Source organism: Ricinus communis, chromosome 7, assembly GCF_019578655.1.
Source record: "Ricinus communis isolate WT05 ecotype wild-type chromosome 7, ASM1957865v1, whole genome shotgun sequence".
Classification (NCBI taxonomy): domain Eukaryota; kingdom Viridiplantae; phylum Streptophyta; class Magnoliopsida; order Malpighiales; family Euphorbiaceae; genus Ricinus; species Ricinus communis.
The window spans coordinates 7,763,396-7,907,574 of NC_063262.1; the positions used below are offsets into that span (position 1 = coordinate 7,763,396).

A 144,179-nucleotide genomic window follows, 5' to 3' on the forward strand; every position below is an offset into this window, starting at 1 on the left:
TTGAAATACTCCACGTAGACGTCACATTAAGATTCACACTTTTGCTTAATTTCGAGCAAAATCATGAACCTTGTTTCTTTTTTTCAATTTTGTCACAATTTTCTAATTTTGAGAAATTGGTACACAAGTATTTAATCCAATTAAAATTAGTAAATAAAAAATTTAATTACAATAAGAATATAATAAATAATAAATAAAAAGGATAAAATGGTAATAAATATTTTTTACTTTTTAAATTACTAAAATTGTTTAAGAAACCATAAACGTGATTTTAGTATCAATTTTAATTAAATATTAAATTATAAAGCATAAGTAGGTTCTAAAATATTTATAGTTTATGATCTATAATTTTATAATTAATTAATATTTAAATGAAAATTTTGCATTGCTAATACTTAATTGTTTAACATAATCTAAAATGTTTATCTCAATTTGTCAAAATTAAAAAAATTATAATAAAGTTGTAAAAAAAAAAATCAAAGTCCGTGACTTTATTTGCAAGAATTTATAAAGTATATGCTGAAATTGTCAAAATTAAAAAAATTATAATAAAATTGTAAAAAATATCAAAGTCTGTGACTTTATTTGCAAGAATTTATAAAATTCATGCTTAAATTGTCAAAATTTAAAAATTATGTTAAATTCATAAAAAATGCTAGAGATCTTGATTTTCTTTTACAATTAGCCCATAATAATATTAATACATATTAATTATAATAATATTTAAATAATTTATAATCCTACCTAATAAACTAAATTAATCCATGTGAATATTTGTTGTAAGATTGCAACAAATATATCATATTAAACACGAGAGCAGAGAAAAAATCATACAAGAAAATGTATAAACCATAGGCTTTGATTAGATAGTTGTTGTAACCACTCCCGTAAGTGTACAGTTATCACAAAAGCAATATAAAAATGAATTTGATTATTGTTCCACATGAATTTATTGTACTTAACACTAAAATATATTATAACTTTATAATAACTATATTAAAATAATTGAATTGGGTTTGAGAATAATTAAAATTAAAATTAAATAATAGTAATAAGAAACTCAAATGAATTAAAACCTGGAATTAAGAATTCATTGTATTAACCCTTCTATAATTTGATTAATTATTCTTTGAATTTAGCTCAACTATAATCTTGAAGATAATTTACTCAATTTTAAAAAATATATTTTTTCAAGTCATACCCATCATATTCAGCTTAATTCATTGCCTACTGTTATGGTCAATTCTACTAATCCGAATTTTTTAAATTCTAAGCTAAATTGAAATCAATCTCAAGAACCTAAATTTTATAGTAGTCCTTACTTAATATTTTTTAAATTAATATTAAATTTCAACTTTCGTTATTTCTCTTAATACCTAGATATATTGCAAATATTGGATCATAACATTCATAATATCAAACATTGAAATAATAAGTCAAAATAATTAAACCAACAATAAAAAAAAATATCATTGAATCAAATCGTAAATAGAGTTAATGAGTTTCCATCCAATTTTGAAAAATAAACTTAGCTACTCATAATGTAATTGAAAATATAAAAAATAAATGAATTTATTAAATCTAAAAATAAAGAGATAAAACAGTTTGGGAAAAAGAAGATTGAATCTTGCCTCTAGCCACTTCTCTAAACTCTAGAACTCTTTTTAGTAAAACTTCTCTCCTTTTATGTCTCTTCAAACCCTAATCCTCCTAGACCTGTGTTGACAATCAATAGGGTTAAAACACCGCTTTAATGAGTCTATCCGATGTCGAATCGGTGGTTCTAACTGGTCACTTTTTCTTTTGTGCTAATGGCCAGTTAGGCTCCGCCATCTTGACCTCTTTCACACTATTAGCCATTGAACCGGTCATACCTCTTAATTCCTCACGGCTGGTTATACTATTGGTTAGGGCTTGGAATTAAGTTTTTAAATGTGGCTTTTGAGCTTTTTAAGTGTTTATTCCTCCATCTTAATGCTCCATTGCTTCCTTCACCTAAAATATAAAATTACAAATAAAAATTAATAAAACTACATAAATAATAATAAATCACCCTCAAAATTTCTACTAAAATAAACACATGTCAAACAAAAAATTAATGTATTAAAAATTTTTATATGTTAAAATTTAATATATACTAGCTTGTGTACTTAATTAGAAGGATAGCCAAACCATCAAATTTAGAAATTACATAATCTACATGTAGCTAGGCAATTTTATGAAAGTCATTTCATATTATTGCAGTCTAGATATATTCAACTAATTTGCATGAAAAAATTTAACACCCTCTGAACGTGTGAAGAAAACTTTCAATAATTTAAATTTGTATATTTGATTACTTTTAAATCCTTTGATGTTGACGTGGAGCCGTATCCTATTCTCGTGCGTTGCCTGTGTCAACAAAATTGACGCCAGATATTATTTTTGATCCTTATAATTTTTATAAAATATTCTTTTGACTACTCCAAATTGTTTTTGTATTTTATAAAATATCTTCTTAACGCTTTAACAAAAATTTAATATAATATTTGTTTGAAGCCTCTAAAATCCTATTTTTGGATTTATAATAAAGATGAATAATGTGTTTTGATAATTATATTGAAATTACAACTGATCTACAAATGGTTCAATAATCTCAAAATTATTTTTCAAGCTTTTGATGAAGATAACAATGAAAAGAAAGCCAATACACACCTAAGAGCATACAAATGAAATCATAAAAATCTCTTTTTAACTTAACTAACGTTTCAAATTTAAATTTTGGATATACAACTTCGTTAAAATTTTTAAAGTATTAATTTATTACCCATAAAAATTTATGCCTGACACGCTCTAAATACTAAATAAAAAACGAACACACAGCTGCTTGCGTAAGTGCTTAAAAAAGGATTGTTGTATTTTATCATCAATATTTTGATATAAATGATATGCCCCTTTTAGGGTTTCTTCGAGGTACTTTTAGAATAGGATTTCTTTTTCTCTTCATCTCTTTGGCCTTTATTAATATCTTCACATTATTATTATGTTATCTTGTAAATGTAAATCAATTTTATATGTGCATGAGGAAGCTTCCACTTGCTTAGAAGGAATATTAGCACGAAAAGTTGTGAGATCATAATACATGAATTAATCATATTTAATCATGTAATTACATCTTTTCCTCATGACTCTTGAATGATGCAAAAGTCATAATATATACATATTTAAGTGAATATATTTATGTGTATAAGTTATGACTTTTGCTTCATTCAACAGTCATGATATATATATATATATATATATATATGAAGAATTAAAAATCATACATCAAGAATGGGTTTATGGACTTAAATGTTTATTTTTTTTTTTTTAAAAGAAAGAAATAAGAGTTAAAATAATGGAGAACCATGGTGAGTATAAGGGGTAAAGTTTCATTAATACGAAGTGGTTGTGAGAAAGACAATGGAAATTATAGTATTTGTAATCAAAGTTAGATATGTATAGGACAAGATGAGGGATAAACTCAGTTGATTCTGTTTCTTAGGGGATTTAAATACACTGCATATTAGTACAAAATTTGTTGGCGAAAAGAGAAAAGTCAGCAGCAGCTCTTACATTTATTTAGATTAGTTCTGGTTATTTTTTAATTTTTATTTTTGGACCGGTTACAAACAAATTCATCGAGAAATTTTTATTATTAATATCATTTTTCGTTTGATTGAGTCATATTATGAGTTAGAAATCGATAATAAAATATTTATCATTTCTTTTTAAATAAAACTAAGATATTAATTCAAATTAAAGATAATTTTGTTATTTTAAATTTTAAGTTATTTTAGTTATTCGCTAGAAGTCAAGTAAGTTATGATTACAAATATGAGATAAGCTATGACTACATAATATGAGATAGTTTCATCTTAAAATTGATAATTTTTTATAAACAATAGTAGATAATGGATAAAGGACTTGAATTTGAGGCTTTACAAACTAATTTGATTATTTTGTAATTTATTTTTAAAATAACATGCTTAGTAATTTCACCTGTAATATTATTAATAGGTCTTTTTCACACATGTAATATTTATTAATGAAAATTATAGTAAATTACAATAATGCATAAAATAGGAAAGACAAGGAAGATATGTAGAAAGAACACTTTGACCTAAAATACACAATAAAAAGAAAAAGAACAAGTTGCATGAATGGTGGAGAAGAAATTAGTTAGACTTGAATGAAACTTGTGTGGCTTTCGCTTCGTGATGACATCAATTCCGGTTTGCAAATGGTTGTGTTTTTATATGTTATATATTCAACATTAATTTAATTAAAAAATTTATATTTTTAATAATAATTATAATAATAATAATAATAATAATGTCAGTCTGATTGAGATTGACTTATCAATGTTGGAAGTGTTCAAATCTGACCTAGAAAAAGAAGTAATTTATATAATGAATGATAGACACAGTATGTAAATATAATGGAACATTAAAAAATAAGATTGGTGTGTTCTGCATCAATTTACACTTCTTTTTTTAAGTTATAGATAAGGAAAGTAGGATATGAACTTAAAACCTTGTTAGATTTAACTTAAGTTTAGGAATATGGTTGCCATTAATCTATATAAAACTAGACAAAAAAGAAGCAAAAAGAAAAGGGTGCATGTGTCTTCAATAAAGGCATATGCGCTTAGGGGTGTAATCAAACCGAGCCAAGCCGAATATCAATAAGTTTGAGCTCAATTTGTTTAATTTTAACAGAGACTCGAGCTCGGCTCGAGTTTGATTGGAGCTTTTATAATAGAATTCCAGTTCAATTTGTTTGAAAATAATTAAGCTTATGAATAGTTCGAGCTCGGCTCGATGAGTAGCTCAAGTTTGGTTCTATTTTGATTTATTAAATGGCTACATAATAAGAAAAGCTCGAGTTCGAGCCCGTTAAGTCTATATTGAAAACAAGCTCGTTAAGCACAATTCAAGCTCGAGCTTAATAAGCACAATTCGAGCTCGAGCTCATTAAATACAATTCGAGTTCGAACTTGTTAAGTATTTTCTAATAATTAAATTAATTAAAAACAACATTTAAAAATATAACAAGAAATGATGTAAGTATTAAATATAACAAAATAAAATAAAATAAAATAAATTTAAGTTTATAGTAAAAATAATCAATATCAACGTCTAAAAATATAATAAGCAAAAAAAAAGTACTAAAACAACATAATGATTAAAAAAACCAACAATATACAATAAATTACAAAAAGACCATGCTAAAGAGGTCACAAATCTGTATTAACTTAAAACCAGCATATAAATCAATCCCACAATCCATTTTAAATTTTAAATTTAAACAATTATCAATTTGTCATTGCTTAAAAGCCTAAACGTTTCACAACACATCAATATCATTTGCACAACGTCCTATCCATAATCTCTTAAAATAGCAATTGCCCTACAAAACTTACACAACATTCCAATTGAAAAATATCAATCAATATTTAATATTGAAAACCATATTAGATATATAAATATACTCCCTTTATATATTAATAAAGCTTTTAAGTTCATAAAAATTCTTGAATATTTAGTTTGACCTTTTAAATATATATAAAAAAATAAAAAGAGATAGTAATTAATAAAATATAATTATATAAAAATTATATATTTGGCTCTAAATATTTAAAATATTAATATACTCACTTTTACTTTCCTCATGGTCCATTAAAAGCACACGAAGCTAATCTTTCACACAAAGTAATAATTGAATGTATTTATTTATTATTTATTATTTTATATTATAATTCTTACTAATTGTAATAACTACATTTAAATATTATAGTTATATTAATAATAATAATAATAATAATATTATTATTATTATTATTATTATTATTATTATTATTATTATTATTAAGATAAATTTGATCTCGAGCCTAACAAACTTGCTTACGAATCTGCTTGTCGAGCTTATAAACAAGCATGTTTATAAACTTTATAATGAGCTAGATTGCGAGACTGTTCGTGACCTTTATGAACAAACCAAGCTCAAGCTCGAGCTCACAAGCCTATTCGCGAGCCACTAAGCAAGTATGTTCGCAGGCTAACGAACTAAATTTTATTAAGTTCAAGCTCGGCTTGATAAAATTATTGGATCTAAAATTGAGCTCGAGTTCAACTCGTTTAAGTTGACGAACAACCTCGAATGAGCTTTTTATCGATCCGAGTTTCTAATAGCTCGCAAGACATTTTATAACCCTATTTGTGTTAGGCAGAAAAATTATTATTATGCTCTGAATTTTTCTATTTTATTTTATTAAGGTCTGAAATTTTAATTTAATTTATTTTTATTTTTATTAAAGACTATTTATATATATTTTATGAAATTTTTATTTATTTTATTAAATTTTTGTATTTTTATGTTTGTTTTGATTAAGGACCATTAAATACTACTTAATAGTAAAAATATAGATACAAATACTCAATTAAATAAAAGAAAATTAAAAAGCTCAATAGAATAAAACTAAAAAATTCAAGGGTTAAAAGAAATAAATATAGATATGTGCATGCTGGTGCATTCATGGCTCTGATATGTGATGACTGTATTGATATCTATCTATAAATATACAAACGGTTCCACCATTGTAATTTTTGTTTTAGAACAACCAAAATTAGAATACTTACACATAAACTATAAAATTACACAAACTTAAATATTATATATTAAGATAAAATTTCTTTGAGTCAAAATATAGTACTGACGTGTCAAATTTTTTTATATCCGAACATATATAGATTATGAATAATCTTTTCAGTTTAAGGAATTAAAGGGAAAAAAATTAAAAAGAAAGGAAAATTAAGAGGTTGTTGCTGGCTGGTAACCCTCTTTACTGAAAGAAAAAGGCCATTGTATAAATTGATGCATCACATTCAAAACAATGAAATTGTCTAAAGTAAAACAAAGAATATATTCAGCCAATGGAAAAAAGAAACAAGAAGAATCTAAAAATTTTTGACTTTTTTTCTTTAGAAAAATTTAACCAATTTTTTTTAATTATTGATTCTACCCTAATTTCAACTTTTTATTGCACTTGTATTCAATTTCCTGAAATTAATATTGTTGAAGACATGAGTCTGGAAAATAAATAATCAGACCAGAGGGTAAAGACTACTGGTCAAAGTCTCAGATCAGTACAGCTAAAAGCTGTATTGACTGCTTATCACAGACCTAGATTCAGGCCAAGGAACCTTTCTTCCCTAAGGAAGAAAGGTCACTTCTACCTCACCTAAATCAAGAAAAGAACGTTGGGCATCAGATCAAGTGATCGTTATCTTTCTCATGTATATATTAGTAACAAAGTGTATCAATAATCTCAAAATACATAAACTGTAATCTTCATCACAGATTAATAAACATAAATTCAATCTTTTTCACATAGTATCAGAGCAGGATTGATCCTGTTATCACCTACCCAACAAATCAGAAATTTCTTCTTCATCATGTCATATAGTGATCTCACCAAACTTACAAACATTGTGTTAAAGGGAAATCAGAACTATTTCAAATGGTCAAGAGCTGTTTACATTGGCTTAAGTGGCAGAAAGAAGTTAGGGTTCATCACAGGAACCCTAACCAAGCTAACAGTAAAAAACCCTAACCAACCAACAAAAGAGGAAATCGAAACCATCAAAGAATGGCAGACAAATGACCATTTGGTCATGTCCCTCATTACCAATACGATGGAGCCTCAGATTGCCAAATTATGCATGCTTCTGGCATCATCACAGGTTTTGTGGGAGAAGATGAAAAACCTGTACGGACAAGAGCACAACTTCGCACACATTTTCAATTTGAAACAAGAGTTAACACACATCAAGCAAGGGACCAGGTCTAGCGCGAGTTACGCGACTGAAGTGCTAACCCGGTGGGAGGAACTCCAAAGTTACCTCCCACCCACAGTAGATCCAGATCAAGCAAGAAAGCGACAGGAACAAGATTTAGTCTATACCTACCTCGGCGGACTCGATGCGAGCTACGAAGCTCTTCGGTCCCAAATTTTCCTTTTTAGCAGCTTACCTCGGCTCGATGCTGTCATAGCTCTTATTCAGCAAGAAGAGACTCGACGCATCAAGCAATCACGAAAATGAAGGCAGAGCCTTTACCACACTCTCGGGAGAGCCCGGCGTGACGCCAATGTCGGCGATGTCACACCGCGGTCACACCTCAAACGTTCGGCATCGCACCCAAACCTCCAGGGAGAGCGGCAGAGGAAGAAAGAAGGGGAGAAAATAGAGTGGGCGGTGTCGGGATGAGTGTGTCTAACCTTAAAGGTTATGACATACTCGTCGGTCCGGATTCCTAATTCGGCCCATTGGGTGACTGATCCAATGACCGGATCCAACGAAAATTCTTAAATCTCGCACATAATTTCTCAGCTTCAATCTATGTTACAGTCTCAGCCATCCTGTGGGTCAGGTTTAGTATTCACAATTACACAGATTTTTTACCTGCGTGTTCTGATTGAATTATTGATTCTAGTGCAACTGACCACATGACTTGGGACTCAACAAAGTTGCATAATTTTACTCCTGTCAATTCCTAACATGTGATTATTGCCAATGGGGATCGAGCCGAAATTTCTAGTTTTGGCTCCTCCAACTTGTTTAATCACACCATACCAATATCCTATTCTTACCTAATTTTAAATCGCATTTATTATCTGTTGGTAAAATAACTCAGACTTTAAATTGCAATGTTATTTTCTCACCATTTGTAGTGATTTTTCAGGATCGACTCACCGGGAAGACGATTGGTGAAGGATACCTCAAAAATGGCCTATATTACCTCACCCCCACTAGTCAGTGTCTCACCACCACTAGCACTTTTCACCAAGGCCTGTTGATGCATAGCTGGTTTGGGCATCCGTTTGACAAAGTCTTAAATCAGCTTTTTTGTCTCAACATAAATTCAGGCTGTTATGATATTTGCAAGTTTTCAAAACATAAGGTTACCCTTTCCTTTATCTTCTACTAAATCTGAATCAATGTTTGACTTAATCCACTCTGATGTTTGGGAACCTGCCCCCGTCACCTCATATAGTCACTTCCGATATTTTGTAACTTTTATCGACGATTATTCTCGTCTTACCTGGGTTTATTTACTCAAGGGCAAAAATGATGTTTTCACATGTTTCCGCAACTTTTTTAACTTTGTCTGAAATCAGTATAATGCCAAAATTAAAACCTTTCGTTCCGATAATGGTACTGAATATGTCAATAAACATTTTTCTGAATTCTTTTCACAAGAAGGCATTTTACATCAAACTACTTGCATTTATACCCCTGAACAAAATGGAGTCTCCGAAAGAAAAAATAGACATCTTCTAGAAGTCACTCGTACTCTCCTTTTACAAAACAATGTTCCCCATATTTTTTGGTGGATGCCCTCCTCACTGCAGCCTATCTCATCAACCAACTCTCCAGTTCCATCCTTAATAATTTAAGCCCTCTGTAAACTCTCAAATAAAGAAAAATCAAACTGGGCCACATTAGAGTCATTGGTTGCACAGCCTTTATCCATGTCCGTAGACTTCATAAACTTGACCCGAGTTTTGTCAAAACCATATTTCTAGGGTACTCCTCTAAAAAAAAGAGGTACACATGTTATGACTCTACCACTTATAAAACCTATATTTCTCGGGATGTCACATTTGCTGAATCTACTCCCTACTTTCCTGGTGATCCCACTCTTCCCAAGACGCCATCTGCCGAATTATTCCCTTCTAATTCTCTCTTTTTTGACAGCCTTTTTCCGGATAGCCATTCTGACAGGGAGTCAGGTTCCGTGACAGTTTCTTCACCTTCATTTTCAGGGGGAGAATCTTTCCCTCTTGTGGCAACTTCTTTAAGGGGACATGAGTCACAACCAGAAGCAATTCCAGAAGAAATTGCCCTACGGAGATCATCTAGATCAACCAGACCTCCTGCTAAGCTAAAGGACTATGTGTCCCACTCGGTATCGTATCCCATCCATCATTTTATTGATTATAATATTGTGTCAAAATCATACAAGGCATATCTAGACACTCTCACTTCTCACATCGAGCCCACTTCTTTCTATGACTCTAACACCGACCCTAATTGGTGTAAGGCTATGAAAGAAGAGCTCTAGGCACTGGAAAAAAATGAAACTTGGGATCTCATCACCCTGCCACCAAGTAAAAAATCAGTTGGCTGTAAGTGGATATATAAAATTAAAGGGTAGTAGCAAAAGGTTTCACCCAGACCTATGGTGTAGACTACTAGGAAACCTTTGCTCCGGTAGCTAAAATGAGCACGGTTCGTATTTTACTGTCTGTTGGTACTAACTCAAAATGGAGCTTGTTTCAGATGGATATTAAGAATGTCTTTCTTCAGAGATCTCTGGCAGAAGAGGTGTATATGATTCTCCCCCCAAGTCACAAATCAGCCTCCGATCCTTCCCTAGTATGTAAGTTAAAAAAGGCAATCTATGGGCTTAAACAGTCACCCAGAGCATGGTATGCCAAGCTAAGCCATTTTCTCTTAAATATTAAATTCAGCAAGTGTACTTCTGATTCCTCTATGTTCGTTAAACACACCCCTACATGCACGATCATTATCCTAGTATATGTGGATGATATTATTATAACAGGCGTAATAATGAAGAAATTAAAAAAGTAAAACAAAGACTAAAAGAGGAATTTGACATTAAGGATCTTGGTCAATTAACTTACTTCCTTGGAATAAAAATAGCCAAATCTCATAAAGGGTTATTTCTATCTCAAAGAAAGTACATTCTTGACCTTCTAAAGGAAACAGGAAAAATAGGGGCCAAGCCCATAGATACCCCAATGGAGAATAAAATTCGGCTTAACCTAGAGGACGGCGATCCCTTAGATAACATAGGACACTATCAGCGTCTAGTAGGAAAATTAATCTACTTAACCGTCACTAGACATGATATTAGCTACGCTGTGAGCATGATTAGCCAATTTATGCATGCTCCTCGTACCTCTCACTTAGATGTTATTGATAGGATCTTAAGATATCTCAAGGGTACCCCAAGCCAAGGCATTTGGATGAAAAACATTAATAATGCTAACATTGTTACTAGCTTTCTGATACAGATTGGGCAGGCAGTTGTGACAGAAAGTCTACTTCAGGGTTCTGCACCTTTGTAGGAGGAAACCTAGTTACTTTGAAAAGTAAAAAATAGTCTGTAACTGCAAGATCCAGTACCGAAGCTGAGTACCGAGCCATGGCATCAACAGCTAGCGAGCTCATTTGGATTAAGCAAGTGCTCACTGACATGGGAATAAAATGCAGAGGTCCGATGGAAATGTACTGCGATAACCAAGCAGCCAGACACATCGCCTCGAATCCCGTCTTCCACGAAAGGACAAAACATATCGAGGTTGACTGTCACTTCATAAGAGAAAAGGTCCAATCAGGAGAGATAGCAACTCCATTTGTCAGAAGCCACGATCAACTAGCAGATATATTTACAAAAGCTCTGGATAGAGCAAGTCACCAAAGGCTCCTTAGCAAGATGGGTTCCACTAATTTATTCGAACCCACCTTGAAAGGGAGTGTTGAAGACATGAGTCTGGAAAACAAATCATCAGACCAGAGGGTAAAGACCACTGGTTAAGGTCTCAGATCAGTACAGCTAAAAGCTGTACTGACTGCTCATCACACACCTTGAAAGGGAGTGTTGAAGACATGAGTCTGGAAAATAAATCATCAGACTAGAGGGTAAAGACCACTGGTTAAGGTCTCAGATTAGTACAGCTAAAAGCTGTACTGACTGCTCATCACAGACCTAAATTCAGGCCAAGGGAGCAACCTTAAGGAAGAAAGGTCACTTCTACCTCACCTAAATCAAGAAAAGAACGTTGGGCATCAGATCAAGTGACCGTTATCTTTCTCATGTATATATTAGCAATAAAGTGTATTAATAATCTCATAATACATAAACTGTAATCTTCATTACAGATTAATAAACATAAATTCAATCTTTTTCATAAATATGATTGCTTGTATCTCATTTGACGTGGCAGCCATGTAAGGTTAAATTGTTTGAACATTACTTGATTAAGCAAAGCAGTCTTTTTAATTTCTTTTTCTTTTTCTCTTTTTATAGAGTAAATATAGGTCATGAGTTACTAGAAAAAATCAATACAAAAACATTATGAGAAAATAAAGATAGATTCTTAAAGTATATGAAAAAAATAATATAAAAGAAAAAACATATTGGTAAATATGTTTGTGCGTTCATTTCCATTTTTCCCTTATTTGATTATTTTAATGTTGAAGACTAGAAATAAATTTGAGGAAATTAAATGAATTACATAAAAATTTAAAAATATTTAAAATTAAATTTGATTTTTTTTATTCATTTGAACATAAGTAATTAATTTGAAATCCACATTTAGTTCCAAAAAGAAATCCACAATATAAAAAATTCAAAGCCAAAGGACAAGTTTATATGATGCTATTTCTTCTATGGTTGTCATGAAATTAGCTTTAAAATTTTAGTTAATCTTTATCCATTCATTTAAATAAAACATTCATGCCTCCAAATTTAATTAGAACGTACCAAAACACACAAAAAGCAAATGAGAACCTACTTTAAACAAGGGAAGCAACACAATAACAATAGTGCTTCACATAAAATAAAATTAAATAAAAGTGAGAAAATACTAATATTTTTGAAAAAAAAAAGAAGAAAACTCTTGCAAGTGAGTTGCATTTACATTAGTATTTTTAATCATGGTTAATAAATAATAGTTATATATGGATCAAGATTATTATGTTAATTAATAAATAATAACATACATCATATAATATCATTAAATAATTTATATATAGTCCTACTTAGTAAATATTTGTTGTAATATTAGAATAAATATATCGTATTAAACACGAGAGAGGAGAAAGAAAACATATGAACCATATAGAAGTGAAAGAGGGTATTTTTGCTCAGCGTGTCCTTTATATGGAAACCAGAGGCCGAGGGTCCATTCCTTTGACTCGTACTGATAAGAATTTGACTCCACGAGAGATTGAGCAAAAGGTAGCGGAATTGGCCTATTTTTTGCGTGTACCAATTGAAGTATTTTAAAATGAGTTGAAGAATGAACATTTTTTTAACAGGAACGAAAAAATCCAAGAGTCTTCGTTTTTTTATAGTTATAGCTTTGATTAGATAGCCAGAAATCCATTGGTAGAAACATTAGCTAACATTAATTGAAGAATTTCAATTATTACTTTAAGAACTGTTAGTGTTATACAGAGTAAAGAATAAGAAAGACGAACAATTTATAAGTCGTAAATATTCAATCAACTGAGTTGCTAGTTGTAGTCATTTTAGTATTGATTGAACTTAAAGTTCTATTTTTTCATTCATTTAACTCCTATCTTAACCAAATCAATTCAATTTTCAATATAATATCATGTTCATTCATTTTTTTGATAAATTTAGTTAGAAGGAGTATTTCTATTTCAAATGACAGTTGGGCATCAAAGGTAAACTCCAATTGCACTTAAGGAAGAGTGTTAGAGATCACATATCACTAAAGAATAAGAAAGCCAAATAATTTATAAATATCTATTTTGATATGAGTTGAACTCAAGTCCAAATTTATTAGTTGAACTCTACACTTCTCATTCACTTAACTCATATTTTAATCAAATCAATTCAAAATATTTAGTTGGCAGTAGTAAGGAGAACAAGTGAGGCAATTATGTTGGTACCAGGTGAAGTAGTTGTTGTTCGCTCACTCACAAACAAACAATATAGAAGAAATTTCACCATTAGTTTTGTTTAAAAAAAATTATTTTTATGGTCAAAAATACATTTTTTTTATGCTCTTTCTCAAACAATTTTATCTGTATAATATTTTTTTCAAAATTTCATCGGGAAGAAAATACCGACAATATATCTAAAAGATATCGAGAAAAAATTGTTTTAATTTGTATTATTGTGAAGTCAGTTTTTATTTTATATCTTTTTTATTTTTTTTAAAATTTGTCAGACAAAAAAATACTAAAATATATCCAAAAGATACCCAAAGTTTATATTTTAACTTGTATTATCATGAATTTTCTTTTCAGAATTTCGTCTAAAAATAGGTATTAAAAGTATATCTATAAAATACTAAAAATACATTATTTTAATTTATATTACTGTAAAATCAACCAAATGAGGTTGATTTATCGTTTTTGTTTTATATCTTTATATTTAGTATTTGTGGACTTAGTAATTTTACATATTTTTTTATAGCTACTAGTGTATTTTGATGACATGATGATGTGTATTTTAAAAAATATACCATAATATACTAAAAATATATCAAATACATTTTAAATACATGGAGATATAATTAAAATAAAACTAAAAAAGTCATATAACGGTAATAAAAATATAATAAAAGGATACTAATAAAATATTAAAAGAATACTATAGTGCAGTTCAAAAAAAAACCATATAAATTAAATTTTTTTAAACAATAGATTGTGAAAAAGTTTCGACAAGAAAAATCATAAAGAAAAAATCTGACCGTAAATAAAAATCTGACCGCTTCCATATTTATGTAAAAATTTTAACAATTTATAAGCATAAATGTCCAATCAACTAAATCATTAATTCTAATCAATTTAGTATTAAATATCCAAACCCGAATCTATTAGTTGGACTATAGCTTCTCATTCAGTTAACTCCCCCCTAAATCAAATCAATTCAAAATATTTAGATGGCAGCAGTTAGGAGAACAGATAAGGGTAAGGGAAATTGTCTTGGTATCGGGTAAAGTAGTTGTTGTTTGCTCACTCACTTGATATAGTTGTACAAAAGTTGGTGCAAATCTTGTGTATTTGGTAAACTTGAAAACAATATTAAAAGATTTAATTGTAAAATAAATATTGTATTTTGTATTTAATTTCAAATTTATTTCTGTAACTCTTTTTACTTTAATTTTAAATTTTTTAATAATATATTCTAATTTTAATTTTAATTTTAATCTCTATCAATATTATTAGTTAAAATTTACTAGCGTGATTATAATTTCACTGATAAGACAACTGTGAAATTATCTCCAAGACACTTTAAAAAAAAAATATATTATGTCATTTCTATTCTTAGAAATTGATTGAAAGGCTTTTACTGTTGCAGCGAATAAAAAAAAAAATAGAAAAGAGCTAAAAATGGGTAAGATGCTAAATTATTAGGTTTTCTTCTAAACCTTAATAAAATAAAGATGAATAAGATGTTTTGTTAAACCATCTATTTATTTTAAATGATGTTGTTTTTGTTAATAACTTTAATGCTGATTCAATTTTTTTTTTGTTATTATCAAATTATTATGATATCCGTAAAATTTGACGGATAATTTTATAAAAATTAAAATTGAAATAAATATTAAAATAGTTGCCAAAATTGAAAAAAAAAAAAAGAAAGTGTTTAATATGAAAACAAATACAAAATAAATAACTTATTTTGCAACTGAGCCTTCATTAAATAGACTTTCTAATCATCAGTGACATTTGAATTCAGACACCCACCTAATTACTACTATTTAATATTTTCCTACAATTTATAAAGTGTATAATGCCTGGATTTATAGTTATATTTTATGATAAACAGCCTAATAAGTGGTTGAGTGTATTTTATGTTACAAAATGCTAACAATTCAAACCTAATAGAATGAAAAAGAAATGATGGGTAGGTTCTCTCCAATTAAATTGATCATTTAAGCATGGCTTTTCACTCATAAAAATGGAACACAAATGGGAACTAGACATGCATACTGCAGAATATTGCTGAAGCAAACAATTTGTTACTAACTCATGAAAAATCAAAAGGAGATGTCAGAAATATTTGTCAAATTTTGTTCAAGAGTAGTGATGATAGCTTGGATAAGTTATTTTCTTGTCTGTGACTCAAAAGTTTTGGCACTTAAATCCAAACATTAATGCTCTAATCTTATCTCATTATATTTAATGCCATCATAGAAATGGAAGTAAATTTATGCCTTTTAAAACATTAAGCAAAACCTAGACAGTATAGATGCATGTGAGTTTTATAGAAAGAAGTTAGAACATATATTAGGTAAAAGACCTTTCTTAAAGATTACCTTTTCCAATTTTTCTTGGCAATTTAACAGGTGCCCTAAGCATCTTAACATATCCCATCAATAACTTTTTCTTACTATTCCGGATACAGGGTTTCTGAAGATGGAATGAGTATAAACTAGTTATAAAATTTAAAATATATATTATTTTTTCGTTGTCTAAATGTAAAGCACTCAAAATATGTGTCGTCTATATACACAGTTTTAAAATTTTTAATTGTCTCCTACAATTGTGATATAACTAAGAATTGGAAAGCTTATAATTGAGAGGAAAAGAGATGCAATTACAAAAATGAGAGATCCATCTTTTGATTATCACAACACAATGCATTATTTCTCACCTACCTATAAAGTTGTTAGAAGCTAAAGAATCAATTACAGAACACATGCCAATTTACAACAGAATTCTTAATCTCCACCGTCCAACTCAGCAATCCGAACACTCATATCTAGAATAGCAGTATCATCAACAAACTCCCAATTAAGTAGCATCCTCCTCAATGATTTCTTCCTTGTATCTTAGATTGCAACAGGAATAGGGCCTATACAAGGAGGAGGCAGAAAGAGGATTCATAGATCTATTACAAGGTAAGGTAGGTACCCTTTTCTTCGATTCAGAGACACGAAAAGTAGCACGAATCCAACTTATGAGCAACTTGGCCAATTCTATCCAAAATCTCGATCAAAGGGTGCCATAAAACTTGGCTGAAGGCCTGTGATTAGAACATTGTTGCAAAGAATGTAATGTTGTCTATAAGGCTGCAGTTAAACTAGGGAATGATAGTTTCGGTGCTTTTGAACTCGAGTAAGCCTAATATTGTAAAGCTTTCCTTTTATATAGGTTACTTAGAGAGAAGAATTCAAGGGAAAAAAAAAAAGAAGAAGCTTAATTCCAGAAAAGATAATTCAAACCATCTTTTCTTATATTTCATTGAATTCAATATGATCAATTTCAGTTCAGTTATTATTCAGGAATGAATTCAAACCATCTGTGGCTTGTTTTCTTAGTTCTAAGAAATGGGTGAACATCCATGAACTTTTTCATGGTTGTGATTTACAATTGAGTTTTATTATTTAATAAATAAGTCCGATTTAGCAGTTTGAGTTCTTAATTATCTTGTGAGTATTAGAGCCTACTATTTGTATGTTTAACATATTAAGTGAATGATTTTTTAATATTTTTTATGACCATGAAAGCAGATTTGAAATTAGTAAAAGTATACCTGATATAACTTGAAAAAGCATATTAGATATAAAATAGTAATTAATTTTCAAGTTCAAAATAATTACAGCAATCATAGGAAGTTAATGAGGTTAATTCCTATCGCTAGAGTTGTCTTCAATCCAACTTTTACAATCTTAGTTTTAGATTTTTAAGTTCATTACTTATAAAGTGTATATCCGTCTGTTATTAGTGTCTAGTTCATTAATTTTTATTAATGAACTTGTACTTAACATATATTTATTTTTTTATTTAATATATGAATTTTTAAACTATAATTTATGAACATCAAATATACATATGATGAACCTATAATTTATAACATATGAACCTACAAGTTATTTTATAAATTTAAATAATAATATTAATATTTAGACTAAAATTAAGAGAGAACGAAAAAAATAAATATAAAATTATTTATATTTTTTTAGAAATATAAAATTATTTTTCTCTATGTTTATTTTTAATTATATTGATTAAAAAATCTCTTTGATTTTAATATATAGTATTTTCTTCATAAACATATTAGCACATTATTAAAAATAAATTTATGTAAAATGAAATATAAAATACACTAAAATATAAAAATTGAAATAAGAAATATAATAATAAAATTAATAATAATGATTTAATACAAAATGAAGAATTAAAACATAGTAAAAAATTTGTTTTACAGTATAATAATTTATATGCTATGCAATGAATTTAAATTTGTAGTTTTAATTTATTTTACCTTTTTAATTAATTAGACATTTAATAGTATAAGCTGTCAATTAACATTAGATCCTACAAGCCAAACTTTATGATTTATAAAACGTGCGCTTAACTTCATAATCTACAAACACTCATATATTTTAATCCTGGATATATATGATGCATTATGGACTCAGATCCACACTATAACAATCCTTATCAATCCAACTTTATTACTTTTCTAGATTATAATTGCTATTAGTATATTTTGATACTATATATATATATATATTGTGCTAACCGTATTCTAAATTCTCTTGTTGCATGCATTGTTATGCCATTTGGAGATGATACTAGAGAAGATGGAAGGCAGCTTCTCTCTCAGCTAGTGATTTGTCAAAAGTAGTAGCAACATAGGATAGGACTCCTTATTGAAATTAAGGAACATGAGTGGAAGAGGATAGCTATAAAGAATCTCAATTCAAAAAAGAAAAAAGGGGTGTATGTTGAGTTAATGAAAATTAGTATTATACAAAAATTCAGCTGAGGATAAGAACTTGCACCTGAGATATGTTTCCAGACATCTCTTGACCACCTAAGTTTGTCCATCTGTCTGACGATGGTTTGCTATTGAATGAACTAAATGATGCCTTGTAACCTGAATAATCCTGCTAGAAGATAATCAAAAAAATGCCATCCCTATCACTAAAGCTTGAAACCACTGTCTAGAAAAACATTGAGCCACTAATTCAGCAGTGCAAGGATGAGTTAAATACTTGCTCAATCTGTCCGCTACAACAGATATAGCCTCTTTCCCATAAGACTTAGGAAGCCCTTTTATAAAATCCATATATCCTAAGGCAATGGCTGAAGCAGTCTAAGTATGGCCACCCAATTGCTCCACCACCACTAATATCTGGCAGCTGGATGCATTCTTTGCAAGTTCATCAACATTGCTTTAAAATCTGCCAAGGATCCATCAATCCTTTTAAAATTTTCTGACACTAGGGTTTTCAGGAACTGCTATGACCATTCTTCCATTTTCTTGATTTCTTATGTTCTAGTATTCTCAGACATTTTTTATCAAGGCTTCTCCACAGCTGCGAGGATATAAGTGATATGTAATTAGAAGAATGAGAGATCAGTCTTGATTATCACAAACACTTGTTACAATCTGTTTCTCAGTTACCTATAATTAAGTTGACACAAGCTAACAATCAATTACAAAAGAGGCCATTACATTACTTTACAGCCATTATTTAACGAAAATTCACCCTCCCGTTACTAAAGGGATATAATACCTTTATATTGACAATGGCTATATTTTAATCTTAACAAAAAAGTTAAATTAAATTTTAGTAATTTAAAAAGAAAAGTTAATATCTTTATTTTATGTATTTATGTAATTAGATAGTTGTGTTGCTTTATCTTAATGAATAAGCCCATTTCCATGGTGATTGCAGTTTTTACCGTCATTTATATTTATATAGTGATTAGAAATTCATAAAGATATCTGGAAGGTTAGTCATTTTTAAATTACAAAACAGTACATCTCCAATTTGACTAGGGTTCTGAATAGCAGGTTACTAATCTCTACTCGATCCACAACTACTAAAAGTATCATGCAGTCTTTCAAATTTATAGGACAATTCTTTTTCTTTTCTTTTCTTCTTTTTTTTTTTTTCCATTTCTGCCATTTTCTTAACAACAGGTTAACTAGAGGTGTAGTTGGACTGGTTAATCAAACCATGAGGATATGTTTTTAGACTCCAAAAACTTCAAATATTTATAATTGTTAAAAAAATTACTTAAATGATCAACTAGTTTTACTAGTTTGGATGATCCATTTCTCAAAATTTCTTTTGTTGATAATTCTTTTTCCAAAGCATAACTTTTAAGGTCTAAAATTCAGTTTGAAATTAGTTAGCATAACTAGTTCCACATTTCCTAACTCTAAGAAGTGCTTAATTTCAGGGCAAATCCCAAATCAGGTGGTTTGAGGTTTGTTAAAAGCATTATTTCTGCCACTAAACTATACCAGCTGAACAGAAAGTAGCCTAAAAAATGGCAGATCTTATATACTTAAAAATAAAAGATAAAACGAATAGCAGAGGGTAAGCATCCCTAACTTATGATAACTGCATACTGAACTGAGCAAATTATGGTCACACAGAGAGTACAGGGAAAATAGTGTTTACCTCTTATGACATGCTTCGATGGTTCTTCCTGAAATGTTACGCCACAATCACATGTGCGACGAGTATAACAGCAATCATCTAGGATTGGGATGGACTGCCACTGACGCCTACAAAATACATGTTGCTATTTGGGAGAATTGCAAATATTATCAAACAACCTTGGTCAGATGGAGCGACAGTTGGCACGGTTAGATTGCTCTCAATTTCAATGGAGGTCTTTGATCAATTCATTAGAAGTATCCACTCCATCTTTTATTAATACAGTACGTTCCTCATAAATAAGATTGGATTTTCCTTCCAGTATTAATCTTTATATTTACTTGCATGCATATGTCACTGTAGTATGTAATATCCTTCACATATTAAGGTTAATACTTGCCTCTAATTCACATCCCGGAGAAACAGCTGGATGAGGTAAAAACTCTTCTTCCTTTGATTGCAACACCAGACCATCCAAAACAGCATATACAACCTCCATATCCAAATGACCTCTGTCTTCGACAGTAAAAGCATGAGCTTTCCCGTTCACTTCAACAAGGCTTTGTCCTGGAGACTTCAGCACCCTTTTACTTTTCATAATTGTTCTTATCCTTGCAACTCCATCCCAGATTCCTGCCGATGCATATATGTTAGCCATCTCTACATATGGAAAGGACACAAGTGGCTCCATTTCAAAAAGGTGACGAGCCGCATGTTCACCCATCTCCACATTGCAGTGTATCCTACAAGCAGTAAGCAATGCACTCCATATGGCAGCATCTGGTTTGACAGGCATACCTTTAATAAACTCCAATGCCTCTTTTAATTTTCCTTTACGTCCAAGAAGATCCGCCATGCAGGAATAATGATCTAATCCTGGGTTTAGTTTATAAATTTTGGTCATCATATTGAAGCACTCCCATCCTTTGTCAAGAAAACCACCATGAGTGCAAGCTTGAAGTATGGAAAGGAAAGTAACATGATTTGGCTTCAATCCAAAATCTATCATCTGATAGAAAAGGTCTAAGGATTCTTTAAATAATCCATTCAAAGCACAACCTGCAATCATGGTTGTCCAAGTGACAACAGTTCTATCAGGCATAGTGTTGAAGAGATCCCATGCATCATCTATACTTCCGCATTTTGCATACATGTCGATTAATGCATTACAAACTACAACATTATGTTTCAAGCAGTTAGAATCAGCATAAACATGAATCCATTTTCCGACTTCAAGAATACCAGTTTGGCCACAACCTGAAATCACTGAAAGTACAGTAACCAAATCAGGCTTCTCACCAGCAGCTTCCATAGCATTAAATAGTTTCAATGCCTCATCCATATTCCCTTTCTCAGCATAACCACTTATCATTGAAGTCCATGTAACACAGCTTCTGTTACACATGCTGTCAAATAAACATCTAGCAGAGTAAACATCTCCAAATTTGGAATACATAGATATAAGAGTATTAGCCACATGAATCTCTGAATCACAACCAAATCTAATTCCATGAGAATGAACCTGCATACCTTGACGCACAGCTTCTGGCTGTAAACACGAAGAAAGCAGGGTAACAATGGTACTAATATCAGGCATAAAACCATCGTGCAGCATCCGTTTATAAGAATTCAAAGCATCAATACGTTTCTCAAGATATGCATACCCTGCAATCATAGAATTCCAGGAGACTACACTCCTTAGACCCACTTCAATTCCATTAAAAACTGACTCAGCCATTGCCAAATCATAACATTTAGCATATAAAGATATCCAAGTATTAGCAACAGAAACATCATTATGTATCCCAATACGAATTCCAAATGAGTGAACACTCTTGGCCAACTCCAAATCCTTCATACACGATATCGCTCCACTCACTCCCATAAGCGTAACTGAATCAGGAAAAACCCCTGCAAACCTCATCTCCCGGAACATACAGAACACTCTCTCCGAAAACCCCAGTTGAGCAAAACCCAAAAGCATCGCATTCCACGAAGTAACATCTCTCTTGGGCATTTTCACAAACACGTTGTACGCTATATCTAATTGATGACATTTCACATACATATCAAGTAATGCTGTTTGTACAAAGACATTGGAGTAAAATGGGGACTTTATGACATGGGTATGGATGACCTGAGAGTAGTGCAGATTGGAGAGCTTAGCACAGGCTTTTGATATGAAAGGAAAAGTAAAGTTGTTGGGTTCTATGCCTTTCTGTTTCAATTGGCGGAAGAGGGAAATGGCTTTGTGGGCACAGTTTTGATTTACAGCTTCGCGAATTTGAGAGTTAAATAGATTAATGGTCATTGAAAGAAAGATTTAGAAAATGGTTTTAGGCGGCCATGTGCATTTTATTACAGATTTACAATGTCTGAATCCATAGATAGTAGTTGAATTAGAGGCTGTTGTACCTGCAGTGCAGCACAGCACAAGAAGCGGGAACCAAATTTAAGTTCCATTTACACGTAATCGAACTAAGAATTTCTTCGAAAGAATCAACAAATGAAGTTGCGAACTCTAAATGCTATCCCTTAACTGAAATTTTTTTTTATTAGTTAACGGTTATTTTATCTATTTAATAAAATAAATTGTTATCTTGTTTTTAATGAGTTATTATATTTAGTATTAAAATAATTTTTACTCTTTCTAAATTATTATAAGTTATTTTTATTTATATATGTTTTAATTTTCTTTCAGAAATCATGTACTACAATTTTATAAAATTTGTGTATCTATCAATATGCTAAAGTAAATAAGTATAACTAATATAATATATTTAATAACACATCCGAAAAAAAACGATTGCTGAGGATTGCATCTTACTGTGATTTTTTATAAAATTTAGTTAATAATTAATTAATTAATTTTAAAAAATAAAATATATTTTTTTGAGTGGTTTGATCGTATGACATTTTTTATTATTTTATTTTCTTAAATAAGTTTAAAATAAAATTATTAATATATTTTATTACAATAATAAATCCTTATGCATTGATAATCTTTATTACTCACTTCTATTATCATTTTTTTTTTTCTTTACACTATAGATTTAGACATTGCTTTCTTTATTTTATTGGATCTATAAGCTTGAACTGTAATTTTTTTCATTGAAAAATTAATTGTATAGCTACATGAAATATTATCGAGTGAGGTGCATGGAATAAATAGCCTACTATATATACAAATATCTCTCTCCATGTGTTTTTAAAAGAATTATTTTTCTAATTTCAACTTATTTCTTTATTTTACTAATTTTATTGTGCTTCAATTTTTCTATTTTTTTCTTGTTATTTAAACATTTTTATCTCATTTTCTATGTCCTAAATATATTTAGGTAATTTTCTCTATCCCAATACCCTAATTTAAATGTTGGACGTCCAAATAATATAGCGCTAAAATAAAGTCCAAAAAGTATAAATATAGAGTTTTCATTATCTAAATGAGATCTTTTTGGTATTTTTATACAGTATTTTTCTAATTTGAATAATTGATCAAGATATATTTTTATTTCTTAATAAATAAAAAGTTGATAAATATTTATTGAAATAATAATAATAATTATAACAATATTGATCTACAAAAGATGTAAATTTTTTAAAGAAAAATATAAAGAAAAACTTGCTAAGAGTTTTACATGTATTGTGTTTACTGAAATTCATAAAATTTAAGAAATTCATTTGTAAATCTAAAATTTATTTATTTTGAATAAAATGAGATTTAATTTAGAACATTATATAATCAAATTTTATGTAAAATTATTTATAACTAAATTAAATTTAACAAAATATATAAAATTTTTAAATGAATTTCATATTAGTAAATTAATATAATTTATAATATAAAATATATTTTTTAATTTTATTATTTTTATTTTACTTTTTTTTCATATTTCTTTTCCAAATGAAATAAATTTTTTAATAAATTTCAACCAAGCATAACATTAGTATATCTCAATATTGAAGACTTCTTTTGATTTTCAAAATCCTCCTTATGGGCGGTAGTTTCGGGCGCACATCCAAGTGTATTTAGCGACTATGACACTATAAGGCTTTTCATTCTAATTAAGAATATGCTAACTAGTCACTGAGACTAGCTCGGAGATGGGAGTCGTCACCCGAGTAATCACTAGGACATTTTTACTAATGAATGGTGTTTTTCAGATTCCATAAAAAAGCTTATGCCACAAAATTCAGAAATGGATCCAGAACCCAACTTCCTTATTTATGTATATTAGTTATTAATTTTATTGTTTAACAATTCATTCTCTATAAATACAACAATTTATATACAAGCATACCATATAGCACATAAATTCCTCTTAAGCCTAGCCCGTTTTTATTAAACTCAGCCCACGCTTAAGTTATTAATCTAGCTTACTAATCAATTATATACAAAACTCATTTAGTCTAGCCAATTACCAATTATGTTCTTGAATTTCAACCTTTAAAGTCTATTGGACTACATTTTATAATAAGGCTCAATTTAGTGATTCTAAACCTAAGTAAGCATGACAAAGATCTACTAAGTCTATATTGATTTTAAAGCACAATTATGATTAATTAGCCTAATAAACTACAGTTTTTATACTATGTTCAATTTTACGCCTATTGTCTATATGTCCAATTTTAATTAGGCAATCAGCTTCCATCCAAAACAAGACAAAAAATAAAATGCAGAAAATAAATCTAGTTATTACAACCCGCCTACAACTATAAAAAAAAATTAGAAAGAAAACTCTTAAAATTAAGTTACAGTACATAAAATTGCCAAAAATATATATTCATAAATTAGCCTGACATCATGCATAGCCGATCAGCTCAAGGTGTAGAGCCGATCGGCTCAACGCAAAGCCGAAGCAACTCTGTATTGAGTCAATTAGCTCTAGGGTACTTCAGATGGCTTTCCTGCAGTTTATCTCATTTTCTCATGCCTAGAGCCAATTTTCATATGCACATAAGGTAAAAATTCAATTAGAACGCGTAAAATTAATATGAAAAATGAAATTCAACTAGAAAACCTAAAAATAATGCAAACCCTAAAAAATTATAACGGATAGTAGGCAAATATAATGTTTTAAGACAGATTCTAAATTTCAATTATATAATCTTAAAATCTAATTCAATTGCATAGAAATACAAATTAATTATGTTTACCTACTCATTAACTGTCAGATTCAAAACCCTATAAAATCATATTATCATATTCAAAAACCCTACATATTCATATTATCATATTCAAAATCCAAGAACATAAAAGTTATCCGTTTCAAAATTCAGGAAATATGCATATCATAAAAATATGTAAATCATGCAAGAAATCTAATTCTATCACATACAACATTTAAAAAAAATAACAATCATAGAAAGAAATCATGAAACCCTAACATGTTTCTAACAAAGAAAATAGGAAAAAAAATAAAAAAAAATTAGAAGAGATGGGAAAAATGATGATGTGGATGTTGTGAAACTCTCAGGTTGTCACCATATTATACAGATCCTCGAGTCTCAGGAGTAGGAGAGGAAGTTGATCCAAATGGGATAGGAATCTAGAGTGTTTAATGGGTTTTGTATTTACTTTTGGAAATCATAATACATATGCCAAAATCCTATCAATCGTTCTATACTCAGTTGCCAACCACCTAAGCCTATGATTTTCTTTTCTATTTATAGGGAAAGGTTAGGAAAATCCTAGAAAGTTAGATATACTTTTCATTTAATTATTAATAATTCCAAGAATTAAAGATAAAAATAGCTTTATTAAAATCTTTTCTTAATCGATAAATACTAGTTTTTTTAATAACTTGGAATAATACTAATAAATATCCATTTAATTATAAGAATAATAAAGAATTAGATAATTATTGATAAAATCTCTTTTAGAAAGTCGATTTTGATGGTTGTGAGTGTTTAGAATTGGAAATACATAAAAAACGATGACAAAAAGACAAGTTTTGAGCCAACTGGTACTGCGAAGAGCCGATTTAGCTTTGTGCACAGTCGATCAGCTGTATGCAGAGCCGATTGGCTCTAAATGACAGACTCAGAAAATTTCCAATTTAACCCTCGAATTTGGCCAGTTTACTGATTTTGACCCTAAATTTTAATTTTTTGATCAATCTAACCTAATTTGATTTTCAAACACAGTATTTAGTTCAATTAATTATAACTCTAATCGGAATTTTGACATTCTCCAATTCCGTAAGACTCGGAAAAATTAACAAGTTTCATCATCAAATTTTCTATAATTTTTTCGATATCAAAATTCAGAAAATGAGTGCTGACACTCCTCTTTCACAATTGTGCATCAAAACCCACACTTTTGGTTGCCCTCTTGCTTTCTGGAAATAAGACCAACTGGTAGAGATAGAGGACCAGCTACTAGAGGAGCAAATGGTAGAAAGACAAGTAAAGGGTGAGATAAAGGTAGAAATTCAAGCAACTCAAGCACTATAAAACCAAGTCAAGCATGTATTTTTGTAAATCCAGCAAGTTAAAAGGCACAAACCTATGAAAGTTTAGTGTTAATTGATTGTATGATATCTTTTTCCTAATTGGTTAATTTTGAAATTGATACTCTTTTTGGGCACCTTTTGGTGGATTAAATCAATTGGCAGCAACATTCGTCCTTAAAGTTATTAATTCACTTTATTCAATTTTTTAACCTTATAATTTATTATCTATTTAATAAATTAAATTAATATTTTATTAGTTTTTAATAAATAAAAGTAAAATAAAATTATTTACTAACGATTAATTTCTTAAAAAGTTTACATAAATAACAATATTTTTCATTTTAACAAATTTTAGATAAATTTTATTTTTATAAAATTAATTTTAAAAATATAAAATTTTATTATTCATGTAATTAAATATTTTTAAATATAAAAATAAAAATAGTAAATTTTAAATTATAATATGAAAGAGATTTATCTTTTCATTAGTAAATAAATTTTATTTATTAAAAAGGAATATAAAATTAATTTAATTTATTAAATAGATAATTGATTGAAAAAATTGGACAAAGTAAATCAATAAAAATAATTGTCTAAAAAAATATTCAAGAGAAAAATATTGGTAGCATTCTTATATATTACTAAGATAAAAATACTTTTTTTTTTTTTTTTTTGTTAAATGCACTATGGATATAGTGTTCAGTGCACTTAAAGGCTAAAATTTCTGTGAAGCCAGATAGCATTGCTTTACTGATCAGTGTGCTTATACATTGTTATGAACTGGATCTTTCTATGATTCTGAAATACATTTGATTACTATAATAACATAACACATGTTTAGATATCTGAATTCTGATTATTTAGTTATATTAATATTTTAACTTTTAATTTAATTTAATAAATTATTTTTATAATTTTTTAAATACTTTTAATTTTTATTTTAATAAACATATATTTTAACTCCATCTAGTGATAACATTAAAACACGTGGATATAAAATAATTATATATCAACAAATATTTAAATATCATAAAAATACAAATTGAGATGTAAATCAAATTAAATTAAAAATTAAAATATTAAAATTACCAAATAATTAAAATTCAGATATATAAATATACATTTGGCTTAATATTTATACAAGTGAAGCTTTTGCAGTTGTGTATGCATATCATATTTTCACTATTCCATTTAATTTTATCTATCTCCTATTACCTTAATGCCTCCATCCAAAGAGGGTATAATAATTTTGTTTATATAAAAGAAATCCTAAGAGGTAAACAGTAATATATTTATTGTAGTATAATAATCATAAATATGAAGGATAAACAATATAGGATTAAAAAGTAATAGGAGATAGATAGCATATTAGGCAGACTAGTCTCAATAATAAAATATTATATTCATAGTTAGTCTGATTACATAGAAAATCAATACATATTACATTAAATTTTTCTACCAATTCTCCACCATTAAATACAGCAATCAATCTAAATTTTTCTTCTTACAATCACTTCTAGTGATATAGATGTAAAGAAACTAAAAAAAGAAAGAACAAAATGAGTAAAGCGTTCATGTAAACCAAAGCAAACTCAATGCTCCTTTTGTTTTTTGAAAAATCATGTTTCTTCTCCTCTTTCAAGAAATCAATTTTATGTTTGATCCCACCCCCACTTCCAGTCCCCCTTCCCCACCTACCCACTTATGCTACTCCTTTTCTTCAACCTTAACTCAAAATTGACACTAGTATTAAGCCTAATGATATTAAAAATTTAAACATTTGTCTCATTTTATAAATTTGGTCCATCTTTTAACTAATTGATTGCTATTATAATTAAATTAAAATCTCGGTCAAAGTTGAATACTACTCTCTTAATTCTAGTTACTGACTTTTTTTTTTTACTTTACCAATTTCTTTTACCTTTTGAGAAAAATGCATAAAATCACGATAAAAATGAGGAAAAAAATGACTTCACCATTTATTCTTCTTCTTGATTCATGAATTTCAGTTGTCATTCACTTTCTTATTCATCTATAATTTGATTTTGGTAACCATGTGTCATATGTAAATATATATGACAATGACGTGTAACTTGTTGATAGTATTTAATGACATATTATTTTTCACGTTACTCTATTTTAACCGATATTTTAATTTGGCTATAATTGTAGTCAATTAAACAAATCATACTATTTAAATAAAAATTAAAAGGACGAATCAAATTTATAATTAGACATAAATATTTGAATTTTTAGTGTCATTAGATGCTAGTATTATTATTTGTATCAGTCAGTGGGTTTCCTGTAAGACATGTTCCACGCACTCCTTCCTTGCTTCTTCTTTTTTGTGTCAGTTTCAACAATTTTAATTCCAACTCATTTCTCACTTGTAGAGGATTTGTTCAGAGATCTTTCGTCCCATACGCTGCTCTTTTCATCACTTACACAATTAATAATAAGAATACAACAATTAATAAATAAAATAATATATCATCATATAATTAATTTAATCTATGGATAACATGATAAACTGAATCTATCTGAAAATTTATCGACCTAATCATCTGCTACAAATCGGTAGTAAAGTTACATAATTAAAATAAAAGGGTGAATCCTTAATTAGAGAACAAAGAGAATTGATAAGTGAGAGCTACATATATAAATAGTTAAAGGGTATCTAAGACTTCTTCTACCGGTGTTTGACCCTATTCAAAATATTTGATATGGAAATGCAAAAAGCTTAACAGAATGATCTATTAGTGTAATGGAAACAAAAATAAAAGAAGTGAAAAATATAATATTAAAATTTGAGATAATTATATATTTTGGTGTCTAACCTTGTCAAAAAATGATAATCGAGTGGTTGAATTTTTAATAGTAACAATTAAGTGTGGCAATATGAAAAAAATAATAGTAAAATAGTATTTTTAGCGGGTTACATATTATAAATACCAATGTAGATTTTTTTACATTAAACGAGATAAAAAATAAGCGACATGTGATAAAATGTATCGTAGAAACAATAAAAAGATAAATTTGTCCATTATTTACAATTGTATTTTTACCAAAATTGTTAGAATTTTATATCACAATAAATATTAGAATTTATGAATTGAAAATTAAGGATTATGATTCTTAAATTGAAGATTAATAGAGATTAGAGAAAGGGAGTTATATAAGATAAAATTTATCCTAAAGTTATATATCACTAATCAATCTACTTTAATTTTTGACACGTTCAATATCTTTAAGAATTTAAGAAAAATCCGAAAGTCACCAACTAAAACCACAACTTTATTATTTTTTTATAAGTTGTCACACTCAATTGTTAGTTTTAAAAATTCAATTAATGGATTGTAATTTCTTGACAAGTTCAAACACAAAATATAATTATTTTTTAAATTTTCAAGAAAGAAAATAATACAATACGATAAATAATAAGAGAAAAAAGTAAATATTCAAGACCAGAGTTAAGTCCTTCATTCATTATAGAGATTTAGAAAAATGAAAAAGAAACCAAAAAAAGAACAGGACAAACAAGTTTAAGGATACTGGTTGACTTATTTCTTGACAATTTGATGCTTTACAAATCCTTGCATTTTCCATTATCAGCATTCTAATTATTGATCATGATTTACTGAATAGCAGTATATGAGAACACAATTAATGATAAACCTACATTCTCTTCTTGTATGCGCTATAGTTAGCTAACTTTTCAACCATAAATATAAGAGCAGAAGAAATAGCATTAAGTATAAACATACGATATTCTGGTTTGCTAATTGTGCGTAGTAGAAAACAAGTGAAGAAACATGAGTAGGCTGAATGTGGCCTTGTTCATCATATTGGCTATTATGGCTATGAACAGCCCTTGTGTTAATGCAAGACCAAAAACTTACGTGCACATTATTAATGGCTTGGTTGCCAAGTACGTCTTGAACATCCACTGCTACTCCAGAGATGACGATTTAGGGCATCATACACTTCCAGTCTCAGGCCATTTGGACTGGAGTTTTGGAACAAGCATATTCGGGAATACAGTGTTCAAGTGTGACATGAACTGGGCAGGTGGCCATGGTGTCTTCAAAGTCTTTTGGGAGGATGAACAGCTTCAACGTAAATGCCATTTCAACAATTGTATTTGGCTGGCTGCGATTGATGGTTTATACGTAAAGGATCTTCGCATAAACAGATTTGTATTTATGTATCCATGGCAGAAGTATTTAATTAAGCTACCAAAGTAAAGCTTAATTACCAAATGGTTTTAGCCCAAAACATATCTTATTTTAATAAAGTTCTCTATAATCCATCCTACACTAAGAGAGTTGCGAAATCTTGTTGTGTCTACGTCTTATCCAACGCTGAACCCAGAGTTTTCTTCTACTGTGCGTTTAGGTTTATTAGATGAGTCAGCATTTGTTGCTGACTTGTTTTTTTTTTTTTAAATAAAAAAAATACAAAGTCGGTAAAAACTGTCATTTCTGGTGGTCGGATAGTAGTTTAAAAAAGAAAATAAAAAAATAATACTTTCTATAATAAAGTTGATGATACTAATTAAAATTGTTAAAAAGTATAAAATTCGGTGATTTTTAAGTAATTAGGTCTTATATTTTAGAAAAAACTTCATTAGACTACTTTGTAGTTTGATATATTTTCATTTTAGGATTCATGGTCTGCTTTTTTCTATTTTAGCATATTGTGAATTTGACTGTTAAAAAATAATGGTCAAATTGCACAATACTATTACGAGATTCTGATATGCCACAGAATAATTATTGTTTTTCCAACTGCCACATCAGTACTTGCTAATGGTATATTATGCAATTTAGCTATTATTTGCTAACAATAATATTCACAACGTACTAAACTGGAAAAAAAAAAAACCGCAGATCCTAAAATGAAAATACGTTAAATCACATTATAGTTTATTGAAATTTTTCTTATTTTTTATTATTCAATCCTTCTAAAAATCTATTTACTGAGTAATAAAAAAATTATAATAAAAAAAAAATTATTTCTGAATATATCAAGCCGACGTCAGATAAAAATATTTTAAGAAAACACAATAGAGTTCCTTACTAGTAATAAAAAGAAAATTATAATATAGAACTAGAAAGATAGGGTAGAGCTAGGACAATTATTGTATGAGGTCTACCCAATGCTAGATACAGAGGCGGATAATAGATCGATATGAATATCATGAGCTGTCTGTAATAAAATTTGTTGTTGCTGATACTTTCTTCTCAATTTTTTCTTCTCCTTTTTCTATAACCCGAGCTCAAAGAAAGAAAAGATAAGAGGGCCCTATGAAGAATGTGGTCAGAAATTCATAATAGAGTCTGACCACAACGACCAAATTGATTATTTTCATGCATAAGAATACTAGATTATCTAGTATAAAAGATTTAAAAATCATCACAAACCTCCCTTTCCTTTTCTATTGCAATTTCTGGATTATTATCTGATAATTTTTAAACTTCCCATATATAAATAAAAGCATATTTTTTTAATTTACTTTAGAAAATAATAATTTTCTATGCCCCTTGATTGGAAAGTTGGAAACTACGTGCCACTTTAATGTGTAAAAAATTTCCTAACCCGAATTGCCAGGTCGATTGAGTCAAAGATTTAAGCTTGGATTGATTGTAAAGTAGTAGTAATAGTGTAAATCAAAAGAATATGGTGATATGATTAATGATCCAAGTTGGGCAAAGAGAAAAGCCTACTCAAGCAAGAAAAATATACAACTACAAAAGTTAAAAAGTGATGCACAGATTAAATGTTCATATGACGCCCTGCAATGAACCATAAAGTTCTCATTGCTGATAACATAAAAGAATTTGCAATCTTTTCCATTTGAACATCAAACTGAAAACACTGTCAAATAATCGATTGATTGGTTGTTCCTTTACAAGAAAATTTCCCACAAAAAAGAATGTGATAATTAGCCCATAAAATCAGAAGGCTAGAAACCAATTAATATAGAAAAAAAATGGGGGAAAAAATTAACAATTGGGTCGAGGAATGAAACAAAAAAATAATTCCAAGACACATGTACAAAATTTCAAACAGATATAGAACAGAGATCCTCCAAGACTTGTCTGATGTTAGGTCTCTCATTTACAGGGAGAATACACCTGAGAGATAAAGCAAGCAAATCATCCATAGCTTGTATGGGTTCTTCCCCACCTGCAATATCTCTGTCAATACAGTCCATTCGTCTTCCTTCTTGATCACACAACCGAACCCAATCCGGAAGATCAACTGCCCCTGATTGACCTGATATGATATCACCAGCACTTCTTCTGGTTAATAATTCCATCAAGATCACTCCAAATGCGTACACATCAGCCTTAAATGAGGGTGCTGGTTTAGATGCATTAGCAAGTTCTGGAGCACAGTATCCAAGTGCTCCTAGATTTAATATCTGTTCTGCTATGCCAGAAGGTGTCATCAGGCGGTGAAGACCATAATCGGTAAGACGAACATTATATTCAGGACCTTCAAGAAGTATATTTGTTGGCTTTAGATTTCCATGCAGCATGCCTCTATCATGAATGTACAACAGACAACGAGCAACATCAATCGCAACTTTTAGTCTTTGGCTGAATGATAACAGGGAGTATCTCCGAGGTGTAGATTCTGCATTACATATATTGATCAGATACTAAAATAATTACGAAAAGAAAAATCAATGAAACTGAGAGGTGCTCCTGCACATAATTTATAAGCACGAGTATGTGCAAACAAGACCATGGCTCCTGTATCAAGACTTTAAGCCAAATTTTCTAACAAGGACAATTCAAACACCATAGTACTAATATCATTTCATACGTCCATTGACAAAAGAAATACTCCCAGAAAAGGTATAGACAAAATTGAGGATTTTTGTAATACTCCAAGTCTGCTGTCAGAAAGAGAATATCTAAATTATCTGTATATAATACTCTTCTGTCAACTATCAGTAATAATCAAGGATTGACTTCTGGGCCACGTATGCCAAGCCAACTCCACCATAGCTGTTAGGTTAGGCCAATATTAGTCCACATATCCCAGGTTGTCATTATTATATCCTAAAACTGAAGCTTATAACTATCAATTAAGGACCAGCAATTCTCACATGTTAGCATCTGCATCAGTATAATCTTCAGCCCTGTTTCCATAATTGCCAGCCTCCCAAGGAATGTCATCGAAGCTAAAAGCAGAAACACATGACACCCTTTTATTGATCCCTACAGATTGGATCAAAAACAATTCTTGAATGAGGTACTCAACTCCAAGGATGAATCGAAAAAGAAATCTTTATTGGTTCTACATCCTTTTTTTATGAAGAGAATAAATCTTTTTATTGAAGGATTAGAAAAAAATGGGTCCGGAGGATCGAGAAAGAAAAATAAGAGGATCGAACCATTTCTTCTGACTCTGTTTCAAATTCGATAAATGTTGGTTGATCGTTTATTTCATGATAGTTCTATGATTCAGAGTATCATTCCCTATTGGATCCCTTTGAATTCTGTATTCAAAGTTGCAACCGAATCTATTCATGTATATGTGAGAAAACACACAGCAGGCACCGGTGAGAGCTCAGAACCAACCCAAGCATTAGCCGCTGCCGCTTGCACGATTTATGGAACTTCCCCCTCCCAGGGATTTTGCCGAGGGGCTTCTACGTCAAATGTGCCCTAATCTTAGCGCTTCCTTAGGAATACAAATAGCCAGCACCTACCTTCGAATTGATTCCCACCTCAGTCACCATTAAGTTTCTGAATAGCAATAACCAGATTTCACCACCACAAGGAAATTTTTGACTGTCGAAACCAAAATGGAAGAAATTCAATAGCCAAGTTAGACATGTAAACCATCATCTAGTGCACATTCTCCAAGCCAATATCCTTGAAATCTAGCAATATGGAAACACCATATATGTTTTCATTGACTACTACCTATGCATAAGCTAATTTGTATGTAACTAGGCCTAAGGCAGATCTACTTTTGACAGAATACAAGAAGCAGGTAGCTCCCTTATGGTATAGAAATTTTGTTGTCAGCACTCCTAAACCAACTAATACCTTAAATAATAAAAGCTTAATTTTCATTTAAACTTACTCAAACCTCTTCACACAACATGGAAGTTAGTCTTTGTTCCCCTCAAACAATGTTAGTCTTTGTTCCCCCTCAAACAATTCTTTTTGAGAACATTAAGTCTTTCTGACGAAATCAGTCTTTGGCCAACATTATCATTTGTACTTAAAGATTGTCAATTGTCTGTTCTTTTCTCCTGAAGCGAAAATAGTTTAAAAGTGTCATAAAGAAAATCCAAAAGAGATAAACTACAGACTTAAAACCTGCAGGAAAAAAATCAACCTAGAGCCAACAAGAATCAAAACTGCACAGTATATACTTCTTATACCCCGTTTGAAGTTTGAAGTGCTAATTACTAATGTTTTTCCAGAGGCAAAACAATTTAACACCAGAACTTTTATTCTCATTTCAGTATCTGCATATTTGTATTCATCTCTTTATGCATAATGATCCATTTACTAATCATAAACCCAATAATTCCAATATCATTATCCAATAAGCCACCTATGGATATGGTCACAAATGAAGCTGCAGAAGATCTATGAACAATCTGACACGTCATACACAAATCCACTCTAGGTATTAGGCAATTTGGATCATTAAACTTTTATTAGTGCAAAAGATTACCAATGTATCACAAATATCTCAGAGATGGAGAAACAACACAAAGACCCTTTAGTTTTCAAATAGCCACCTAATTCTCCATTAAGCTAATTACCCGCTTGATAAATCAAATACACTAGACAGTTCCTAAAAGTTCTGATAATTTATTAGATTACAATCAACTTTCACTCATATGAAAACTGGGCTAATTTAAAATAATCAGTTTGCTCGTACTGCTTAGGGCCTACTGTTCACAAGAAAGCACAGCATGAGCTGCAAGGTTCTCAAGAATTGCCAGACCACGAGACATCCATGATAATGTCAGAAACGTGTTGTACCAGCCAATAATATACTCCTGCTAAAACTTTAGTCTACTATGACAGTTGTCCATGGGACTACAACTATCCTTTTCTGCATAAATCTCCTACCCAAAACTCCCAACCTTTTGAAAGCTTCCAAGCAATTCACAACCTTCCATTTCGCCCTCTCACACTAATCCATAACCGAGTAACAGGCAGTACAAACATTCTATATTTCTATTTAATTGTAGCACCATTTAACTGAAGATGGTAAAAACACAATGTAATAAATTCTCATGTCATAGTTAGTTGGGTTCACCTAATGTCCCCACAACAGCTCTTAGCATTCCACAAATATAAATTATCATAATAGAGAAAATGGCATATAATTTCAAAATTTAAGAGACTTCAAGACCCAAAAAAAAGAAAGACTTTTTACGAAGGTTAGCAAGAAAATATGCTTACCATACAGATGTAAGGCTAAGCTGTCCCCATGGATATAGTCTGCTAGAAGAAGCCTCTCTTGCTCTCTTGGGCCCCAATAATATGCTCGCAATGGAACGATATTTGGATGTCTTACAGAGCCTATTCTCTTAACTTCCTTAGCAAATTCCTTTTTATGTTTAACCAATCCCACCCGCAACCACTTCACAGTTAACATATGTCCACCATCAAGAGTAGCTTTGTACAGAGTTCCATGGCTGCTTCTGCCGAGAACTTCTGCTGGAGCTCGTGATAACTCCTCTGCAGTAAATGCTAGTGATGCATCAAGGAAGAATAGTTCTCCAGCTAACCGATCTGGTGAATAGACATCCAACTTAACACATTGTTCACGTGGCTCAATAAAACGAGGTGAGGAAGTTAATGGAGAACCTGGGGAGGACTTCCTTCCAGATGTAGTGGGACAATTCTCTATCACATTGAGATTTGGAGGTGCAGAACCCACTGCCACACCCCCAGGTAAATCATGCTCGACAATTTCATTTCCAAATTCTGTCTGCCCAGATAATGACCTTGAATTCGTCGTAAGCAAGTGATCATTTGAAAAACTCAATGAAGTTGGCGGACGGTGAACATTTGATTGAAATTTGAAAAGGGAAGATCGTGCAGATGGTTCAACCTTACCATGTTCCCTTGTAGTTTGGCCACTAAAATCACTTCTTCCATGAAAATCCTTTTGCTGTGCCCGATGATAGGCCAGAAAAACCAAAATCGCTATAGTTACAACTGCACCGATGATAATTCCTATAGTTACACGATGCTTTGGGCCGTGATGTCTGCCTTGAACAGGAAGCTCATCTGGAACAGAATTTGTTGATGACCCTCCATTCAGAAAGATAAGTAACGAATTTCCAGGCTGAAATGAAGAAATGCCAAACTTTCTCAAGTTTTTTGGAACCACACCACTTAGATCATTATAAGACACATTGAACCCAATTAAGCTAGATGGAAGCTGATCAGGTATTTTACCCTTGAATTTGTTGCCAGATAAATCAAGGTACTGCAAGTAGGTAAGCTTGCTCAGTTCAATAGGCAGCTCTCCTGACAGGTCATTGTTTGAGAGATTAAGCAATTTGAGACTTGCCATATTACCTATATCTGAAACTAAACCACCACTTAAGGAATTGTGGGAAAGATCAAGAGAATCTATCTTTGGATAAGAAGGTAAAACTAATAATTCACCGACATGTGAACCTTGCAGGGGAATCGGCCCTGTAAACTGATTTCTTGAAAGATTCAGGTTTGTCAAAGCCATTGAAGTAAAGAAGCCACTTGGAATAGTTCCACTAAGTTGATTTAAACTAAGATCAATTGCAGACAATCCGGAACTGGCGCCCCATTGAGGAGGCAAATTACCTTCAAGGGAGTTATTCCTAAGAGAAAGCTTGCTTAACCTAGGAAACTGAGAAGCTAAGTTTGGCAAACTTCCTGACAACATGTTTGAACTCAAATCAAGAATCTCTATACTAGCTTCCCAATTCTGCATAACAGACAAATCACTGGAGATCATATTTCTACTCAGATCTATAACTGTACATCTCTTAAGAAAAGCTGGCAAAGAGCCTGATATTCCATTTGAGGAGAGAATCAAAGTATTTAGAGTTGTAGAGTTAATTCCATGAATAGAACCTGCAGACACATCAATGCCAAATATCAGATAGATACCATACAGCATCAGGAAGAATTAATTCCTTGATAGAACTTGTGCAACTAAAGATTTTGAGTATTGGCAACTGAAGATATAGCACTAAAAGTCATAATGGAAGAAGAGAATCATGAAATCTGTAGCCATTTTCTTGATAATATCAGACACCAAAATTTAAAAAATCTTTACTCTCCACTTATGTTATTATTTTAAATTCCTGTTGGCTCTATCCTATCCTCAAACCTTTTCATTTGAATTTCTCTTTATGTTTTTATTTACCATAGAGGTCTAAGTAATTAGAATCCGTAGATGAGTAAACAATACACATGCACCGGTTCCAGCTCATTTTCATATATGCAAGAAATCTTCACCAGGCTAAAACACAGACCCTTAAGGTCTGCCCTGTCTTTGAGGAAAAAAATAAAAAGAAGTGATTAAGCCTACCCAGAAATAGACTAATCAGTTAATCGCAGCACAAAAAGTCATTTTCAAAGAGAAAGTAACCAAAAAGAGCAGGAAGGAAGAGTCAAAATCAAATTTTGAGCACCAATAATACGACCAACTGTAAATACTAAATATTACATGTAAATAAAGATTTGTCGCAAATTAGTTTAAAAGTTCATCATAATTATTACCTCCGTTGACTTAAATACTCCAATCAAATACTAACAAAAAATAGACAAAAAATCAAAAACCCAATAATTGCAAAGATAAAAGATTTAACTACCTGTAAACCCATTGCCACTGAGATCCAGTTCTTCAATTGGCATCGACCCGTTCAACAATTCTTCCGGTATACCACCAAACAATTCATTGTTCTTCAATCTCAAGACCCTTAAACTCAGTAAAGACCCAAGCGAAGGTAACTCCCCATTAATCCCATTATCACTTAAATCCAAAACTTCCAAATTCCTGAATAACCCAATCACCTCTTCTTTCAAAAATCCACCATTCAATTTATTTCCACTGAAGTTGACAAACCGCACCGTATTAGCCAACCCAGAAACATTCTCTGCACTAAGACCATCAAGCTGACCATAGAACACATTATCACTCAAATCCAAATGCTCCAAATTAATCAATTCACTTAAAACCTCACCAACATTACCTCCAAACTTATTAGAACGCAAATCCAAAACCTTTAGTTGTTGCAAATTCCTAAATGGTACTGGTAATCCAACTGGAAACCCGCCTTCAAAACCATTTCTTGATAAATTTACATACTTCAAATTCCATAACTCCGCGATCCGACCCGGGATCGGCCCAGAAAAATTATTGTCAGACAGATCCAAGTACTGAAGTGAGCTCACGGATCCTAATGCGGGTACAATCCGACCTGTGAAACGGTTACCTGAAAGAGATAGATTTTGAAGGGATTTTAGGTTGAGTAATGTTGAAAACTTTAGGTCGCCGGAGAGACTCAGGCGGTCTAGAGAAATGGCGGTGATTAAATCGGTAGTCGGGTCGCAGGCGATACCTGGCCACGCAGCGGGGCAGGTGTTTAAGTCGGGCAGAGAAGAGAAGTTCCATGTTGAGAGGATTTTGTTAAGTGGGTCGGAGCTTATGCCTTTCTTAAATTCGAGTAAAGATCGGAGCTCCGATTGAGAAGCAGAAGTAGAAGGAGAAAAAGTGAAAAACAAGAGTGAAGTGTAAAGAAAAAGAAAGAAACGGAAACAACAAGTGAAACTCATTTAGAAGAAGCAAATTCAAGAAAACTATTCTGCTCTCTAATGAAACATTTCAAGAAAAAACAGGAAACCCTAGAAAATATGAAATCAGGGGATTATTAGGGTTTGTGGAGAGACAAGAAGAGAAGGAGAAAAGAGAAAAGTCTGTTAAAAATGGCGGTTTAAGGGTCAGGTGGAGAGTGTTGGTTGGTAGGAGTGAGTAACTACAGACTGTAAAGGAAAGGACATAACATACAAAACCCCTTCTCTCTCTTCTTCTTCTTCTTCTCTATTTTCTTTTCCTTTCCTTCCTCTTCTTCCCTGTGTTATTTAGGATGACATCCCTCAAGTTTACCTCAGTACATCTTTCTTTTTTCTCTTTTTAAAAATTATTACCATAATTAACAGTTATTTAAAAAGATTTAATTATATGTATTATGAGTATTTGCTATACTCCATATCAAAATTATTTAATTTGGATAAAATTTAATATATTCGAACTATATTTTGACTAAAATATTTGTTTTTAACATAAGTTATTACTATAATTAAAAAATATACTTTTTATACATTTAGTGGCCATGATTAGATTTTATTTAAAGAATACTGCGACAGAGGTATCAGAACGCCTATTAAAACAAATATCAAGGATCTAATTATAATTAACCATTATTTCTTTCTATCTTTGTTTTGTGGTACTTTTGAGGGACCCGCCCACGTGCCTTTTCTGTTTTAACGGCGTTAAGTGGACGTGTGTTTTTTGTTTCTATTTTTGGAACTCTTATTATTGATCTGTAAATGCAATTACAGGAGAGATTTTCGGCTGATCTAATCCAACTCATCTTCTGCTGTATTTTTGGACAGTAATTTATACTCCAACTTTTTGGCCCAAAAAACAAAAATTATACTCCAATATAATTATTTTTAAAATTATTATTGACTATTAACATTATTTTTAGCTTTGAGAAATTAAAATTACATCTATTTATTTGAAAGAATCATTTAATTAATAATGAATTCAATAATATATAATGAAAATTAAACATTACATAATATGATAAATAAATTCTTAAAACTATTTTCTAATTGCCAATATTACAGTATTTTTCTTCTAATATTTTAGTTAATCATAATTATAATAAAACTGTTTTTTAAAATTACAATTATTATTGATTAAGAATAATCTATTAGTAAATATATTAATTATATTTGGACAGTATAACAAACATAAATATTATATATTATTATGTTGAAATTATACTTACATTTCAAGATAGTGACACATATTAAAAGATATTTAAAAAAATTTGTATAAATTTATCTATCAACATATTGCATAAGATATTATTGATAATTTAATTATAGATAATCTAGAATTTTGAATTATACTTCTTTAGTTAGAAATTTAATATTATATAACTAATGAGATAGTATATACATATAATAAAAATTTAATAAATATCATAAATTTCCAATATTAAGAATGAATCTAATATTCTAGAATTTTCATCTAATAGAATTTATAATTTTTCATAATACTTTTGTTTAGTTTTTCAATATTATTAGTAAATATAATAATTATATTCTTAGATTAATAATAACAAACTATTTTTATTAGAAATAATATTATTTCTCAATTAGGAAATTTTTTACGTTATGTGTTAATTATATATAATTAAGGTTAACATATAATATATATATATATATATATTATTTTGTACACAAATGAAACCTACTTTTAAATTACTTCATTAAAATTGCCATGTATTAGGCACCTATCAAGATTTTGGTAAAATATATTAATATCATCAAAAATTCATTAAGACTCGATGTTATGTGTATTTATTATTTACTCATACTTCCTATTAACTATTGATATTATTTTAATTTTAAATACTTTTTTCAATTCTAAAAATTAGGATTATACATTTTATTTTAAAATTATTATATATAATATCTATTTAAGAAAATTTAATAACATAATTTTATGATACATCTAATATTTAAGATTATTTATATATTTTAGGATTGTTTTTCTACTTTTTTTAATATTTTTAGTTGATAAATTACCGTTTAATTAAAAAAATAACTCATCAGTTGACATACTAATTGTATTTATAAAATAATAATTAAATTGTAGTTAAAATTTATAAGATTAGATTAATTATTTAATAAGAAATAACTTATTAATTAATTATATTTATATACATTCTTCATATTTGATTATTATATTTTACATTCATGAATTAAATTATTAAAATTTGATAATTTAAAATATAAATATAATAAATTAATTATAGTCAAAAATTAACTAGAAATCGAGCACTGATTTAGCATTCAACTAGTTCAATGTAAATATTATAACCTTTGTAATAAAATATATGTTTATGTTTGAATATGTAAAAGTAAAAAAATGATAAAATAGTAAATGAATAATGAAAATAATTAAAGAATTGGTAACATGTTAGAAAAACTTATTGCTTCAATAGAATAAATAAATAAATAGATTTTAATCTATATATATGTGATATAAAAAATAAAAGAATAAATATAAAAATCCTAACAATCTGATTTATTAAAAATAATTATTATATGAACATATAAAAATTTATTAGTATAATAAAATAAATAGAAACATTAAAATCGACAAATATATTTATCATGTTTATTTACTTTAGTATATATAATAAATACATAAATTTTACAATAATGTATTATATAATTTTTATGAAAGACTAATATAAATATAAATAAAAATATCATGAAATAAAATAAAACTTAATTTTCATACTAATATAAATTTAAGTTAAGTTATATATGATATATAAAATAAAATATTTAGATTCTAAATAAATAAAATAGCCACATAATAGTATGAGAAAATTACTCGTATATTAATAATAAATTGTTAACACAATATCATTTTATAAGAATCATAATAATAGTCTAATAAGATGATTTTAAGTACATTTTCTTATCCTATTTCATTTATCTATATTTTTATATATAAATAATTTATATGTAAATATTGATTGGTAAAAGTATTCTAAGTTAATTTTGTATTGCTTGTTTAATAATATTTTATTATTTTAATTAGTTTCTATATCTTAATAGAATAATATGTTAATGTAAATCAAAATAAGTAGACTAAATTAATATTTATATCAAAAGAAATATATATAAATTAATTCTTAAAAGCGCTAATAAATAAAATAATTTATATTCAAATTGAATATAAATTAAATTTTTAAAAATGCTAATAAGTAATATAATTTATCTTGTTATTGAACAAAACCTAGATTAGGTATTATAACTAGAAAAAAAAAACAGTTACATAAATAATTAAAGATATTTCATTAACTTGTTAAAGAAAAATTAGCTAATAAAACATATTTATATAGGCATACATTAGAAATAAAAAATATTAAATCAGCTTTTCTGGAAAATGGACTATTCATACTATTAAATAATAATATCTTGCATTCCTTTTTTAAGTTGGAGGCTGCTAAAGATCGAGCAGTCCGAATTCAGAACATCAAAATGAATGTTGTTGAGGTGTATAGGGCTTAAATATATTTTTAAAAGGCATTTTCCATGGCTTTGATTTATCATTTGAATGACATTAGATTATATATTATTGTCCTTTATTAATTATTTCTTAAGGTGATCACCTTAAACTTTATTATATCTTCCATTTTGATAATTAAGATGATTCTTTTGAGGTCTCTAACGTTATTTTTACAACGTGATAGTCTACTTGCAAGGGTTCCCCTATGTACTGGATTTTCCATAAATTGAATGCTTATATGTACGAGTTTATTTATTAAAATAGAACATTATAGAAATTATAGTAAGAAAACTGAATATTTGAAAGAAATTACTCAACATGCCAAGCTTATCTCAAGGGGCTTCGAATTTCATACCATCTGATTTAAACATAACTTAGTTTATATAAATACCTTAGGAAGAAAACTAATTGACTCAAATGTTAGGTAACACTAGTTACAATTTGGGGATCAAAATATTGATTATTTCTATACTGAGAATAAACATCGCTGTTAATGAAATTTGACTTGAGGATTTAAAAATGTTAATGATACTTGACAGTAGTCTTTTCAAAGAATTGCTTTGTTTACAATCATTTATTTTCATAATCTTTTCATAACTACTGATCCTACAAAGTTGAATTCATCACTTCTGATATGCAACCCAAAGTTGATGTAGAGATTAATGCTATTCTTACACAAGTTACTAGAAATAAAATCGTGAGGCAGTCTTTTCTATTGATCATGACAAGGCTTAGATTGTGATAGATTTACAAGGCAATTTTTTCAACAACATAAGTCGATCATCGAATATGATATATGTCATTTTATGTAAAGGTTTTTCGTTGGTGGCTTTATTTTATGTAGCTTCAATTATATTTTTATTTCTCTTATATCAAAAAGAATCCTATGATTATTAGTCTTTTTACTGTTTATTACAAGGATATTTCCAAAATTCTTATCAGGCGGCTTTAAAACTTTATGCCTCACCTTATTGATCCAACTCAAATTATATTTTACTAAAGGCAAATCAATCTAGACAATATTCTCATTAGTCATGAAGTATGCATTTTCTTAAAAAGAAGAAATTAAAGAGATATGGGGTTTAACTTTTTAAGGTTAATATGCCAAAGACTTATCATAAATTAGAATGATGTTACATTCAATATACTCTCTATGTTTTGGGCTTTTTAATATTTGAATCAATTGGATTATAAAATGTATTTCTTTTATATCTTATTCTATCAATATTTATAGCTATTTGTTTGGCTATTTTCGTATATGTCAAAGACCACATCAGAGAAACATGTTACTTTTTCCTTCTTTTCTTGCTTTCTATAGAAGGCCTAACAACTCTTTATCTTCACGCTCAAGTATTTGGCATTATCTATAGGATTTGTACAGCTCGTCAAGGTTGTTATGTTAATCATCTATTATTTATGGGTGATTCTCTATCTTTTGCAATGCTTCAGTTTTAGAGGTCGTGTGCCTTCAACAAATATTGCGTACTTATGCTTAGAGAATTGAATAGGAAATTAACCTTGTAAAACCAACATTTCTTAAGTCCAAAAAGCATACCTTTTGAAGTATTATCTCTAAAATAAATAGGAAAGTATAAGGATCGCAGAAACATCTTTTTTTTTTCTCTGATGGATAAAGAAGTACTCGCTAAAGTAATGGCTTATGTAATTCATATTTTTTCTATAAGTTGTTTTTTTTTTTTTGTATTGCCAATGAGCATTTGTCAAGAAATAAAATGCTCGCTTGCAAACTTTCAGTGCTCAAATGAAAAGAAAATGCGTTGGTCGTCTTAGTTCTCTTTGTGTTGTAGTAAATCCTTAGAGGGTAGGGTCCAAAAGTTTACATGACATTCATCTTCCTCTCATTGCTAAACAAATGTGGCATATAGATAACAGTTGATGTACATCTATTCGAGGAAAGATTATAGTTAGAGAAACAACTTCATTCAAGCATACATATAACAGTTGATCATCTCTAGATATCTCTTTAAACAGCAAACGATTCTTATTAAAGTGCCATGGTCCATTGTTCAATATAATCCAAACATCAACCCTAGAACAAAAATTGAAAATAAAGAAGCCATCATCTATTTTCTAAACTGGAAATTCACGAAAAAGACGTCATGCCCTAAGTGAAGAATTTTTCATGGCAAGTATGTAGAAAAGACTGGAGATAAAACTTTTACACCTATATAATAACTTGACTCATGTTGAATGTTCCCCCGCCCTAGATCTACATCATCTTTCTTCCCTTCATTCAACTTAATTGCCCCATAATTCCTCTAATTCCTTAACCATATTGACTCAAATAGCATGACTCGAGTAAGTTACAAAGAAAGAAAAACAAATAAAAAAAAATAAAAAATAAAAACTACATAAGAGAACAAAAGCCTCAAAACTAAAAGGACATATAGATGGAAAAGAAAAGGAAAAAAAAAAAAGCTTCACATAAAAGAAACTTGGAAGAACTAGGAATGCCTAATATTTGAAGGACCCTAGTTGCGAGTACTAGTTCAAATTTAGAATTAAGAAGAAATTAAGAAAGAATAAAAGATGTAAAGTTTTATTTTATAAATAATAATAATTAGAGGTTTGTTTTAGCGTGTAGCATATCCGCATTCATATTGAAATATATGGATAACTCTTTTTTTTTTAAATAAAAGAATTATAAAAAAGATTATAAATTAAAGTGATTGAATTTGTCTGATTCTTAAAATATTTAAACCTTAAAATTTTAGTTTTGATTTGATAAGCTATCTATATTTAATTTTTTTCTCCATTAAGTCCTGGAAAATTAAATTATTAAAATATTTAAAAATAAAAATAAAAGAAATTTGTAAATAGCCTCCATAGTCACTGCAATATTGTAAAATTGGGCAGAACAAATAAATTAAAGGATAATTTATATTTTTTATATTATACTAGTTACTCTTTTAATATTTTAATTTTTTCATCTTTTATTATATAATTTTATACTACAAGATACTTTCGTCAAAATTTATATTCGATAATTGTTAATTTAATTTAATTTTATATTATTTATCTCTTAATATTTGGTATAATTCATGAATTGTCTCTTATAGTTTATTTTTTACAGTAAAAACTTTTTATCCTTTAATAAAACTAACTATTATTTCTTTTATTCAAAGTCAAGACAGTTAAAAGACTAAATTGAACTTAATCATTAAATTTTTTACTTGCTTTAATTTTTAGCATAATTTAATCTTAGTAAAACTTAAACAATTTAAAAGTACTTATATGTAGTAAAATAATCAAAATTTAAATAACTTAATTTTAAATTATTAAAATAAAATTAAATAATATTCTTGTTATACATTTTGTTACATTCCAATTATATTTTTTATACAAAAATTTAAGGATCAAATTATATTTTTCACCAATCCGTTTTTTTAATTGTATTGATTTTTAAAATGTAAAAAATTTCAATATAATAAACAAAATCAAGACACAAATAGTATAAAATTAAATCTAGTTAATATTTATTTAATATAAATTTTGATAATAAATCTTTTTAATATAAAATTATAAAATAGAAAGATAAAAGATTATAATATATAAATATCAAATTATAACTATTACAATATTGTAAAGTCCAGAGGCAATATGGTAATTAGACCATAAATTAATTTATTCAATTTTATTATGATCGAACGGTCAAACATAAAAGTTGAAGTCAAAATTAGTGGGTGTCCACGAACTGTCCTTTTGTATTAATTGTCTTTCCTCACTGAATAGTAACCGAAGCCCTTTCAAAAATCTTGTGTTTCTTGCAACTGATTTTCTTAAAAGAAAAAAACAAAAAAGGAAAAAGAATTATCACTTTTTACGGGACAAGAATAATATTTTTTCTCTTTTTATCCTGTCATTTTCAGCATTCTCACCATTAAGTTAAAATATATATTTATTATTAAATTAGTTTATGGAGTCTAATTTTGATTTCACTTATTCAATGAGAGAATAGGAAAAAAAAATTAAATTTGATGTTACCATATGGAAATGAAAATTGGCTCTATATTAATTTCAAATCATGTTAATAGAGATATGTACATTTATAGTTAAATTAATTCTGTAGGGGCAGTTTCGATCTCACTAATTCAATGTTCTAAATATTTTCAAGAAAAATAAATTTAATTTACTATATGAAAATGTAATGTGTCTAATTTAGTATTCGAAATTGAATGATAGTACGACAAGTTCATCACGAGGTCAATCTCACAAAGAATTGTAGAACAAATATTATAAAAACCAACTATCACACAAAATACTAAAAATAAATCTAAACACTCTAAGCTAGTGTTTTAAGAATAATCTTAATATTATAAAAGAAATTAAATAATTAGAAAATAAATATGCAACTAGAATGAGTAGTGTAAACTATATGATAAAATAGCATTTAGTCTAGCTTATACTTAGTAATCGTCTTATTTTCTTTAAGTCCGGATCTAATAAATAAGATGGTGATGTGTCTTTTCCCTAAGTCACTCAAGCTAATGATGCAGCCTATATTTCTTATACCAATATAAATTAAAGTAAAGATGATATTTCTAATACGTTTAACCTAAAAATTTTCACAACAAATATTACTACTAAATTGATATGATGGTCAACCAATAATAATAGATGAAATTAATATATGTATAAAAGTAAAGAAATCATTCATTAAACTCATAATATATAAGGTTCATATATAAATAAAAAATTAAACTAAACACTTATAAAACTCAATCTGACATACCTAATCTAATGGTCATTGTAATTAAATAGAAAGACATAAGATACAAAGAATTAAAACTCTCTCAAATTTCAAAGGCCCTTCAAGGAATGAAGAAAATTGATCCCCACTCTCCACGTCTTTAAAAAGCTTCTCTAATTTTTGAAAGAATAATAAAACAAGATTAACTAGATGTAAAAGATGATGAACTGTAGGAATTCCTACAAGGAGAATAGTAGATGCCTCTTCTTGCAGAGAGGATAGTAGTAAAAATCTACTTTTGCTTAATTAATCTCTACTTCTTATAGAGATTTCATTTTTAGAGTCATTTTCTCGACACATAATTACTATAGTTATTTCTTCCTGTATTTAATAAAATAAATAACTTAAAAAATAATTATCCATTAATTACATCATAACTAATTAATTCATCTTTTCTGAACCTTGATAAATTCGGCTAGGTCCGCGTGACTTATTTCTAAACTTTTTACAGCCGCAGTCCATTTAAAGCTCATTTATGTATTTTTGGCTCAAATTTTTCTCTTTGGCTATTATTTTCTGAATTAAGATAAGAAAGCTAAAATGAAGTAAAACCATATATTTTCCACCATATTATATATAGAAATATATCATTAACATTCTAAAATACCATTAAATATCTATATGTAATTTGGACTTAGTTAAAAATTGGTTGCATGTCAATATCAAAATTAAATCTAAGCACTTATTATAAAAGTCTTCATCTATCTCTAAAAAACAAAATTGGGAAGAGTGTGAATTTACATTGAATATTAACATTTCATGCCAATTTTGGAGATGATCTTAGAAATATCTAAAATCGAATCTTGATGTCTTTAAGAGATGTAAGCAAATTTGAACGAGAAGGACAAGGCTTTTCCTATCATATTCATATTCATGAGACTCATTGATAAAAAGAAAAAGAAAAAAAAGATCCACTACTTTCTTTTCAATTTAAAAGTATTTATTTTTGAAAGTAAAAAAAAAAAAGATAGATTCAAGAACTCTTAAAAAAAAATGGGGAGAAGATTTTAAGTCATCTTTTCATTAGTTGTCGCTTTTTTACTATAAATAATTGTTATTTTTATAATAAATATAAAAAAATAACTATTTTTATTATATAATTTACAGTCAACTATATATATATATATATATGTTACTTTCATATTAATTATGATGTATATATCATATTCAAATAATATAATCAGAATTTCATACAATATAACTAATATAACCAGAATTTCATCTATAAGGCTTGCAGGTTAATGAGAGAAAAAAAAAAACAAAAGCCTATGGAAGGAGGATTAGGATTCTCACTAATGATAGCAAAGTTATAAAATATAAATGAGAATGCAAAAAAATTCCAATAATTAAGATAAAGAAAAATCTTAAATGATTAGAAAAGAAAATAACACTTAAAGATAAAAAACTTGAGATTAAAAATAAGAAGTTGGCATCCACAAACTTATTCCGATGATTTATGCATATTTTAGTATGAATGAAATTTTAAATTCAAGTTTTTCTCTCATCATTTAAAAATTGAAGTAAATTAATAATAGAAGGTTTTAATTTTATTTTTTTTAATTAGAAAGACCCAATAGATGATCTCATATTATAACAGGAGTATATCATTTTTATGGTGATATTGGATAACTAGTTGAGGATTCTTTTATAAACACCAATAATAAGTTATTTAGAAGGGGTTTACTGGAAAGATGGGGAAAAAAAAAAGAAAAGAAAAAGAAAAGAGAAAGTTATTATTGAAGGAGAAAGGAGAAAGAGGAAAAAAGAGAGCTACCAACTTTAGTCTTGGCCATGTTAGGGTTTAGATAAGAAGATTTGAAAGACTATCTTAGCAAAAAGAGCACCAACTTTTGAACATTTAGCACTTGGCTACTTGTAAAGGTGCTTTAACAATTGGATAAAAGCTTGACTTGGAAGGCTTGAAACTTGAAAATTGAAAAGTAAATTGTTTTATAATTAATTCTATGTGTAGCTAGCAATGCAAGCAAAGCAACACTTTTCAAAATGCCTTATTATATACCTTCCAGCTAGAAAAGAAAAGAAAAGGAAAAAAGAAAAAGAGAAGAAAAGCTTCTGCTAGTTGCTAGGATTCAATGGAAATGGAAGACCAAGTTCACACAGCACTTATCAGCACAAGCAGATTCAGTGTATGTTGGAAAATGTTATCCAAAAGCAATATTCAAGCACAAAAGTTCCCAATTTTTAAAGTAAAATATAGTTCATTATTTTTGTTTCACTCTAAAAGGCAAGCTTAACTCCTTGTGTGGAAAAATAAAAAGTGGAAGGAAAATAAAGAGGGAAAAAGAACAAAGGAAAGAAAAGAAAATAGAATTTTCGTCTCATCTTTGTTTGGAAAGAAATAAAAAACAGAAAGGAAAGAAAATACAGGAGATAAAATAATTGATGGGCTCAGAAAATAACTTACTCTTTAAAATAAAATAAAAACAAAAAGGAAAATGCTTTAAATTGCCTCTTTACATCTGTAGTAATTTCTTAATCATGAAAAAATATGAAGAATTAAAGTATAACCTCAAATTTAAAAAAGAATTAATCTTTTTATTTTCCCTCTATTTCTTCTTCTTACTCTTTTTTCCTCCCTTTTTAAATATTAAAATTATGAATTTTTCTACTCCAGGAAAATGGTTAAATGAACCCTTTATATATATATATATATATATATATACAGAACACCCTGTTAACAATAAAACTTGCAAGAAACTTCTTTTATTTATTTATTTATTTTTTCCTGCAATAAGAAACTGTCATCACATGATTGATGTTAACATATCATCTTAATTAGTCAAGCATTAAAAAGGACCTTTAATCTTATAATTCTGTTTGTATTCTGTCCATTAAATAGACTAATGTTATGTTGACTGAATAAAGATTGATATACAATAATTTTATATTTTGACAATGCATTACTCAAAAGGAATAACTTCAACTTTTATAATACTATATACATTTATTCTTTATTTTATTATGAATTAATTAGAAAAAACACTCACAGAGTAATTGGTTAAAAAGGGCCAAGTATTCAGTCAAATTATTTGCAAATTCTGGTTAATGGTCTAATATTTTGGCAAAAAGAAGTTCAAATAAAAAGATATATAAATATATGATCACCTTGATTCCTAGTATAAACATTCATAGGAGTTGTCTTCAGTTTCTTTTGATTAAATTTCATCTTAACTGAGATTCCCTTTTAGTTTGTTTAAGCATGTCTAGAACATATCTTACAAGCTTTTATTTGTTGCAGCAACTCCCTCTTCATCCTAATAACACCCAACTATTTTCATTTCCTTAAAGAAAGACTCTTTGAGTTTTTGCAGGAATTTTGCTTGTGAAACTAATGCTCATTAATTTGTTGAGTAAATTGCACCTGTGATCATTAAACCTTTTTTTTTTTTACCTCAAATTGAAGTCATTGAATTTAAATTTAAATTTATCCTAATAAAGTTATTATAACTAATATGAAAAAGGATAAAATTTTAAGAATTACTACCCGGGTTGACAGTTTTACATTTGAGGAGCACAAATATTCTTTTATCAAATGAATATTACATGTTTTATTTTCTTAGTATTTTTTAGACATATTTTTATTTTTATTTTCTTATATAATTTTATAAATATTTTACTTGAATTACACTAAATTATGATTTTGTAAGTAAAATTACATCTAATAATATATAATAGAATTCATAAATATATTAAAATTTTATTTAATTTTGATTAAAATTAAAAAAAATATTTTAATAATTTATTATGATCATAAAATATATAATTTAATGCTAAATTATTTAAAAATAGTTATTTTATCAAAAATTTATGTTCGTGTTGATATTTACAATCTAACTAATAAGAAAAACATGATACATATTTAAAAATTATAAAAAAATAAAATATGTTATTTATATGATATAAAAAATTACACATATTCCTTAAGTGTAAAAATATGATAATTTTTTAAAACTTTATCTAATAAAGAGATATGCAAATATTGGCTTTCCTTTTTTCTTTTTTCTTTTCAAAAAAAAAATATTTTCCCTTATATATTAAATTGATAAATAATTGATATATATTTATTAGTTTTAAATGATGAATATGTGTCAATCAACTTCTAGTAATTGTAGTGTATCACTTCTAAAATCCATTAGTACAGGTCAGGTGTTAGCCTTACCAAAACCCAACTCAGCTAAGCTTAACATAAGGACGATGGCCAAGGCCATAGCACAAAGAACCTTCCAAGCAAAACAATTTTTGTCCATATTACCATTTCACTCCATTTTTTGCAGAGAGCTGCTTGCTTATATCTCTTTCTCGCTCCATCTTTCCAAGAAAATCCATTAATTGGACGGTGCTAGTACATATATATATATATATATATAAACCAAAGTAAAACAAAAACAGTGAGGAACCTTGGAAACCAAACAGAAAATTCTAACAACCCTCCTTTCCTCTCTGTGCTGCATGTATCCTAAAATATTTAAGTGAAAAAAAATGGACCGAAAGAACCAACCAATGCTCTTGAACGTCGAGCTTCCTGTTTAGGTATCAGGAGACAGGTCAAAAGGGGCCATGAATTACTCTCTTCCCCTCAATATATAATTAAAATGATATCTTTATTTTCTTTTTCTCTCTTCCTTTCTTTATATATGATTTATCCATTCTTAGCTGCTACAGCAAGTTTTTAGCAGCTCATACAATGAGATTTTTTTCGATTCTATCTGTCATCTCTTTGCTTTTCTTCTTGTGTTTGGTGTTTAGTATTCAAGGGATGGCTGGTACTACTGACTTAGTGGTGGCCATTGGAAAGTCTGTCAGTAAGGTACACACTCCTTTTCTTTCTGCTTTCATGCAGTTTCTACATTAAATTCATGTTTTGTGAATTATAAAATGATATTTAATTAGGATTATGGTATAGCCCGGAGTAATTTATATTTAAATATTGAATGATTTATACAGTATTCAATACTAATAAATATATATATTACTCATCTATTTAAATATGTTAGTTTTTTTTTGTTTATTGTTAGTTTTTTTTGTTTATTCAATATTCTGCTGTACGAATAAAGATGATATTAATAAATGGGTGGCTTCTTAATTTGCTATCTGAAGTCGTGTGTGTGTGTATATATATATATATATATATATGTATGTATGCAGGGAAGAGGTGAGTGCGAGAAGGAGAGATCAGCAGAATTCATAAAAGGAAATAATGACATTGGATCAGAAGATAATCTCTATGAGAGTGAAGATTACATTTATACACAAGCTCCCACCCCTAATTAGCTATATTATTTGTCACTAAATCTACTTAAATAATCATGTATTGTAATGAGAAATTGTTACTTTAATGCAAAATGGAGGGTTTTTTTTCTTCTTTCTTTTTACCATTTGCTTCTTTAGAATCTACGCTGTTGCTGTTGTTTAGAGATGTGGTGTGCTTTTGAAATATTGCATGAACAGGACCTAACTAGTCAAGCTCTTTCTGCTTAGAAATATACTTACCAAACTTCAAGAATTAGATTAAAATTTTAATTCTAATACTAAGTAATATATTTTTGGGCTTTTAGGTAGGCAAATCAGCCCAAGTTTGCAAAGCAAGATGAGGAAAAGCTAAACCCATAGTATCCTGCTATATATATGGGTTAACTTTCTTTTATTAACAATAGGTCTAATTACTGATTAAATTTTTAATATTATATTTTTTTTAATAATTTCATTTAATTTAAAATTTTAAAATAAATATTTATATTTTTTATTTATTTTTAAAAATATTTTTTGACAATAATTTTTAAAATTTTATAATAAAAAAAAATAGCGTGGCAAGTCAATTATGTTTACTAAAAAAAGAATAAACGAGTGAGTAAAAAATTTGTTACGTTTAAATATAAGATATATAAAAAAATGCACATGTACAAAACTTGTAATGGCTATATTGTTAAGTTTAGGATAAATTATTTTTTCTGATTCACAATTATTATTCTTTTAGTAAGTACAATCGATTTATGATGTTTTTCTTACCGTGAAATTTTAAAAATTAGCATCGAAAAGTATTTAAAAAATAATTGAAAACATGAGTATTTGTTTTAAAATTTTGAAGCAATTAAATAAAATTATTAAAAAGTGTAAAATTCAGAATTTAATTAATGATTAAACCTTAATAATATACACATAGATTATGATCCATTCAGACTTGTTAATGTTGTTGGGTACCTGCTTGGCTTGTCGAAGCTCCAAAATTTTTCGAATTTAGACACGTAATTTTTATTTTAAACTTATTTGAATCTAAATTTAAAAAAGATTATTATTTTTTAAATAGATTTAAAAATATTATTTTATTAAAACCCATGTAATAAATTTGACTAATCTTACAAATAAAAATTTATATATTTTTAAAAGCATATTGAATTTAATTAAAATTTAAATCTATATAGGGTGGCCGAGTCTGATTCGATCTCAAATTAAAAAATTCAAACGATCAAGCCCCGCCTAACCTAGATTTTATATAGATTTAGATAAATTTCTTTATGAAATGATGACAATTTTGTAAGGGCTGCTATTCTGTATAACTCATACACGGCCGATGTGTGATCCTAATTCTCAAAAGACCAATGTAATCCTTTATTTTTGTGAATAGAAACAGTTGAGCACACCTCATATATAAAGGAAATAGAACATAATCTTTACTCTCAATGTATTTTATGAAGGCTATGATACTTATTATTGAATTCAAAAGATTACCGTGGCTTTTATAGAGCCTTAAAAATCTATGTAACCAAAAGAGAGAAAAATAAGGAAAACAAATCCTAACAAACTTGAATAAATCAACTCCTATTAACTAGCTTATTTGGACCTATTCTTTAGCTTCAACTAAATACCCAACAAATTCCTCCCCTTAAACTGACATATGCTAAACCAGCATCAGTTTACTCCTCAGGACGTTGAACACCAAGCAAACCTCTAAGCTTCATAAACTGATCCAACTTAATAGGTTTAGTCATTATATCTGCCACTTGATCATTAGTTCCACAAAATGCTAACTTCACAGCTCCTACACTTGATAAATTGCGTAGATAATGATATCTAACATCAATGTGTTTTGTCATTCAATGCATAACTGGATTCCTGGATAGCTTAATTGATGAACTGTTATCACACATTATATCAATACAATTGTAGTCTTTAACGCCTAACTCTTTCAAAATTTCTTTTAACCAGACGCAATGACACGCACAGGCAGTGGCAGCTACATATTCAGCCTCTGTAGATGAGAGAGTAACAATCCCTTGCTTTCTTGAACTCCAACAAATTGCTGCTCCATTTCAAAAAAGACGTAGCCCGAAGTACTTTTGCTATCGTCCACATCTCGCGCATAGTCATTGTCTGTGTATCCCAGCAGATTCACATTCGTGCTTCTCTTATAAAAAACTCCCAATTCCAGTGTTCCTTTCAAGTACCTCAGTACCCTTTTAGCAATCATCATGTGTTCTTCTTTAGGTTCAGCCATATAACGAGAGATTAAACATACAACAAACATCAAGTGAGGATGAGTTACCGTAAGATACATTAAACACCCTATTAGCTGTTTGTACAGCGTTGCGTCAACACCTTTACTACCTTTCTTTGACAGAACCGTACCAAGAACTATTGGATTCTTGACAGCATTGCAACTCCACATATTGAACCTTTCCAAGACTTCCTTAGCATACTTCTTTTAGCATAAATGAATTCCATCTCTACTCTTATGGACTTCAACTCTAAGAAAAAATTTCATTTTGCCCAAGTCTGTCATCTCGAACTCTTTTTGCATTGAGAATTTGAACTCTATGCACATATGCTCATCATTCTTGTATATATTAAATCATCAACGTAAAGACTTACCACCAATAGTTTGTCTCCATCTTTCTTCAAGAATAAGGTGTGATCATAGTTGCTTTTCTGAAACTCTTCCCTCTTAAAGTGACCCTCAATTCTACTAAACCAGACTCTTGGGGCTTGTTTTAAGCCGTAGAGAGCCTTTTTCAACCGATATACCTTATCTTCCTCTCCTCTTTTGATAAACCCTTCCGGTTGATCGATGTATACCTCCTCTTTCAATTAGCCGTACAAAAAGGTACTTTTAACATCAAGTTGGTAGACACACCAACCACACTGAGGTGCTACTGCTAATAGAATTCTGATGGTATCCCAATGAGCCACAGGCGCATACACTTCATTGTAGTCTACTCCCGCTGTTTGCGAATACCCTTTGGCGACGAGTCTAGCTTTGCATTTATCAACCTTGCCTTCTTCATTCAATTTTATTTTATATACCCATTTAACACTAATCTTCTTTGCTTGATTTGGCAGTGACACAAGCTCCCAAGTCCGGTTTCTTTCTATAGCTTGAATTTCAAGCTTCATGGCCTCCTGCCACTTTTCTTCATTTACAGCTTCATCAAAGCTTACTGGATCATAATGGGAGATATACAAGGCTAAATTTTATTATGGTACCTCTTCTTTAGACAACCCTTTACTGCTTTCATAATCACGGATCCAATCAGGCTCCCTTCTCTCCCTTCTTGTTCGTTCTTCAGGTGCTGACTCCCCAGTTTCTAGAAATACCTCTGGACTGCCATATTCAACTTCTTCAATATCTCCATCAGTCTCTTCTACTTCAGATTCTTCTGTAACAGCTTCATCATCTCCCTAAGTAAGAACATTTTGCTTCAGCTCTGCTGCGCTAAACTTCCAATCCCATTTACCACCTTCTTCAAATATGACATCCCTACTTATGATTATTTTTTTTTGTTACCGGATCATACAACCTATAAGCTTTGGATTCATCACTAACTCCAAGCAAGATGCATTTGCGACTTCGATCGTCGAGCTTAACTCCATCATGTTCAGGGATGTGTACATGTGCAATGGAGCCGAATACTATGAAGTAGTCAACCTTAAGTTTTATTCCTGTCCACCTTTCTTCAGGTACCATGTCTTTTAATGCCTTTGTAAAACTTCGATTCAAGACGTGAGCCGTCCATCTTATTGCATCTGGCCATAGTGATCTCGACATCTCATTCTCAGACAGCAGACAACGCACCATGCTCATGATGGTCCGGTTCCTTCTTTCTGCCACTCCGTTTTGCTGTGGAGTGTATGCCGCTGTCAACTATCGTCTTATGCCATGATCCTTGCAGAACTGGTTGAATTTATCTGATGTAAATTCTCCTCCCCTATCAGTTCTTAATCCGTATATGGCTGTTTTCGCTTCCTTTTCAACAAAACTTTTGAAGGTTTTGAACATCTCAAAGGATTCTAATTTATCTGTAAGAAAATATATCCAAGTTTTTCAAGAGAAATTGTCTACGAATACCAACAAATACCTCTTACCACTGTGAGAGGTTGGAATGATTGGTCCATAAGATCTCCATGAATTAACTCTGATTTCTCTGATGCCCTCCAATCACTTTTTCTGGAAATTTTCCTGTTGTTGTTTTCCCACGTTGCATACTTTGCAAACCTTGGCTGCTTCTTTCAGATTTGGTAACCCTTTTACCATTTGTCTTTGCTGCATAATTTGGATGGACTTGTTATTTAAATGTCCATATCTCATGTGCCAGAGATTCTTCAAGTCTTCTTCTTCCATTTTCAAGCAACTACCAGGCAGTGGCTTCGTCTTTGCATAGACCAGGAACATGCGATTTATAGTCATTGGAGTGTCTACTATCAAACCTCTTTAATGATGATAGATTCTACAAGTACCCTCTTTATTTAAAATCACCAAACGTTTCTCCTGCAGTTGTCCTATGCTCAATAAATTATTGGTGAGATTTGGGACATAGTAGGCGTCAGACACCGTTTGTATGATTCCTTCTACTTCAAACCGGACAGAGTGCTTGAAGCTTTCGTCGAGCTCAACAGACCAAGTTTTGTCTCCTGTCATATGGTTTGAACATCCAAAGTCGAGAAACCAAATACCTTTTCCTTCAACTTTACTGACTTCTGTGTGTGCCATTAGAAGGAATTCTTCTTCTTCGTCGAACTCAGCATAGTTGATTCCTTTTTCTGGACTTGAACATTCAAATTGATAATGTCCTTGTTTTCCACATCTAAAGCAATTGATGGCTGATCTGTTGACGAAAGATCTACCTTTTCCTCGTCCTCTAAAGTTGCTACCTCTAAAGTTTCAGCCTCTAAAGTTGCTTCCTCCTCTCTGAGATGTGCCTCTACCTCTTCCTTGTACATTCTTTTGCTCGTTCTCCACCTGTAGAACTTGCTTTTCACTCCACTTCTCAATCACCTTTTGTTCATGTATAAGCAAGGATGCTTGCAATTCATCTACTGTGAGATGGTTAATGTCCTTGGACTCTTCGATGGAGCATACCACAAAGTTGAAGTTGTCTGTGAGACTTTGAAGTATTTTTTCAAAAACTTTGACATCGTTCATGTTTTCTCCACAATTTCTCATGTCATTGGCAGTAGACATGACTCTTGCAAAGTACTCAGACACACCTTCTCCCAGTTTCATTTTTAGAGTTTCGAATGTTCTGCGGAGCCGCTGCAGCTGTTCGCGCTTCACTCTAGCACTTCCCTGATACTTGACTTTCATTGAATCCTTCAATTGTTTGGCTGTCTCCTTCTGGGTGATGGTTTTCAAGATGCTCTTATCTATAGATTGAAATAGATAGTTCTTTGCTTTGAGATCTTTGAGTTTTGCTTCGTCGAGTGCCTTCATCTCTGTCGTGCTTGTGGTTTCAGTCCCCTTCAACTCTTCAAGACCAGGTTCAATGACACTCCAGTACTCCTTGGAGCGGAGAAAATTTTCCATAATTAAGCTCCGGTGATCGTAGTCTCCATCGAACTTCGGAATGCAAGGTGTTGTGAAACTTTCTGCTGCCATTTTCTTTCTTCTGTGTTTTTCCTCTCAAACACTATTGCAAACTTTTCTCACTTCCTCTCAATTTTTTCCTCTCAAACACTCAATCTGTATGTCATTCTTATCAGGCCCTTTCGAGCTTTGATACTAAATAAAGGAAATAGAACATAATCTTTACTCTTAATGTATTTTATGAAGGCTAAGATACTTATTATTGAATTCAAAAGATTACCGTGGCTTTTATAGAGCCTTATAAATCTATGTAACCAAAAGAGAGAAAAATAAGAAAAATAAATCTTAACAAATTTGAATAAATTAACTCCTATAAACTAGCTTATTTGGACCTATTCTTTAGCTTCAACTAAATACCCAACAATATATGCTCTCATATTTTATTTATTAATAATACATGGGTTAAAAAGTAAGACACTTTTTTACAAAATCATGATAATTTTATAAAGGCGTGCTAGCATATATTAATTCACACACTTTTCAAATCTGAGTTGAGAGCTTGAAGGACCATATTAGTGAAAATTTAAGTGTTAAAATATTTTGTATTATTGAAATTTTAAGAACTAAAGTGTAATTAAACTTTAAAAATAAATTGATTAAATTGAATTAATTAGAATATTAAATAAATTGAATTAATTGAAATCTTAACTATCAAAAAAATAACTGCATTAAATATCAAAGGAGTGAATTTTTATGCTATATATCTTTTGTTTTTCTTTTATGTTTGTGTGAAATAAAATTTGAACCAGTTACAGTTATTGCCACTACTGTCAATTATTAACTAGCTTTTAGTTGAGGGTAAAAAATAATGTGACATGTATTATTCATTCTTAAGATCCGAATATTTCAACAATAAGAAATTTAATATATATTGTTTTTTTTATATAATATTTTTTATTTTAATTCGGAATCACTGGACTCGGATAAAATATTATAGAAAGCGAAGAGTACAATGGATGCATATCCAAGATAACTATATGGAAAATATTTATCGCTCCTCAGTAAGGGTTGTAAATGAACCAAATGTTTCGTAAGTTACTTAAGTGCAGCTCAGTAAGAAATTCGTTTGAGATTCTTCGTTACGTTAATTGAACCAAATTTAAATTCAGTTTCGAATTCAATAACTATATTGAGTCAAACTCGAGCTTGACAGAATTTGGTTTATTAACTCGCCAGTCTTATAGGAGCTCGGACTCAAACTCGAGTCGTTTAAAAAGCTCACAAATAAGCTTGCAATCTGGCTCATGAGCAGACTCGTTTATAAGTTCGTCTATAAACTCATTTAATAACTCAAGCTCAAAGTCAAATTATTTTTATATTTAAATTTAAAGTTTTGTATAATAATTTAATATTAATATATATTATATATAATAATAATAATAATAATAATAATAATAATAATAATTACAATATTTTTTTATACTAATACTAATAGTAATTAATATTAAAAAATGTATTAAAAGCTTGAGTTTTCTTTCATTATATAATTATCTAATGAGTCAAACACGAACTTAGTTCATTTAGCATAAAAAACGAGCTATTTATAAACTGAGCTCGAATTACATGCGAGCTCATTATTATTAAAACAAGCTTGAGCTCGAGTTTGAATATAAAAGCTCAAATCGAGTTTGAATTTTTGCCAGATTAAATCAAGCTGAGCTCGAGCTCTTACTTATCAAAATTCGATTCAGCTCGGTTCATTTACAATTCTATTTATTTGTTCTTCACATCAAGTGGAATTCTTGAGTGACAAGAAAAAAAAACTACTCTTAATTAATTAAAGTAGAAATTGAAAATTAATTTGTGGAATTTAGATCTCTCTTAGAGCTCACTTATATTCAATGATGGAATCAAGAATCAAGTCAGTATAGTCATAAATAAAAACTATTATCTGATAAAAATAAAATATACGTATAATTATAACAATTATGATTGTGATACTAATATAGTAGTACTATATAAACATATAAATATAAATTTATTATTTTAATTTTAATTTTTTTATAAACTATTTCCGACGAATTTTACATTCTTAAAAAGTAAAAATAAGTTCAGTGTTCAACTGTAAAAGAATGAAAAATAGGCGAATGAAAAGTTTTAAGATTTTATTTCCTTTCTCAATGTTTAGAGAAAAAAAGTACTCTTTCTTCTTATTTATAAGCATAGGCAACGAGATTCTTTTCGATTATTTGTGTTTTTAACAATATAATTGATTAAATATAACTTTAGTGTTTTTAATTATTGAATTTGAAGTCAGCAATTGTAATTAATTATAAAAATTATTATATAATATATATGAGAAGACATTTATATATTTCATAATCCATATCAGGATAGTTACTTTATTTTGTAAACACTAAATTTAGATCGGAATTTAATAGGGGAAATTGTTAAAAGCCAATCTCTAGTATGTCGCAATTCTTATTTTCATTGGAAGCACTAATTAAAATATCTTAAAAATTATTTAATAATTTCTCAAAGTTGGGTGGACTGCCTATACATGGCTGCCACTAATGCCATTTCTCTACTGTTAATGTTAGTAATAATATATAAAAGATAAATAGATTCTGAAATTAAATTTAATAATAAATAGATTAATTATTGAAGTTAATAGAACAGTAATATGAAATTATGAGGATAACATACGAATAAAACATGATATTAATATAAAAAAGACAGGATGTCAGTAATTAATTTTCTTTTTGAATTTAATAAGATATTAAAGTATAAAATTCTAGAATATGAAGACATTAGTGAAAAGGAATTAGAACGTACATGATCGGAAATTCCAAACTTGTATATCACATAATTTCTTTAAAATATATTCGCCTCTTACGATGTTTGAGAATAATATAACGTCTGCTTTTGATAATATAATGGCTCAATATAGTTGATGAATACTGCAACAACTGTAACAATAAATTTGAAATATGTTTTAGCTTTGTCAAACTTGGAAGCAAAGAAGAGAAAAGAGAAATATGATTTATAGAAATTGACTAATGTAGGAAATGACGTTTGATTTATCATATGATTAATCCATCACTAATTCATGACTTCTAACATATTATATAACTCTTGATATTTTATATTATTTTTCTACGTCAACACATTGGATATCAATTTTCATTCGCTCGTAATTCATTTTGAATGAACTATTTTTAAAATGAGGATTGCTAATTTACCAACATATAGCACTGGGCAATAGACCTTCTTCTTCAATTTTTTAATATTTTTTTTTCTGTTTTATTTTTAAAAATCTTTTCAAGTAGTTCTTTTTTTTTTTTGGTACTAGATTTGAAAATAGTTTCTTCTCATCCTTTGGTCCGCTTCAAAATCTTAATAATGAGTCTTAAAATTTAAGAATTTTTGGATGGCGCAAAATTATAGTTTGAATTTATAAAAGAGAAGGATTCCTGTAACATTACAAGAGTAAAATACTTCTAAGATCTCTCTCTGGTTAAGTCTAGATTTAAGAGTTTCTGTAACTTTTGAAGTTCTTAGTTAAACCTGCAAAGAACAAAAGATCCTTAAATAATATGACCATAAAAAGACAAATCTAAAGTGGTTTTCTAACTTGCAAATTATAATTTCTAAATTCACCGATTATTTAAGTCTGACTAGTTTCTTAGTTGAAGAACAACCTGTTATAATAGGAAAACCTTATATCTCAAAATTAATTCATCAAGTTGATGATAAAAGACATGGACCTTCCGGCGGACATTATGCACTTGTTACCCAACAACCCCTTAGAGGAATGGCCAAGCAAGAGGGACAATGAGTCAGAGAAACTGAGATGCTTCAGGTATTATATTACTAAAAATGGAATGGGAATAGGAAGTTTGTCCTTCCTCTGCTTTATCTGCTGTTGGGAATTTCGGTATAACAAATAACAATAAGTAAGGAACTCTTGCAAGAGGTGGGCTTTCTAGAATCAGGTGGGATAGAAGTTTGGGAGGAAAAGAGAAAGCGAAAGAGAGACGGAGATGAAGAAGACCCAAGGCTGATCCGTTTTGTGATGCGATCTCTAGCTTGCTGTGACGATAGACCTTCTTTTGGTCTCATCCCCCCTCTCTTTTGAAGGACAATGAACTTGCTTCTTGTCCTCTTGCTTTGTCATTTTTTGAGGCTTAAAAAATAATAAAACAAAAAGAACTGAGTTATATTACCAAATTATAAGTTAGGCGACTGTAACTTAAGAAGAGGTGAGTTAGACGTTTCAATGATTTTTTACAAAATTTTTAGTCATAATTTTCAGGATTAAAAGTTCTTTAACCTATAGCAACCCAAATCTATCTAACAATGAAGGCATCCTTATTTAAAAATTATGCCTTTTATTTTTTGTCTTATGATATTCCAATTTTTTAAATTTACTCAAATTTTCTAAAAATATTTTCTTTGACATCTTCAAATACACAAAACAAATTAGAGAAAAAGTACACAAATCTACACATATTCATCATAAAAATCCAGAAAACTACTCAACTAACACAAATTATTTTACAATGCATCATTAGTTAAAACTTATCTTTTAATAACGCTCCCAAGTCCCAACATATACTTGTCGGACACTATGCATTAGTGATTTTCCAATGGAACATTGTCAAGCACTAGGACTCGACTGAAATTAAATGTTAATGGTCATGGAAGATTTATATACAAGAGACAGAAACATAAGAGAGAGAGAGAGATTGTAATTTCAAAAGACAAGTAGATGGGAACGTGGAAGAGAACAGAAAATCATGGAATATTTTACAAACTGTACCTTAGCATCCTGAATATTGTTATCCTTTTTATATTATTAGGAGTAAGTTCTTAATAGTAAATTCTAATTCAAGTTTATAGAATGTTGATAGTGGCACATGGATGATGCCTCTTAGCAGTTCAACATGCGCTATCGACATGCCTGTCAAAGAAGATTTTTTATCTTTACACAAAATGATATAATAAGCATTGGATATTTCGTCCTTTCTTCAGGCGTCTCATTGACCCTCTGCCATCAATTATTTCAGTATTTTCTTATAAGCTGTGATTAGAAGGAAATGAATTGCTAACTGTTATCTATTTATTATAGGAAATTATACTGATGATATACACGAATCTCTTTATTCTTATAAAGGCTAAAAGTTTCTCATATAAAAGTAAAAAATCTATTTTAATAAAGAAATTGAAGCAAATGATCCAATCAAAACACTAAACTAGTAAAAAATTAAATAAATAAAATTTTCATTAATTCTGAATAAAAAGAAAAAAAAAGACCAGAAAAAATTGTAAATTAAAGATAGATAAAGAAATTTTTATAGACCACTTCTTCCTTTTGGTTCTATTTTGAATAATAAATTTTAGAAAAATTCTTATTTAAACTGAATATATACACCTCAACAAATAGGTCGTGATTTACATTTTGATATGGTGCATACATCTCAACTAGAAAAAGTTTTGAACCTGATTACGGTTCTAGACACAAGTTTGAAATGTAAAAAATGGATAAAACAGTAAATCAAGACTCACATTTTCCAATTTTTGCAACATATGAATGGTATGTCTCACAGATTTCATTGACAGCATTATCATGTTACATAATGTTTCAGTGTTATACAGAGTTTATGGACATTGCCTTCCATGGAATCATGCTACAGACTATACATACCAATATTGATCACAGAATCGTTGCACAAATTAACCCCTCCTTGCTTAAGAGTTGTTAATCACCAAACAGCCAGACAAAAACCTCAAGATGCCTTGAGAAGAGCACAAAAAATGTAAGAGAAACTGGCCTCTGAGATGTACCTTGGTAGTTCTGAACTGACAAACAAGTTCTTGCCAAGCTTTTTCGAAAAAATTATAGCCAACCACTCAGCTTTAAGATGTCTTCATCACATATTTATATGCTGATATTGGACCAACAATAAACTAAATATTTTCACCAAGGTCCATCTTTAATAGGCCGAAGCTTGCAATAGTAAGCCTTGCATAAGCTGAATCTCTACAGTAAAAGGATCTGCAATTATCTCAGAGAAAAGAACAGCACTAAGGTTCTGATTATTGAATGTACAAACAATACATCACAAGGCAAAGGTTCTGGCTATTGAATGTACAAACAATACAAACAACATTAAGTGTAAACATCTGAGGCACACACCCTTAAAAGGTAAGATTAGATATGATGACAAGCCACAAAAGATAAGCATGTTTTCAGAGGAGTGAGAACACATAATAAGCAAATTTAAAATGTGTCATCCATGATGCACTCACAAAGAATTTACTCACTTCAGCATTTTACATCAGTTCCATGTTTTATTATGCTAAGCTTTAGCTGCTTTTTAAGTATCAAGATTATCAAATGAGATGAAAATATCTGCAGTCCTGTGAGCATTCATGGAATCTGAGGAAAAGATTTATTATAATGAAAAAAGGGCTCCTGGTCACAGTTATTTCTAATCTGAAGCGCAGTGGGGGTAGTTATGGTTTTCTAGCTGCTGAAAGAGAATATCACTGATAAGGTATCAAGCTAATAGAAAGCATCCTGCTGCTTGATTAACCGCTTTTAAGGATTCCGCTTATTTTGCAAAAACATTTCAAAGTAGACATTTTTCTGAGTTTCCAATGTTTGATGGCCTCAAGAAAACTGGCCAAAGATTTCTTTTTCCCCCTCAAATTGAAAATTAACCATTTTAAAATAAAATGAATTTTTTGTTTTAAAAAGGACAATATTTTATGGGCTTTACAAACTGATGAAAAGGAAATCTACCTTGAAAAGAACAACACAGGTATTTCTATTAAAATACTCATCAATGATCTCCAATGGTGACTGGCAGCACTTTGATAGCTTATCCATTGCAAAAAAAAAAAAAAAGATATATATTTTCCAATATATTCCAAACACCAAAAAGCAATTTCAAGCAACTTTTAGCATTGTCACTAAAAAACGAAAATGGAATCATCAGGAAGATTTTATTCCACAAAAATTAGTTTCCGCAAAACAAACAGAACCTGAAGTTAAGTAGGGGATGTTGTAGAAGTTTATGATACAAGAATTTAAAATCTTAGAAGCCAGTAGTTGCCATCGGGCAAAGAGCCCTATTATTGCACAAGGTCAACTGGTCAAGCATCTAAGATGCAGGAAAATGAAACTAAGCATGATTTTCCTCTTAAACTCCAACATGTATTAATGATTTCATTTAGTATCTAGTCTTTTACATAAGTGAAGATAAATGGTAAAACTAAACGCTAACGACCATATAAAGTCTGCATAATATATCTCCCCTTCAGAGGCCAAAGACAAACAAGAAATTATATTAAGCTCAGGATATGGACCTCATCCATCTTAACGGTCCAAATTTTAACTGCTTTGCCCATATCCCCAAGTAATTACTTTTCTAGCAGTAATAGGAATTGTACTCTTAACATTCTACTGCCTACTCAGGATTGGAGAATCTTTCATTTGACAATTTGTAGCAGTAGTATTACATTCTGACACTCTGCCAACTAGGCAAAGATGACATCAGATTTCCCAGACTGCAAAGAAACTGAGACAAGTCAAGCTTTGAAATGTTCAGACTAGGCTCAGCTCTTTCTTCATTTGGTTCAAGCTTGAAGTGACCTTTCTAAGCTCAACTAAGATTTGACATAAAAGCTATCAGCTTGAACCTCAGACTGTTCCCTATAGGCATAGGGAGAAGATGGAGGGATAGTGGCACAAGTTCAATCTCTGCGACTTAAAGCAGAGTTTGAATAACAAACATTTCTTAACTACTGAATTTACTAAAGGCGCAGGCAATGACCAAACAGAAGTTGCATAAAACAACACACTTACCAGTTTGTTAAGCAGTTCCTGTTATCAACCTTTCTTGCTGATCTAATTTTTTGACCTTTACAATGCCAAAGAGAACTTGGAAGCTGAAGAATGCACAAACTGCATATGCTACAATGGCTGGTACCTGAGAAAGAAGAAAACCATTTTATTAAATGATCATGTGAAAACCAGGAGTATAAATAAAAAAACTGTGCGCAAAATTACAAATGATAGTGAATAGCTTACTCGAATGGAATTGAGGTACAAAATTGTTGCAAGGTTTATAAGACTTCCAGCAGCTACTGCCTGTTGATTGGTCAAGAGGTGGACATGAGAGAGCAAGGAAACATGCCCATCAACACATACTAAAACTTTTTCTTTAAAAATATGAAATATTAACAAAATAAATCACAATTTAGGAGCCAGAGCAAATCGCCTATGTTTAACTCTATATGAGGCAAGAAAACCAACTCCCAAAAATCTAGATGTGTGAACACAAGTATCTGCCAGCTAATCTAGAGCTTCCAGTATCTGCACGTACAAACACAACCATACAGGAATCTAATAACCAGTTTAGTTGTCATGTTTAAGTACTAATTGAGCAATTTCTTGCATCAAAAGCAACATAAGTAGTCAAACAGGCTAGATTAATAATTCTCGTGAGTTTGACAGAAGGTTATAACAGCCAAGGTAAATGAAGGTGAATTCTCTTATTACTATACAAGTTTTAGACACAAGTGGAAGCAAGTATCATGTTATCAAGAGTTGAAGATGCAATTAACTGGTTAAATGTACAGTTCAAACCATACAAAGAGAAAAGGCTTTGCATTGAGATTCAGAAATATAGTATCATTAACTACAAACATCATTCAAACCCCTCCTCTTCCCTTCAACCCACCAATCCTCCAGTTGCAAGCATCTTTCCATACATTTCAAACAGGAAATGACCCAATCAGAAACAAAGAGTTCGACATAATTTGGACTCCTAGAACAGTAAGACTTAGATTAATCAACAAGGGGATAAAACACTTAACACAGCGATAAGAGGATTTGGATGTTTGATTGTTAAATTCTAGGTAGTTATTTCATATCTTAACCAAGCTAACACCATTTTCCACCTAAAAGCTATATCTATGCACTGACTAGTCTACATACAATCTCAGAGAAAAATGAACATATGTTTAATCAGCGAAACTACGACGGGCTAGTAAGCAAGATGCACTTAGACTCCCTACTCTCTTATGAACAGCAGCAACATGCTGAAATGTCCTTCGAGACAGTTCTAACTTGCAGTTTTTTTATAACTAAATACTAGCTAGTTGTTTAATATCTTCTAATCCAAGCCAATTTACACCATTTCCCCCTAAAAGCTATACCAATTTAGTGAATAGTCTAGTCAATGCAATCTCAAAGCCAGATGAACATAAATTTAATCTGCAAAGCTACCATTGGTTTGTAAGTGAGATATGTCAATGGAAAGCCATAAATGGGGTCAACAACTAAATTACTTCTGTAATGAAGCCATTAATTTAGGCTCTAAATATTCTTATAAATAGGGGAGGAGATTTAGCTTACCATACATAGCTTCCTAGGATCACTCATATTCTTATAAATGGGGGAGGAGATTTAGCTTACCATACATAGCTTCCTAATATCACTCTATGTAATTAACATGTACAGCTCTAGTTTCCTTGTATAGATGGCAGTCTTGCATATATAATGAAAGATCTTAAGAAGAGAGGATAATTCGATCCATTTTGTTATGGTACCAGAGCCTACACCTAAGAAATCTTAGCTTTCTCAATCATAGCCTTAGTGATTATGGAGAAATTAGATCATATCTGTGTGAAGTTCCCAGGGAAAAATTATGCTACGTGGAAGTTTCAATTGGAGACATTTCTCAAAGGTAAGGAATTATGGGGCCATATAGATGGCAGCACCAAAGAAGGATCTATTACAGCAGACACAGCAACTTGCGCTGAGAAAGCTAATCAAATAATGACCTGGATTCTTGTTTCTATGGAGCCACATCTGATTCTTTCTTTACGTCCGCATAGGTCTGCAAAGGCCATGTGGGATTATCTCAAGCAAGTCTACAACCAAGATAATAATGCTAGACGTTTCCAGCTTGAATTAGCCATTGCTAACTATTCTCAAGGGGATCTATCAATTCAAGAATACTTCTCTAATTTTTTGACTTTGTGGAATGATCATTCAGAACTTGTTACAGCCAAAGTCCCTGCAGAAGGATTGGTGGCAGTACAAGTACACAAAACCAGTCAAAGAGATCAATTTCTAATGAAGTTGCGGCCTGATTTTGAATCTGTTCGTGCCTCTCTAGTGAATAGAGATCCTATTCCATCTTTGGAGATTTGTTTTGGAGAACTCGTGTGAGGAACAACGTATCAATACTCAGAATAGTATGGAGCAAGCTCCTGTAGCTTCTAATACTATCTCAGTTGCCTATGCTGCCGATGGTAAGGGAAAGGGTCGCAACATGAGTACCACCCAATACTATAGCTGTAAAAAAAAAGGCCATATTGCTCCTAACTGTACTGAGAAGTTTTATAACTACTGCAAGTGGTCAAGGCACATCATTAAAGAGTGTCTACTCATTCTCCACGCTCCAACAAGGCTTATCATGTTGTCGTTACTTCTGGTGCTTTGCAGCCTGCTGTTTCTTCTGCTGCTACAACAATTCTTGCCATTGCTTTACAACCTTCAGCACCTTTAACTCATGAGACAATATAAGATATTATTGTGCATGCATTTTCAGTTCTTGGACTTCAAGGTACTGGTTCTTTATTTTCTTCTTGGATCGTAGACTCAGGTGCCTCTAATCATATGATTAATTCTTCGCATGGGTTAAGTAATATCAGAAAATATTGTGGCTCCTCACATATTCAAATAGCTAATGGTAGTAATCTACCCGTTGTGGCAGTTGGTGATGTATCTCCTTCCTTTAAAGATGTTTTTGTACCACCTAATCTCTTTACAAATTTAGTATCTGTTGGTCAACTTATGGACCAAAATTATGATGTCCATTTTACTCATGATGGTTGCGTTGTGCAGGATCAGATGTCAGAGCAGTTGATAGCGAAGGGCCTAAGCATGGACGTCTATTTTCTTTGAAACTACCTATTTCGCACAACTTATCTTCTTCCCTAGTATTAGCTTTACTTAGTAATAGCTCTAAAGTGTCAAATGAAGTAATGGCATAAGCGTCTTGGTCATCCTAACTCTAGGATTCTATCTTATTTGTTGAAATCTGGTCTGTTTAATAATCAAGTGCATTCTTCTCCCAATATGTTTCTTGATTATGCAACTTGTAAACTTAGCAAAAGTAAGATTTTACCCTTTCCATCTGAAGGTAGTAGAGCAACATAAGCTTTGAGATAATTCATGGTGATGTTTGGGGTATTAGTCCTACCATCTCTCATGTCCAATACAAATATATTGTGACCTTTATCGATGACTACAACAGATATACATGGGTTTATTTCCTGCGTCATAAATTAGAAGTATATTCCATGTTCAAACTATTTTTAGCTCTAGTACAAAATCAATTTTCAACTACTATAAAAATTCTTCAGTCCGACTCAGGTGGGGAATATATGTCTCATGAATTCCAATCTTTTCTGCAAACTAAAGGGATTATTTCTCAACATTCTTGTTCTCCGCAACAAAACGGAGTAGTTGAATGAAAGAGTCGTCATCTTTTAGATGTTGTTAGAACTTTGCTAATTGAGTCACCTTTTCCTTCTAAGTTTTGGGTAGAAGCACTCACCACAACAACCTTTCTTTTAAATAGACTCCCTTCCCAAGTTTGGGATTTTGAGTCCCCAAATTTCAGACTTCATCATCACCATCCTACTTATACAAATCTTTACACTTTTGGGTGTGTTTGTTTTATGCATCTTGTTCAATCTTCCTCCATCGGACAAAAATAAATTATCTGCCCAATCTGTCTGTTGTGCCTTCTTAGGGTATAGTGTCACACAAAAAGGTTATCTATGCCATGATCCAAACTCCTATCGTGTTCATGTCTCGAGAAATGTGTTATTTTTTTGAAAATCAATGGTTTTTTCCTATGTCTCAATCACCAAAGCCTTTTTTTGAATTACTGCTTTCTTTTGATGACCCTTCTAGTGCTCCTAGTACTCAAGTTGAAAGGTTCAAGCCAAGTACAGTATATCAGCACAGACCTCTAGTGCTGCCCCCTTCCGCACCTGTCGTGCCATCTGCTCCCTTATATCGCTCATCTAGAGTTATTGATCCACCTGATCGATATGGATTCCCATCATCTAAGATAGGCACCTCTACTTCTGTCCTCTCTGCCACTATATCTTCTATTACTATTCCTACTAGTTACTCAAAGGCAATCAAAGAGAAATGCTGGCAGCAGGCCATGCAGGAAGAAATATGTACTCTTGAAGCTAATGAGATTTGGGAAGTGGTTGATTGTCCTGCTGGTGTGACTCCACTTGGATGTAAATGGATATATTCGATTAAGGTCAAATCTGATGGGAGTTTGGATAGGTATAAGGCCCGATTAGTAGCTCTTGGCAATAATTAAGAATATGGAGTTAATTACGATGAGACTTTTGCTCCGGTAGCAAAAATGACTACTATTCGCATAATTTTAGCTATTGTTGCTTCACAAACTTGGAGTTTGCACCAAATGGATGTGAAATACGCCTTTCTTCACGGCGATCTCAAGGAAGAAGTTTATATGCATCCTCTGGCTGGTTTAATTTCTAACTCTACTTCTGCAGTGTGCAAATTGAGACGCTCCTTATATGGTCTATGGCAGGCCCCTCGTGCATGGTACGAGAAATTTAACTCACCTTACTCAAGTTTGATTTTTTCAAAAGCAAGTATCATGCATCTTTGTTTCTTCGCCGAACTGAGCTTGGCATTGTCATTCTCTTAGTTTATGTCGATAACATAATCATCACAGGTATTGATTCAATTCTAATATCTCAACTAAAGCAACATTTACAAGACTTATTTTTCATGAAGGACCTGGGTTCTCTCATATACTTTCTTGGTATAGAAATTACTACGGGTTTGCATGGTATCTTTTTGTCTCAGCATAAGTATGCTTAGGACTTGGTGATGGCTGCTAGTCTCCAAGACTCTACTCCTCTTGCTACTCTTATGGAACTTAATCTCAAGCTGCGCAAAGATGAAGGTAACTTATTATCAGACCCTGCAGCCTATCGTACTCTAGTTGGCTGCCTGGTCTATCTTACCATCACTAGACCTGATATCTCTTATGCGGTTTAACAGGTTAGTCAGTTCATAGCTTCTCCTAGGCACCTACATATGGCTGCAGTTCGAAGAATAATTCGCTATGTTAATGGCATAAATTTCCAAGGCCTTTTCTATCTGGCTGCTACCTCACTTGATCTTATGGCATATAGCAATGCTGATTATGCCCGGTGTAGTGACACTAGGTGTTCTACTACGGGATGGTGTATGTTTCTTGGTCCAGCCCTTATTTCCTAGAAAAGCAAGAAACAAGATCGTGTTTCTAACTCTTCTACTGAGTCCAAATATAGAGCTATGTCCCAAACTTGTGCTGAGATACAGTGGCTTCGCAGTCTATTGGCTGAGCTTGGTTTTGCTCAGCACAGTCCTACTCCTCTTCATGCAGATAATACTAGTGCGATTCACATTTCTGCCAATCCCATCTTCCATGAGCACCCTAAACATATCGAGGTTGATTGCCACTTCATCAGTGAGGCCTTTGAGGCTCAGACTATTTCTCTTCCCCATGTGTCAAGCAATCTTCAAGTCGCAGATATTTTCACTAAGGCTCTCACACAGCATAGACATAATTTTCTTGCCAACAAATTGATGCTTGTAGATAACCCGCATCAATTTGAGGGGGGATGTCTATAGAAAGCCAAAAATGGGGTCAACAATTAAATTGTTTCTGTAATTAAGCCATTAATTTAGGCTGTAATACTCTTATAAATAGGAAACGAGATTTAGCTTACCATACATAGCTTCCTAGGATCACTCATATTCTTATAAATAGGAGAGGAGACTTAGCTTACCATATATAGCTTCCTAGGATTACTCTATGTCATTAACATGTACAGCTCTAGTTTCCTTGTATAGATGGCAGTCTTGCCTATATAATGAAAGATCTTCTCAAGAAGAGAGGACAATTCGGTCCATTTTGTTAAGATACACTTACACTCCCTACTGTTTTCTGAACAGCAGCAACACGCTGAAACGCCCTTTCAGACTCCAGTGTTCTAACCCGAAGCTTCAGATCACCTTGTTCCTGTAAAAGTGTTAAACACTAATTAATAAAAAAACCTGGAAGCAACATGGTACTGATGACAGCAGAACAACCTACGCCTCTCAATTTAAAGTACATGAAGGATTTCATAATCCTACCAGTCGTTGGATAGTTTCAGCAAGCCTCTCAACTCTATCAGCCTGTCTAAATAAGTTGTAGAATGCACGAGACTGCCTGTCCCATCTCTTTCTTATGTCCTGGAGTATTATAAATTAACATGAAAATGAGACTGGTATCATGCCTAATGCAAAGGCCCAGGTTTATATCCAGATTCCTGCTAGTAATAAACAAAGAAAGAACTTCACCTTCACAAGAACTTCAACCCCAGCTTCCCGAAACCTTAGCAACTCAAGTGCATAACTACATAGGTCAAGCATGCAGAAAAAGTGAGATACATAAAAAAATATAGGCAACCAACATTCAGAAAGTTCAAAGGCAAATTGTTTTGAGAGAAAATCAGCAGCTAGATGTTGCTCACGGTTTGGAAATCTCTGTAATATCAAACCGTGGGTCAAGACCCTTCCCAATGCCATCCAATACTGCAGAAGAAAATAAATAATAGTCTGAGGTTAGTGTTGGGCGTCATATCACAAAAATGAATCCGACAAATTCATAACAGCACCTGAAAATGCTCTAACAACAAATGTGAATGTGGCAGGAAATCTGAAAGGTTGATCTGCTGCAATGGCTAATAAGTCCTCCCCTGTTAAGAAATCAAACAGATATGAGGCTTATTTAAATGTCCTCAGAATCAGGTGAAAAAAGGTCAGACAGCTACATCGTCTTTTCCATAATTGATTACTCTGATTCCATGAATTTAGTCAACAAGCATAAACCTTACCGATTGCAGCCAGGCGTTGCTTCTTTTTCTCTATCTTTTCCTCCTTAGTCAATGGCTTTTTAAATCCAAGTTCTGCTGTTGCCATTTCTCTCTCTTTTCTTTGAGCAGCAAGACGCTCCTCAAAACTGCCAAAATTTTGACACCAAACTTCATGGTTGCAATCGTGTGTGAACAAAAAGCAACTCTTAAATATAGTCCTGATTTATGTCTATAGCTTGTGCATGGTTTTAATGTTCCTACTATGTGTCATACAACAACGAAAAGAAAAAAAAAATTACTAGGGGAAATGAAAAAAAAAAAAAAAAGAGAAAAAGTTAAGAATCAGGCATTTCTACATCATACCAAGTATACAAGTCAAGCCGGATAATAATACTATCATTTGGATGAAATATGATACTGTAGCAACTATGAGCAGACTATCTTCCTATCTAGCTTAACTTCAGAAACTACTAGGAGTGCTCTCCATGGAACTTGAAAGTAAGACTATAATTGAGCAACTGCAATTCCCTTATCCTTTGTTTAGTATTCCATTCTGAACCTAAAAACACTGTTACCATCTAGTGACAGTAGCCTAGAATCAGCATTTTTCAAGATTGCTTTAATAGCTACCAAAAACGGCACTCAAGACATTCATCAAATTTGCCTAAGTTCTTATCCTTGATTAAAAAAAGAAAAAGCGAGGGTGATAATAGAAGGCCAAATAATTGTGGTTCACTAGAAGCACCTATTAAGGAAGAATTGTGCAGTTCGTCTGACAGCTGTCATGTCTCCAGTAGGCACAAGGACACCCATTTGGATCATTGCTTGAAGGACCTACAATACGGATGTTCTTTTATTGTTAAGAAAACAGATTCACATCTAACCAAGTGAACCACAATACAGTTCACATTATTATTGTAATGGTGACAATCAGTAAACTTAACCTGACTGCAGGCAATATACTCACCTTATCAGGATCCTTCTCATAAATTCCATAAAATGCATCCAGCAACCCTTCTCTAATGTTTGGACTGATACTGCAACATGCCAAGACAAAGGATATTAATACAGAAAACTTTGCAAAGACTTGGTTGGATACTTATTGTTGAACCTATGAAGGACCAAACAATACCTTCCCATCATTCCAAAATCATAAAAGATCAACCTTCCACCATTGACATCATCAACAGCAATATTTCCTGGATGCTGAATATAAAAAAGAAAATGCTGTTTATTACATGTACATGAAGAAGTATCAAAAACATTAAGTGATCTTGGTATAATAATTCCACATTTTCCATATCTCCTATGTGATCATCAAAGGGTTCAGGGAAAGATGTGAAGAGGCCCTAATAATAATCCCTTTGTCAAAGCTGTTAAGAATGGAGTAAATTATATGGTCCACATAGAAAAAGAAAATGAAAAGACAATATTAACCGGATGTCGACATTTGCAGATTTAATATGGTTTTTCTCTGCAAACTCTCTTTAGGTCCTTTTGGAATGATAAAAAGGAAACCTATCCTTCCGCAATTAATGCGCTGGCTTGCATTGACAATTAACACAACCATATAAGGGTAATGCTATTTAACCAACACTTTTGTACATAAGTAATGCACCTTAAATATTTCAGAGATGTCACATTAAACTCAATGACTACATAGACAACTGGTCCTAAAATAGTAATGCCTCCTCATTTCACACTTCAGCATAAGTTTGATGATGATTCAAATACTGAGCCTTAAATTTTAAAGCTGCTCCATTAAATAAAGTGATTATTTCGGGGTAAAATTAATGATGCATCTTCAGCAGTTCAGGGATGTTTCCTTTCTACTCATTTTTTGACTGCAGTATACAATTTTAATGCCTTTTCAATTGTCAATATCAAAACATTGGTCATCCTATTGGAAGCACTGACAAAAAATCATACAGGTTGAGACAACTATGGTAGTTTCTGTAATCATTCTCTAAATTCATATATAGAGTATTTGATGTAAAAGAAAAACAGATGCAAAGTAGTCCAAGGATCACCATCATAAGCAAGGAAGTGAACTCCATGAGTTTCGAGTAAAAAAACCCATAGCCCAGTCAAGTTGGAAAATTAAAAGGGAAAACAAACAATTATTTTTTCCGTAGAAACTAAATTGCCTGCTACAACTAAGAAACAAAAATAAAAAATCTTCAATTTGCTCAAGCGAAATGCAGCCAGAGCATGTGCTATATCCTGGGAAAAACCATGCCACATCCAAGATGGAACACGAATATTTCAAGCTGCCTTCAAAAGTGTTTCACCCACAATCTTCATGAAAATTTTCAAGACTTGTATTTTCCTATTTTTTCCCCAGTGAGGTAAGCCTTCCAACAAAGGAATTGCATGCCTTTCAAAACCAACTACTATAAAATGTGCATATACAGGTCAAAATATATTCCTTCTGCTTTCACCAATTCTTTTGAACATAAATCTACTTTCACTTTGTCACAAAACTGTCACATGCCGAATATCAAATAGGAAAAAAAATGTTGAGTAAGTTTGGAAAGGTGAAGATTTGGAGTTAGAAGTGGAATTTGATTTTGATATGTTTTGGTGTTTCCCACCTAGCTTGAGACTAGGGCTTCATTGAGTTGGGTACCAGTTTTGGTGTTTATGTCATACTAATTTTCTTCAGTTAGGTAGATTCATTGCATGAAGATTAGGTTCATGACTGTAAATGGAGATTTGTTATTGAAACTGATATATACAGCGTAAATGTGAAACTCATACGCACTCTAGAATCTAGTAAGGAGGTTTTCTAGTTTCTTTCGTTCCACAAGTTTAAACCCTTAATTAAAAAAATGCAAACTAAAGAGTCAAATATACATCCTAGGAATTGCAACTTTGTTATCTAAATACAACCTTAAGAAGAAATTTAGCACCAGAAACCAGAAGAGGCAGTCAAAACTTACAGGATCAGCATGGAAAAATCCATGAGATAGAATTTGTTCCAAGTAAGATTCAACAGCATACCGGCCCAACCTGCAGCATGTGGTAGAACAGTACACAGTTACAAGTAATAATAAAATAAAAACTTTTTTTGAAGAATATAAACCATTGAAAGCATATGTGTTGAAGATTGCAGGTTACCTTTTACGATCAACACCTAATTGATCTAAAGCTTGTATTTTGTTAATTTTGATCCCTGGGACATACTCCATTGTCAAAATCTACATGACAGGAAATTAATGATAAAATATTATAAAGATAACCTTAAAAGTATTTAGTTGAGAAAATTAGCATTCACATGTTGAAGCTCATAATTACTAATAGGAACCTGTGGTGTTGTGAACTCCCAGTAAATTGTCGGGACTTTGACATATTCCAGATCTTTGAAATTACTTGCAAATAGTTCTGCATTTGCAGCTTCCTTGGTGTAATCAATCTCCTGAAATTGTGAACTGCCATTAGCTACCAATGTCATAAATTGCAATTTGAGAAATGCAAGAAAATAAGAAACTATTAGTAACATATTCTAATGATCCTTAAGCCTTAAATGTGCAAATTTAAAAATATCCATAATAATGTTAAGAATTTATATTTTTACTCCCCAGAACTAGAGAGGTTTGAGCTCCATCCCCTTATAGGTTGTGTTTTGCCAATTTAAGAAAAAAGGACAACCAACCATGTAGAACCAACCCCAACACCACCATGGATAGAGAGGGAGAGAGGCTCAGCAGGTAGTCAGTGAACTGGCTGGAATATTTCCAAAGATTCATGTGCCTCATAGTTCTGCTCAATAATAGATCATCCTAACCTATTAATATCTTTGCTGATACTTTACAATTTTACCCTATTATTTTTTCACTATTATGCTCTATTAGTGCTCATATATCTGTAAAGTCGTAGACTATTTCATCTAGCATTGTTTGATTATTTACTTCCAAATCTGCAGTTAACTCAACCAACATTAATTATGGTTTCCCCCCTTTGTGTTGCTGGTCATCCATGTGAACATTTAATTTCAGATGACTTGGCATCGTTCAAAGAATGACCAGACTAGTTTTACCAAAGACATTGCAAGGAGAAGTGAGTTATTCCCCACACACATTCCCCTAAGCAATTGGACAGCCGCAAGAGTACTATAACTTGCATTTATTGAGCAACAAGAATGATGAAGCAATAAAGGGAATTTACCTGATACAAGACGGTTGCACATTCATCATAAATTGCAACCCAATCCCTCTTTGCACCATCCGACTTCGGGTCTATTTTTTGAAGATATTCTGCTATTACCTGAAAATAGTGCCCAACATGTCCATTTGTCATAATTTAAACCCTTATGTGGCTAAAATATGCATATAATATTGAAATACCAAGAAAACAAACCCTCAGGTTTTTAAGATCAATATCGAAAAGATCCTTGAGACCAGGTCTTTGTACTTTCACCACAACTTCTTGTCCCTTCAATTTTGCACGGTGAACCTGGCCTGCATATCCACAAGATGTATATTAAACATACATCCAAAGGTGATAAAAGAAAAAAAGAAAGATTATCTTGGAAGCTATTGAATCAAAAGGCACAATCACCCAGCATCAGCATTACCAAGACTTGCAGCAGCAATTGGTTCATAGTCAAACCGATCAAAGGTATCATCTAAAGGGCCTCCAAGCTCTTCTTCTACTATAGCTATAGCAGTATCTGATGGGAAAGGAGGGACTTGGTCCTGCAGAAGAATATTAATTCAGTCTTTCTAAGAGCCATAGTGTTAGAAAATACAACTAGATTTAACTGGAAAGCAACCCAGTTAATAGATTATGTAATATGAAATGCCCTGAAAGAATGCTATGATGAAAAGCAACTTTCTTTGTTCTTTCTGAAATTTTTTTTGCCAATATAATTAATTGAGAAGACATCATACAAGCAAAGAAGATTGCTGGTGAAATTACAAAAGAATATACACCTGAAGTTCAGACAACTGATCAACATATTCCTGAGCAAGAATGTCAACTCTAGTAGAGAACTGCTGTCCAATTTTGATGAACGTAGGACCTAATCTTAATATATTTTCCTTTAACCACTTGGCAAGGGTTTTCCTCCTTAGGATTTTCTTCTCCTCTGTCATTCCTCCTGCATGAGTATCTCCAAAAAAACTTAGACATAATGAAAAACATGAATCATATCCAAACTGTGAGCAAAAAAGAAAATGCATAACTGAATTGTAGAGGCATTCACCCTGCTAGATAAATCAAACTAATTTAAGTCTAACACCATGAGGTATTTTTTTTTATTTTTAAAGCATGAGTTACTTTTAAACATCTCTTTCAAAAATCAGAGCTAAAACTTCAATAGCAACAAGAGTTAACCATATATATGGTTTAGAATAGCAACATACGATTTGATAAAAGAAGCAACTGACCTCGATAAGAGAATTTCTGATTACTCAACCAAACTCTAAAGATGAATGTTAAAACGAATCCCCATATTTCCAAGGTCCTTTGAATTGTCGAGTAAGTTTTAAACCGACTCCAACGGCCTCCAGGTGCAACGGAAACCTGATAAGATCCGTACATTTGTCAAATAAAAAAGCAAAAATTCAATAACAATAATAAAGCTGAAATTAGCTACCTCGACTTGTTGCTGATCTACACTTTTAAACCAAGCATCTTCTTTCCCAATCTCCTCTATTCTTTTCTTCCTTCCATCCTCCCTTGCAGTTGCATCTTCCTCAACCACGACCACCACTTCTTTCGCAGCTGCGACGCCGTTTCCATTCACATACTTCACCAAACTTTCATTCTTCTCACTCTCAACTGACACCGAAACCGACGTCGTCCCATCATTTAGACCATAATTAGAAGCAGCGCCATTTCCATTCACTTGTTTTAACAATTCCCTTTCCCTTTCTTCAATCACTAAACTCTCTTCTCTAATAGTAGCCCGAAGCAGTATACTTGTACGAATACGGAGGGAGGTCCTAGTAGAAAGAGAGTATCTAGAGAGAGAATTTCTAGAGAGAGAAAATCGGTGTTTAGAAGCAGTTGTTGTTTTCTGTGGCGGAGAAAGAAAAGTAAGGTCCGGTAGAGTCACAGAAGCAGCCATCTTATCAATGGCGATTTCTTTTAGCTTTTCAAATACAACCAAATCAAAACGATCAAATCAAAACCCTAACTCTCATGATTTTGAAGTGAAGTTAAAAGAATGAAGCTAAAGAAGAAAGAAGAAGAAGAGGAAGAAGACAGATTGAAGTGAAAAATAAATATATATTTTTTTATAATAAAAGGAAAATGAAAAAGGGAGGGAGTGGAGAAGGAGATGACACGTGGCAAACGAGAAGATGAGTGAGTGAAGGGAGATTGGCAGTGTTTCTTATTGGTGGAGAGAGAGTTGTAAGACCAGTGTAAGCCACAAAGATCATTCTTTTGGACGCTTTTTGGCTTACGTGTCTTTCTTTTGTTGCTAAATTATCTTAGTCTTTAGATGTCACTCTTCGGGTCAAGTATTATTCATGTAGAATCGGGTCATTTTTGCGGTTCACATTACATGTGTTTCTTTTACATTCTTTTTTCTTTTTCAAGAACGGTGAATATAAACATACTATCAACTTCTAAAATAGTTTCAAGTTACCTATTGATTAAAATATTAATTATGTGAGCATGAATTTTGATAATTTTCACCTGAATCCAAAAATCATATCAAAAATATCAAACTAAAATAACTGAAAATATTTAAAATTGAATTAAATCAATTCTGAAATATTTTACTATTATAATATAATATTAAGTCTTTAGTGTTTATTATATTAGAATCGTACTGAAATTAAATTAATTTGATTGATCCCAATTGAATTATAGAACCGATTTTATTTGTGTATACAAAGAGTGTGTAAATAGTTATTGCTAATATTATCTTTTAGTCAGTAAATAAATTTATTTTATTTTTTATTAAGAAAAAGAATATAAAATTAATTTAACTAATTGAAAAGTGAGATAAAATAAATCAATAAAAAAAGCAATTGTCTAAAAGAATATCTCTGAACAAATTATTGAGTTTTGCTATTCCAACTCCTATTTATGGGACTTATGGTCCTCGTAAATTGTATCCAATTTGTAGCAACGCCTTCAACTGCAAATGAACTCCTCCAAAAGCCGGAGGCCGCAGGCTGTAGTCATATTTAGTAATGTTTACAAATTTGTTTAGCCTGTCTTAGGCAGATGCCAATCCAAGGCTGCTAGAGGGCAAGTGTAATGATTCCAACGTAGTTAATAGTAGGAGTAATAAAGATTTTAAAAAAGATTACAACGAATAAGAACATAATCAAGGGGAAACAATAATAATAAGAAGAATAAATTTCACTGGTCATCATACAAATTTCTGCTGATGAAGTCTGAATTACTATGTCAAATCTTAGAAAATTAAGAAAGACCAGAAGCAATAGCTATTAGGTAAGTACATTGATATGCACATAGTATGATATTTGTTATGTTTTCCGACACAGACTACAGTGCTTTAGTGAAGTATGAGAGTGCAGGAAAAAGGGAGGAGGCCCGAAGGACATTCAGAAAGAGCAAAGGAGTGATCTTTTTTTCCTTTCCTCTTTTTGCTTTTAATCTATTGAACAGGATGTGTCACCTTGGACCAGACAATTCTACAGCATGGAGATTCTCGGTCGAGTCCAGGATCCATTCAGAGCTCCGGGATGGAGCCAAATCCACCTCTTGGCGGACCACCTCTACCTTTTGCCACTCTTCCCATCTTTCAGCCAATCCATCACCTTCAAGCATTCTCACAACCTCTGCCATCTTAGGTCGTTCCATCGGGGAGCTTTGGGTGCAGAGCAATGCTACTTGGATTAGCTGTTCTACTTCAGTGTCAACGTAATTGTTCTGCAGGTCTGGATCAACAAGCATTTCCAACTTCTTCTCTTTTAAAAGGGCTTTAACCTGCAGAAGTTGCAGAGTTGTTAGTAACATAAACAAAAAAAACAAGGCGCAAGCACATCTTACTAAATGAGAGGCGTAAACAAAATCGACAAGAAGCACTGATAAATTTTTCGGTTGACTTATGACTCATGATCTGAGACTTGATTCCCTTAATGCGTACTGCGTAGCCTGCAATGCTACTACAGGTACAATCTTCAGTGATATAAGAAGTTAAAATAAGACTGACATAAAACACTGAGAAGGTCATCTATAGTTAAGCCCCACTTGGGTACCCCAAGACAAACTAATTGGTACATTATGCTGTTTGCATAAATTTGTGAACAAACTCCTAAATACAGATGAGGCAGTCACAACCTGCTACTAACACTTGAGAGGAAAAGGACGTCTAAGCCCAGAAACCATACGCATTTCATAAGTAATTTGCCAACCAATCCTAGATAATAGTTAAAGTGATGGCACCATCTACTTTTGGATGAGTCTATTTAACATGAAAAATTCATTCCAAATATGCTATTGAAATGTGAACTCCACGAGGCATTCAAACAAGCTCCCATATCCTCCTAAGTTCAGGCACAAGCTAGAATTCCTTATGGAGCAGAGATCATGCCTTTAGCTTTGGCTTTTAGGTCTCACTAAAAGTTTGAATTCCTTATCAGATTTATGGAGGCTGATGAAAGCACATAAAGAAGCAGGAATTAAGCTAAAAGATCAAAGGAGGTAAGAAACAAAATATCATTCATTACTGACTGGAATTTTAAGAACTAAAAATTTCAGAAAATAAAATAAAAGCAAAAAAAAAAAAAAAAGAGCTTGAATGAATCAATGATGGCAGAAACCAGACAAGTAGATATAAACAGTTAGAAAACGAAAAAGTTCCTGTTTAAGTTGAGCAAAGCCTATAACATTAGCTCTATTTGTATAGTTACCAATAATATTACCATTACCTCAGATGCAACACTCAATAGTAATTACATACGAGACTTTACTAGCTTCAAGTGGTAAAATCAGAAAGCATCTGAGAAATAACATGCAGATAGGAAAGTGGTCAGTGCATTACCCAATCTAGCAGCATAACGTCATCATCATTTGCAAGCCTTGCAAGATCAAATGCTCTCTGCCCAGTGATCAGCTCTAAAAGCATGATCCCATAACCAAAAACATCAGTTTTCTCTGATGACTTCCCTGTAGAGAGATACTCTGGAGCTATATGCCCAATGGTCCCCCGTACAGCGGTTGTAACATGGGTATCTTTGTAGTCCATCAATTTAGCCAACCCAAAGTCACCAACAACAGCCTCGAATTCTTCATCCAATAATATATTTGCAGCTTTCACATCACGATGAATAATCTTTGGATCACAATGATCATGTAAATAAGAAAGGCCCCTTGCAGATCCCAGTGCAATTCTCTTCCTTGTTGGCCAATCAAGAGGGGCTTCTGATGGGGGACGTTCTGTAAGAATGAATCAAAAGGATCAAATGTCATATATTCCATTAGCAAAAAGCAAAGAAACATTTCTGTTATAGAATCCAATCCAGTAGCAATTCAAGTAGAATAGTGTACCACTAATATAAACCAGCAAAACCTGAAAGAGTCTATTTTGGGATTTTTCCAGATTAAGAAAAAAAAAGCAAATTTGATATGTTAATAGTTTAAAAACTCCAATTCAGCTTGCAGTTTCAAGCTGCTTTTTGCAATACATCTAAAGGATGCTTTTCATGAAAGCAATTAGGGCCACAATGCTAAATAGACTAGAAGTTGCATTAAAGCACTAATATAAAAATCACAGAGATTATGAATGGACGCCACTCGATAAGGCTCATAGCATAGTAGTTGTTAAATATTGCTATAACTAAATATAATTGCAGAATGAGCATCAAGCCTTAGAACAAGCAGGCGGCAGAGATATTCACTTGAGATCAGGTTCTGTTAGCGGCCATAAGATATCAGCATATTGGCCTACCATGACATTGCAAGCTGTTACAGATGTCTGAAATTACTGGTGAACTAATCCACTGAAGCTGCTACACCCAGTTTAGCTTTGTCATTATGGTTTATATATGTATCCTTTTCTTGCAAGCTAATAATTATAGAATTCATGTTAGCCCCAACAGTTCCCTTTAACAAGACAGGTTTTCCTATTTTAATAAAGAAATATATGGTAGCAAAGTCGAGCTAAGATAGCCAACAAGCACTACCTCTTAGACATGATGCAACACTCCCATTAGCCATGTACGGATAAACAAGCAGTCGTTCAGTTGGTGTCATGCAAAAGCCACGCAGCCGCAAGAGATTCCGATGAACAGCCATGCTGATCATTTCCACTTCTGTTTGAAACTGCAATTCCCCTCCTGGTGTCCTCTCCTCTTTTAGTCTTTTTACAGCCACCAAAGTGCCATCAGCCAAGCGTCCCTTGTACACTTTACCAAATCCACCCCTGCCCAGAATGTTCTTGTTGCTAAAAGTATCTGTTGCAACTTGAAGTTCTCGTAAAGAAAACCTTTTAAGCTGTCCCAAGTGGACCTCAGGGTCTTCCTCACCTAAGGTACAAAGTCAAAAGCACATTATGGTTCCAAACATCACAGCTAATCTATTTTGAATGTGAAATACAAACCAGGTACATCGAAGAAATGTTCTGGTGGCTTCCTTCGTTTCCAATATGCAAACCAAATAGCAGGAGCAGCAAACAGTAAAGCAGCACCAGCAGCCACTCCCCCAGCAATTGCTCCAGTGGGGCTATTTTCTCCTGAAATGATAATATAATTGAGTTCTTGCATGCATATCATCATTGCAGAACCCATGCTAGCATTGTGGATTTCAACTTCAAGAACAAGAGCACTATTTCCACTTACTGATCAAGCAATAAGCTTAAAACAGAAGAGAGAAAAAAAAAAAAAAGAAGATGGAAAGAATATTGATCTCCATTGCATTTTCTAATTTTTTATGCATTAGTCAATCTACAGTTTGAAGCAGAACAATAGCTGCTGAAATGTCGTTATTTCAGTTAAACTAAATTCCAATATCTTCACCTTGAGTTTTCTTTGAAAATAAAATTCGGGTTACAGGAACGATGCAAGAGTAAATACTAAGAGGATAGGACCAAATTTCTTTTCTTTATTATTGGTATAGCAGACTACCAGGATATGGAGCAGTTGATGTTGGAACAAATGGTGGTGGCGGAGCAAATGGTGGAGATCCTGGGCAAGGCTTTCCAGTAACTGGTCCACATAGAGCCAAGTTATTTGCAAAGCTGCAAAATGTTAATCAGAATAATTAATTGATCCATATTAGTCAAACAACATACATATAGTTTCAAGAGAACCTGATGGGAGTAAATAGTGAAAAGGATCCATTGTCTGGTACAGGTCCTGACAGACGATTGTTTGATAAGTCCCTGCCACCATCATTGTAAAATGTCAATAGTGCATCATTTTGAACAAGAAGACACTAACAGCTGAAGAGAGAGAAAAGAAAAAGTTGAATTTAAACGAGCACTCACAAGACTTGCAACGCAGTAATATTAATCAAGGATATAGGTATTTGACCTGACAGGCTATTGTTGTTGAGTCGACTATCCTTACATAGACATACCAAAAAATAAATGTTAAGATCCACTCTTATATACAAATATAGACCATGCTGCATTTAACAGACATAATACACCCACATAAACAGATAATAAGCTATGATAAAGTGTGATGAAGTCTAAGAAAGCAGAAAGGCTGAGTGTGACCTCAGTAGCAATTCTTAAAGAATCTCTACTATCAGAAATGATACAATCCATAAAATTATCTGAACAACAATTCAAAAAGTAAAACAATGCGGCCCAAAGACCTGTGCAACAACTTGTATGCTATTTTGCTTAGTGCTTCCGTGTAAATAGAGATGGAATATCTTACTGACTATTATCAAGCTAATACCAACTTTTTCTTTAATAATCTTAACGCGGATGCTCCACTCCACAATGATTAGAAAGAGTCTCATTGGCAACAAAATATTAATTAGCAACGTTCTTATTAAAATTCTAAACCTATTAATATGAATGTCAGTTGCTTCTTGATGTTCTAACACCCTTTTGCATGGATAGAATTCCACCTTCAAGACGGAGAAATAATAGATTATTTTTTCAAAAACAAAATGAAGGAAAATCATCATGATTGTGTGGATATAAGTCCACCTTCAACATAAAAAGAGGATAGATTTTTTATTTTGGAGAAATAGTAGAAAGGAGAGAAAGAGACACCTAATAACTGGCATGTCTCTCCCTCCCTGTCTGATTCTTCTTCTCATCCTGGAGGACTCTACTTCTCAGTCATTTTATGATTTATGTGACTAACAGCTGTTGATAAAAGAAAAAAAAATGCTAAACATCAGACCAGCCCTTGAATTCTTGTTGTGTAAAATCTTTATAGTGCTAGACTGCTAGGTGTTACCCAAGAAAAATTTATAGAATTGTCAAGTATGCAAATACACCAGATTAACTAGCAAATAGTCTTATTGATCAAAGCCATTATTTAGTTTTACCATTGGTGTAGAGTATTTCAACCTCAAAAAAAAAAAAAAAAAAATCAAATAAAAAAAGGAACATGATTGGCTCTCTTTAAACTGTTGCTTATGCTTATATGTAACATTGAGCATAATTATGGTCTAAAGCATTCGCAAATGAAAAATAAGCTTTGTGGCAAGTTGCATCTCTTGATAAATGAATATCTTTTCAAGGAATAAAAAGTTTAACATATTGTATAAGAAATATTGCATAGTGTAAGGGAAAGGAGGTATATTCATACAGGAATCGCAGTTTCGTCAGTTTGCCCAATGTGTCTGGAATAGGACCAGAGAAACTGTTTAAGTAAAGGTCCAAGCTCACCAAGTTTGTTAGATTCCCAAGATCACTAGGAATTGGTCCACTAATATTGTTGCCATATAGTTCCCTGTCATAAGATGATAAATATCGTAAATCATCAAGGGGAGTGTCTAATACTGCAGTGTATAATAAAATAGGTCAAACAAAACCAAATAACACTCCAGTTTTTCGCAATAAGTAAATGAAACAAAACATAATATATGGGCATGTGTCCAAGCACAAAACTACTTCTTTAGAATGTGATTACGCATAGCTTGGACAAGGTATAGACTACAAATGAAATCAGTGGACAAGCCCAAAGTCAAGCTTTTAACTTCAAGCAATGTGGTTTTGAAAGTATGCAATCACTAAGATAATTCTGAAAGTACTAGTCATCTATGCGTTAGTAAGTTATTGCATTAGTTTCATCTTTTCTTACAGGACGAGAATATTCAACAAGGAAGATGATATTTTATTTTCTCATAAGCAATAATCACATGATAAAAATAAAGAAAACACATAAGATACGGAAGTAACTTCTCAGAGTTTGTGGATGAACAGCTATAGCCTGTGACAAGCAAAGAAAAAAAAATTGTTTTCTTCTATATGAATTAGTCAATTAGTCAAATTTTTTTGCTGTAGTTGCTGGACTATTAAGGGCCTATAAATACATGCAAAAAACAATTAGACGGTTTTAGATTCACTCTACAGATAATAGCTTTCACTATATTTGGAAGATCAGTTTCATCTGAAAACATTGACACCCTAAAATTCATTATGGTAAAAATTACTGCCAGTTATCAATTAGGCTGAAAAGGTTGCGAGGTTCTCCATTTAGCAACTTCACATCAGAAATAAACTTGAAAAAAAAAAAAAGCTTGCCTGTAACTTGGCCAAGAATACTTCCATTTATTTATGGTTGTTTTCCCTTTGTTACCCTTTTACTGGAAAAAAGAAAAAAGACATTCTTCAATGAGGGTACAGAAACTACCCTATCATTACGATTTGCCAACTCACATATTTCAAGAAGGTCTAATAGATAGCTACTGTTGACATTTGACAATAACAATAAATTTTTCACGATATTAGATCATTGCAAATACAAAAAGAAGGCAATATCAAAATTTCAATAAAGGATACCAGAAGAGATTGAGAGATGCAAGAGAATGGTGAAAGAGGAGACTTAGCAATATTAATAGACATGATATCCAAGTGAATAGCTAATAGACTTCGTTAGCTATCACTTACAGGTACTGTAAATTCTTAAGCTGGCCAAGCTGTGGAACCAATTGACCAGATAGTGCTGCATTTCCAAGGTCACTGCATAATATAAGAAATCATACTTATATCACGGGAAATACAAACTTGCAGAAATTCTGAATAAAAATGTCAATAAAAGAAGTCGCTTACACTCTGATAACACTATTTTCATTGTTGCAGGTAACATGAAACCAGGTACAAGGATTAACAAGGGTAGGATCCCAGCTCTGCAGCACATTGTTAGGATCTAGTAAATTTGTTCGGAGGTTGTGCAAAGCATCACCTGCTTTCACATGCAAATATCATCAATCAACAAAGAGAAACTTGTAGATCCATCAAAATAGGGATAAAGTAACTTGGTGCTAATCAACTCTGAGGAATAAGATAGAATATGCCGTGATTGTCCAACAGCAAAATTTCAAAACCATTGTGGTACTTATACTTTGTTCAATAAATTTTTTATGATTGCATACATGGAACACTAAGCTCTATAGGAAAACTTTAATCTAACTATATGTTTCAAGGATTAACAGTGTGTAGCCCACCAAAAGATGGTCATATATAAGGAAACTGGACAGGGTATCTTCCAGTAATTCATGCCATGGGAAAGGTATCAATTGGTGAAGAAAGGTTATCTGTCACTCCTAGTATAATCTAACCTCAGTAGGATCCATTTTGCAATTATACAATTTGCAGTCTACACGTAAAAGCTTCCAACCTATGAGGGCGAAATGCAAGAGAATATAGTACTTCATAAGTCGGAAAAATGAACTATGGTGATGACTAATTGAAACACTAGCACGATATAGAGAAAAGAGAAAGTAGCATTTACCACCCGAAAGCATACTCCCCATCTTTGAAGGGATAAAATTTAGTTAAGTTAAATCAAAATAATCAACATAAACTATTTGATACCACAGGAAAATGACAGCTTTATCAAATGATAACAAATCAATAAATCAATTCATGGAAGCTGATCTAATCATGTAGAGCAATCACTTTCAGAGGAATTACAAAAGATTCCCTAACTGCAAAATTATAACAACAAATTGTCACAAAATCACTCACAACTAGTCTAATTCAGCTCACGAACAAGCCAAGATAACATTCGGCCCACAATAGGAGTCAACATCAAAGAAATTATACAGCTCCAAAATCCCAGAAAGTTAAATATATAAGACAAAAAAAATTCAAAGACAAAAAAGCAAAGGCAAATATAACTCGAAATAAGAACCAGTAAGAACCTTCCATATTGGCGGAGATCCTTGAAAAAGGGTGCACAACCAGGATCATCCACACCAAAACACAAACCCCAGTAGTCTTTCTGTCCATCAAGCTTGAAAAATTGATCATCCATACAAACCAACATCAGCAAAGGCCCTATCTTGGAACTTCATTTAAGTAAAAGATCAAATTTTTACGCATGAAAGCCAACCCACCAGCAACACCAAGCCATTATTACTATTAAGTATCAACAAGGGACTTATTATAAAAGAAAAAAACCAAATGGGTTGTTGTTTCGAAAAGCTGGTCTCAATCTCATGTCAAAAAAGTGGGGGAGAAAAAAAAAAAAAAAGCAGATAGGACTATAAGAGAGAAGGGAGAAAGATTCTTGAAAATCTTTGTCAAAATGCCAAACTTTTGTGTACTTTTGTTTTTAAAAAAGAAAAGAGCTTGGGATTATAGCTTTTGATGTGTTTTCCTTTTATTTTTTTCAATTGTTTTTATTTTAATTTTTTTTCTTTTGGGGGGTTTCTTTTCTAGCTTTATTGATGGAGTTGGAGTGAGAGAAGAGAAGGTGGCGTGCAGTGGTGCAGTGAGTTCAGCAGAATGTGGGCCCAAGTCAAAGCATGCAAACGGAAAGGCAGAAAGTGATGCACATACATACACAACACCGTTTTTGAGTCAAAGAGAAGAAGTGGGGTCTGTCTTTGGAAAGTGGGGCCCCTGATGCCAGCTCGGATTCAGTCAACAACTTTGATCTTCTTGATGATTATTATTACTACTACTGCTAGTCATTGAGTAAGTCTGTCTGCCCACGCATGATTGTCCACAGTCCCCCTTAGTTAGTGCAGATATTTATTCAAATTCATCACTTAAACTCTTAAACTTAAGAAGTTTTCCAACAATAGATAGAACGATTATGTTTTGTTAACCAAACAGGGGATTCCGCGTTGGAGTTTTCTATTTGGCTGTGTCCAAAGACCGGATGAATTGAGATTTTTATACAGAATTTCGTTTTTCTCTCAAGAAATTCTCTAATTATTTCAAACAATGATTCATTTGTCATTATTACGAGCGGAAGGAAACACCCAATTCAAAATATATAACCTAACATCAAGTGAAAAACATCAAAGTTACTGGAAATTTCAATGCTAAATATTATGTTTTTATTTTTTCACCTCTTGGTCGCTAACACGTGACATCTAATACTTTTATAAAATTATTTATTAATTTTAAAATATTAAAAGTAATTTTATAAAAATATTAAATACCACATCAATTGAATAAGAGTTAAAAAAAAAATAGACTACAATAGCACTTATGTTGAAATTTGAAATTATAAACTTAGATTTATTATTAAATTTAAAATGATCGTGAATTAGTGTAGTAGTTGATTTTATATTCATTTACTTCTCTTATGGATTAAGCAATAATTTGCTAAGCTGACTTCTTCGGAAATTTCAAAATTTATACTTATTCATTAATTTAAAAATATTTCATCTTAAAATATTGCTAAATAACATTCATGAATAATAAATTATAAACTATAGATCAAATCACCAAATTAAAAAAATAAAATATAATTGTATAGTTTTCAACCAGCTAAGTTCACGATTTAAAGATAAGCAAACTCAAGTTCAAACTCAAGCTATTGACATTTGGCATAAGGTAAAACATCGCCCGTCCTCCCTCGAGACAACTTATAACTTTCATTATAGTAATATTAGCCATGCGATGTTGCGGCCTAATACTTATGCATAAATTTAAATTTCATTTTATTATTATATTTTCCAAACTTAATTAATGTATAAAATAACATTAAATTTCTATTAATGTTACATATTTGATTAAAAAAATTATATAAAATGCAATTATTTATATTTTTTTGTTCTATTAGAAAATAAATATAGATAAACACTAATAACTAAAAATGATAATATGATAATGGTCTTAAAACACATTGTCCATGTTAATTTTTAAGCTCGATAATCCTTTAAAAACAAGTCTAGAATAAATTCTTGCCCACAAAAATATAGAGATTGTACAGATATTTATGAAACATAGCATCTTAAACATAAAATGAAAGAGCTAAAATACATTCAAATGTAAAAGACCAAAATACAACTTAAACATTATCCTCTATTTTTGACCTAAAAACATAAATAGAACATAAAGCATCACATATGATAAGATAATTCAATGAATTTGTGGTCTTGCAAGTTTTTTTGATTCTTCCTTTGTAAGTTTATGTTATCCCACTTCAGTTCTAAAATAATTGCATTGCATTTCTCCTTGTCATTCACTGCCACCTCTAAAATCACATAAATAATTCTATGTTACCAAGATTTTATTTCTCACATAAATAAATGACTGCATATCATAACAATGTAAGGTAAAGAGATTAAAGTACCCAACAACAAATTATTGTATTAGTCTCAATTGAGAAATAAAAGTCACATGTATTAGCACATGTCTTCTCAAGAGATGCTAGAGGAGTTTGAAGTTCCCTTGCTCAATAAGATGAGCTTAATCTCTTTTCTAGAACCGTTTGTTACAAACTTTAAAGCTATTATTAGGCCTAAAGCTTCTTTTAAGTCATTCTTGAACAACAAATACTGCAACCAAGTCTTCCAATATCATCAGAACAATAGTCTTACCTATAGTGAAATCATAGATAGAAACTCAAATAAGCAAATTTCAGCACAAACACCAAGTTATAGACTATCAATAACATACTTATCTCAAAAAAAAAAGAACTTGAGAAACAAATCTTTATTGTTGCCTATCATATATCCACATATGATCAGAGCCAGCAGTAAAAAGATATCAAATTGATCCTTTCAAGAGCATTGTCTAAATCTACAAGATTTATAATGCCTAAGATTGTAAATCAATAAATTTTAGACCAATGAGATTGGAAGCCGTATGGCATGCATTACTCGATGGTTTAAATTCTAGAGAAACCTCAAAAAACTCACATTAATGGCAAACACACAGAGATATAAAGAAATATGCTTTCGTGTGTTTATCTAATGTATTGAGTATCATTAATATAAGGAATATCGGAAAAAAAATCCATGTGACATCTGATGAAATCAGGATAAATAAATAAGTAACAGAGAATTAGAATATACATGCATGGACATGGATTATAATCAACTAAATGGAATACAAATTTATTATTATTAAGTACTTCAAGGATAAGAAAAATATAGTTTAAATTAAAAAGAAACTTTAATTGTTGCTAATATAACCAATCTAAAAACTCTCTATAAAGCAGATTTCATCTTTAAATTATAACACTCTTCAAGCAGGTTTCACTAAAAATGCCTAGAAAAAGAGTCCAGTGGAACAATGCAGAAGTTAGATGACTTACAATTTCAAATAGCATACGAATTGGAAGATAGATGCATAAGACTAAATCAAAACACAAATCATTGTTAATGAATAAAACATACAAATTAAGAGAATCACACAGAATCCTTTGGGGCAGGATCGAACAATTTCAATGTTAAAATACCCATCAAACCGCCCAAGTCAATCATCTTAAAAAAATATATAAGAAAAACATAGCCAAAAAACCCATGCGTAATGTAACACTTAAAAAAAAACAACAATCTAGCAACGACAGAAGAGTGCTGAAAAGAAGAAAAGGGAATATGGAAAGAGAAGCGAGATTCTATGGTTTGTGTGAGACCGACGAGTTTGGGTTCAAGAATATCAATATATCGTCGACAGAAGAAAGATAGAAGCAAAAAAATGAATTGTGGAAAAAGAATCAAGTTTCTAAAGTTGTGTGAGGACGACGGTGGTAAATTATTCTTTTTTCCTTCAGGAAAATATGTCGTTTTGAGGATGGGTGATGTGTACCAAAGGCTTTTTTAGTAAATAAACAGTACGAATACAAAGACAATATTGTTCTTTTCAAACGACGCCGTTTTGAAAAAGACTGGTGTTCGACGAGGAAGCAACGCGTGGGATGTGAAAAGGCAGAAGAACCCCTAAAATCAGTTTTGAACTACTGTAGCATTCACTGTTCATCCGTTTTTCTGCTTTATTAGTATATACTATTGATGCAACTCTTTTTGAGTTGGAATCGCGTTCTAACTAAGATGACCCAATTTTTATATAGGAATTATTGATTAATGTTTTATAGGAACTCATTGATAAGATTGATGAGTTAGATGTGTGGTAATTGAATTTTCTCTTTACATTTTATTGATTTTTGTCATTGAAGTTTTTTTGAATTTTAGTAATTCAATTGTTGGGGAGTTTTGGAAAAATTTATATTTTTGGGCAAATTTATATAATGAATTAATCTAGACATTTGATTTCAAATTAAATGATTAATATAAATGATACATAACTTATCCTAGTTAAGCAAATTTTAGAGAATTTTTTTTAAAATTTTAAAAGAAAAAAGCTAAAATAAAAAAACTATGAAATTTGAAATTTGAAATTTAAAAAATAACTAACTAAATTATCAAGTAATGAGAATAAACAATTTGAAATAGAACACCTAAACTTTGTCTATTTAGTTATTTTAATATCTTAACTTTTTATTTTATCTAATAAACACTTAAATTTATTTTTATAACCTTTTAAATATTTTTAATTTTTTATTTAACCTAATAAATACTTGAATATTAAAATACTTAATACCTAATTCACATGAACATGTTGGATAAAAGACATGTCAAAAAGTATTTAAATATTATAAAAATATAATTTGAGACATTTATCGATAAATTATATGGTGGATCCCAAACCATATAAATATATAGTCCTCGAGTTCAAAACGGTAATTATTTGGATGTCAAAAATGAAAGTTAAAATTGCATACGTACTAAGCTTTATTTTAGTGGCCCTCCAGATACCTTACTTCTATATTGACCTAATTATTAATTAAATCCTGAATTTTACACTTTTTAATAATTTTTTTAATAATTTTAATATTTTAAAATAAATATATAATACCCTAAACTTTTATATTTTAATTTCATTAGTTTCTTTTAGGAGCATTTTAGTAAATAAGTATTTTCGGTATTAAATTTGAGTAATTTATTTATTTATTTTACTAACTAATTATCTTAATAGCTATAAATTCTAAATTTCACAAATAAACTATGTTGGCTTGAATTTGATAATTTTATAACTTTATTTTATAATTTAAAAGTAAATTTAATTTTGTTTAATTAATTAACTGTGTTATGTTTTTATTCGAATGGGTGCTTGGGCATAGACTCATGTGAATAAATAAGTATAGAAGTACATGTATGTGTGTATTTATACAAACAAATTAAGAGAGAAAATGTGCAAGTACTTAGATTGGGGAACTTTTCTCTAATTAGGCTTAGTTCATAGGCTAAAAGAGCAATTGTTTTTTTTTTAAATTTACCCAATCAGCCCCTCCCCTCTCTTTCTTCTTCCACCCGTATGACAATCTCAAACTACTATTTTCCTTCATTTTTGTTGTCCATATCACCAACCAATTGCCCCTTCCTCCCTCTCTTCTCATTGACGACCCTTCCTTTTCATTTTCTTGCCAGAATATCGTTAGAGTAAGGGAGAAGGAGTACACCACCTACTACCCTGTTGTTTCAGCCTCTTGCCAGTGTTTTCTAGCCAAACTGATGCTAAATTTGGATTCCCCACCCTTCAAAATCTTAAGACTAGTCCTCCTCTGCCAGTTATCCTTACCGACACTCGTAGTTTCATCTCACCGGAGTAGATTACTTTCCATCGCCATTTGGCATTTTTCGAACAGATTTATGCCACGATTTTAGTATATTTAGTCTCTATGCATCTTAAATTTAGTGTAAGTGCTTCGGGATTCGAATTTCGACACTGTTGATTGTATCGGCTTTTGGACCTTGGTGTTTTTTTAAACACGTAGAACTTTAGATTTTTTGCTCGGTAAAAATTTATTTGGACTCGATAAATTAGTTAAAGATTTTAAAAAATATTATCACTATTAATTATTAATTATAAATAATTAATTAATTAAATTTAATTGTTAGATTAATTATAACCATTATAGATTAATTAGTGGAATTAAAAAAAATTATTTGACTTTATAATAATTATGGCTATGAATAGTTAAATTAAATTCTGAAAAATTATTTGTGAGTTGGATTATGAAATAAACATTAATGTAGAACTGTTATTTATTAGTTATGAAATGTGTTGTGTTGCGGAGTCGGAAAAAAGATGCAAATATGGGTGACCTGATTCTTGTTAAATATTTGATGAATAATAGAAGTGTTTTTAGGAGATTCTGAACCCGTTATACGGGGGTAAACGTTCGTATTTTAGGGAAGATTCTGCCGAATTTTCAAGTCGGGATTCCTAGGCAGTCAAATTATAGAAGCCTAGACTTAGAGTTTTTATAAAATAAATATATTCTTATTGATTGAATTATTTCCGTGAATAGATAATCCAATGGTTCAGCCAGCTCCACCAGATGCGATTGAGCAGCTACAGAAAATTCGTATAATCAACGTTGCATGTGTCTTTTCACTATTTAATGCAATATTATTTAATTATTATTATTATTATTATTATTATTATTATTATTATCATCACCATCATCACCATCATCATCATCATCATCATCATCATCATCATCATCATCTTAATTGCTACTATTGTTATCACTATTATTATATTTACTATGAATGTTGCATATAAACATAATTTCATTTTAACCGATGCTATTCAATTTTAGCATTTAATATTAAATTGAATAATTTTATAATTGTCTATAATTTAATTTATTTTAATATTATTGATGTCAAGCTTGTACTATAATTTAGGATGAGACGACAGTAGAACATGTCACCTGATGGGTTACATCAGGACCGCCTGTGCACCAGTATAAATCAGATACACATAACAGGAAAATATTTATGTGATGTACCCTGGTCGAGCATCGCTCTCTAGGCTTATGAACATTATGATTCGTCGGAGGAAAGGATCCTGATCAAGCATCACTTTTTGGGCCGACTGTATTAGTAATTAAGTGACCAGACTGGATTTTAAAGACCCTGGTCGAGATTTTTTCTCTAGGCACCAATTTTATTGGAAATAAGAGAGTTGATTGGCTGATAGAATTGGTATATAGTTCTGTTGATGTTCTCGTCCTGTATTTATTAAATTGAATTTTCTGAAATATGACATGACACACATTTTAATTATTTCATGATAGTTTATATTTATTTAAATAATTATTTTATGGTGATGGTTGTGTATGTTTTGGATTATATGATTTTAACTCACTCTCGAGACTGACAGTTTCAATTTAATCTTTTAGGTGTCAGCTAGGTCTCTCCGTAGTTTTTCTCCTTGGCAGTCCGACCTCCTCCTTCGGGCTTAATGTAATCGAATTCTATTAGTATATCTGATTGTTTGAAAAAAATCTAGATTCTCCGTAATAGTGATTCTAAACTTATTATTTTATTTTAGCAATGTTAAAACTATTGATCAAGCATTAACTAATGGTGCTGATGGACCGCTTTAATTATGTAGTATTTATGTGGTTGAATATTAGTAATAAAACATTGATATAATGGATAAAATTATATTTAATTGAGTGATTGATTAGTTAGGCTTGCTACGGGTTTCGATGGCCTTACACTTATCCATTCCCTAGCACCGGTCACAGGCCCACAGATCGGGTCGTGACAAAATTGGTATCATAGCCTAGGTTTAGATTTTCTTCGATCTAGGTTAGCACTCTTGGTACTACAGAGCTAGGATCAAGTCCGTCTTTATTTTTTTTCATTGACTCTAGTCTGAGCGTTTACCGTTAGAGAGTCTGTTGTTTCTTTATTGACTTATGAGCTTATTTTTGATACTGTATTGAGGATAAGAGCAGTTGCGATAGCAAGGTCAGAGATTTGTGCTAAGTTCTCTACTCAGTGGTGGTGCACTTTTTTGCGAGATGTTAGAAGGCACAGTAGACCTATTGTCATCTCTACAGGTGATTAGTGCAGACCAGCCTTACATATTTTGATTGTTATTTCGGCGATGGGCAATACAGTTTAGGATTGGTGCAGAGTGTAGTTGCGGTCAATGCCATAAATTGTCTCATTATTACATCATGTATCATCTTAATAAGTAAAGTCGAATTTAGAACTTAGAATGTTGAGTAGAGGTCAGAGCATATAAGGTTGAGTTATGGTTGTAAGAAGAATAAGAATAGTGGTTGGTATGTATCTTTCGGCGCTCAGAATCCTGAGAAACTTAAGCGATTTTTATAAGTAAAATAAAAGTATTTTAAAACACAATATTGTGCCTAGTCCCACAAAAGAACTCATTATGGCATTTCAATATTAGACATACACATTAAATCCTGAGTCTAGTATACCGTAAGCACCATAACTCATTTTTAGGACATGCATCATATATCATACATTTTGTGTTAGTGCGTTTTGCCTCAGAATCATGCATTGCAACCCTTTGGTGATAAGGGGTATCATCACCCAGGTGCGTGATATTTTAAAATTTTATAAAAAGAAAATGACTAGATATTTTACGATTTTATAAAAGTATATTTCATGATAATAATAGTTTTTATTAATAATGATTATATATCAAATAAATAAATAAATAAATATTTCAAAGTAAATTGTGTTAACTTAAGGCTTCTAGATGACGAGCTTACTTGCTATGAGAATGGATTGGTGGCTCAGCATGCACTACTTTGGACTGTAGAGAAAAGGAGAAGACTTTTCAAATTCCAGCCGAGGTGGAGTTCTATTTCGAGATTATAGGATTTTAACACTTGTATGATCTTGTATCAGCTATCACAACTAGATGGATGATACGATATAGATGTTAGGGATATCCAGTACGTGTAAGGGACACATCATTAGGAAAAAGTGTAGTGGAGAATGTTCATGTTGTTTGTGGTTTCTTATTGTCTTCCCAAAGGAGTTTTTAGTATTATCACCGACCGGGAGATTAAGTTCTGCATCAATATTGTACTTAGTCAGCTTCCATTTCCTCGCCACTTTACAAGATGGCACTAATGGAGGTAAAAGAGCTTATGGAGCACTTACTGGACTTTTTAGATAAGGGTCTCATCAGACCTAGTAAATCTCTTTGGGTTGCTCAAGTGTTGTGTGTGAAGAAGAATGATGGTTTCTTACTCCTTTCTATTGATTTCATGCAGTTGAATAAAGCGACCATTTACAACAAGTGTTTGTTTCACTATATAGATGATTTGTACGATTAGCTTTAAAGTGCAGCATGTTTCTCCTAAGACTGATTTTAGATCCGGGTATCAACAGTTAAAGATGCGTGATGGGATGTGCCCCGGGGTAGCGTTTAACATTCGATATAGCCGTTATAAGTCCTTAATAAAGTCATTTGGACTCACTAATAGGCCTTCAACCTTTATGCATTTGATAAGTAGGGGTTTAAGCCGTTCTTAGATTGCTCTGTAATTGTGTTTATTGATATTATATTAATGCATTTTAGAAGTGAAGATAAGCATGCACGGGATTTGAGTTCAGTTTTGCAGACTTTTGAAGAGCATCAATATATGCTAAATTCTCCAAATGCGAGTTTTGGTTGAAAAGTGTAGCTTTTCTAAAAAATGTGGTGTCTAGAGAGGGTATTTAAGTGAATTCCAAGAAAGTGGAAGTAGTGACTGATTGACAGAGACCGACTACAGTGATAGAAGTTTGCAGCTTTATGGGTTTAACAGGCTATTACTGCCGATTCATATAGGATTTCTTAAGGATAACGACGCCTTTAACTAGGATGACTCAGAAGAATGTTAGATTCTAGTAAACTGATGCTTGTGAAAGGAGCTTTTAAAGACTAAAAGATTGTTTGACTTCAGCTCTAGTGTTGACCTTACCATCTAGAAATGGTGGTTTCACAGTGTATTGTGGTGCTTCTAGAGTGGAATCGGGTTATGTTTTGATGCAGCATGGTAAGGTAGTGGCTTATGCACCTAGGAAATTGAAGAGGCACGAACAAGAAATTATCATACTCATGACTTGGAGATGGCAACGATAATTTTTGCTCTTAAGATTTGAAGGCACTATCTCTATAGGGAGAGTGCGAAATATATATGGATCACAAAAGTTTGAAGTATATATTCTAATAAAAAAACTTGAATTTGAGGCAGAAAAAATGGTTGGAGCTTTTAAAGAATTATGATTGTACTGTTCTTTACCATCCGGGTGAAGCAAACGTTGTGGCAGATGCTTTAAGTAGAAAGTCAGCAAGTAATCTTGCTTACATTAGCACAAAGAAAAGACCTTTGACTAAAGAGTTGTTTGAGTTGTACGATCAAAGGGTTATAGTTGGACGTACAGGAATCAAGAGTATTATTAATGCATTTTAAGATTCGTACTTATTGACAAGAGTAAGTCAGCTCAGAGCCAAGATCCGCAGTTAAGGAAAATCTAGGAAGAAGTGCAGCAAGATCAAGCTACTTATGTTATTGTACATGATTATGGTACTCTTAGGATGGGCACTCGGTAGTGTGTTCCTGATGTGGATAATCTCAAGAAGGAGATTTTAGAATAGGCTTACTACATAGACTATAATGTTCACCCAGGTTCTACCGAGATGTTCCATGATTTGAAGGGCATTTATTGGTGGAACACGATGAAAAAGGTTATGGCAGAGCTTGTTTCTAAGTGTTTGACGTGTTAACAAGTTCAATTAAAGCACCACAAGCCATCAGGGTTGTTGCAGCCACTTCATATACCAGAGTGGAAATGGAAAAGGATTACTATGGACTTTGTATCGGGGTTGCCTAGATTTTAGTAGGGTATGATTCTATCTGGGTTATTGTAGACCGGTTGACTAAGTTAGCGCACTTTCTACCCGTGAAGACTACTTATTTTATGGCTAAGTATGCAAGGGTGTACTTGGAAGGAATAGTAAGTCTTCATAGAGTTCTTATTTCTATAGTGTTTGACAGAGAACCACAATTCACTTCAAGGTTTTAGAGGAAGCTACAAGAAGAGCTTGGTACCAAATTAGACTTCAACACAGTTTTTTCATCCCTATACTATGATTAGTCGAAAAGGACAATTTAGACCTTAGAGGATATGCTTCGAATGTGTATTATAGATTTTGGTGGTCAATAAGATTGGTACTTGCCATTGATTGAGTTTACTTATAATAAAAGTTGTCATGCGAGCATTGAGATGGCTCCTTATGAGGCGTTATATGGCAGAAACTGCATATCTCCTATATGTTAGGAAGAAGTTGGTGTGCATAAGTTAGCAGGACTAGAGTTGGTTCATATTACTTCAGAAAAGATTCCTATCATCCGCAAGAGATTAAAGATAGTTTTTAGAAGGCAGAAGAGTTATGCGATCCAAAGCGAAAGCATATGGAGTTCAATATCAGAGAGTATGTATTCCTGAAGATATCTCCTATGCAAGGTGTGATGCAGTTTGGTAAGAAGGGCAAGTTAGTCCCATGTTTTGTGGACCCTTTGAGATTATCGATAGAATTGGTAAGGTAGCCTAAAAGTTGGATTTGTTGCTGAATTTCTCATATGTGCATCCCGCGTTTCATCTATCTATACCGAGAAAGTATATTTCGGATCCCTCGCATCTGTTGCAACCTTAGTATGTGGAGGTGAGCGAAAATTTGACTTATGAGGAGCAGCCAGTCATTATTATGGACACTTAAGTTTGCGAGCTTCACTCTAAAGTTATATTGATGGCAAAAGTACTATAGCGAAATTATTCGACCGAGGAATGCACCTAGGAGATGGAGCAGGAGATGAGAGATTCCTACCTCCGTTTATTGCAATCTTGAGGTAAGCCTTGTCCCTTTCAAATTCGAGGACGAATTTCTTTTAAGGAGGAGAGGATGTAATACCCTAAATTTTTAGATTTTAATTTCATGAGTTTCTTTTACGAGTACTTTAGTAAATAAGTATTTTTGGTATTACATTTGAAAATTAATTAGTTTATTTTACTAACTAATTATCTTAATAGCTTCTAAATTCTAAATTTCACAAATAAATTATGTTGGCTTGAATTTGGTAATTTTATAACTTTATTTTGTAATTTAAAAATAAATTTAATTTTATTTTAATTCGTTAAGTTTGTTATATTTTTATTCTGATGGGTGCTTGGGTATGTGCTCATATGAATATATAAGTATATAAGTATATGTATGTGTGTATTTATACAAATAAATTAAGAGAGAAAATTTACAACTACTTAGATTAGGGGACTTTTCTCTAGTTAGGCTTAGTTTAAGGGCTAAAAGAGCAATTTTTTCCTTTAAAAAGTTACCCAATCAGCCTCTCTCCCCTCCTTCTTCTTCTTCCACCCGTATGACAGTCCTACACCACTATTTTCCTCCATTTTTGCCATCCATATCACCAACCAATTGCCCCTCCTTCCCTCTCTTCTCACGACCCTTTCCCCTTTATTTTCTTGCCGGGAAATCATTGGAGCAAGGGAGAAGGAGGACATCACCTGCTGCCTCTATTGTTTCAGGCTCTTACTGGTGTTTTCTGGCCAAACTAACGCTGGATTTCGATTCTCCACCCCTCAAAACCTTAAGACTAGCCCCCTTCTGCCAGTTATCCTTGCCGGCAGCCATAGTTTCATCTTACTGGAGTAGATTATTTTCTAATGCGATTTGGCATTTTTTGGAAAGATTTAGACTGCGATTTTGGTATATTTAGTCTCTATGCATCTCAAGCTTCGTGTAAACGCTTCCAGATTCGAATTCCAACACCGTTTATTGTACTAGCTTTTGGATATTTTTCGAATGCACAAAACTTTGAATTTGTTGTTTAGTAAAAATTTGTTTGGACTCGATAAATTAGTTAAAGATTTTAAAGATATTATCACCATTAATTATTATTTATAAATAATTAAATTAAATTAATTATTAGATTAATTATAAACATTATGGAATAATTAGTGAAATTAAAAAAAATTATTTGACTATGTAATAATTATGGCTATGAATAGTTAAATTAAATTATGGGAAATTATTTGAGTTGAATTGTAAAATAAACATTAATGCCGGACTGTTATTTATTAGTTGTGAACTGTGTTGTGTTGCAGAGTCGGAAAAATAATGCAAATGTAGGTGACCTGAATCTTGTTAAATATTTAATGAATATTAGAAGTACTTTGATAAGGGTAAACATCCGTATTTTAGGGGTGGTTCTACCGAATTTTTGGTAGAATTTCTAAGTCGAGGGATTCTTAGACAGTCAAACTTTAAAAGTCTAGTATATATATATATATATATATATATATATATATATATATATATATATATATTATTGGAGAGGCGTAGGAGCATCTAAAGAAAATTCTACATAATTATGAGGTAAAGTTGTATAATCAACAGTGCATGTGTCATGTTACTATTTAATGCAATATTATTTACTTATTATTATTACTATTTTTATATTATTATCATCATCATTATTATTATTCTTATCTTAATTGCCACAATTTTTATCACTATTATTATATTTACTAGGAATATTGTATATAACCATAATTTTATTTAAACTGATGCTATTTCAAATTTTAGCATTTGGTATTAAATTGAGTAACTTTATGATTGTTTGTGATTTACATCATTTTAATATTATTGATGCTAAGATTGTACTGTAACTTGGAATGAGACAGCAGTATAACATGCCACTTAATGGGTTGCATAAAGACCATGTGCACACCGATATAAATCAGAGACACGTGACAGAAATATATTTATGTGATGTGCCCTAGTCGAGCATCGCTTTCTAGGCTTACGAAAACTATGATTTGTTGAAGGAAAGGGCATCGCTCTTTAGGCACCGGCTGTATTGGTAATTAAATGGCCATACTAGATTTAAGGACTTTAGTCGAGCTTTGCTCTCTGAGCGTCAGTCTTATTGGAAATAAAAGAGTCAATTGGTTAATAGATTTGGTATAGGGTTCTGCTGATGTTCTTGTCTTGTATTTTTATTAAATTAAATTTTTTGAAATATGACATGACACACATTTTAATTATTTCATGATAGTTTATATTTATTTAATAATTATTTTATAGTGATGGTTGTGTATGTTTTGGATTATATTATTTTAATGCACTCTCGAGGCTGACAATCTCAATTTAATTTTTCAGGTGTCAGCTAGATCTTCTGCAGTTTTTCTTATTGGCAGCCTGACTTCCTCCTTCTTCGGACTTAATTTAATTGAATTCTATTAGTATATCTAATTTTTTTTAAAAAATCTAAATTCTCGGCAGTAGTGATTCTAAACTTATAATTTTATTTTATCATGTTAAACCTATTGATCATACATTAACTAATGGCGCTGATGGATCGCTTTAATTATATTTGTATGGTCGAATATTAGTAATGAAATATTGATATAATAGATAAAATTATATTTTAATTGAGTGATTGATTAGTGAGGGTTACTACAGGTTTCGTTTGCCTTACACCTACCCATTCCCTAGCGCCAGTCACGAGCCCACAGATCGAATCGTGATAAAATACCTATACTTTCAATTAATTTTTAAAAATATATTTCAGTAAAATTTCTTGAAATATCACAATGAGAAAAATGATGTGGTAAGTCAATTATGCTGTACTAACATAAAAATTAGCGAGTTAATAAAAAATTTATTACATTTAGATATAAAATATGTGAAAGAATGCACATACATGAGATTTTAATGGTCATATTATTAAATCTAGAATAAACTATTTTTGTTGATTTATAATTATTATTCTTTTAACAAAAACAATTGATTTTTTACATCATTTTTTTACCGTAAAATTTTAAAAATTGTCATCGAAAAATATTTGTGAAAATAAATTAAAAAAATAAATATTTATTTTAAAATTTTGAATCAATTAAATAAAATTATTAAAAAAATATCAAATTCAAAATTTAATTTATTATTAGATCTATATTTGAATATTCTCTTCTTCTTCTTCTATCTTTTCCTCTAATCTTTTTTTCTTCTACTTCTTGTCATTATTGTTGTTGTTATGCTGCTGGTATTTTTGTTGTTGTTTCCGTGCTAATTGATTTTATTTTCCAAATCTATCTAGGGACATGATTATAAATACATAAAAACCAGTTTATTATTTTATTTGATTTTAATATTTTAAGTGGGTTAACACATATACATCTTTCTTTCTTTTTTATAAAAAGGCAATATTTTGCCATAAGTTTGGAGATTAAGATTCTTCAATTGATTTTATGGGTTGTGACTCAAATTCATGGCTAATTACATTTTGGATTTATTTGTACTATTCCATGTTCTCCTAATTGATAAGATTATAATAATAACAAAAAGACATTCTTGGTCTATTTATATCAATCGGTATGGGTTAAAAGATAAATCTCTTTTTCTTTGTGTTCAATAGTTTAATGTGTTTAACGGTAACTAATTATTTTTTAAGACTAATTCTATAGTTGCTAACACTAAAATTATTTTAACTAAAGAGATTCATGAGGGTAACACCAAAATTGGATTAGCTATGAGAGTTACCTAACACTTTTTTATATTTTTTTATTATTCTCTTTTATTTATTTTTATTTTTTCAGTTTCTAATTAAAATACATATTTTTATAACTATATCAAGAATGCTTTGACTAAATTAATTTGAGATCGGACAAAGCTTTGTTCATATTTCCTATGGACTTTGTGGTTTTGGATATGGACAATGAGCATGGTGTACCATTAATTTTGGGGAGACCTTTCCTTACCACAGCTAGAGCTAAAATAGACGTATTTGAGGGGAAGTTAGAACTTCATGTAGGGGATGACTGTGTCACTTTTAGTTTACCCTCATTTGATAGTTCTTCCATCGACCATGTTCATGCCATTTGTAGTATTGATGGAATTGATCTTGCATGTAATACACAACCACAAGATGTACAAATGGATGATACTATACATGTTTCTTCCCCTATTAGTATGTGTTATTCATCTGAATAAAACAACTTGTATCAATATGAGACTTTGTACTATGATAGACCCGAGAAGGGTAGTTGCAAGTTTGTTTTTGACAGGTCACTTAGCCGGAATTCAGAGTGGATAAATGGACATCCCAAATCGGTCCAGAGAGCGCCTCCTTGGTCATTTACCGCACACATCGGACCTTCTCATTGCGCTTATATGCCTCGAGCCCCAACTTACATTGAGCCTACCTTCTTAATTTGCCTGCGATGCAGGAATGCTGATGCAGAGTCGAGCTAGACGACTCGAACAAAAAGAAGCGCCTTCGGGAGGCATTCCCGAATCTATTTTTGCTTTCTAAATTTTTGGACATTTTTTTTATTTTATGTAGTTATTTATAGTTAGATATTTCAGTCTGTTTTTAGTGAGTTTGATTTTTAGGAGATGCTATCTTATTGAACTTTTTACTAGATGTTGCTTAGGATGTATTTATTTTTGAGTTTTGCAGGAGTTAGCCTACTTGATGCTCGTACGTAATTTTGAGGACTAACATATTTTGAAGTGTTATGCTCTGTTAGTTCGCGTGAAAGGGCATTTTTACAATAATCACCGTTGTTTCAATTTCTCTTCTATTATAGGATTTCGACACTTTTGAAATATTAATCTAATAAGAGTTAATTAAGTGAAAAGAAGTCACATTAGCAAAATATCATACCGAGTCAAATATCAATCTAATGGTTATCTTATCCGAGTCAAATATTAATCTAATAGTTATTTTATCAACTGTACGTAAGGATTGACTTTAATAATATTTTATATTTTGGAGTAATTTTATACCTTAGACATTTAGGTGAATATGATGTTTAGATTTCTACTTGTCAATTAGTTTTGCAAATGCTATTTTGACATTTTTGAGACTAGGTCAAGCCAACCAATTCTTTTTAATTCAAGTAATATGATTTTAACTATGGATACAAATAAATGAATCTATTGTTGCTTGTCATTTCATTAAAATTATAATCATTGGAGAAAACAACTAATTCTAATACTATTTTTACTAGCAAGTCTAGTGCAAGAAAAAAGCTAATGGTTTTATTTTAATTTCTTGCCTACTAACTAAACATGTTAAAATGCAATTACTAAAAACATAATTAATTGATTTGTTAAAAAAAATACAATTAATAAGGACGAGTATAGTATTTTATTTGTCGACCTTGACAACATGCATTAAACAAGTGCAGTTAATTAGAGATAAAATTTATTAATCAATAAATTAATAAAAAAATTATGAAATTACACAAAAACTTGAATTTTCTATGTTAAAAATAAATACATATATCAAAACAGAAACCTTATATGTAAGAATACAAGTATACATGTCAAAAAGATTTTATCTCTAAAAAATTAATAAATATTAACCGTCTATTCGTATGTAGCACAACCATTGCTATTATTTTCATTATAAAATTAAATTTATAAATAAAATTTAATAAAGCTTTAAATATTCATATTTATTTATAATATTTTAAAAAATAACAGTAAATTAAATATTTTTAATTATATTTTTTAAATATTTTTTAATATTTAAGATTCTATTAGTGCAATAATATAAAAATAACTTTAAAATATATCTTCATTAATTTTAGTACTACATAAATTAATATTGTCAATATAATTAATATTATTATTTTTAAAATTGAAAATTTTTATATAAATAAAATATTAATTTATTAATAAATAGAATATTAAAGATATAATTTAAAATAATTTGTTAGAATTAGAATCATTATCTAATTAGAAAAACTAATTTATTATTCAAAATAATATTAAAATATATAATAATATAATAAATATGTTAAAAATAGAATTAGAATTATTATCTAATAAAAAATAACTTATTAGTTCATATAATATTAAATATAATTACTACGTTATTTCTTAGGATGTATCAATATTTAATTAGTAATGTATCTTATTAATCAACAAGTTGATAAAAAAATTATAGACTTGCACATAAATTTGAATCCCTTGTTATAAAACATATGTTAAAATAAAAACTTTATGTCGCATGTCAAAAGAATTTTAAATCTCAAAAATTAAATATACTAGTTGTTTAGCTGCAACCGTTTTTTGATTATAAAATCAATTTACATGTAAAAGTTAATAAATTTATAAATATTATAAGATATTTATTGATATTTTAAAATAGCATCAAATTATTTATTTATTTATTTAATATTTTAAAATCTTATTAATAGAATAATATAAAAATTATTTTAAAATATTTATTAGTTAATTTATATTATATAAATTAGTACTATCAATATAATTGATATTATTAATTTTTATGATTAAAAATTATATAATTTTTTAATAAATATAATATTAATCTAAAATATTAATTGTTAAAAATTAGAAATTATTATTTTATTATAAAATTAATTTATTAGTTAATATAATTAATATATTATTTTTTAAGATAAAATTAAAATTATTATCTATCTAAAAATTAATTTACTAGTTAATATAAAATTAAAAAGTAAATAATTTATTATTCTTAGGATTAGAATTATTATTTAATTAAAAATAATTTATTAAGTGATAAATTAATAAAAATATTATAAACTTATATATAAATTTAAATTTTATGTCTCAAAATGTAATTATATATATCAGAAGATTTTATTTTTCAGTAATTAATATATATAAATATAAATATATATATCTATATATATTATAAATATAGAATAGATATAAATGTAAATTTCTTTTACTGCATCAATAAATTGATTTTTTTCTTTTTTTGCATAGAAGATATGCATGTAAAAGGAAAAAGAATAATAAAAGATATTTTATTGGTCAGGTAATGCCTCTCAACGGTAAAAAAAGAAGTAACGTCTATAGAAGATACAACGATTCAAATTTCAACGGTCAAATGGGATTCAAATTCCAACATTCTCTTCTTCTGAGTTTATAGGTTTTCGATTTCTTAATTTATATGAAATACATAACAACCTGTCCTATGGTCCCTCTGTTCTTAAATGGATTTTCGGTGGGAGAACATATTGATTTTGGGTCAAGGCTCTTGCTACCGATTTAGAGCTTGAGATTCTTTGACTGACTGTTTCTCAAATTTATTGCTAATGCCATCTGATTTGTTCTTCGATTTGTTCTTTCTTTCTGAATAAGGATTTGTGGGTCGTGGTAGATTTTTCGCTGATAAAATCGAATGATCAAGGGATTGCAAATCTCAATTTCAGGTCTAGTAAAAAATGAATTAAATAAAACAATTGAAGCATTTTTAAATTTTTTCTAACTAGTGGTGTAGTTGCGGGATTATAGAAACATATTCTCAATTTTCTCTGTTATCTAATGGTCTTTAAGTGGGTAAAGCAAAAAACTTTTGAATCGGGAGAGCGGAAATTCTGCTATCAATTTGGAGATTGAGATTCGTTAATGGATTTTTATGGTTTGCGACTCAAATTCATGGCTAGTAACATCTGGGTTTGTTTGTACTATCCCATGTTTTCCTAATTGATAAGAATGATGATGACATAAAAACTAGATTCTTATCTTTGATTTGTGTTCAGTAGTTAAATATGTTTAAAGCTCAAAGAGTTCATCACCAAAATAGAATTGGGATCAAGCCATGAGAGTTGCCTGACGCTTTTTACATTCCTCTTGTCTTCTCTTTCATTTATCTTTTTGGTTCAATTTTCTTATTAAAAGTATGGTAAAAACTGAATTAAAGCATGTTTTTCTTATGAAATTCTTCTAATTGGGAGATTGTATTGGCAGTTTGTTTAGTGGACTAGACAGAGAAACTAAATGTAACTATTGATAATTGAGCTGTTTTGACTGAAACTCCCAGTTTAGAACCTGATGGCTCTCAGGGTAAAGTCCTGTAGCTGACATATGAATAGAATTGGTTGAGAAAATTCATTATTGCATAGCCGTCATATATGCTACAGATACTTGAAGCTGCCTTGTCCAGCTATTGTAGTCAATTTGATATCTCTTCCACATTTAAAGTAAATGCCTGTGTTTATTTAGACTCTTTACTGTAAGTAGTTTTTTATACTTGTTTGTATCAATTCCTTCAGGATGGAATTTGTTAGGATAAGTATCAAGCTCCACTGCTATTCGATGAACAACACCATCTGTACATTTTGCACAATAAGTTCTTCAAGAAAGGGGTGATAATTTACTTCCTTAATAGCGAAGTGGGTTTGGTTAAGATTTCACAGTGATACCAAACAAACTTTTTAACAATAAAAGTTTAAGGGAATTGTTTTATGAGCTACTGTGAAGTGGAGGCACGTTGTTGGATTTCTAAAATAGTAAACAGTTTGGATTGGGGATGAATTCCTTGGCTCTCTAGCTCTCATTGTATGGAAAGATTCTTTTATTTGCTCTGCAATTACCATTCATATGTCTATCCCTCTCAAGACACAGCTCTTTGGATAAGGTGAAAGTATCGGAAAAATTTCTCATGCTATTTTCTCATGTTTGGATAAGTGGAATTCATGAAAGAAAATTATTATAATTCTTGTTTGAAAGGATACCAACCGCTCATAATAACTCAAAAAATCTAGATAATATCTCTAGCTAGAACTATGAGAAGATCATAAATTGTTATCTTGACATGTGTTTTACGTACGTCTTGGATCCTAACCATGAAATCCCTTTTGATCTGAGCGCATTTGGTGGTTGGAGTTGATGACTTATTGTGTGTGCTATTAAGAAATACTTTGAGCTTGCAATGTACCAAAATACTTGAGCTTGCAATATACCAAACGGCTAATGTTCACTATTGTTTCTTGACAGCTGAGAAGGTGGAATCTGCTGTTCAGAGCCTGAGAGAAGAACTCGGTGAGCAGCATGTATGGTATGGGTACCTCCTCCGTGACTTCTTCCCTTATTGTTTATTTCTTATTTCTTTCTCTCCCTCCACACAGTTGTTATTTTCCTTTGTCTTTCTCGACAGGGTGCAAAATGTAATGGAAGAGAAGGATAGGACGTGAAAGATTTAGTTGCATTTGCACAGGAAAACCTCAAATACACTGATACATGTGCATTTAAACCTGGATGGTTCTTCACTTCATTTCCAGCTACTCTGTGCTTTCTAATTGTGTTTTAGACAAAAATATCCAAGTATGACTGGCATAAACAGTTGCTTGTCATATACAGCATTTCCATTCACCAATGAGGATAGCCTATAAAATTAATCTAACTTTCAAATGATATTTTTTCCATCCCTTCTAGCAGCCCGCAGGAGTGTGATGCAATCGTATATTTTTTAGTTCTTTTTGTACTTTTCATGCTACCACCATTAAGGCCTTGAGGTTGGTAGTTTGGTCAATCAAGTTGTTCATCACTAACTGAAAATTATACATAATTATCTATGAAACAGCCAGATTTACCAGAATAGTAGGGTTATCAGTTTCTCTGCTGGATCTCAAGTCATACACATGGTTTCGAGGATTTGAAGGTTTCCGCTGCCGGTCATTGTTGCCTCTGTCTCTGTCTCTCTCCATTCCTATGCCTCTCTCTCACCTTGATGGAGATGAATGAAAACCTTGTTTTGAATTTATCCTTTTAAACTGAAAGTAATTGATCAAACATCACACTAGCAGCCCAAGTTGAAGCATGGGCGTGTTTAATCTATTTAGTTCAACACTAACAAGTAATTGACTTAGAATTAAATTACTGCATTTATGATTCTATTTTATTGGAAAGATGCTTTTTATTTTTATTTTTTAATCTTTGTCATGTTTCCTCATTTTATTTTGTGTTGCTAGGATACTGTAAACTGCCATAATTTGTCCCTTCCACAACGGATCAGTATGTTGGTTTGATTTTGTCAAAATTGGTGATTCCTGTAATTGATCTCTCTTGTATGCAATAATCTGTTAGTATCTTCTTTCAAACCGGATTTATTGCCATTCTAATTCTTAATTTACATACTTGTCATCTATATTTTCAAATATTTATTTCATACATCATTTCTGATTTCTTACTAATGGGGAAATGATTCTGACCATTCGGCATTGATATTTCATACAGAAACAACCTTTCAAATTTGCTTTGTGCTTCTTAGTAGTTAGCATCTTGTTTTGTTTCATTTATCTAAAATCCCATGTGTACAAGTCTTTCCAAACTTAAATCTTTTACCAATGACAACAGAATAGCTAATGCACTAATATGCAGAGTTATCAATGCAAAATATGTTTCCCCATTGTTTTGCAAGCTATTATATCATTATAATCTGATTCATTTCTCCAGTATGACCTTTTTTGGGTTCAAGTTGGATCCAGCAAGTCAGGGAAGTCCATGGGAATGGAAACTTGTCATTGCTCAAGAAGCTACTAGATGTTAATGATTCCATGCGTAGATGTGCTTAATTTGCTGAACCAACTACATCAGTTACTTAAAAGCTTGCAGGGGATAAAGACGTATTTATCCAGGTTCGGTGGTGATCTCAATTTCTAGCAAGTTTTTCTCCTTGTTCTATTTGAGTTCCATTGCCTGGCAATATACTATAGTTGTTTTAGGCCACTCACTGAAAAGCTTACACTGCACCAACTACTTTTTAGCATTTAATCTTACACATAAGAAAGTTGAAAACCAGTAGTAATAAAATGTAGAAGTATTCATCCACATTTATGGGCAGCTTATAGCTTTTTTCAACCTAGGATATCGTGTTGCAATTTCTTTTCTTACTAAGAGCTGTCTCTTTTTGCTGCCTGTTGGGTATTATGGAGTCCATAATATGTCAATACCTGGCAGAGACGGATAGAAATGCAATGTAAAATATGTTTTAAGTTTTGACATTATTGGCTGGCTCTGGGGGATGCTAGTGGCAGTAGCATAAAATCCTTATCGAGTTTTTCTATCAATAGTTTTTCCCTATTCATGATTGCTCAGTGTCATCTGTATTCTTATTCTTACATTGTAAAAATTGCCACTCTGCATTAAGAGCTGCTGTTTTGTTCAAATAAAATAGAATTTGTTATTCTAGAAATTTAGACGGATCAAGGGAAACATAAGCTCAGTGAGGGAACGTGCAAAGCTTATGAGCTCAGTAAGAGATATTGGTGATTTCAAGGTTGCATTATGTAATACAGCTGTCGCTTCTTTCTAACAATAGGAATCAAGTTTTACGTACCTGCACATTTTCTTTTTTTCTTTTTTGTTTGTGGTGAAGTTGTAACCATGTCTGATGCAAGTTGTAACTGCAGCTGGTGCGCTTCCTCTCTTTTCCTTTATCAAGAACAAAGTAGCTTTTATTTTCCGTAAAGTTTCTCTAGTGATAACCAAGCTGTTTTCCCATGTGCAAAGTAAATGAGCATTTCAGCTGTTAATGTAAATTGCTGTAATATTGCTGCTGTTGTTATGATCTACAGTCAATTTTACACTATTATACAGTCCAAATACCGCATCCTGCTACTTCTGGTCCGCGAATTTTTCTACACTTGGCGCATTGCTCAAATCATTTGTTCTATACTTATAACACAAATAGGTATGAATTTGAAGTGTTCGAAGCTGAAGACTTTATGTACAAAGACTTCTGTACATCTTTGTTTTGAATTGCTACCTGCCTTTGTCGTTATATTCAAATTTCTTTTTTAAAACTGTATTGAGTTTTCTATATATGCCTTGCTGACAGGAAATTAGTCCTCTACCAAAAGGAAACAAGGGCAGGGCACATCTCTCTCTACTTAGCATCGTGTAAACACCGCTAAGCCTGACTGGGCAGTCTGTGGTTTTCCAGTTGTTATTTTTCTTTTTATATTGATAAGTTTAGTGATCCTAGTAATGGGTACCTTGTGAAGGACACTAGAGGTGGTCTCCTCCAGGAAAAATTTGAATCACTAGCAAAATTAAGTTTGTTATTATGACAAAAGAAGCTCTTTTTTCCAACTGGCAATGGATGATTGAAAATCTTTTCCAAGGAAAACACAAACAGGTTAACTCCAGAACGTTATGTTTTCTACTATGAAAGCTTCTCAGTATCAATATCTTCAGGAGCTTTGCAATGTATGCTGGAGAAGAGACGTGTCTTTTTCTTTATATTTGGTTTGACAAAAATTGATTCCATTATTTCTAGACTCAAGATATACACAAAAGTGAAGTTGCGCATCCAGGATCAAGCCAAGGGCAAGAACATTATGGCTAAAGGTAACTAAAATAGAGAAGGTAAATTCTAGACTGCCCTAGTTTATAATCACTTCCAATACTTTTATATTTGAATCAAATTTACATAAAATATGTTAATATGTTCCGATCTAATGCGTAATTATTATTATTTTTTTTAAATAAATGTAAGTAATATTTATTTCAATTTTAACCACCAAGCAAAATGTACCGGCGCAATTACAATTTAAACAATTAAAAAAAGAAACAGAACCAGTATTTAAGTTTTGACGATTAAAAATCTTTTTATTATCATTCTTGTTTGAAAGGATACCAATCGTTCATAATAATTCAAAAAATCTAGATAATATCTCTAGCTAGAACTATGAAGATCATAAATTGTTATCTTGACATGTCTTTTACGTACGTCTTGGATCCTAACCATGAAATCCCTTTTGATCTGAGCGCATTTGGTGGTTGGAGTTGATGACTTATTGTGTGCTATTAAGAAATACTTTGAGCTTGCAATGTGCCAAAATACTTTGAGCTTGCAATGTACCAAATGGCTAATGTTCACTATTGTTTCTTGACAGCTGAGAAGGTGGAATCTGCTGTTCAGAGCCTGAGAGAAGAACTCGGTGAGCAGCATGTATGGTATGGGTACCTCCTCCGTGACTTATTCCCTTATTGTTTATTTCTTATTTCTTTCTCTCCCTCCACACAGTTGTTATTTTCCTTTGTCTTTCTCGACAGGGTGCAAAATGTAATGCAAGAGAAGGATAGGACGTGAAAGATTTAGTTGCATTTGCACAGGAAAACCTCAAATACACTGATACATGTGCATTTAACCTGGATGGTTCTTCACTTCATTTCCAGCTACTCTGTGCTTTCTAATTGTGTTGTCATATACAGCATTTCCATTCACCAATGAGGATAGACTATAAAATTAATCTAACTTTCAAATGATATTTTTTCCTTTTTGAAATAATGATTTAATCTGGTTATCCGACCAGTCTTAGTTTGGTTGTTACTCTCTCTGCTCATCCTTTTTGAAATAATGTAGGATCAAATGCATACACAGCTTGAAGCCTTTGGCAGAAGCTTTAGATGAAGATGGTATGTAAGCATTAATAAGTTTTCTTTTCTCTGTTTTGCTGTTTGACTTTCTTTCTTGCATTAATTCGAAATTATTTATTCTTTGCATTCTAATGCAGTGAAGTTGTCACTGCAACAAATACCCAGAAATTAGTGTGTATAGAATAGGGTTTAGTGACATGTTGTCGAGCGGTAAAAGGGTTTTCTTTGTTGTCAAGTGGCATTTCCTGGCCTATTTCTCGTGCACAATGATTTTCAAGGCAATTAAAATGATGTTGAACCAACCTCGAGGATGTCATACTTTCAGCATAGATGGAGCAACCCCAAGGTATCTCTATTCAGTTTCCTTCTTCAGCATTAACCCTTTTAACTTCAGAAATTGCCTGTTTAACGTGCTGCTTTTCTTGCTATTATTAGAGTGATATAATATCCTTGGATAGACTACTTAAAACATTATCGTTGTGGACTGACTTGCTGGAAATTAGTGTGTACAGAATATTAGGTTCTAAACACATATTGCGTCCCGGTTCTGGGTGATGCTAAAACAGCTTATCTTGTTCTATTGGTATTAGTTTTCCTTGTGTGTCCAACATGTTTGCGAGCCATTTCTGCTCTTTTGGCATTACCACCTCCATCCCTTCTAGCAGCCCTCAGGAGTGTGATGCAATCGTATATTTGTTACTTCTTTTTGTACTTTTCATGCTACCACCATTAAGGCCTTGAGGTTGGTAGTTTGTTAATCAAGTTGTTCATCACTAACTGAAAATTATACATAATTATCTATGAAACAGCCAGATTTACCAGAATAGTAGGGTTATCAGTTTCTCTGCTGGATCTCAAGTCATACACATGGTTTCGAGGATTTGAAGGTTTCCGCTGCCGGTCATTGTTGCCTCTGTCTCTGTCTCTCTCCATTCCTATGCCTCTCTCTCACCTTGATGGAGATGAATGAAAACCTTGTTTTGAATTTATCCTTTTAAACTGAAAGTAATTGATCAAACATCACACTAGCAGCCCAAGTTGAAGCATGGGCGTGTTTAATCTATTTAGTTCAACACTAACAAGTAATTGGCGTGTTTAATCTATTTAGTTCAACACTAACAAGTAATTGACTTAGAATTAAATTACTGCATTTATGATTCTATTTTATTGGAAAGATGCTTTTTATTTTTACTTTTTAATCTTTGTCATGTTTCCTCATTTTATTTTGTGTTGCTAGGATACTGTAAACTGCCATAATTTGTCCCTTCCACAACGGATCAGTATGTTGGTTTGATTTTGTCAAAATTGATGATTCCTGTAATTGATCTCTCTTGTATGGAATAATCTGTTAGTATCTTCTCTCAAACCGGATTTATTGCCATTCTAATTCTTAATTTACATACTTGTCATCTATATTTTCAAATATTTATTTCATACATCATTTCTGATTTCTTACTAATGGGGAAATGATTCTGACCATTCGGCATTGATATTTCATACAGAAACAACCTTTCGAATCTGCTTTGTGCTCCTTAGTAGTTAGCATCTTGTTTTGTTTCATTTACACGTTGTCGAGAGGTAAAAGGGTTTTCTTTGTTCTCAAGTGGCATTTCCTGGCCTATTTCTCGTGCAAAATGATTTTCAAGGCAATTAAAATGATGTTGAACCAACCTCGAGGATGTCATACTTTCGACATAGATGGAGCAACCCCAAGGTATCTTTACTCAGTTTCCTTCTTTAGAATTAACCCTTTTTAACTTCAGAAATTGCCTGTTTAACGTGCTGCTTTTCTTGCTATTATTAGAGTGATATAATATCCTTGGATAGACTACTTAAAACATTATCTTTGTGGACTTACCGGAAATTAGTGTGTATAGAATATTAGGTTCTAAACACATATTGCATTCCGGTTCTGGGTGATGCTAAAAAATGTTTATCTTGTTCTACGGCTGTTAGTTAACTTTAAGATTAGTTGGTGTGGCCCCGAGACACACATATTTTAAAAAGTTTTCAATTAATGTTTTATTTTTTAAGGTTTCATTCGAAGGTTAAAACCTTTTCTTTTCAGCAACCTTTTTTTTGTGTGCATTTTTTTTTTATTCGAATATTAGGCTTTATTTCTTTTATTGCATTTTTACTTTAATTTCCTTTTTAGTTTTTGCATTTTCACTAGATTTTTTTTTTATATTCACATATTTCTTTTTAGATAAGCACTTCTTTATACTTTTATTAAATATAAAATGAACCTAAGATAATCTATTGGACATCAGAAATAAATATGTTATCATATAATATTCTAATATATTTGAATTTAAGTTTAAAATAATGAAAAGATTTAGAGTTTATATTGTTGTGTTTATATTTTTAAAAGAGACTTTATGGTATTAGTTGATTATATTCTTTGGAAGCACTGTACCAACTACTTCATATTTGATATTATTTTAAACTTTTATTTCATTCTCCATTATATAATCAATCAAAACTCAACATTTGTGAAAGAAAAAAAAAGCTATATTATAACTTATTAAATGTAGAAAGATATATTGAAATAAAAAATTGTAAACCCCACATAAACCTTGGATAAACTTAACAGAAATAAGCATAAACTCGCAACAAATTAAAGAAAAATTAAATATAAGCCAGAAACTTTACAGAAATAAAATAGAGACTAAATATATATCAATATATTTACATAAACTCAACATAAAATTAAAGATATAATAACCTGAAAAAAAAAAAACATAAACTTAGTAGAAACCAAATAGAAACTTAACTAAAATAAAATATAAACCAACATATTTTTGTACTTTTTTCGGATGTAGTGTATTTTTTTGGAGAAAAAGAAGGCAATGTATTTTTTATGTATTTTTTTGTAAAATCCCTGTGTTTTCATGTGAGAGAAAAATGAAAGCCAACAATATGTACATACCGCCATTTATAAATGTAGGAACTTGATGTGTTGTGCTGATTATCATTTATCAAAAAAAAACTTTAAAACTTTTATTTGGTGGTTATAGGTATTCATATCATATCTAGAACAAATTTCAAGAAGATAATAGTTCAAATGGTATGTAAGTTGTGGCTTAAATCTCAATTTAAACATATTTCTATTTCAACAAGTGTATTTATTGGAAAAAGATAGAGCCCTAAGTCTAGGGTGGTGAGTAGCTAGGGTCTTGGGTGTCTAGTATCTAAGGGCATTATATAAGTCTTTAACACTATTGTCCTAAGTTTAGGCATATGTCGTATGTAAGGGTAAGTGGTGCATCATAGACGTGGCCGCATTTCATGAACCAACAAGGAACCATTGGTTCATGATTCTATGGTTCCAGTTTGGGTGAGTAAGACCTAAATTGGTTCCCAGGTTCATGGTCGGTACGAGTCTAGTTCTTGATTTGACAAGTCCAGTTCCAGGACTGAATTGGCTGTGGGATGTAAACCGACCAAACTAGTAATTAACCATATAAGGATATATCTGATAATTTTTCATAAAGACTTACCAAGGATCTATCATGTCATTATTATCTAAGATAATAATTATTCAGAATTTATATAGTCATTTTATTAGTATCTAACTAAGGTTCACTTTTAGCATGGAAAACTCTAACCGGTGGCCCGCACATCGAGAATTAGCTCACTGCTAAAGTGCACTCCTGATAATTGCTCGTTGTGCATGAGCTGTGAGGACTCTCAACCACATGGCTATTTCAATATGCTCATCAATTTTCATTACGGACTAATATGAAACTTCTCCATCTAGAGTTATCAGGTAATTTTTTCATTAAGGACCTATCTAGTCATTTACATCTAGCTATCAAGTAATTTCTCATCTAGAGACCTATCCAGCCATTTCTATATAAGAACTAATATGGTAATTTTTCTATCTGGGGCATTTCTAATAATTCCATGAAAGGCCTCTTTGGTATCAAGTAATTTTTCATACAAGAGGCTAATTTGATCATTATCTAGTAAGCACTTATATGGTATTTTCCAAAAAAGTAGCTATCTAGTAATTTTTCATAATGGATCTCCATCGATCTAATAACTAATCATCTAAGGACCTATTTTCCAATAAGGTGTTTGTTAATTTTAACAAGGACCTATTTGGTATAGATAACTAGTGATTTTCTATAAAGATGTACTTGATTTGTTCTAGGGTGTCTAATAATTTTTATTAAGGACTTATTTAGTAATTTTGATTATTCTTTAAGGACATATATAACTAGTAAATTTTCCATCAGGGTGGAAAGAACCTAACTGGTCATTTTTTAATTCGAAACTTTTTAGGTATTTGTTAAGTCCCAAATAAGTCAACAATATCTACATACCACCATTTATAAACATACGAAAATAGTAGCAACTTGATGTGTTATGTCGATTATCATTTATCAAAATGAAATTTTAAACTTTTTGTTTGGTGGTTATAGGAATATTCATATCGTGTCTGGAATAAAATTCAAGAAGATAATAGTTCAAATGGTACGTAAGTTGTGGCTTGAATTTTATTTTAAACATATTTCTATCTCAACAAGTGTATTTATTAGAAAAAGATAGAGATGTCTAAGTCTAGAGTGGTAAGTAGCTAGGGGCTTAGGTCTCTACTATCTAGGGGCATTGTATAAGTCTCTAACACTATTGTCCTAGGTTTAGGCGTATGTTTATTTAAGGGTAAGTGGTGCATCATAGACTTTGTCACGACCCCACCCGTGGGCCCGTGACCGGCACTAGGGAATGGGTAGGCTTAAGGCCATCGAAACCCGTAGTAAGCCTGACACTCACTGATTTAAACAAATCTCATCTCAAATTAATATTATTAAAGCCACAATTTGTCTTAATAGTTACACTTTACAAAATTACTTTGGTCTACTAGAAAAACTAGGCGAGACCCGAAGCTCAGAAAATTTACAACTGATACATTTACTATTACTACTGCGGAGAATCTAAGATTTACCAATTTACATACCAAATCAAATACATCACCCGATGATGAAGGAGTCGGGTTACTGAATAAGAGTCGTAGGAGAACTAACAGTCACGAATATGAAAAACAATAAAAATGGAGACTGTCAGTCTCGAGAGTGAGTTAAAATCAAATAATCTAGGGACTATTGCTTCTTCTCAGAAAACATAGATTATTCAAATCAGTATATCAAACCATACTATAATCATACCCTACTATTTCCTTCACATAAAATATTAATCATTCAAATCAAAATATCAACCATGCACGTAAATACAATCCATATTATAATCATACCACAATAAATTAATAAATGAATAAATAAAAATATATTTTTACTTTTACGGGACGAGTGGCTCGGTAGAACCCTAAACCCCAAAATCTAGTAGCCATTCGGCTCTCTTAATCCAATAAGATCAAGCCCCGAGAGCAATGCTCGACCGGGGACCTTACCTCCACCGGTCACTTAAGTATCCAAATAAGAAATCTAGTAGCCATTCGGCTCTCTTAATCCAATAAGATCGGGCGCCCGAGAGCAATGCTCGATTAGGGACCTTACCTTCACCGTCACTTAAGTATCCAAATAAGCCGGCCGAGAGCAATGCTCGACTGGGACCTTACCTCCGACAATTTACACAAATCAGCCCAGAGCCATGCTCGACTAGGGCAAACCCATGAAAATCTTATTACATGTCCATGATCGATGTAACCCATCGGGCGGCATGTTCTACAAGCCACGTTTCCCAAGACACAATCATCCATTTAATAAATATCATTGTATAATGAAGTCATTCAACCATATCAAATTAATGATTAACAATTAAGAGTAAAACATCAGTGGAAAATCGATAATATTTGGAATTATTATAACATTACTATAATAATACTCATATTATCTTCAATAATTAATAATCCAAGAAATTAATTACGTTGAGATATTAGTAACCATGTTAAACATAAACTTCCAAAATAGCATATTAAAATCGGACTTAGCAATATGCAATGATTAAATGACTTTAACTCACAGGATTGGCGACCTCCTAGCTCGGTTGGAGCGAGCCGCATGATCATCTAATCACGGAAAATAATTTATCAAAACGCTAAAACAATCGATCATTAATCCTAGGTCTAGACTCCTAGGACTGACTGTCTAAGAATCTCGACTCGGGAGAATTCTACCGAAAATCCGGCAGAACCTCCCCTACAACACGAACATAACCCCCTGTAAAAACGGGTCCAGGACCTGCCAGAAAAACACTCCAAATATCCAACAATTTAAACAACAGGAGTCGGGTCCCCAAACTTCACTATTTCCCGACTCCGCCACACAGCACAAATACGAGGCATGCAAATTGACAGACAATTATTTTTGACTCACAACATCATCAAATACTCAATATAATCCAATAGACACAAATTTAAAATCAAGGATTTCTAAGATCAAGGAGAAAATTACCGGCCGGCCACGGAGTCCGATCAACGATCTGGACACACCATCGGACTCACAACGACGCTACCGATGACGATCCTCGCCCGATTTTTCGATCCGACACCCGATCATCCCGGAGAAATTTGCGAATGATCTCGACCGTCGATTTGCAAACGGAGCCCGATCGCCACCAAACCGGTGCCATTTCGAAGCTTGAGATGAGGAGAGTCGGGATATGCCCTCCGATCGTCCATCCTCCGGCCGGAGCTCGGCCGGAAAAGCCCAAAAACACGGGCTGCCACCACTTCGCCAACTCTCCTCCCGGCCACCAAACCGACAGCCGCCGCCAAAAGGAAGCTCTCCAAAGTGGAGCCGATCGCCACCGAGATCGACCGAACGCCTTCAAAGCCGCCACACGCGATTGCAGCCAAGACGCCGGCGCCCGAGCTCGCCACCGACGCAACGTCCTCTCTCTCTCTCTCTCTCTCTCTCTACTTTCTCTCTCCCCGATTCCATTTCTTTCAATATCGACATTAGGCCCCCGAACTTTTCCTTACTACAATTTGGTCCCTCAACTTTCTTAATTACTTACAATTTCATCCTGCAGAATTCCAATTTAACCCCCAAACTTTCCTTTAGCCTTTCAATTAAGCCCTTAACTAATTAATTTGGGCCAAATCTGAATTATTGAAAATACACAATTACAAAAATACCCCTGACCGACATATTTATTTACAAAAATACCAAGCTCACAAATTTCCATTAAAACCCCATAAAAATAATATTATACTTTCAATCCTTATTCCAAAATAAATTTTCAATTTAGTCCTAACACACAATTAAATTAAATAATCAAATTCCAACTTAAAATTTAATACTACTAATCAATTATAATACCAATTTTCTCAAAATTCTTTTATTAAAACATCCTTTATAATTTCTTCCAAAATTTTCCAATATATAATTTTACTTATATAAATATGCATTTGGAAAAAAAAATTTGAATAACCAAAATATAATCATTTCTCAAATAAGTTACTTGAATAATTTCTTAAAATTTCAAACTAATTGGGTATAGAAAATAACTCATTTATTTGATTAATATTAAATTTTTTATTAAATCATTTCAAATTAAACCCAATAATAATGAAGCTAAAATTAACTTAAATAAAAACTCATTATTAAATATATAAAAATTCCAGGTGTTACACTTGGCCACATTTCAAGAACCAATAAGAAACTGTTGGTTCATGAATTCTATGGTTCCAGTTAGAGGAAATCATACTTAAATTGGTCCCTCCAATTTATGGTCAGTACGAGACTAGTTCTGTGCATCACAGACTTGGCCACATTTCAAGAACCAATAAGGAACCGTTGGTTCATGAATTCTATGGTTCCAGTTAGAGGAAATCATACTTAAATTGGTCCCTCCAATTTATGGTCAGTACGAGACTAGTTCTAGATTTGACTAGTCCAGTTTTGGGCCCGAACCGACCGTGGCATGTACAATGACTAAACTGGTGATGAACCATATAAGAATATATCTGATAATTTTCCATAAGGACTTGTCAAGTAATTTTTCATCATGGATCTATCATGTCATTTTTATCCAAGATAATAATTATTCAGGACTTATATAGTCATTTTTTGGTACCTAACTAAGGTTTCTCTTGCTTTTAGCATGGCAAGCCCTAACCGGTGGCCCACACAATGAGCATTAGGTCATTGGTAGAGCGTGCTCTTGATAATTGCTCGTTGTGCATGGGCTGTGAGGGCTCTCAACCACATGGGTATTTTAATATGCTCATTAGTTTCCATTACAGACTAATACGAAACTTCTCCATCTAGAGCTGTCATGTCATTTTTTCATTAAGGACCACCAGTTAGGGCTATCGAGTAATTTTTCATTTACAGACCTATCTAGTAATTTCCATATAAGATGTATATGGTAATTTTTCTATCTAGGACATCTCTAATAATTCCATGAAAGGCATCTTTTGTATCAAGTAATTTTTCATACAAGAGGCTATCATTCTCTAATAAGCACTTATATGGTATTATTTTTCAATCAAGTAGCTATATGGTAATTTTCATAACAGATCTATATGATAATTCTCCATCAATCTAGTAACTATTCATCCAATGACCTATTTTCCAGTATGGTGCTTTATAATTTTATCAAGGACCTATCTAGTATTCTTCATATAAGGAGTTTGATAATTGTTCGTACAGGAACCTAACTGGTAATTTTCTATAAAGATGTACCTGATATGTTTTGGGGTGTCTAGTAATTTTTATCAAGGAATTATTTAGTAATTTTAATTTTTCTTTAAGGACATATATAAATAGTAATTTTCCATCATGGTGGTAATGACCTAACTGGTCATTTTCTAATTTGGGACTTTTTAGGTATTTGTTAAGTCCCAAATAAGTCAACAATATGTACATACCACCATTTATAAACATAGAAAAAATAGTAGCAACTTGATGTGTTATGCTGATTATCATTTATCAAAATGGAATTTTAAAATTATGTTTGGTGGTTATAGGAATATTCATATCATGTTTGGAACAAATTTCAAGAAGATAATAGTTCAAATGGTATGTAAGTTGTGGCTTGAATTCTAATTTAAATATATTTCTATTTCAACGAGTGTATTTATTCGAAAAAGATAAAGGCCTAAGTTTAAGGTGGTGAGTAGCTAGGGTCTTGGGCTAGTATCTAAGGCCTTGTATAAGTCTCACTACTGTCCTAGATTTAGGCATATGTCTAGTATTTAATGGTCAATGGTGCATCATAGGCCTGGCCACATTTCGTGAACCACTAAGGAACCTTTGGTTCATGATTCTATGGTTCCAGTTAGGGGGAATCATACTTGAATTGGTCTTCCCGATTCATGGTCGATATAAGACTAGTTCTAGATTTGACCAATCCAGTTCTGGTCTCAAACCGATTGTGGCATGTACACCGACCAAACTGGTAATTAACCATATAAGAATATATCTGATAATTTTCCCTAAGGACAAATTAAGTAACTTTCATCATGGATCTATCATGTCATTTTTATCTAAGATAATAATTATTCAGAACTTATATAGTCATTTCCTTTTTTGGTACCTGTCTAAGGTTTCTCTCGTCTTTAGTATGGCAAGCCCTAACCGGTGGCCTACACAACGAGCATTAGCTCACTAGTAGAGTGTGCACCTGACAATTGCTAGTTGTGCATAGGCTGTGAGGGCTCTCAACCACATGGATATTTTAATATGCTCATCAGTTTCCATTACGGACTAATATGGAACTTCTCCATCTAGAGCTGTCAGGTCATTTTTTCATTAGGAACCTATCTAGCCATTTAAATCCAGCTATCAAGTAATTTTTCATCTAAGGACCTATCTAGCCATTCCATATAAGGACTAATATGATAATTTTCCATATACGACATTTCTAATAATTCCATGAAATGCCTCTTTGGTATCAAGTAATTTTTTATACAAGAGGCTATTTTGATCATTCTATAATAAGCACCTAAATGGTATTTTCCAATCAAGTAGCTATCCGATAAATTCTTATGAACGGATCTATATGATATAATTCTCCATCGATCTAATAACTTTTCGTCGAATGAATTATTTTTCAATAAGGTGTTTGGTAATTTTAGGAAGGACCCATATGATATTCTTCATATAAGTAGTTCGATAATTGTTCGTATAGGTACCTAACTGGTAATTTTCTATAAAGATGTACTTGATATGTTTTGGGGTGTATTAATTTTTTTATGAAGGGCTTATTTAGTAATTCTAATTTTTCTTTAAGGAAATATATAACTAGTAATTTTCCATCAGGGTGGTTAACTGGTCATTTAATAATCTGGGATTTTTTAGGTATTTGTTAAATTTTAGGAACCTATTTAGTAATTTTCCATCATGATCTATTTGTTAATTTTTTCAGTCTAGCAATCTTTCCATCAGAGCATTCTCATAAGGACTTGTCCGATAATTTTCCAACTAGGAACCTATTTAGTAATTTTTCATCATGACCTTTTTGATAATTTTCCATCAGATCTATCTTGTAATTTTCTATTATAGCGCAAATTACTAATTTTCCATCAAGTCTTGTGTAGTGATTTCCATCTCAAGACCATTTTCCACATAACTAAGACTTTTCCAAATAGGACCTGTTTGGTAATTTTTATTGAGGATTATCATTCTTTATATAAGCAATCCAGTAATTATTTTACAAAATAATTCTTAGTAGGGACTTGATAATGTTTATCATTATTTTTCGTATTGGGACCTGTTTGGTAATTGTTTATTCACTTATCTAGTAATTATTTATTAAGGACTAACTGTATGATTTTTATCAAGGACTAATCTTACAATTTTTCATAAGTATCTTTGTAAATTTACTATACAAGGTCTTGTTTAGTGATTTTCATCATAGTACCTTATTGGTCATTTTTCATACAGGATTCGTTCGATAATTGTCCATTTGGGGACCTAACTGATTTTTTTCATACAGTTAGGAACCTATTTGATAATTTTTCATCAAAATACTCTTTTTTCGCATAAAGGATATGTTTACCATCTATCTAGTCATTTTCCATACATCTATATGGTAATTTTTCATATAGGGGCCTTTTGATGATTTTGTCCATGGACTTATTTTGGTATTTTTTCTATAGGGACTTATCTAGTAATTTTTGTTAACAATCTAATTGTCCATCTAGGAAACTTGTTTGGTAATTTTCCATCAGAATCTATCTAATAAGTTTTCATCAGTCATTTTCCTTAAAGGGACTTGTCTAGTGATTTGCTAACCAATGACCTACCGGATAATTTTTTATCTAGAACATTCAATTTTAAGTGACAAATTTAGTACTTATGTATTACGAACCAATTTTTTCATACAGAGACCTACTGATAATTATCCACCTGGAGACCAAACTTAGTAATTTCTATAAGATGACCTATTTGGTCATTTGTATATAGAAACTCTACATATCTAGTCATTTTCATTGGTCCTATCTGGTAATTTGGTCTATTATGGCATATATTATTTTTCACCAAGTAATTCTACTTACGACTTGCCTAGTAATTTTTTATCTGGACTTTACTAATCATTTTTTGTACATGGTTGTCCTCTAAGGATCTATTTGGTCATTTTTCATACAGGATATCCATATAGGAGCCCTTTGATGATTTTGTCCATGGACCTATTTGGTACTTTTCTGTAAGGAACTAATTGGTCCTTTTTAATTAAGGACCCAAGTTAGTAATTTCGAAACCTAGTAATTTTCCATCAAAGGCCAATCTGGTTATTTTTTAAAAGGGACTTATCTACTAATTTTTGTCAACAACCTAACATCTAGGGGACTTGTTCGGTAATTTTCCAATAAAATTTATCTGGTAATTTAGTCATTTTCTAACCAATGACCAAACTTATCTAGTAATTTTCCACTTAAAGACCAAACTTATTAATTTCTATGCAATGAACTATTTGATCTTTTTTAAAGGAACCCTACCTTTGTAGTAATTTCTCATATGTCCTATTTAGTAATTTGGTCCATTAGGACATATATTATTTTCCAGCAAGTAATTCAATTTAGTACTTGCCTAATAATTTTTTATCAAGACTTATCTAATCATTTTTCTTACATGGTTTATCTAAGGATCCATTTGGTTGTTTATAAAAAAAAATATCGATCTAGTCATTACAAATATCCAATTAGAGGCCTATTTGATAATTTTCCATACAAGTGATTTTCATATAGGTCCCTATTTAGTGACTTTTATTCGAGCTTTGGTAACTGTCTTCTAGGGTCCTGTGTGGTATATTTTGTATACGGACCTAATTGATAATTCAATCAAGGACCAATTTGATAATTTTTCATAAAAAGATATAGCTAGTAATTTTATAATAGGGACTTATTTGGTAATTTTTGTTAGGCTCAAGTCTAGGAATCCAGGTGCATGTCTAATTTTTTTTTTTTCATTAGAGATCTATTTCATAATATTTCTCCAAGCTTATTTGATAATTTCTATTAAAGATCTATCCAGTAATTTTTTTATCAAGGTATTAACCTTCCTTAAGGATCCAACTAGTAAAGTCAACTGGTATGGTAATCCTAAATTTTAGGAAAAATTACTATTATTCTTATGAAGATTGCCATAATCTACAAGTTCAGCCCTGCATTTTTAAATATGAATTACTAACCCCTCGACGTTTGTTTCTGTCAACAATTACCCCCTTTGCTTGTTCTCTTTGTTAGCTAATTCGATCAAACAACTTAATTGAAGAAAATTCAATTTGATCCTTGAACTTATTATCAAATATCAAATTAGCTCAAAATTAAATTTTTACTTAGATTAATGCGTCTCAAATTGTTAAACTTTACTCCCTTTTGGAATCTCACCTTCCAAATAAATAAAGAGAAGAGATAAAGTTCTTTACCAGCAATGTCGCAAATCTTCACCACCAGCACTTCATCGATCTCCACCAATAAGGTTGACCTCCGCTAGTAGTAGCAACATCGTCGATCTTCGCCAGTGGCAACTTCACTAGTCTCCCTTAGTAGCAACATCATCGGTCTCTCGCCGGTCTCCCCTACCGACAACATTGCTTGACCTTCAACAATAACATCACTTGATGTCTCTTCGCCACCAACAACCATGGATTTAATTTTTGATCTCTACCATTACAGAAGTGGAGAGAAAGAGAGAGAGAGAGAGAGAGAGAGAGAGAGGAAAAGTAAAAGGTAGGATTGAATTTTATTTTTTTGAAAAATATGTTTGTTTAGGTAGATTTGATTTCTTTGTTAATTAAATTAGAGAAACTAAAAATACAAATAAAATTAATTTTATTCAAAATTTGATAAGAAATTTGATTTTGGATAAATTTATCACTTAATAAGTGTAAGATCAAATTAATTTTTTTTATTAATTAAGTCCTTTGACTGAATTGACTAACGAGAAAAAAGAATAGAGGGGAATAATTGTTGACAGAAATAAATATCAAGGGGTTATTAATTCACTTTGAAAATACAGGTTGGATTTTAAATTATGGCAATCTTTAGGGGGGTAATTGTAATTTTTCCAAATTTTAAAGATTAATGATTAACAAAACCAAAACCCACTATATGCCAAAACTAATAAATATGACCCCTCAATTAATAAATACTCACAAACATGTACTTCAACAAGAAAATTGAACAAATAAAGATAAATGAAGAATAAATAACAAAGCATGAGGAAAATCTCACTTATAGAGAGAGAGAGTTAACTAATGACTTTACCAAATACACTAACTTATCACCAAAATTAAGAAAGTTGTAACACCCGAAATTTTTATATATTTAATAATGAGTTTTTATTTAAGTTAATTTTAGCTTCATTATTATTGGGTTTAATTTGAAATGATTTAATGAAAAATTTAATATTAATCAAATAAATGAGTTATTTTCTATACCCAATTAGTTTAAAATTTTAAGAAATTATTCAAGTAAATTATTTGAGAAATGATTATATTTTGGCTATTCAAATTTGCCCAAATGCATATTTATATAAGTAAAATTATATATTGCAAAATTTTGGAAGAAATTATAAAGGATGTTTTTATAAAAGAATTTTGAGAAAATTGGTATTATAATTGATTAGTAGTATTAAATTTTAAGTTGGAATTTGATTATTTAATTTAATTGTGTGTTAGGACTAAATTGGAAATTTATTTTGGAATAAGGATTGAAAGTATAATGTTATTTTTATGGGGTTTTAATGGAAATTTGTGAGCTTGGTATTTTTGTAAATAAATATGTCGGTCAGGGGTATTTTTGTAATTGTGTATTTTCAATAATTCAGATTTGGCCCAAATTAAATAGTTAGGGGCTTATTTGAAAGGCTAAAAAGAAGTTTGGGGGTCAAATTGGAATTCTGCGGGATGAAATTGTAAGTAATTAAGAAAGTTGAGGGAACAAGTTGTAATAAGAAAAAGTTCGGGGGCCTAATGTCGATATTGAAAGGAAAGAAAATCGGGGAAGAGGAAGAGGAAGAAAGGGAGGAGAGAGAGGGGCGCCATGGTGGACGGACGGAGGCCAGCTGACGTGGAATCGCGACGTGGTGGCCGGGTTGGCGGCCGAGTCGAGTGGCGATCGGCTTCTCTGGCAAGGGCTCTCTTTTGGCGCTGTGGTGGCCAGAGACGGAAGATCCGGTGGAGAGAGAAAGTAGGGGCATTGCGTTTTTCGACTTTTCCTGAGGATGGACGATCGGAGGACGTATCCCGACTCTCCTCACCAAGCTTTGCACGGTTTCGTGGCGATCGGGCTTCGCTTGCGAATCTCCGGATGATCGGTGTCGGATCAAAAGATCGGGGATCGTCAGGAGTCCGATGGTGTGTTCGGATCGTTGAGAGCGATCGAGCGTTTTGGTAATTTTCTTTGGCCCGTTAGTTTTAGAAATTCTTGGTTTAATTGTGTCTATTGGATTATATTGAGTATTTGATGATTTTGTGAGTCAAAATATTTTGTCCGGCTGGCCCGCCATAGTAGTGTATGAGTCGGAAATAGTGAAGTTTGGGGACCCGACTCCGTTGTTTAAATTGTTGGATATTTGGAGTGTTTTTCCGGCAGGGTCCTGGACCCGCTTCTCACGGGGGGTAATGTTCGTGTTGTAGGGAGATTCTGCTGAATTTTCGAGTTCCCGAGTCGAGATTCTTAGGCCCCAGGAATCTAGACCTAGGATCTATTGTAATTGTTTCATCGTTTTGATAAATTGTTTTCCGTGACTAGATTGTCGGTTCTACCGCTCCTACCGAGGCACCGGAGCGAGCTAGGAGGTCGCCAAACGTGTGAGTTAAAGTCATTTAATCTTTGCGCTATTGCTAGTCTGATTTTAATATGCTATTTAGAATTTGTGCTTAATATGATTATTAGTATCGCAAAATGAATGATTTCACTTGATTATTAATATTTGAAATAATATAAATATTATTATTAGTATGTTATAATAAGACAAACGTTATTATTTTTCCCCTCACAAATTGCACGTTGTTTTATCTTAAATCTTTAATCTTTATTTCGATAGGTGTTGGATGAGTTCATCAGATAATGATATTTATTATATGTGATGATTGCGAATTGGAAAATGTGGCTTGTAGAACATGCCGCCTGATGGGTTACATCAGACCGCGCGCACTAAAGAATGATCATGGACATGTAATAAGATATTTATGGGTTTGCCCTGGTCGAGCATGGCTCTCTGGGCTGATTTGAGTAAATTGCCGGAGGTAAGGTCCCTGGTCGAGCATTGCTCTCTGGGCGCCGGCTTATTTGGAATTCAAGTGATCAGACTGGAGGTAAGGTCCCTGGTTGAGCATTGCTCTCTGGGCGCCAGTCTTATTGGATTAAGAGAGCCAAAATGGCTGTTAGAATTTGGGGTTAGGGTTCTACTGAGCCACTCGTCCCGTAAAAGTAAAAATATATTTTTATTTATTCATTTATTTATTTAATATAGTATGATTATAATATGGATTGTATTTACGTGCATGGTTGATATATTGATTCGAATGATTAATATTTAATGTGAAGGAAATAGTAGGGTATGATTATAGTATGGTTTGATATACTGATTTGAATAATCTATGTTTTCTGAGAAGAAGCAAAAGTCCCTAGATTATTTGATTTTAACTCACTCTCGAGACTGACAGTCTCCATTTATGTTTTTTTTTTCAGATTCGTGACTGTTAGTCCTCTCGCGACTCTTATTTAGTAACCCGACTCCTTCATCATCGGGTGATGTATTTGATTTGGTATGTAAATTGGTAAATCTTAGATTCTCCGTAGTAGTAATAGTAGATGTATCAGTTGTAAATTTTCTGAGTTTTAGGTCTCGCCTAGTTTTTCTGGCAGACCGAAGTATTTATGTAAAATGTAGCATTTAAGATAATTTGTGGCTTTAATAATATTAATTTGAGATGAGATTTGTTTAAATCAGTGAGTGTCAGGCTTACTACGGGTTTCGGTGGCCTTAGGCCTACCCATTCCCTAGTGCCGGTCACGGGCCCACGGGTGGGGTCGTGATAAAAGTGGTGTTGTTAATTCGAGATAACATTTAACTTTTAAAAATTATCCTTAGAGAAATTAAGCTTTAATTCAACATCTGAAACTATGTGAATCAAGATAGCGTTAGGATTACCTCTTGAAGGTTCCCTTATAACTACATGCAAATTCTAGCCACTACCATCTTTTAATTCAAGAAACTCGAGACTTCCCACTATCAAACCACTTATTGTTACTCATTATCTTTGCTCTCATCGCCAATAATCAAATTCTTACAATTCTTTCTTTATTTTTTGCAAAAATCCAATTCGCCAATTCTTAATCCAACCAAGGAAGCATATGTGTATGAATCGAGAGAGATCCTCTTTGATCCAGGATATAAAATGAACAAAATACGTCGGCCATACTATATTGGTAGTAGAGTTCAAAAAGATAAGGTTTACTCTAATTAGGGTTTCGAAAAAAATTATTATTTTAGGATAAAATTGTAAAAATTCATTTTTCTCGTAGTTTCAAAGATAATTCCTAGTTTAGGATAGTTTTCAATGACATGGTGGAGAGAATATTTTGTCCACACACCAATACTATTTTCTAATCTAGTCCTTGAAGATAAGAATAATCTTAAAAGGAAAGGGTATTGTCATTAATCCAAGCGCAACATTAGTTAATACAAGTTCATGACTACTCAAAGGAAGAGTGAGTATAGTTGAAAGAATGTAATAGAAGCTTCTATAGTTGGTTTTGATAGCTGGAAGATTGAGTATAGCAAAATTATAGAACATAAAATATCTCCTAACATAATTGATAAAAAGAAAAAAGAATAATAATAAGACAATTCTAGCTATCAAAATCAATTGCAGAAGCTTCTATTTCATTCTTCCTTTAAGTAGTCATGGTCCTATATTGACTAATGATGGGCCTTGATTCATGACAATACCCTTCCTTTTAAGATTGTCCTTGTCCTTAAGGGCTATATCAATAAGTTTGAACATATCTCATTTGCACGAGCTACATCAATCCCAAATTAAATCTCACGAATCTCATGTGTGACTGCTCTACAGATAATTTAATCATTGATCCATCTGTAGTTTGTTATGGAAATCTCTCTCATGCCATAATCACAACAAAAGGGTGCATCCCAATTTATGAAACGAGAGAATATGTTGATACACTAAACAAACTCTATATAAAATTGCCAAACATGCACCTCCCCAACTATAATGACAAATAGTCCCAATATGTTCTAAAAATAGTAGGTACACCAATAACACATGTCTAGTACTTTTATCGTAAACTAATGTACTAAAAATAAGTTATAATATGTAAACTCGAGCATGTAATTAATGGTTTCTTAGTCAACTTCAAGTGGTATAGAGGCAAAATTAGTAGGAAGACATAAAAGTCAAAGCTATGAGCCTTTAATCGACTCTGTCGGAGGGCTTACCCTAGCAATCTGTCACATAAATTAGCGCAAAGACATGAAAGTCAAAGCTATGAACCTCTAATCAACTATGCAGGAGGGCTTACCCAATCAATGTATGATCATCACCCGTCAAAATGGCTACATCTTGTAATGTAATAGTGCACTCTCCATCTGAAAGATGGAGGGTATGAGTCTCTAGCCTCCAACTCTCAATAAGTGTAGTAATTAGGTATTAATCTAACTTAAAAATTCCAATTGTAGAAATCCAAACAACCCCGTTTGTCTCAGTATATCATGTATATCATGTAAATGGTCTCAATACATTCTATTGGGAGCAAACCTCTAGTAAACAAAAGTGTTTAAATAGACCATTATTTGAATGTCAGGCTCATATTTGAGCAAAAAGAATTCAAGATCTAATGTGACAAAATGGGTAAACATTAGGTGAAACTTTTTCCCAAGAAAATCTACTAAGCTATAAAAGATAAGTCTCCTCTGTTGCTATACTTTATTATATTAGGAGTAAAAGGAGCATAATCATTTTCTAGCAGCACATATTTGTATTTTTCCTAACTAGATCAGGAGTACTATGTTTTGGTATAATTATCAATTAAGTCATGAACTTATACTTTTTAATAATTTTATTTGATTGTTTCAAAATTTTAAAGCAAATATCCATGGTTTTAATCTACTATCATATACACTTTCGATGACAATATTAGAAATTGGTCTAATTATTAATTAATTTTCGACCTCTCACATTTTCAATAAATTTTTCCGATACATTTAAAATTTATTAAAATCTACCAATATTTATAAATTTTTTTAAATATACTGTTCAGCAAAAAAATCCGTTGACTTTCTGACGTGGCACTAAAGAGTAAAAAGTATTAAAATAATTAAAAAATGAATCAGCAAAAAAAAAATTACTGACTCCTTATTAAACAAAAATGGCCAGTTATCAAAACTCACTGTTTGAAATAAAACAAAATGTATATCAATTCCCTTTTTTATAGTTGTTTTCTTCTTCTTCCTCTTTACTGCAATTTTCTTTTTTCTTATTTTTTCTTCTTCTTTGTCGTCGTTTCTTCTTCTTCTTCTTCTTCTCTAACAAATTCTAAGATCTCAAGAAATTTAGATTTTCTTTAAATTTCTCGAAATTTACCTGAGATTATAAAAGTACTTACAATCGAACATCAACATATGCAATCTTAACACAAATAAAAAGTAGGGGTGTAATCCATCAAAGACAGAGAAATTTCACTAGAGTTGTGTTGTTCCCATGCCTTCCCTCACCCGATTGTTGTTTGTTGTGCCTTGAATCGCTCGCCTTGGTTTTTCTATCGGATGATTTTGTTTCTCTGAATGTTGCAAATTTAACTTTAATAGAAAAAGATGGGGTAAATTGCCTAGCTGGTACCAAACCGTGGGATTATATCTCAATTTGATACCAAGACTTTAATTTGAATCAATATGGTACCAAATGTACAGAAAAGTATATCAATTTAGTCTAAATATCCAATTTCTGACAACGGATGGTGACGTGGCAAGCTGAGTTGGTATATTTCGGTTATTTCTCCCCCTCAGCGTGTGCCACTCAATTAATGAAAACCGACTCAACAATGGTCCCCTTCCTCCCCAAATTAAATCCCAATTTCCCCTAATTTCTCTCCTAATTTCCCCTAATTCAGCTCTAATTCAACCCCTCTCCTCTATTCCCCTCTCTCTTATTCCTTCGTAATTCAACCCTGTCGCTGCACTGTTACCCCCAGTGTGAAAGCAATCTCTCATTCTCACCTCGTCTTTCTTCGAGTAACTGAAAATTTGTCCGTATACTTAGTTCGTTCTTATCGATTGTTACCACATAAGCTTTTTTCATGGATTCTCCACCTGCTTAGCTTCGTCAGAAGCCTTAACCAAGTGTGGCAGTTTAGCTTCGGTTAAAGTATTGGTAACTTGCATTTTGTTCTTCCATTCCGTATGTTACATGTTAATAGTTTTGTTTGGTTTTTGGTAAATTGGAAAGGATATTCTTCTATTGTTTTGAGTTTTCTTCTGTTTTGTGTGTATGATGAACCTTTGGTTTTGTAGTTGTAGGCTTGGAGTTGTGACTGAATTAGTAGAGTTGAGCTGACTGAATTCAAGCTTAGACAAACTTGGATTGTTTGTTCTAGAGTTGAAGTTGGTAGGGTTCAGTCAATGCAGTTGAAGGAGGATACTTTCATTAAACTAAAAGCCTCAACTGGAGACAACGACAGAGGAGTTAGCAAAAGTTAAAGATATGAGAGATTGAATTGTTTGTTGCAGTTGGTATTTTTTCGTAAGCTGTTTGTGTATATGATTTGAATTGTTAGTGTTGGTGTTAGTATTTTGTTTTGTAGGACCTTTTGTTAGTGTTGGTAGTTTGTTTTGTAGGACCTCTTTCACAGTTATAGTGTAGAACTACAATGATTTATTATTATAGAACCTACTATTAAATCAATAAAAGAAACATTTATTTCTATTTATATATGTAAATTATTCTTAAAATACAAATGCTTAAGTGGTGGTATTGCAAAAGTATTAACCATTGCACTTTAAGTAATTACGAAATAGCAACTTGTATTAAGTGTGGAACACAAGAACATGACAATATAATTAAATGATTTTGTGTTTCTGACAAAATATAGTGTTTACACTGAGCACAATAAACAAACATGTAAAATCTGTGCTATAGGACCACAAAAGCATCTTTAATCCTAAAAGCAACAAAAAAGTTCCTACACATAAACAAGTTCCTAATGTATTAAACAATGATAAGCCAAGCTAAGGCTTGCTGTTGTCTCCAAAACATGCAGGCATCTAAGGCTTCTTCTCGTTTGAGGTTGCAGTCTCAATATTTCCTTTCTTCTTAGCCTTCTGAGTGTTTGCTTACACCTTATCTTTCCCCTTTCCCAAACTTTCAGTTGGAATAGGATTAGATCCAGAAGCTTTCTTTGTTGCTGTGGAAAGAGATGCAGATCTAGGAGGCAAAAATGGCTTGTTCCCCTTGTTTTTCACTGTCTTGCCCTTGCCCTTCTTCTTAACTGTCTTCATATTACTCTGTTGCGAGCTTTCATTCAGGCCACTTGATTGAGTTGGAATATCACTTAGCAACTTATTGATGCTTCTAGTATTTTGATGAGGTCTTTGTGTTCCTGCAACAGTTTGGGACAGATTTGTCAAATGAAGATTAAAGTCATCTAGATCTACTAGATGACTAGGTATGTTAAACTTAGTTTGGCTTGACAGTGAAGGAGTTACATTTTGCACCTACATAAGTTAAAATAAATGTACATTTAGTTATTAAAAATATACATATAACATGAACTTATTACCTATGCAGTCCCAAGTGGATCATTTTCTAAGGATTGGGCATTAGGGAGTTGGTCATTAGGGAGTTAGTCAATCTCATCATGAGGAACTTCTTGGTTGCAGTTACTATCTATCTGGTTTGCTCTTCTTTTTACCTAGCAAACACATAAATAATATTGTTCAAGGTGTTTTAAGAAACTTAATGTATAGAAGCTTGAATTTAAATTGCTCTTACTTGTAATTTTTTCCTCCTAGGCTGTTTTGATCTAGATTTGCCATTACCATGGTATCTCTTATTGTGGCCTTTAGCTCCACAAATGGTGCAAGTCATCACTGATCCTTTCTTGCTTAGTTTGCATTTTTTTAGTAGAGCCGTCATCTCATCTTCTTCTAATCTCCTCTTTGTAACAGATCTGCCTCTCTGTTTTTGTTGTCCATATCACCAACCAATTGCCCTTTCCTCCCTCTCTTATCATTGACGACCCTTCCCTTTCATTTTCTTGCTAGAATATCGTTGGAGCAAGGGAGGAGGACACCACCTGCTATCCTTATTGTTTCAACCTTTTGCCAGTGCTTTCTAGCCAAACTGATGCTAGATTTGGATTTCCTACCCCTCAAAATCTTAAGACCAGTCCTCCTCTGCCAGTTATCCTTACCCACACTCGTAGTTTCATCTCATCAGAGTAGATTACTGTCCATCGCCATTTGGGATTTTTCGAACAGATTTAGGCCACGATTTTAGTATATTTAGTCACTATTGATTGTACTGGCTTTTGGATCTCGGTGTTTTTCAGACACGCAGAATTTTAGATTTTTGGCTCGGTAAAAATTTATTTGGACTCGATAAATTAATTAAAAATTTTAAAAAATATTATCACCATTAATTATTAATTATAAATAAATAAAAAATTAATTAATTAAATTAATTGTTAGATTAATTATAACCATTATGGATTAATTAGTGGAATTAAAAAAATTATTTGACTTTATAAAAATTATGGCTATGAATAGTTAAATTAAATTCTGAGAAATTATTTGTGAGTTGGATTGTGAAATAAACACTAATGTCGAACTGTTATTTATTAGTTGTGGACTGTGTGGTGTTACGGAGTCGGGAAAAAGATGCAAATATGGGTGACCTGACTGTTGTTAAATATTTGATGAATAATAGAAGTGTTTTTAGCAGATTCTGAACTCGTTATACGGGGGTAAACGTTCATATTTTAGGAAAGATTCTGCCGAATTTTCAAGTCGGGATTCTTAGAGAGTCAAATTCTAGAAGCCTAGATTTAGAGTTTTTATAAAATAAATATATTCTTATTGATTGAATTATTTCCATGAATAGATAATCCAATGGTTCAGCCAGCTCCACCAGAGGCGTTTGAGTAGCTACAAAAAATTCGTATAATCAACGTTGCATGTGTCTTTTCACTATTTAATGCAATATTATTTAATTATTATTATTACTACTATTTGTTATTATTATTATTATTATTATTATTATTATTATTATTATTATTGTTATTATTGTTATTATTATTATTATTATTATTATTATTATTTTCATCATCATCATCATTTTTTTAATTGCTACTATTTTTATCACTATTATTATATTTACTATGAATGTTGCTATTCAATTTTAGCATTGAATAATTTTATAATTTTCTATGATTTTATTTATTTTAATATTATTGATGCTAAGTTTGTATTATAATTTAGGATGAGACGGCAGTAGAACATGCCACCTGATGGGTTGCATCAGGACCGCCTGTGCACCGGTATAAATCAGAGACACGTAACAGGAAAATATTTATGTGATGTGCCCTGGTCGAGCATCGCCTCTCTAGGCTTATGAACATTATGATTCGTCGGAGGAAAGGATCCTGATCAAGCATCGCTCTTTGGGCTGATTGTATTAGTAATTAAGTGACCAGACTAGATTTAAAGACCCTGGTCGAGCTGTGCTCTCTGGGCACCAGTTTTATTGGAAATAAGAGAGTTGATTGGTTAACAAAATTGGTATATAGTTCTGTTGATGTTCTCCTCCTGTATTTATTAAATTCAATTTTCTGAAATATGACATGACACACATTTTAATTATTTCATGATAGTTTATATTTATTTAAATAATTATTTTATGGTGATGGCTGTATATGTTTTGGATTATATGATTTTAACTCACTCTCGAGACTGACAGTCTCAATTTAATTTTTTTAGGTGTCAGCTAGGTCTTCCGTAGTTCTTCTCCTTGGCATTCCGACTTCCTCCTTCGGGCTTAATGTAATCGAATTCTATTAGTATATCTTATTATTTAAAAATATCTAGATTCTTCGTAATAGTAATTCTAAACTTATTATTTTATTTTGGCAATGTTAAAACTATTGATCAAGCATTAACTAATGGTGCTGATGGACCGCTTTAATTATGTAGTATTTGTGTGGTTGAATATTAGTAATGAAACATTGATATAATGGATAAAATTATATTTAATTAAGTGATTGATTAGTCAGGCTTGCTATGGGTTTCGATGGCCTTACACTTATCCATTCCCTAGCGCCGGTCATAGGCCCACAGATCGGATCGTGACAAAATTGGTATCATAGCCTAGGTTTAGATTTTCTTTGATCTAGGTTAGCATTCTTGGTATTACAGAGCTAGGATCAAGTCCGTCTTTATTTTTTCATTGACTCTAGTCTCAGCATTTACCGTTAGAGAGTCTGTTGTTTCTTTATTGACTTATGAGCTTATCTTTGATACTGTATTGAGGATAAGAGCAGTTGCGACAGCAAAGTCAGAGATTTGTGATAAGTTCTCTACTCAGTGGTGGTGCACTTTTTTGCGAGATGTTAGAAGGCACGGTAGACTTGTCATCTCTACAGGTGATTAGTGCAGACCAACCTTATATATTTTGATTGTTATTTCGGTGATAGGCAATACAATTTAGGGTTGGTGCATTTTGCCTCAGAATCATGCATTGCAACCCTTTGGTGATAAGGGGTATCATCACCTAGGTGCGCGATATTTTAGAATTTTATAAAAAGAAAATGACTAGAGATTTTACGATTTTATAAAAGTATATTTCAAGATAATAATAGTTTTTATTGATAATGATTATATATAAATAAATAAATAAATATTTCAAAGTAAATTGTGTTAACTTAAGGCTTCTAAATGACGAGCTTAGTTGCTATGAGAATGGATCTGTGGCTCAGCATGTACTACTTTGGACTGTAGAGAAAAGGAGAAGACTTTTCAAATTCTAGCCGAGGTGGAGTTCTATTTCTGGATGATAGGATTTCAACACTTGCATGATCTTGTATCAGCTATCACAATTAGATGGATGATACGATATGGATGTTAGGGATATCCAGTACGTGTAAGGGACACATCATTAGAAAAAAGTGTAGTGGAGAATGTTCATGTTGTTTGTGGTTTCTTATTGTCTTCCTAAAGGAGTTTTCGGTATTATCATCGACCGGGAGATTAAGTTCTGCATCAATACTGTACTTAGTACAGCTTCCATTTCCTCGCCACTTTACAGGATGGCACTAATGGAGGTAAAAGAGCTTATGGAGCACTTATTAGACTTTTTAGATAAGGGTCTCACTAGACCTAGTAAATCTCTTTGGGGTGCTCAAGTGTTGTGTTTGAAGAAGAATGATGGTTCCTTACTCCTTTCTATTGATTTCATGCAGTTGAATAAAACGACCATTTGCAACAAGTGTTTGTTTCACTGCATAGATGATTTGTACGATTAGCTTTAAGGTGCAACATGTTTCCCCTAAGATTGATTTTAGATCCGGGTATCAACAGTTAAAGATGCGTGATGGGATGTGCCCCGGGGTAGCATTTAACATTCGATATGGTCATTATAAGTCCTTAATGAAGTCATTTGGACTCACTAATAGGCCTCCAACCTTTATGCATTTGATAAGCAGGGTGTTTAAGCCGTTCTTGGATTTCTCTGTAATTGTGTTTATTGATATTATATTAATGCATTTTAGAAGTGAAGATAAGCATGCACGAGATTTGAGTTCAGTTTTTGCAGACTTTGGGAGAGCATTAATATATGCTAAATTCTCCAAATGCGAGTTTTGGTTGGAAAGTGTAGCTTTTCTAAGAAATTTGGTGTCTAGAGAGGGTATTTAAGTGGATTTTAAGAAAGTGGAAGTAGTGACTGATTGGCAGAGACCGACTACGGTGACAGAAGTTTGCAGCTTTATGGGTTTAGCAGGCTATTACTGCCGATTCATGTAGGATTTCTTAAAGATAGCGATGCCTTTAACTAGGTTGACTCAGAAGAACGTTAGATTCTAATGAACTGATGCTTGTGAAAGGAGCTTTTAGAGACTAAAAGATGGTTTGACTTCAGCTCTAGTGTTGACCTTACCATCTAGAAATGGTGGTTTCACAGTGTATTGTGGTGCTTCTAGAGTGGGATCAGGTTATGTTTTGATGCAGCAAGGTAAGGTAGTGGCTTATGCACCTAGGAAATTGAAGAGGCATGAATAAGAAATTATCCTACTCATGACTTGGAGATGGCAACAATAATTTTTGCTCTTAAGATTTAGAGGCACTATCTCTATGGGGAGACGTGCGAAATATATATGATCACAAAAGTTTAAAGTTTATATTCTAATAAAAGAAGTTGAATCTGAGGCAGAAAAGATGGTTGGAGCTTATAAAGAATTATGATTGTATTGTTCTTTACCATCCGGGTGAAGCAAACGTTGTGGCAGATGCTTTAAGTAGAAAGTCAGCAGGTAATCTTGCTTACATTAGCACAAAGAAAAGACCTTTGACTAATGAGTTGTTTGAGTTGTACGATCAAAGGGTTATAGTTGGACGTATAGGAATCAAGAGTATTATTGGTTCATTTTAAGATTCGTACTTATTGACAAGAGTAAGTCAGCTCAGAGCCAAGATCCGCAGTTAAGGAAAATCTAGGAAGAAGTGCAGCAAGATCAAGCTAATGATATTATTGTACATAATTATGGTACTCTTAGGATGGACACTCGGTAGTGTGTTCCTGATGTAGATAATCTCAATAAGGAGATTTTAGAATAGGCTTACTACATAGACTATGATGTTCACCCAGGTTCTACTGAGATGCACCATGATTTGAAGGGCATTTATTGGTGGAACACGATGAAAAAGGTTATGGCAGAGCCTGTTTCTAAGTGTTTGACATGTTAACAGATTCAGTTAAAGCACCACAAGCCATCAGGGGTGTTGCAGCCACTTCATATACCAGAGTGGAAATGGGAAAGGATTACTATGGATTTTATATCCGGTTTGCCTAGATTTCGGTAGGGTATGATTCTATCTGGGTTATTGTAGACCGGTTGACTAAGTTGGCGCACTTTCTACCCGTGAAGACTACTTATTCTATGGCTAAGTATGCAAGGGTGTACTTGGAAGGAATAGTAAGTCTTCATAGAGTTCTTATTTCTATAGTGTCTGACAAAGGACCACAATTCACTTCAAGGTTTTGGAGGAAGCTATAAGAAGAGCTTGGTACCAAATTAGACTTCAACACAGTTTTTTACCCCTATACTATGATTAGTCGAAAAGGACAATTCGGACCTTAAAGGATATGCTTCGAATGTGTATTATAGATTTTGGTGGTCAATAAGATTGGTACTTGCCATTGATTGAGTTTGCTTATAATAAAAGTTGTCATGCGAGCATTGAGATGGCTCCTTATGAGGCGTTATATGGCAGAAACTGCATATCTCCTGTATGTTAGGAAGAAGTTGGTGAGCGGAAGTTAGCAGGACTAGAGTTGGTTCATATTACTTTAGAAAAGATTTCTATCATCCGCAAGAGACTGAAGATAGTTTTTAGAAGGCATAATAGTTATGCGATCCAAAGCAAAAGCATGTGGAGTTCAGTATCAGAGAGTATGTATTCCTGAAGGTATCTCCTATGCGAGGTGTGATGCAGTTTGGTAAGAAGGGCAAGTTAGCCCCATGTTTTGTGGACCCTTTGAGATTATTGATAGAATTGGAAAGGTAGCCTAAAAGTTGGATTTGTCATCGAATTTCTCACATGTGCATCCCGTGTTTCATATATCTATACCGAGAAAGTATATTTCGGATCCCTCACTTCTGTTGCAACCTTAGTATGCTGAGGTGAGCGAAGATTTGACTTATGAAGAGCAGCCAATCATTATTATGGACACTTAGGTTTGCTAGCTTTGCTCTAAAGTTATATTGATGGCAAAAGTACTATGGCGAAATCATTCGACCGAGGAATGCACCTAGGAGATGGAGCAAGAGATGAGAGATTTCTACCTCCGTTTATTGTAATCTTGAGGTAAGCCTTGTCCTTTTCAAATTCGAGGACGAATTTCTTTTAAGGGGGAGGGAGAGGATGTAATACCCTAAATTTTTAGATTTTAATTTCATGAGTTTCTTTTACGAGTACTTTAGTAAATAAGTATTTTTGGTATTACATTTAAAAATTAATTAGTTTATTTTACCAACTAATTATCTTAATAGCTACTAAATTCTAAATTTTACAAATAAATTATGTTTGCTTGAATTTGGTAATTTTATAACTTTACTTTGTAATTTAAAAATAAATTTTATTTTATTTTAATTAATTAAGTGTGTTATGTTTTTATTCTAATGGGTGCTTGGGCATGTGCTCATATGAATATATAAGTATAGAAGTACATGTATGTGTATATTTATACAAATAAATTAAGAGAGAAGATTAAGGAACTTTTCTCTATTTAGGCTTAGTTTAGGGGCTAAAATAGCAAATTTTTCCTTTAAAAAAGTTACCCAATCAGCCTCTCTCCTCTCCTTCTTCATCTTCCACCCGTATGACAGTCCCACACCACTATTTTCCTCCATTTTTGCCATCCATATCACCAACCAATTGCCCCTCCCTCCCTCTCTTCTCACGACCCTTTCCCCTTTATTTTCTTGCCGGGATATCATTGGAGCAAGGGAGAAGGAGGACATCACCTATTGCCTCTATTGTTTCAGCCTCTTACTGGCGTTTTCTGGCCAAACTAATGCTAGATTTCGATTTCCCACCCCTTAAAACCTTGAGACTAGCCCCCCTCTGCCAGTTATCCTTGCCAGCAGCCGTAGTTTCATCTTACTGGAGTAGATTATTTTCTAATGCGATTTGGCATTTTTTGGAAAGATTTAGACTGCGATTTTGGTATATTTAGTCTCTATACATCTCAAGCTTTATGTAGACGCCTCCAGATTCGAATTTCAATACCGTTGATTATACTAGTTTTTGGGTATTTTTCAAATGCGCAAAACTTTGGATTTTTGGCTTAGTAAAAATTTGTTTAGACTCGATAAATTAATTAAAAATTTTAAAAAATATTATCTCCATTAATTATTATTTATAAATAATTAAATTAAATTTATTGTTAGATTAATTATAAACATTATGGATTAATTAGTGGAATTAAAAAAATTATTTGACTATGTAATAATTATGGCTATGAATAGTTAAATTAAATTCTGAGAAATTATTTATGAGTTGAATTGTAAAATAAATATTAATACCAGACTGTTATTTATTGGTTGTGAACTGTGTTGTGTTGCAGAGTCGAAAAAATAATGCAAATGTAGGTGACCTGAATCTTGTTAAATATTTAATGAATATTAGAAGTATTTTTAGCAGGTTATGTACCCGCTATACGAGGGGTAGACGTCCGTATTTTAGGGGTGGTTCTGCCGAATTTTTGGTAGAATTTCTAAGTCGGGGGATTCTTAGACAGTCAAACTCTAGAAGTCTAGGCCTAGAGTTATTTATAAAATATATATAAATATATGTTTTATTGATTGAATTATTTCCGTGAATAGATAATCTGATGGTTCAGCCAGCTCCGACAGAGGCGCAGGAGCATCTAAAGAAAATTCTATATAATTATGAGGTAAAGTTGTATAATCAATGGTGCATGTGTCATGTTACTATTTAATGCAATGTTATTTACTTATTATTATTACTATTTTTTTATTATTATCATCATCATTATTATTATTCTTATCTTAATTGCCACAATTTTTATCACTATTATTATATTTACTAGGAATATTGTATGTAACCATAATTTTATTTAAACTGATGCTATTCAAATTTTAGCATTTAGTATTAAATTGAGTAATTTTATGATTGTCTGTGATTTACTTCATTTTAATATTATTGATGCTAAGATTGTACTGTAACTTGGAATGAGACAACAGTAGAACATGCCACTTAATGGGTTGCATCAAGACCATGTGCGCACCGGTATAAATCAGAGACACGTGACAGAAAAATATTTATGTGATGTGCCCTAGTCGAGCATCGCTCTCTAGGCTTACGAAAATTATGATTTGTTGAAGGAAAGGGCATCGCTCTTTAGACACCGGCTGTATTGGTAATTAAGTGGCCATACTAGATTTAAGGACCTTAGTCGAGCTTTGCTCTCTGAGCGTCAGTCTTATTGGAAATAAAAGAGTCAATTGGTTAATAGAATTGGTATAGGGTTCTGCTGATGTTCTCGTCTTGTATTTTTATTAAATTAAATTTTTTGAAATATGACATGACACACATTTTAATTATTTCATGATAGTTTATATTTATTTAATAATTATTTTATAGTGATGGTTGTGTATGTTTTGGATTATATGATTTTAACGCACTTTCGAGGCTGACAGTCTCAATTTAATTTTTCAAGTGTCAGCTAGATCTTCTGCAGTTTTTCTTCTTGGCAACCTGACTTCCTCCTTCTTTGGGCTTAATGTAATTGAATTCTATTAGTATATCTAATTGTTTTAAAAAAAATCTAAATTCTCAGCAGTAGTGATTCTAAACTTATAATTTTATTTTGTCATGTTAAACCTATTGATCATACATTAACTAATGGCGCTGATGGATCACTTTAATTATATTTGTATGGTTGAATATTAGTAATGAAATATTGATATAATAGATAAAATTATATTTTAATTGAGTGATTGATTAGTGAGGCTTACTACAGGT

General features: G+C 31.6%; 5 protein-coding genes and 2 long non-coding RNA genes across 23 annotated transcripts; 2 read left to right on the forward strand and 5 right to left on the reverse strand.

The window, feature by feature from the left end:
• Positions 1 to 16,364: 16,364 nt before the first annotated feature.
• LOC8286269 (pentatricopeptide repeat-containing protein At4g19191, mitochondrial) lies at positions 16,365 to 22,761 on the reverse strand. 8 transcript variants are annotated; one of them, XM_048376542.1, is made up of 5 exons: positions 20,619 to 22,760; positions 20,240 to 20,346; positions 18,818 to 19,141; positions 18,605 to 18,709; positions 16,365 to 16,839 (listed from the first exon to the last, which is right to left on the reverse strand). In XM_048376542.1, exons 1-2 carry the CDS (start codon positions 22,527 to 22,529, stop codon positions 20,314 to 20,316), a joined length of 1,944 nt encoding a protein of 647 aa, XP_048232499.1. In that variant the 5' UTR covers positions 22,530 to 22,760; the 3' UTR covers positions 16,365 to 16,839; positions 18,605 to 18,709; positions 18,818 to 19,141; positions 20,240 to 20,313. The 8 variants fall into 8 exon arrangements, with proteins under 8 accessions (XP_048232499.1, XP_048232498.1, XP_048232497.1 ...); XM_048376541.1 differs by having other exon boundaries at positions 18,605 to 18,712; XM_048376540.1 differs by having other exon boundaries at positions 18,605 to 18,740.
• A 7,618-nt stretch (positions 22,762 to 30,379) lies between these two features.
• LOC8286139 (S-protein homolog 1) lies at positions 30,380 to 30,989 on the forward strand. The gene has a single exon (XM_002531996.3). The coding sequence runs from the start codon at positions 30,486 to 30,488 to the stop codon at positions 30,915 to 30,917; it is 432 nt and encodes a 143-aa protein (XP_002532042.2). The 5' UTR covers positions 30,380 to 30,485; the 3' UTR covers positions 30,918 to 30,989.
• A 1,553-nt stretch (positions 30,990 to 32,542) lies between these two features.
• Positions 32,543 to 39,793, reverse strand: LOC8286279 (probable inactive receptor kinase At5g10020). Of its 9 annotated transcripts, none has more exons than XR_007216611.1 (5): positions 38,531 to 39,793; positions 36,123 to 37,787; positions 34,269 to 34,481; positions 33,794 to 33,905; positions 33,178 to 33,315 (listed from the first exon to the last, which is right to left on the reverse strand). XR_007216611.1 is itself a non-coding variant. In XM_002531995.4 (3 exons), the coding sequence occupies exons 1-3, from the start codon at positions 39,492 to 39,494 to the stop codon at positions 32,738 to 32,740; spliced, it is 3,207 nt and encodes a 1,068-aa protein (XP_002532041.2). In that variant the 5' UTR covers positions 39,495 to 39,787; the 3' UTR covers positions 32,543 to 32,737. The 9 variants fall into 9 exon arrangements, 1 of the variants encoding a protein (XP_002532041.2); XR_007216609.1 differs by having other exon boundaries at positions 34,082 to 34,481; XR_007216612.1 differs by adding an exon at positions 34,780 to 34,951 and having other exon boundaries at positions 33,794 to 34,481.
• Positions 39,794 to 52,236: 12,443 nt separating this feature from the next.
• Positions 52,237 to 53,202, forward strand: LOC125370716. The gene is made up of 2 exons (XR_007216772.1): positions 52,237 to 52,637; positions 52,976 to 53,202. It is a non-coding gene; the product is annotated as an uncharacterized LOC125370716 (long non-coding RNA).
• Positions 53,203 to 64,202: 11,000 nt separating this feature from the next.
• On the reverse strand, positions 64,203 to 79,825 carry LOC8287890 (protein ACTIVITY OF BC1 COMPLEX KINASE 8, chloroplastic). Its single transcript, XM_048376615.1, has 21 exons — positions 79,213 to 79,825; positions 79,004 to 79,139; positions 78,548 to 78,714; positions 78,190 to 78,310; positions 77,973 to 78,073; positions 77,781 to 77,879; positions 76,921 to 77,031; positions 76,734 to 76,813; positions 76,556 to 76,625; positions 74,746 to 74,819; positions 74,581 to 74,650; positions 74,359 to 74,447; positions 73,635 to 73,759; positions 73,416 to 73,496; positions 73,272 to 73,332; positions 73,099 to 73,153; positions 72,892 to 72,990; positions 72,686 to 72,775; positions 66,724 to 66,783; positions 66,499 to 66,622; positions 64,203 to 64,683 (listed from the first exon to the last, which is right to left on the reverse strand). Exons 1-20 carry the CDS (start codon positions 79,684 to 79,686, stop codon positions 66,506 to 66,508), a joined length of 2,280 nt encoding a protein of 759 aa, XP_048232572.1. The 5' UTR covers positions 79,687 to 79,825; the 3' UTR covers positions 64,203 to 64,683; positions 66,499 to 66,505.
• LOC125370602 lies at positions 69,449 to 72,679 on the reverse strand. The gene is made up of 2 exons (XR_007216624.1): positions 70,231 to 72,679; positions 69,449 to 70,193 (listed from the first exon to the last, which is right to left on the reverse strand). It is a non-coding gene; the product is annotated as an uncharacterized LOC125370602 (long non-coding RNA).
• A 1,073-nt stretch (positions 79,826 to 80,898) lies between the features above and the next one.
• On the reverse strand, positions 80,899 to 89,546 carry LOC8287891 (LRR receptor kinase BAK1). 2 transcript variants are annotated; one of them, XM_002533712.4, is made up of 11 exons: positions 88,875 to 89,541; positions 87,781 to 87,913; positions 87,619 to 87,690; positions 86,315 to 86,458; positions 85,027 to 85,098; positions 84,850 to 84,921; positions 84,665 to 84,777; positions 84,142 to 84,273; positions 83,726 to 84,067; positions 82,585 to 82,979; positions 80,899 to 81,527 (listed from the first exon to the last, which is right to left on the reverse strand). In XM_002533712.4, exons 1-11 carry the CDS (start codon positions 88,981 to 88,983, stop codon positions 81,213 to 81,215), a joined length of 1,899 nt encoding a protein of 632 aa, XP_002533758.3. In that variant the 5' UTR covers positions 88,984 to 89,541; the 3' UTR covers positions 80,899 to 81,212. The 2 variants fall into 2 exon arrangements, with proteins under 2 accessions (XP_002533758.3, XP_048232823.1); XM_048376866.1 differs by lacking the exon at positions 85,027 to 85,098 and having other exon boundaries at positions 88,875 to 89,546.
• Between the last annotated feature and the right edge of the window lie 54,633 nt (positions 89,547 to 144,179).

Excerpts from the sequence above, each read along its gene's own strand:
- LOC8286139 (XM_002531996.3), top strand. The coding sequence starts at position 30,486 with ATGAGTAGGCTGAATGTGGCCTTGTTCATCATATTGGCTATTATGGCT.
- LOC8286269 (XM_048376543.1), bottom strand. The coding sequence starts at position 22,529 with ATGACCATTAATCTATTTAACTCTCAAATTCGCGAAGCTGTAAATCAA. Across the intron at positions 20,347-20,618 it reads CTCCGGGATGTGAATTAGAG|GCGTCAGTGGCAGTCCATCC; the intron begins GCAAGTATTAAC and ends TGTATTTTGTAG.
- LOC8287891 (XM_002533712.4), bottom strand. The coding sequence starts at position 88,983 with ATGATCAATTTTTCAAGCTTGATGGACAGAAAGACTACTGGGGTTTGT. Across the intron at positions 86,459-87,618 it reads CTTAAGAATTTACAGTACCT|GGAACTATATGGCAACAATA; the intron begins GTAAGTGATAGC and ends ATCTTATGACAG. Across the intron at positions 82,980-83,725 it reads TGTTGCATCATGTCTAAGAG|AACGTCCCCCATCAGAAGCC; the intron begins GTAGTGCTTGTT and ends TCATTCTTACAG.
- LOC8287890 (XM_048376615.1), bottom strand. The coding sequence starts at position 79,686 with ATGGCTGCTTCTGTGACTCTACCGGACCTTACTTTTCTTTCTCCGCCA. Across the intron at positions 77,032-77,780 it reads GTGCAACCGTCTTGTATCAG|GAGATTGATTACACCAAGGA; the intron begins GTAAATTCCCTT and ends TCACAATTTCAG. Across the intron at positions 76,814-76,920 it reads GGGAGTTCACAACACCACAG|ATTTTGACAATGGAGTATGT; the intron begins GTTCCTATTAGT and ends CCTGTCATGTAG.
- LOC8286279 (XM_002531995.4), bottom strand. The coding sequence starts at position 39,494 with ATGAGTTTCACTTGTTGTTTCCGTTTCTTTCTTTTTCTTTACACTTCA. Across the intron at positions 37,788-38,530 it reads CAGTGGCAATGGGTTTACAG|GTTCTATTCATGGAATTAAC; the intron begins GTAGTTAAATCT and ends ATGTGTCTGCAG. Across the intron at positions 33,316-36,122 it reads CTTAGCCTTACATCTGTATG|AATCTACACCTCGGAGATAC; the intron begins GTAAGCATATTT and ends TATGTAATGCAG.